Source organism: Beta vulgaris, chromosome 2, assembly GCF_026745355.1.
Source record: "Beta vulgaris subsp. vulgaris cultivar EL10 chromosome 2, EL10.2, whole genome shotgun sequence".
NCBI lineage: Eukaryota > Viridiplantae > Streptophyta > Magnoliopsida > Caryophyllales > Amaranthaceae > Beta > Beta vulgaris.
In genome coordinates, this window is record NC_079203.1 from 37,995,253 (window position 1) to 38,112,665 (window position 117,413).

Here is a 117,413-nt window from a genome sequence, read left to right on the forward strand (position 1 = left end):
TTAAAAATAGCAGCAATCGATCTACGTCTAGAATTCGGAACTTGTTTTGAAAACATGATCGCTGATTTATGAAAATTCACTAACTGTCCTGAATTAAGGCAAAAAAGATCTAGGATATTTTTGAGTCGATGAGCAGACTCTGAGTTAGCTTTACAAAATAGTAAGCCGTCGTCAGCAAAGAATAGTCCTGGAATTATCTGCGAATGTGGGGCAAGTTTGATGCCAATTCCTGATTTTGAATTTTTTGCTGCAAAATCCAATTGTCGACAGAGGACATCCATACATAAAATGAAAAGATAAGGTGATAACGGGTCACCTTGGCGAAGTCCTCGAGAAGGGTGGAAGACAGAGGTTGTGTCTTGATTGATGATGAGTGAGTAGGAGACAGTTGAGATGCATTGCATGATCCATTTGATCCATTGTTGGTGAAAACCATAACTTTTAAGAGCATGGGCTAAAAAATCCCATTCGATACGATCATAGGCTTTTTCCATATCTAGTTTCAGTGCAAACCATCCACTTCTACTTTTTGATTTATTAAAGATATTCATAATTTCTTGAACAATAAGTACATTATCATGTATAAGTCTTCCAGGAGTAAATGCATTTTGAAATGGGCTGATAATTTTAACAAGAATTGGCCGAAGACGTTCTACCAAAATTTTTGATATAATTTTGTATAATGTGGTGCATAATCTAATAGGTCTGAATTGATTCGGCTTTTCAGGAGTAGCTGTTTTTGGTATCAAAGTGATTAATGTATGATTAACACTACGCAATAGATGACCATGATTGAAGAAATCATGTATGGCTTTGCAGATGTCAGGACCTACAATATCCCAGTATTGTTGGAAGAATTTAGACCCATAACCATCTGATCCTGGGGATTTTGTGGGATCAATGCTAAAGATTGCATCTCTAATTTCTTTGTCCGAAACAGAAGCTACTAAATGTGAATTATCTGTATCGGAGACAATAGGTGAGATGCAAGGTGTGGATACATGCCGATGACATTGGTGGGCAGAATGAAAGCGTTCTTGAAATTCTGATAAAAAAGCATAGTGTATTTCATTCGGGGAATCGACCCATTGATTCAAATGATTTTTAATACACAAAATGCGTTGACGTTTGAATTTAGCAGTAATTTTGGAATGAAAAAACGCAGAGTTACGATCTCCTTTTGTCAACCGTTGTTTTCGAGAATATTTCCCCCAAAACTTTTGGGTGAAAGTTAATAGTCGTTCTCTTTGGCGAACTAGTCGTCCTAAGTGTTGCTCAATATGAGGATTGCTAGGAAACTGGAGTAGTTGTTGTTGGACATTTTCTAATCTAGTATGATTTTGTTCCAGTTTTTTTTGGACATGTCCAAATTTTTTCCTTGCCCATACTTTCAGTTCTTGTTTGATAAACTGAAGTTTTCGGGTTATATTATAAAAATGTGAACGTGAGTGTTGTCCGTGCCAATATTTGGTAACAATTTTTCTTGTAGTAGGGTCATTAGTCCATGCATTTTGGAACCGAAATCTGGCTGGCTTATATTGTCGTACTTGAGTTGTAGTTAATATTATAGGTGCATGATCAGAGCAAGTATAAGCATCATATTGAAGAAATGAATTTCGATACTTTGAAGCCCATTGGGGAGAGACTAAGCAACGGTCAAGTTTTTCATATATATACTGGTCGTTATGTTTTTTTCTCCAAGAGAATACATTCGAATGGCTGCAAACATCTTGGGCCTGACAAGAGAAAAGGAAGTCCGAAAGAATTTGACAACGTAAAGGGGTGGCATAATTCCCCCCTTTTTTGTCACTGATGTGTAAGAGTTCATTAAAATCTCCAATAAGGCACCATGGAAGGTGAAGACTGGAGAAAAATTCAGTTATATTGGTCCAAAATGGAGCTTTATCAATGTTTTGGGCAGGAGCATAAATACCAGTAAGCCAAAAAGTAAAAGATGAGCATTTTTCTTGAACTATAAAGTGAGCCAAACGGGGCGATGATGTTTGCGGTGTAATTGAATAAGCGTCATTTTTCCATAGTACCCATATTCCACCACTATGTCCAATCGGGTCTATAATGAGTATATCATCAAAACCCAGGGTAGAAAGAATCTTGTGTCGATTTACTTTTGAGCTCATGGTTTCAAGTATAATTACAATATCCGGTTTGTATTTTCGAGTGAGGAAAAGAATCTCACTAAATGCATTATGTTTTTTAGCACCTTGAATATTCCAACTAATAATTTTCATGGAAGATATATATTTAACATACTAGTCGATTGTCGATAAACGTCGTATGCCTGGGGTAGGCATCACAAAATTCTGGGCTAGGTCAAAAACCAATCGCGGAGAGTTATTGCAAGGATAATAGAGAGTTCCAATCCAAAACCATAAGACAATAAAATTATGTTTTATTTTGAATACATATATCAGTCGTATAGTGTGACAATTCAAGGACTGTGCATTGCCTCCCACAGTAGTTTTCGCAGTGATTGAGCATATAACTTTTCAAAGACAACAAGTGTCTAGACAGGCATCGATTGATGTTGGGCAAGGCTATACGCCAGTCCAAAAAGTCGGGTACAATAATGGTAAATTGACATTTACTCACAGAGTTTCGGCAATGAACACAATCACAATTAGGCTTATACAATCGCAAAGAGAGAACTTTCTTTCTACAGTGTCATGGCTTTGGCTTGAGATAAATCATACATATTAGTAATTGCAAGGCAATTATGTCAGTTATCCAATCCCTGGTTAAATACTCATAGAGCGATAATCTAATTGCATAGACCATTTCAATATGTGTTATATTGCTTAACAATGACAATATATTTATCCAAGAGCGCACCCATATTGAGGTGTAGTGGCAAGTGATGATATGGCACATAGAAAAATATAACAATGTCATGTACCATGTACTTATAGCCTTAATTAATTTCCCCGACTGGGAGGCGTACATATAAACGATGGTGTTGCATCGAATGTGCATATAAACAGTAGTATCATGGTGTAATTGTGTCAATGTTTCCAGATAGTAGAAACTAACAACATATATTTTCAGTATATTAACCCACTCTATGAATATGCATTGCAACCAATTTACAACTTCTTGATCGTATGGTGCATAACATAAGATTATATCAACAGGAATATAAGCCATCAAGCCTTGTGAGGTGAACAGATAAAAGCAATTATAAAAAATGTAACGATACTTAGTATTGCAAGACTGAACTACAACTATTACAACAATGTCAAATTGAATTCCATATGAACACAAGGCCAATTGATAAATTTGACAAAACCTCCATAGGTGGCTACCATACTGAGGCGAATTCCATGAAATTCGATCATTTAAGCTGACATACCTACTAAAAACAGAAGACCCACAAGGAGTTTTGATCATAATATATAGCAATTGGAAATTTTGCCTGATTTCTTCTTTGTAATTCAGAAATTTTGTTGCACTTTTATAATTAATCAATATTAATGAATTTAGTAAAGGAGAGATAAAACTTACCTGGATTGACAACCACTTGCGTCGTCGGTGCTGGGTAGTTCGAAGGTGTTGGCTATGTCGGCTTGGCTGGAACGATGGCTGGGGAAGATGAGTAGTCACCTTCTTCACTTGAGATTTGCGAAAAAGAATCGCGCAGAGTGCGGTAGACAGGTGGGCGATTGAGTTTGTGGAGTTGTGAGCTATGGGTGATTGAGGTCTTGAGCAAGGCAGAGGAGAGATGTACAATTTGGGAGATTCCGGTGGTCGGGGTTGTGTAAACCCCATCTTGAGAGCTCTCTCTCTTTCTATTCTCTCTCTAGAGCTTTCTTGGCATAATATAATATAATATAATATAATATATATAATAATATAATATAATATAATATAATATAATATAATATAATATAATATAATAAATATATATAATATAATATTAAATAATATAATTAATATAATATAAATAATTAATATAATATAATAATAATATAATATAATATAATATAATATAAATAAATATATAATAATATAATATAATATAATATAATATAAATATATTAATATATAATATAATATAATATAAATAATATAATATAATATAATATAATATATATAATATAATATAATATAATATAAATATAATATAAATAATATAATATATATATATATAATATAATATAATATAATATAATATAATATAATATAATATAATATAATATAATATAATATAATATAATATAATATAATATAATATATAATATAATATAATATAATATAATATAATATAATATAATATAATATAATATAATATAATATAATATAATATAATCTAATATAATATAATGTAATCTAATGTAATGTAATATAATATAATGTAATATAATGTAATATAATGTAATGTAATATAATGTAATATAATATAATATAATAATGTAATGTAATATAATATAATGTAATGTAATTGATGATAATAATAGTTTTTAATAATATAATATAATAATGTAATGTAATATAATATAATGTAATGTAATTGATGATAATAATAGTTTTTAATAATATAATATAATAATGTAATGTAATATAATATAATGTAATGTAATTGATGATAATAATAGTTTTTAATAATATAATATATTTTCGTCTCTTTGCGTAATAATGACGGCAGACTTTATTTCTTTAGGAAATATTGTGCACTTTCAAATGATTATGTTAATAGGCCAGAGATGCCTATGGATGATAATAATATGATTTATGATTTAGATGGTTGCGAAGGATAATCTAGTTAAAATTGTGTGACTTTATGGTGGATTGCTTTTTAGTTAGAACTTTTACTTATTTTATGTTTATGATGCTGTCAGAAAAGCACGATCTCACCTAATCACTAGTACTTCAAAGGATATATTTCTGTATGTGGGAGAAAACAAATAAATCCCTTTCAATCGTATTAGATTATTCGTGAGTCTTGATTTTAGGGTTTCGCAACTAATAATCTTACATGAATATAGAAATTAAAATAAGCTACAAATCATATAATCAGAAGTCAATCAAAATGTGTTAAAAGAAACAACCCAAAGTAAGGACTTATCAAGCTGGGTATGGGGTTTGTTTTTACTTAGTCAAAAAATGTGTTAGCAATCACGGTGCTTAACTTACGAAGTTACAAGGTAGTTATGCATTGTTTTCCCCACTTCTATTTAGGTGTTCCTTGTACTATCTTTTGCTTTATTCTTACTCCTATCTCTTTTTAATTCAAGATCAATTTTACAATGGCTACACTACTTTTGTAGCCATTATAACCATTTAATCACGACCATTTATTTTTATGAATAAATCTCCCCCGTTAATTTAGATGACTATGTATTTGCATTGACAATTAAATTTATCAATAAAAATAACTACATCTACTAATAAGATAGAGAAGTTAAATATATAAATTATCATTTGAGCCAAAAAAAAAAAAAAAAATCTGAAGTATAAGTTGGAAATATGATATTTGACGTTGGAAATCTTGAAATTATTATAGAGTACAAACCTTGCTTTTTATCGAGAATGGAGAGGCAGTTATCAACTCTTTCTTTTTTGTTTTGAGGGGAAGCAGTTATCATCCTGAGTGCATTTTTTTAAACATTATTAATTGGTCAAACAAATCAATATTTATTATTTATCTGTATAAATCAAATGGTTGAGATTTTCAAGTATTACAATGGCAACAATTTTGTTGTAGCCATTGAATAATAACTACTCAGTAACAAATAAACACATAAGCTAATATCAATAATAACAATAATCACTCCGTAACAAAAAGTAACTGATTGGCAGTTACTATTCACCATTTAATAACTGATTTGATGTCAACCGCCATCATTTTCCCCCATATACTGTTCACCACTTCTCTCTTTTCCACACTCAACCTCCTTGTACATTCTTGGCTTCGTGGTTGTTCATTAACAAAATCAAAATGTACAATGACAGCCCCTAGCTGAAAGTAACCCAATTCCTGAAGCTGATATCAAGTGAGTAATTTGCAATCTTTGTACACTGGGTGTGTTGATGTTTGTTCACTAATGAAATTCAATATGTACAATTACAATCCCCATATCGAAATATGTCAAGTGAGTAATTTCCAATCTTTGTACACTGGTGTGTTGATGTCTGACTAATGAAATTCAATATGTACAATTACAGTCCCATATTCAATAGATCACAATGTACAACTAACACATCGTAAGCAAAAGTATAACTTGACACAATGTGACCCAATTAGAAGCCAAACTGCCCGCCTAAAGGCCCAACACTAGAACTCAAAGATAGCACTTCTATTTCAGTTATATTGAAAAAAAGAACAAAAGAATAAAGAAATAAGAGCCAAAGAGGAATAACTAGAGAAGGTACTCCACATGAATGAGTCTACTATCAGTTCAGAACCTCTAATTGGAGAGACAACAGCTAATGCACAGAAGTTCAAGATACCCATGTGCAGTGCAGCATCCCGGACATTAAAACTCGCATCAGCATCAGATTGTCCGCACCTATCTAGAGAATTGCACTCTGATTCTGTGTTTTCGGGATACTGTAGCACCCCGCTCAATCCATAAATAATACTATAGAGCAATGGCCGATAAATCTTGGGTGCAATCATCTACCTCGTTGTTTGCTTTTCTGTAACCCAGAATACGACAATGCACAGATTTGTTGATATGATCTGAAAACACTTTGTAATCTGCAGAATGTTGTCAGAAATCACAAATTACTGATGTTTCCATAAAATAAAGGACTGAATGACTAATGTTTGCAGACATAACTGCAATACTGTTTGAGTGCTTGTATGTTTTACACTGCCTATATTATTTGGAAGCATGTCACTAGAAGGACCTTGTTTCTTGATCTAAAGTCTAAGGGATGTCCCTCACTCATAGGAACTGATGTGCTAAATCTTTTGTTCACTTTTTCTGGTTCTGGAATGTCTAATGGCTCCTTGCTGCCAGATTTTCTACACTCTACAGAGTAACGTACTTTGGCGAGGTTCCTAGAAATCAAATTGAGTATTCTTGTGATAGTATTCCTTTTCACAACAAAACAGATACAAAATCACTTTGCATTGGGCTAGGGGGTTCTAGGTCTATTGGTGCAGGAGAGCTATTAGAGCCATTTAGCTGTATTTTAATTGGTCCTTTAGTCGAGGCCAATATGTCAAAATGCTAAGAACCAGATGATTCTTAGTAATGCTAAGAACTGACTTTAGGGGGGTAGGGTAATTTAGATATTATCTTCTCTAGTTTACTTGGGGAATAAGTTGGATAGTTTGTTAGGGAAAGTAGTATAAATATAGAGTAACATAGAATGTGAAAGGCATCTTGAAAATTGATAAGTTTAGTGAGGAAATGGTTACTTGGGAGAGCTCTATCATCTTCTCTAGTTTACTTGGGGAATAAGTTGGATAGTTTGTTAGGGAAAGTAGTATAAATATAGAGTAACATAGAATGAGAAAGGCATCTTGAAAATTGATAAGTTCAGTGAGGAAATGGTTACTTGGGAGAGCTCCAACCTCTCAAATGTTGTTGGGTAAGTTGTAATCAATGTTATTCATCAATACAATCATATCTTAGTAATTTTCTCGTAAATTCCTCATTAATCCTTCTTCCTAATTCTTCATCAATGTTATTCATCAATACTGTGAAATTAGCTAAGAATCATCTTGGTTCTTATCCCAAAAAAGCATAATACAGGCTGAACACTAATATCCTCTCCCAATAGTGCAATATACTTCAACTTGAAAGTAGGTAAAAAGAGTGCCAAAACCTGCAGGATTGTGGATCTTTCTCTTTTCTTGTGTAGACGATCGAACTATGCTCAATCCCCACTCATCATGATTTCACACTCAAATCCCACATAAATCCACAAACGACACAGTAAAAAATAAAATGTAATTCTCAATAGCAATTGAGTTTTGGTACAACAGATACCAGATAGGAAACTGAGGCCCAATAGGAAACTGAGGCCCAATAGGAAACTGAGGTCAACATCTACCATCTGTCCCTGAATAACTTTTACACCTTGGTTTGGCACGGATATTGTGAATGATCTTCAAAATCAATAGAGTTCTGGAAGTGGTTAGGTTGGGGAAAAAAGTAAGAGAAAGTGCTGCTAAGGTGAATCCAGGGGTGGATAAAGAGAGAAAACTAAAAGTCGGTAACGAGAGAATGAGTGAAATTTACTTTGGGAGGGTGAGAGAACTGATGAGAGGCAGAGGGAAACGCCAAGTGCCAACCAAGAATTCTTTCTTGATTACTCATTTCTGTTTAACAAATTCAAGATCATTCAAAGAGTTAGCGCATACCTTATAGAGGTACATACAAGAACATATGAGATTCCAAGGACTTCCTACTAGAACAATTTGTATCACTATACTAACTTCAGCAAAAGAAAATTAGTATATCCCAATAGCATTTGTCATGTTCTAAAGTTTGGGGTATAAATTTGTCAAAATCAACACAAGATAGATCTAATTACTGAATAAATAACACATAACTGTAAAATAGGTCCATATGTATGATATTTGAAAAATACTACTCAGTATGAATTACTGGAAAAGTTAATGGTATAAATGATCACCAAATTGAAGCAGCCAACGATATCAACATTCCAATTGAAATAAGGTTCCCCTTAATAGGACTATAGGAGACCAAAAAAGGAGATATAATGTAATTGGCATAGAGTAAGTGAGAGAGTGCACTTATTCCAAAACCAAATAAAAAGACAATGGTTTGCAGCAGCCAAACACAAGAGCTTCAATCAAACCACCATCACCCTAGCATAATTGATCAAAAGCAAAAAGGTATAATGTTATTTGTGACTTGAAATTTTGTGAAAATGGCATAAGACTGCCTTTGAATGCACATATCTCTCAATCTATAAATGGTTTTGATGTGATTCAACTTGGAGGTGATAGCTTGTTCAAAGAGCTTTCCAACAACAGGTCATATGCCCAATTCCGCTGAGAAACGAAAAAGTTATGGCTGTTTTACGAAGCACTGTCGAATTGGAATTTCGCCCGATCAGGCTCCCTTAGCGAACTACAATCGGGCTTACAACCCCCGATCGGGCCTGAGACATCAGCCAGTTTGAATTTGATGACCGCCCGACCCAATCAGGCGACGGGGATTTTGACGCGGGATGCACGATTTCTTTCCGGATTTTGTGCGGAGTATATTCTAGGATTTCCTTATGTTATAAAAGGTCCCTCCTGGTGTTAATTATACACACAACTTTTAGCCTCTAGTATTCTTAGGACTCCTTGTATTATTCTCTCTGGTTTTTCTCTATTATAGTGAAAAAGCTCTAATCCCTCACATGTGGACGTAGATCTATTTTGACTGAACCACATAAATCCTTGTGTTCTTTTTGCTTATCTTTTTTATTGTTTTTTCCATCCTTATTAATTCATTGACTTGTTCCGCATTAATCAAACTACAACACCCTATTCCTAACAAGTAAAATTTGCCAGATCATTACTCATACAGTCATACTACGGGAAATTAGGGATTTCATTATTCTATATTAAGTAAATTCATATAGTAATATATTGCAGGGAAATTTTTACAGAACAATTAGCAATGTTAAGAAAAGTTATCTGTGACAGCAACACAAATGTGAGGTGGAAGTGGAACAACTAAAAGAAATAAATGGAGTTATGATAGCAAGAAAAGTCTTGATTTTTTAAGAGAAAAGTCTACCTTGATTTTGGTCCTTCTGGACACCCAAGTAATTGGACGATTCACACTACTATGTACTAGAAAGCCCCAAGGGTTTATTTTTCTTCATCTCATTGATTAGCCCCTTTCGCATGAGTTTGTCTCCTCTTGTAAGTCCAGTCACACCAGGCCCATCAGGATCCTGCAAAAGCATATTGTTCAGAGGATTCAACAACTCCAAGTTGGACTTGAACATCTTATCTTTCCTCAGAAACGTACTCTTGGCATCAAACCATGCTCCCCAACCCTCCCTCAGTGGCGAACCACGGGAATCCAGTTTTAGTAAAAGTGCATCCTCAATGCTGTTTACTTTTAGCACCTTCCTCCTTAACTCCTCATCTACGGCCACATCATCTGAACCAAATGCCACCTGTTCCACATAATGAAACTCCTTCAGTCAGAGAGAAATATTCAATGAAATAAATGAAAAGAGTAATAAGAAGTGAAAGATGATAGGCAAGTTAACACATAAACTAGGAACAACCCCTCCCCCCAAAAGTCATAAGAGTAAGTAACTCTGGGGTAACCCTATAGCATAAAAGAATTGAACATAAATTTCTTACGCCCATAGTTTGTAAACCGGGCAACCTCAGTTTCCAAAAACTGACCCAAAAAAAAGGTTCCATAAACTCAACAAATTTCACTGCTTTAATTTCTATCATATTGATTGACAACATAGCTGACATGATTTCAACTACATATATAAAAATCCATACCTTTATTTTAAGAAACAACCTAGTGAACCTTAGGTAAAGTGTATGAACATTTATTCCCATCACTGCATACTGACTCTTATATTCAATTTTGAAATGAAATACAACAAACATTGGATTTTACAAGTTTATTACCAAAACAGTGAGCACGAAGAGACAAAGCCACAGAAAGGTTTCCATTTGAGAACATTATGAGGCAAAAGGTAATGTCTCCAAAAGAGACACACTATCATTTGAGGGTCACACGGCACTTGTATAAGCATCCGTTTAAAAATAAAATGGCGGAAAGTTCAAGAGGAGGGACACTACAAATGCTTTGAAACTTAAAGACATGACATTCTATGAAATATAAAATTCTCTAATTCCTGGGATTACATCATTAGAAACTGTAAACTCCTGCTGCTGTGTGCATTGTATTAAACCATAAGGTTAGCCTCTGTAATATCCACACACAAAAAAGCCCAGATTAAAAGAGGGTATTTTTTGGGAGGGGGAGGGCAACCCACTAGTTAAAATTCTCATAAGTTATGAGTTATAATAGTAAACTAGCAAAATTTCATAGAAGATGACTATAAAACAAAGAACCAACCTTAGTCCGACTTTCATCAGAAGGAAGCCCAACATCAGACAGCTTTGCATAAGCCTCCCATTGGTCAAACTCATCGACGGATTGACCATCAAAAGCACGGCGAATAACATGAGAAACTTGATCAAAGTAATAACCAGAAGATAAAGAAGGGGAAGATATCAAAGAGTTCTCATTCTCTTCCCCTTCGGATTCAAGACCCCTCAAAATCTCCTCCTCGTTGGAAACCTTAGAGTCCTCATCAATGATGTCCAGTTCATCAATTCGGTCGTTAGACAACGTGGATCTAAGGTCAGGATCGGAGTCTTGAAGTAGGGGAAACTCAAGAGTCAAAGGGTCTTCAAAGATACTAACTCCATCATTTTGGAAAGAGCCCCTAGAATTTGTGCTGAGGCGGCTGTAGAGAAGAGAGACTGAAAAGAGGAGGAGCAGGGCTGCAGCAACTGCACACAAATGTACGCCATAAGGGTTACGACGGCGTGTACGAAGTGTCCCAAGCATCTATATACATGCAAAAATAGATGAACAAAAAGTCAGTAACATCTACAGTTCAGACCATCAATCAAGAGAAAGGCCTACAATATGCTTGTCCCAGCCCCCAGCCCCCCCCCTCCAAAGGAAAGGATCATCAGTCATCAAGCATTATATTAAAGAAGAAAGTTACTTCTTAAAAAAAGCAAAACTACAGACTAATATCATTTTCATATCTGAACTAATTAAAAGAATTGCAAAAAAGAGTTCCCTTTTTCTTAATCCAACCCCAAGAAATATTTCATTTGTACAATCATATGAGCAATCCCTCGGTGAATTCATTTGCAATGTTATAGAACTGCAGCTACTCTTAATGCGAGGAAGAAAAGCAGGAACTGAATTTGCTTCTTAAGCTATAATGCCAGTCACAAGATGTTATATACAAGTATATATATATATATACCACAAAGTACAACTAATTAGCTACCCTTTCATACTGTTTTCGCGCTAAAACCTAAAGTGAAATTATGGCTTGCAATTTGCAACAGCTGTAGATTATGTAATCCCAATCACGGAACACAACTCCTAAGCATTCGATAATATAGCTCATTTAGCCAACTAATCATCATATCAACCATCTCTCAAAAACTATACATAGAAAGACAGGGCTTGTTCCTTATCATTTTCCTGTTCTTTGTTCTTTTGAGAACTAAACACGCGATTATGGAAACCATAAAAAGCAATTTCCATGTTTCTGCTATCCTTTTTCACAACAAACATGATTAGTAAAAATAAGCTGGAAACTGATAGTGATTAAAGAGCTTGATGAATTTATATTTAGGTCCTGAAATGTAAATTATTTAGGGGTGTTCATAACCGGGTACCCACATTACAGGTAGTCAGAAAAGCGGCCCATGATCCGATGAATGAATAATGCATTAATAGATAGAAATACCTTAATCAAAAACCGGCGATTAACTTATCTAAGAAAATCCAGATCAAGCAGCAAAGTGCCTGCAAAACACTGAATGTCAATTCATTGTTCTTGTGTACTGAAAATTTGGAGTTAACACCATAACTGATTACTCAAATGGAAATTTATGGCAAATTATATATGTATAAGCTACAAATTTTGAAAACTTATAATAGTAGAATTAGTCCTAAACAAACCTTCAATTTTTTTTGGAAGATCCAACTTTCTGGTATTATCAAAAAAAGATCTTCATTTTCTCTTCTTTCATTCTTCTTACCTGCTCTATTAAAATTGATGCTGGAAATACGAAATCTGGAATGGATGAGTAATGAATGTAGACTGTAGAAGGAAATGCAAATTGTAATCGAGAATTGGCGCAAATTGTAAAGGGTTACAAACTTCTTCTTTATTCGGAACTTTATTTATTTTCAACTATCATATCCCCTATTTACCCTATTGACAAAATACATGGAAGGAAAATAAGTTGGAAAATTCTAAATCCTACGTGACAAGCTTAAATTCACCAAGCAATTTTATAGTTTAACAAAATAAATTCTCTCTATTTCGATGTACACGTGGTATTTGCTTAGTTTGGCCAAAAAAAATAGTGTTACTTTCAAAAGTCGTAAGTTTAGGTAATTAGCTATGTTAATTAGGTCAATTTATATCATGATTCTTAATCCTCATATAAATTTAGCTGGAAATCAATCACTACCATATTGGTAAAATTTCGGAGTTCAAATACAGTAATGAAAATAATTTATCAATCATGCATAATTTATGCTAAGTGTCAATCAACCATAATTTCGGTTATTAAGGGTTTGTTCTCTTCGACATAAAACAGCTGAACTGAACTGAACTTAACTTAACTTATTGGAGCTGAACTAAACTGAACTTATTGGAGCTGAACTGAACTGAACTGAACTGAATTGAATTGAATTGAATTGAATTGAATTGAATTGAATTGAATTGAATTGAATTGAATTAAATTAAATTAAATTGAATGTAATAAATATATAAATAATATTTTAAACAATAACAATATGAATATTAAATAATAATTATAATGATAAGTAATAATAATGAATAATAATAATAGTATTTTGGATATTTTTAAATGATAGTTATAAATAAATAATATTAATAATCATAAATTAATAATAATATTAATAATTAATGATAATAATAATGATAATTAATAATTATTATTTTATATTATTTGTATTAATATATTAATACTTGATGATGATATATAATAACAATAATATCTAAGAAGTAAATTAATATTACTATTTTAATAATTAGATTTAATAATATAAAAATATTTAGTAATAAAAATAACGGTTTTTTCACCAAGTACCCTCGAGTTTTCAAAAAATTCACCTGGTACCCTCCAAGTTTTCAAAATTCACAGGGTACCCCTAAGTTTCAAACTAATACACGGGGTACCCTTAAATGCCTTTAATGACTAACGGTGTTAACCGCCGTTAGTCATTAACCGTAATTAACATCTAATTTCCCCTAATTAACTTAAATAAACTCTAATTAACCTAAACAAACCCTAAAACCTAACTAACCCTAACTACCACCCAGCCCCCTCCACCACCACCCACCTACCACCACACAGCCCCCTCCTCCTCCCATACCCCCACAGCAGCCCGACCCCCTCCCCCGCCAGCAGCTCGACCCCCTCCCCCACCCCCGCAGCAGCCAGACCCCCTCCCCCACCCACGCAACAGCCCTCCTCCCCCACTCAGTTCAGTTCGGCAGTCCCCCACCCCTCCCCCATTCGCCCCCGACCCTCCCCCCACCCCCGCGCCCCACAGCACCACCCCCTTCCTTTTCGCACCCCACCGCTTGCGCCGACGCGGAACCCCTTCTTCTTCTCTCTGTTTTTTTGCTGTGGGTACTTTGTGTTTCGCGGAAATTGGAGGAGGGTGGTGCAACGAGGATGGGGGAGGGTTGCGAAAATGAAGCGAGGTGGTGTTGTGGTGGCGCGGGGGTGGGGGTGTGCTGTGGGGTGTGCGGGGTGGGGAGGGGTGAGATTTTGGGGCTGCAGTGGTTGTGCGGAGTGGGGGAGGGAGGGTGAGGGTTTGCGGTGGTTGCGGGGAGTAGGGGAGAGAGGGTGGGGGGCTGTAGTGGGGGTGGGGGGTTGCGGTGGGGGTTGTGGCTGCAGGGGCTGGGGTGGGTGGATGGGAGGGGGGGTGGTTGGGTGGTAATGGGGTTAGGGTTAGGTTTGAAATTAGGGGTTAGAGTTAGGTTAATTAGGCCTAATTAGGGTTTAGTTAGGTTAATTAGGCCTAATTAGGGTTTAATTAGATTTAAGGCTAACGGTGGTTAACGCCGTTAGTCATTAAGAGCATTTAAGGGTACCCCGTGTATTAGTTTGAAACTTAGGGGTACCCTGTGAATTTTGAAAACTTGGAGGGTACCAGGTGAATTTTTTGAAAACTCGGGGGTACTTGGTGAAAAAACCGTAAAAATAACGATTGGGTTGGACCGTGAAAATTACATCATAAACCGTCTTGACGCGATTTGATTGGTTTATGGGCTAAAAAAAGTGGGTTTATTTGTGCTTTGACCTAAACCATGTTCCTCCTAATAATAATAGTAATAACAATGAGTAAAACTATAATAAACAAAATAATATATAGAAACAACAACAATAATAATAATAATAATAATAATACTTAATATTAAAGATATATATTTAAATAATAATAATAATAATAATAATAATAATAATAATAATAATAATAATAATATAATAATAAATAATAAAACAATAATAATAATAAGAGTAATTAGTAAAATAAATTATACCAACATAATAATAATATTTAACAAAATGGTTATAAAAGAATGGAGCTGAACTGAACTGAACTGAATTGAACTGAACTGAGCTGAACTGAACTGAACTGAACTGAACTGATGAAAGCTGAATTGAACTGAACTGCAAATAAGCTGGGGAGAACAGGCCCTAATTAGCCAAGTAACCTAAATATCCGAATTTGACATAGCATTTTTGTGTATAAATAGTAAAGATTTATCATGCAGGATTACTGAAAACATAAATTATGGTAAGGATTTAAATTTCTCAATCAACTTTAATTTTGCCTATATTAATTGCCAAACAATCTTAATTTTGAATTTTTAAAATACATATTTTAATTGTCAATTGACAACTAATTTTCGATTTTCAAATCCTTACTAATTAAAAGAAACTAACATTTTTTTAGGTGGTAGTCATATGCATAATTTGATTTCTTAATCTTAGGAATTTCATTTCTTTATTTTAGGCAATAGATTGATCAAGGTGATTGATATTTAACATATAGGCAATAAATATGATCAGCCGAGATATGGCCATTGCTTAGGAACCAAAATTATGGCAAATATTGATAATTGATATTGGTTGATGATTGATATTGAATGCATAAATCTACCATTTTTATTCAGGTAATATAATTATATAAAGCCTCATAGTACCCATTGCGCCTGTAAATATCTACTAACAGAGAGGGGAAACACATTGGCAGTTTGAAAGGACCTTCATCGCATCTTTTGGCGTCGTCAAAGATTCCGCCAAAAAAGAAGATGCATCAACAACCTTTGAAAAATCAATTCATGTGGAAGTCAAGTAACACACAGCAGGAAAAATTGTAGATTTTTATAAAGCCTAGAATATTGAATTTGTAATCCCTCGTAAATTTATGGATTTTATAAATATATTTTAGTATTACTATATTTATATTTAAACATAATTTAGTTTGAAATGATTTATTTATTTAAAGAAGATTGACCATTTTGAAAGTCAAAGAAATTATTATAAGGATTTAAGCAAGTTAATATTTTTGTTAAGGCATGCGTTGAAAATGTTTAAAATACCAATTGGATTTGGAAAAGAAGTTTAAATGGGCTTGAGCAACCCAATTTTTAAGTGGATTAGGAAAAGTATTTCTATTGATGTTAGGAGTTTGAAATCATCAATCTTATTCATCATAAAACTTTATTCAAACCCAATTGTCTTTTCCTAAGCCCAAAAGGAAAAGCCTACATATAAATATCTTAAACCCAATTATTTTACCACACAAAAATTTCTCTCTCCTCCCTTGCATACAACCGGCTCCCATTATTCTCTCTCTCTCTCTCCTTCAGATTTTTCTTTTGTTCATTTTCTTTCTTCCAGTTTTCTTTCTTCTTCTTCAAGAAACGTTTTCTTCTTCACCAAGAAATATCACAACACCACGATTTCCACCACCGCCACCGAGTGTAACCTGCTGCCGTTGATGTCCTCCTTCACGTCGGCGCTCCTTCGTTCCTTCTCTTTGATTCGTTGGTTTAATTCTTTTCTTCTTCCTCAAGTTTTGATTTTTGATTATGTTTTTATATTTTGTTTTAGTACTAATTATGATTAGTAACTTTAATTTACTATTTTAATGATGAATCTATGATTATATAAATTATGTATTGAAAGAATAAAATTTTAGATTTGATTATTATATTTAGATTGAGTTTTTAATTATCAAAGCATGAATTTTTAGGGTTTAAAGATTGTAAAATCATAGTAGCATGTTATAAACTATGAAATTGATTTAAATTATGAATTTAAGCATGTTTAAGTGTGTTTAAGGAGAGTTTTAAAGTATTTTAAAGTTGCTGAAATTTATTTGGAGTATTGATTTTGAATTATATTGGTTGTTTTAGGCGGAGATTACTCAGTAGGCGATTTTTAAGGTGATTAAAGGTGGCCTACCAATTTGGTTACACAATGTACGTACATACCTATGTGTTACACTAGTGGAAAAAACTCCTTGTGCTACTTATCAAGTGCTTGGGTTGATTAATCAACCGGAGCACTTATTCACAAGTGCTCCGGTTGACTAATCAACCCAAGCACTTGTGAAATAAGTGCTCTGGTTGATTAATCAACCCAAACACTTGATTGGACTGCCTTGTTATTTTGTCGGTTTAGTGATTATATCAAAACTAATTTCTTTCAGTGAAAACTAATTTCTCCCAAACCGCAATTGATGAAAACTCGAAAACCCAAACCCCGTGAAACTCTCTCGCTCACCTTCGCCTGCGCGTCGCCGGCAATTCTTCTAGGCTCGTCGGAGTTTCCCCTTGTCAGCGCCATTGATGTTCTTGTTTTCTCTCTCCTCCTTTGTTTCGTCGCTGTTGTTGTTGTTTCTAGCGGTGTTGCCGTTGGTCTTGCTGGTTGTTAGCGCCGCTGTGGGCTGCTGCTACAATCACCTTGTTGGTGGTGCTAGTTGTTGTCGCCGTCGAAGCCTCGAAACTCCTCTCTGTTCTTCGCGTTGCTGCTCTTGTGAGCAGAGGTAAATTTATTTCTATTTAGACCCTTTTTTTTTGTAAATTAAGCCAAGTTGTTGTTGTTTGTTGTTGCAAGGCTGTTGTTGTATGTTGTTGTAGTTGTGGAGTTGTTGGTGGTGGTGTTGGGGTGTTGCTATAATTTGATGAGAGTAAAGCTTAGATCTTTCGGTTGAAATTAGGTGACGCACATATTTCTTCTCAACTTTGTTTTGATAGTTATACTAGTTGTTTCAATTGCTTTATTATTGCTTCTTCTTGCTTTTTGTTGCATAAGTATTTGAATCTCAATGTGGGTGTTGATGATGATGATAATTCTGGTGTTTTGAAAAGTGGGTGTTTAGTTCCAATCGTAATTGGGGTTTTAGAGTTTTTTAGGGTCTTGATTTCACTTCTTCGTGTTTCCATTGAAAGATCTGCGTTTACGAGGTCTGAAAGACAGTTGGGATTATTGGTTGCAGTTTTTGGATTTTTTGTAGATCTGCGTTTAAGTGGTCACAAGAACCTCTATGACAAAAGTTCAATGCTAACAAATTTGCACTTCCCTTGGGCCCTACGATAATTTCATAACAAAAATACAGCACTATGTAATTATAATGATGATAAGTCAGTTAACAGCAATGAAACAGGAACAACTTATTACTTGTGTTGAAAGATGATTGTGAAAAACATATTTAATAAGATTAGCTTTGAAGATAACAATACTGAATTGGATCATCTGGAAATTTGAGAAAATACCTGACGTAACACTGCATCATAACCTACGGTAGTTGTAACATCGTTTGACATATAGTTATATGCAAATTCTGTTGCTAGAGAAACCTGCATCATACGTATGGCATCAGGCTTCAGGCGAACTTCTAATCAGCCTCACTAGAGATGATATAGTGACTGGACTAGTTTGCTTACCTTTTCAGATACTTTCTGTACATAACTAAGGGCAACCATTCCTGTGCTAGCCGCTTGCCCAGTTGCAACCTGCATATGTACCAGACAACATAAGCAAAGCCAAAGTGAAGCATCAACTACATCAAGCAAAGCCCAATCCAGTAAGAATTGGTAGATGCATTAGGTCTGCAATAATCGATTGTGGGAATACAGGTTGCTTAGAATTGAATGAAAGTAGTTTAGACCTGATATTTTCATGAAGTTGGTTGATAGCTTATTTTTTATAGAAAGCGTAGCAATGAAACTTTTCAGTTGTCAGTATCTAGAAAGATTTCAAGGTTACCTTAGTGATATGAGAAACAAGGGATTCTCAATTTAGCTGGGCAATAAGCACACATCAATTAGCAGGTGAAATTACCAGTAGCAAGATTAGATCTGGCTATGTGTTGATGTGTTCTACCTAGGAAATATAGCTTTAGTTTTCAAAAAGGCAAGTGGTGTCCTTGCTAGCAACTCAATGGATATACATTGCAGCAATGTCTGAAGAATTAAATACCTTAATAAAGGAATCTAGAGATTTCAAATTATTATTTTGGATATCGCGAATTGAAAGAGCAAGTTATATAGCGAATTATGTTACTCTTTCCTACAGTGAAAGGAGGATAAATAAATAAGTCATTAAATGTGACATAGAAACTAAATTAGGAATTGGGAAATGTAAAGTTATTCTTGAACTTATATATGTGGAAGCTAACATATATTGGATGAACTTCAACTTCCTATTAAGAAAACTTAATTAATTTGAGGAACTTCACTTACTTGCCAACTTCAAATATTTTTGGTGAAACTTTTTGATAGGTCGAGAAGATTGTAACCTAACTTTAGTTTACCATTTTATTCTTGGTTCAAATGGGCCTTTTTATTTGAGAATGCTCTCTGATGATGAAGAATATCAATGCCTTTAATATGATATTTTTGGGTGATGAATTTGTAGGAGCTCTTCGTTTATATACTGCATTTGGAAGTTAAGCATTTGTTTAGCTTTGTTGAGCTACTTTTGATATTCGTTTGTAGAAAAGATATGCCTTTGAACTAGTTTTCCTGTTCAATACGAGGTTGTGTACTTCTAACCTATGAAAACTTTCTTTCATATTGGCCGTAAATAAATTAACAACCTGTTCATACTTATGTTGGAGTGTCAAGGATCCAACGTGGGTACTTATGATAAAATGTAGAGTCCGAGTAACATAGTGTTCTTGTAATTGGATCATTATTTGCTTGTTGGATTTTCAAAAGTAGATATACATATAGTTATCCATTTCATTTTGTTTGCTTTATGGGATGTTTAGTTCTTTATTTCCTTGTCTTGCCATGTTAGAAGGAAACAACAGGGACTAAATTTTGTTCTTGTTTTACCTGTAAATTATTCAAATAGAAACTTTTGTGTAATTACATTATTGCTAATCTATTGCTAAGTTGAGGCAAGGAGTTCTTACGACTATATAATTTCATTTTCTCCATCTTTATTGCTGATTTCCAGATTAGGTGAAGCTGTTGATAGGACTATTCTCAACCATCTTTTAAAAATGTTTACTGCTCTGGGCATTTACCAAGAGAGCTTTGAAAAACCGTTCCTTGATGGAAGCAACTTGCCTAATTTACAGCAAGGATCCCAGAGTTTTTTTTTTTTTTTTTTTTGATTTGACAGGTCCCAGAGTGTACTTAATGCAGGATTATTTGTTGGAATTCCAGAAAAGGTGTCAGATCTTATCTGATTGTTCATTTGCAAATTTTCTCGTTCTTCTTGCCTCTAATTTTTTCGCCTTTTCTGATAATTAGAATCCTTCAAGAGCTCAAGAATCATCTCATGATGTACCTTCATCATAGGCAAAGCTTGGATTATTGACGAGGGAGCATCAGCATGAGACACAACAAACTCCACCAGCTTCCCAACCAGGTGTCTACCAAGCAGCTGGCGGCTCTATACCAGCAAAAGGCAGTGTGCAAGAGGCTTACCTTGGGAGACACAGGCTCAGTAACATTGACTTGAATAATGTTTATAATGACTCAGAAGAATGTACAGATGATCTGGAAAAGGGCAAGGTCCTGCTGCCTGCTCATTAAGGCCAGAACTACATTTACAGAAATCGATTCCTCCTCAAATAAGTGGAAACTCGGATTCAACTTCTGGTCATTGCAGTTCTAGTGGCAGTGAAACACAGGTACTATTCTTTTCCTTATGTGGAGCTCCTCTAATATACATGTACTAGCTATTATGTGCTTGGCTCCCCCTTACTTCTCCTCTCTCTTTATGCAAATTTTTGTGTTAGATGGTCTGATGGGCAGACCATGTATTAGTTGAACAAAAAAGTAAAAGTTGCAAAAAATTAGATAAAAAGGTTGTCTATAAATAAGCTATACAAAAGACCTTGATAATCAAAAGGCTACGCAAAATTACTTAATAGTTTAGCTAATTTCATACAAAGTTAATTGGTTTAACAAAAATTATTTGGTGAGATTGAGAATAGCTACTCTAAAAATGTATAAATTTTTTTAATTGGCAAATGGAATGAGGTAGAACATTGTAGTCTAGGATCAAACTCATGACTTCATGTATAAATGCTTGGCTTTTAAACCGGTATTATGCCTCTAATGAAGTAGATGAATTTTCTTGTTGTCTTTGTTATCACCTGCATCCGCCGACTAAGAGACATGACACTGGGAGATTGATCCAAGAGTATACGTTGTCTTTAAGCTGAGGAAAGCTGGATGTATGACCATAAGATTTTACGGACATGAGTTAAATTATCTTGTGCTTCTATTCTACTTGCATAATGTTGCTATCTCTATCTAATCGTATAATTTCAAGATATTATGTAAAGGTGCAGGTACATTCTCAAACTATTATCTTCTAGGAAGAGGGGGGGTGATACATGAGTCAGGTGGTAATAATTTTTTCAACCCTTCTGGAAACTGTGGCCACTGAAAAAGTCGTGTATGACCTTATGTCATTCATGCAATTGTTACTTTGTCTTTTCTCTTTCCCTTATTATTCTATAATCTTGTAGGGCCGACTGATCGGATTGTTTTCAAGCTTTTTGGTAAGTATCCAAATGAATTGCCTCATCTATTGCGAACACAGGTAACGTCTACCCACTATCCTGGTCATAACATTATTTAGCGACATATCTTTTTGATGTTATATAGTTGAGGTATTTGACTTGATGCTCTCCAGATCCTTAATTGGTTATCTCGCAGTCCTACTAACATTGAGGGGTACATTAGGCCTGGCTGTATTGTTTTAACAATATATCTCCGTTTGAACAAGTCTATATGGGAGGAGGTTTGTTTCTCATCCTTGACTAGGTGGATTGCCTAATCTTTTTGTGCTACACAATGATTCTATTGTCATGATTGTTATTATTGTTCTTGCAGCTCTGCTTTGACATGAGCTCCAGTTTGAGTAGGCTCTTGAGTATGTCTGATGACCCGTTTTGGAAGACAGGATGGATCTATACCAGAGTTCAGCAACGTGCAGCATTTATCTGTGACGGTTGGTTTTCATCACTCCCATCCCCTCTATCCCAGCTGTTTTTGTTGATTAATGTATAAAATCAGATCAGTTTATTACCAAATTTATCACTTTGAGCATCTTGGACTTTTTATGGGACATATATTTGCTAGCATCCTTTTTGAACCAACTCTAATTCAATTTCTTTTGAATCTGTGCTGAAGGCCGAGTTCTTCTAGATACACCTTTACCTTTTCAAAGTCGCCAAAGTCGAATCTTAAGCATCAGTCCTATTGTGGTTCCTGCTGCTGAGACAGTGAAGTTAGTAGTTAAGGGTTCTTATCTCTCTGGGCCATTTTCTAGGTACTTTTTTTTAACCATCATGTTAATGTGAACTAGTTCAGTTTCTATTCACGAGGATTAATTTATTATTGTTAGTTTCTTACCACTCTGTATAGCTTGCATACAGTAGCTTGTATCTCAACTTTGAGGTTCACTTTTTGGTCCTTTTAAACTGTTGATAACCTTTGAATCTCTCAATGTTACTACTTTTAGGTTACTTTATGCTATAGAAGGGAAGTATTTGGTCCAGGAGAGTTGTTATTGCTTGGTGGAGGGAACTAATGCTGCTTCTGAGCACGATGGGATCCATTCTCTCAGCTTTGATTGCTCTACACAAAGTTGCTGGGAGAGGATTTATTGAGGTAATACCCTCACATTTTTTCCTGGTTAATTTACTATTCAGTTGTCACATTCCCCCGAGTGTCTCATAAATCATTACAGTAACTTTCTTGTTCAAATAGGATGTACAAACTAAACAATTCTTCCATATTTTGATCCGTTGTTCATATGTCGCTAATGCTATGCAGTTCTTTTGGTGTTTGAATAAACTTTTGGTTATAGTTGTATTGCATCCCATATGCTGGCAGCACTAAAGCAGCTCACCGGCAGCACCAGTAGGAGCTCACTGGCAGCACCAGCTCCCCGCCTGCCACAATTCGACAAGTGTAGTCCATAAGTGACACTTTGGGCCTAATTTTAGAGAACTATTCCTTTTTTAGTTTATGATTAGACAGTTATTTTAGGGAGAGATTAAACATAATTTTAAGTAATATGCTGATATTTTTGCTATGTGTGAAGTAAAATCATGTTTGCTTGCCCTTCTTTGACTTTAAACCACTGTATACTGCTGCTCTATTACTTCAGTTTTGGTTTTTAAGACTTGTTACCCATGCTGCTGGTAAGCAAGGGTAGCAGGTTTTAAATTTTCTTTTTTTTAAAAAAAGGCTCAAGTGCTCCGGTTGTGTGGGAAAACCAGAGCACTTGTGAAACCAAGTGCTCCGGTTTTCCCTTATCAACCGAAGCACTTGACTTATATTGAGCATAAAAAATCCACAAGTGCTTCGGTTTTTAATACAACCGGAGCACTTGTGAATCTAAGTGCTCCGGTTGAAAACCGGAGCACTTGATAAATACTCAAGTGCTCGTATGGCGTCTGCTACGGGTCAAATACGGAGCACTTGTAGGGTTTTTAACCGGAGCACTTGATATTTTTTCCACTAGTGTTATGTGATGTAGTATCATGATTTTAGGAAGGAAAAGTTGTAGTATCATGTATATGAACTTTATAAGGTCATATGTGTTTTGTAATATGATTGGATTTTACATGTTCTATGCCTGTGTGCAAACATGTTGATTATGAGATTTGATTATGAGTTGAATATCATGTTTGTATGGAATATTGATGCAAGCATGTTGGTTGAGAACTTTATTTATTAATTCACATGGGAGAATTAATATATTTATTGAGTTGGATCATGTTGAATCATGTGTTCCCTTATATTATTATTTTCACTGCTTTAAGTTGATAATTTATGTCTTTGAAAGGTGAGTTGGTTGTTGGCTAGGTTCAACAAATAAGAAAGATTGGAATAAAAAGGAATTAATCTTGGGTTGTAAGTTGTATGATCACTTATTTAATCCTAAGATAGAAAGGGAGTTAAGTTGTGAATGTTTGATTATATGTATATGTATTGCCTGTGTGTCATAACAAGTAATAATTGATATATCACGTAAAGTGTAACTTGGATAGTAATAAACTTTACACTGGTGCACGTCTGAAGTTGGACAATCAGGAGTTGGGATACATGGTGAGCGTGTCATGGCTTTTTCTGGGAATTGGATTGATCACCGTTCCTATTTTATTCAAAAGTTCCTCGATATCGCAAGTCATTTTGGAATACATAGTTGCGCCCGTATTTCATCTTCCTAGGTGAAGGCACGCATGTTTTAGTTAGACAACTCGGTCCAATAACTATTCCATTAAAGTAATAAAAAGTTGGTTAAACTTTAGTTCTGTACAAGTTATTTGCATAATGTTAGATTGTTATATTATTATTTATCTCTGCTTATTATTTATTAGTATCATGTTATGAATATTTATTATTATTATGTAGTACTCAGCTTTGCTAATTACGTGCTTTGTTTGTGTAGGTTAATCATGGCTTTGCCTTGTTGATCCTGTGATGATCCATTTGGTGAGCAGATTCTTTAGAGTATTGACATCTACAAGTTTGCAGTTGTTGCATCATAGAGATCTGGGAATGGAGAGCTTGTGAAACATATTGTTTTAGCTATTGCTTTAGTAGGAACATATTATTAAGTTTGGTTTGAAGTTAACATTTATAGTGTGTTGGTTTTAAGTGCTTTGTTTATTTATTATATTTAAAGTATGAAGTTTAGTTATATATGTTTTCCGCTGCAAAATTTTGAATAAGCCGATATGTTATCACACGAGCGATAATGCTTTGGTACGTAATTCTCTATATTTTATATTGAAAAGGTATTATCGAGGTGTTACATAATTTAAACTTTATTATAATGGTGAAAGGATCGGAGTTTATTGCAGGAAGAATACTCCAATTAGTTCTATAAGATAGGATTTCAATTGCATACATTGTAGAAATCCTCATAGTGTACCAAGGATGAAGGATCATATTCTTATTTTGAATATTCAGTCTAAGGCTCGATGAGGTTATTACATCCATGTGAGTGATGTGATGTGATATTGTTTTAAAATTGTCATGTATTGTTATGAATTGCAATCATTGCATGATTATGCTTATTACATCCATGGATATTAATATGCTATAGAACTATATATTATCAAATTCTAAAATTTCTTTTTAGTGTTAAAGGAATCTGGTATATATCAAAGTACTTTCTTTATCCATGGAAACTAAAAGACTAAATAGTTAGTTTCCAATAAGTTTTTCTTTTTCTATACACTCATATATTGCTTTGGAAAATGAATTACTTTGATATCAATCCTTCAAGTGGAAGAAGAAGGAAAACTCTCTCTTTGATCATATCTTGCATGATGTCAATGTACTCTTGGAGCAATGTGATGAAGTTGGATTTAGCTTTATTAAGGGTAGCACATGCATTAGCAAAGAAAAGTTTAATGATTTCTTTATTTAGTTGGAAGAAGTTCCTATTGATGTAATGGAATTTGTAGCAATCTCTGATTTCTGAAATTCGAGATCTCAAAAACCAATAAGCCTTCTATTTCTTGAATAGATCATCAAGTTGGGCTTGGAGTAATTTCTCACCATGTCGACAGCAGCAGTAACAAGGGGTAGCACCAGGACCGATCTTGACAATTTCTAGTCCCGGGATGGTTTGATAGATGTGGGCCCGACTTTATATACATGTAATATAATATATGGATTAAAGAAACATATATAGTAATCTAGTTGTTACAAAACTCAAAAAGATGTACCAAAGAAGAAGTATAACAATTTCATGTAAACTCTTCATCTACTTCAAAGCCATCATCCATAATTGAGAAACAATTTTTTCAAAACAAACGTATAACAATTTCATTAAAATCTATTTTTTTCACAATAGAATTATGAATGGCTGATTGTTATGATTTATATAATCATCTAAATGTTTCCTTTTTTTTCTTTTTTCACTTAGAGACAAGAATTTTTTAGGCAACATATTGAAAATAACAACAAAAATCTTGAAACATATACAATAATATAGAAGAAGTAAAGAACAACACCACCTAGGAAATATATTTGCAGAAATCTGACTAAGAATTAGAGAAACCCACACCTAATTGCCAAAGTCTTCAACTATAATAAGTCGTTAGTCTTATATGTATACTCTGTAAATTAAAAAGGGTAAAATAAATAAGAGCACCATAATGCAATCTAAAAGTAAGATGAACAACTTACTGAATTAGTAATACAACGTAAGAAACTCACGGTTAATTGAAGGTTTAAGATTGACAAATTGAACCTGGAAATTGCCGACAAAGATTCACCACCGAAACCCCAAAATCATTTTCGACCAAGCTCAGATAATCAGTTATAAATTGAGTATTTGATAAGAAAGAGAACTAGAGAAACTGAAAAACTGGAATTTCAGATGCAAGATATCGATATAAGAAAACCCTAATGCAAAATCTCTAGTAGAGTGAGTATGAGTTTGAACCGTTAAACTGAAGTGTGATTGAGACTAGGGGTGCTTATCGAGCGAGCCGAGGCCGAATAGTACTAGGCTCGGCTCGAGCTCGTTTAACTTTTTCATGGGCTCGGCTCGGCTCGGCTCGTGAGCTCGCCGAGCTTGGGGGAGCCTAGCTCGTGATTAGAATTTGCGGCTCGAGCTCGGCTTATGAGCTCGTTTAGGCTCGATTAGTGAGCTCGTTTAGGCTCGACTAGTGAGCTCGTTTAGGCTCGACTAGTGAGCTTGGCTCGATTCGAAGCCCAATCGTGTAGGCCTACATCAATACTAAAGCAATACTTAGGCGATAGGCCCAATCATATAGGTCAAGTACAAAGTAGGTGAGTTTGTTCATTCACTCATCATATGCTTTTATAACCTCTTAGCATTGCTAAGATTCTCCATGGTTTATTAAAGAAAAACAAACTCACTATCCCCATGCTTTATAACTTGGTTTCCCTTTTAGTATTGCTATGATTTCAATGTGGCATTCCATCTTTTGTTTAAGATAATCAAACTCATCCTACATATGCTTTTATTACTTGGAATCCCTCCTGGCATTGTTAAAATTTCAATGTGGGACTCCATGTTTTATTGAAGAAAAAAAATCACCTTACATGTGCTTTTATAACTTGGTTTTCCTCTTAACTTCACTAAAATTTCAATGTGGGACTTCATGTTATATGAAAAAAAAATCATATTTGTACCAATAACTTAACGCTCTTAAGTGCATTTAAATAAACAATTATCAAATATTTAAAAATATACTTCATTCCCTCTATGAAGAAAATAAAGTTAGTTTTTGTTTTCCAACCAAGGAGATATAAAATTAAACTTTAAGTTGAAATAAGGTTTAGTAGCTATTTATAAAGAAAATAAGGTTGATCCTTGCTTTCTTAACCAATGTGGGACTTTAGTGCCTAGTGGAATAGAGGTGAAGTTGAATCACAAATTAAAATATATAATTTCACAAACTTTTATATGAGGCGGGCCACACCTTCAACTAATGGTGTGGCCACCCCTCCCCCTTTCCTCTCAACCCCCTTTATCTCACGCCTCCCCTCTTTCTTTTATTCTTTTTTTTTCTCTTTGATGTCTCTCTCATTTTTTCAATTTTTTTGCCTCATTTTTTCTCTCCTCTTATTTCTCGTTTTTTTTTTTTTCCTATTTTCTCTTTTCTCTCATGTTTTTTAAACTCTTTTTTTTTTTTCTCTTTGATGTGTCTATCATTTTTCCTATTTTTTTTTCTCTTTGATGTGTCTATCATTTTTCCTATTTTTTTGTCTCATTTTCTCTCTCCTCTTATTTCCCCTATTTTTTTCCTACTTTCTCTCTCCTCTTATTTCCTCTAAAATTTTACCACTAACACATTGATAAATAAGGATGTGGCCAATAATAAGTCCAAGCTACGCCGTATAATGATGCTCGTATCCCCTTTAAAAAAAATCCAAGCGTTAATCCGTTTTTGGATAACCCTACCTGAATGTATGTGTAACCCTTATTATTTGTAACCTTATTTATGATACGAGAAACCCATTACTTCATAATAAGAACTATTATTATTTGTACCCTTATTTTATCATACAAGTAACCCATTTATTCTACAAGTATCCCTTATATATTTTTCAAATGACCCATTATATTATAAAAGTAACCTCATTAGTTAACAAATGTAACCCTAATTACATGTTTGAGTAACCTTATTTATTGTGAAAGTATTGGGTCAGACCGTCTGACCCAATGAATATTGTCAGACGGGCTGAGCCCAGTACTGTACAATTTTAATTTTTGCTTTGTTACACAGCGACGCCACTCCTCTCATATTGAAGAAGAAGATTAATATACAAAACAAAGCCACTTCTCTCGTATTGAAGAAGAAGATTTTTTTTTTGAGGGGAGAAGAAGAAGACTAATATACAACAAAAAAAAAAGAAGAGGAACCAGCAGACCAATCATCTACCACCTCATCGTCGCCTGCCTCCAACTTCGCCTTCAACTCTTCAATAGCCGCCATGTGCTTCTCATTTAAACTTGATGATGAGCTCATTTAATTTGGCCATGTGGACATGTTGAAGGAGGTTGATTTTTTCTATCTTTTTTGGAAAATATAGATGAGGAGGACAGTGAGAAATTAGCTAGTATTTTCCCACAGCAATTGTGAGCGGAAGATGTCGAGACAAAGTGTAATTTTGTTAAGCTGGCAGAAGGGAATGAAGAAGAAGGAGAAAGTGAGAGAAAACAGAGGTTAGTGTTTTATTTTCTTTTCAGTTGGACTTTGTTTTCTTTCAGTTGGACTTTGTTTTCTTTTCAGTTGGACTTTGTTTTCTTACAGTTGGACTTTGTTTTCTTTCAGTTGAACTTTGTTTTCTTTCAGTTGGACTTTGTGTTTCTTTCAGTTGGACTTTGTTTTCTTTCAGTTGGACTTTGTTTTGTTTCAGTTGGACTACCTGAAAAAAAATGAAGACTACCTGAAAAAGAATGAAGACTACCTGAAATAAAATGAAGACTACCTGAAAAAGAATAAAGACCAACTGAAACCCAAAGAAAGTCTAACTGAAGTACAAAACCAACTGAAAAAAGAAGATAACTGAAAACGAAATGAAGATCCTGAAAAAATGAAAACTACCTGGAAAATTAAGACTAACTGAAAAAAATTGGAACCACTGAAGTCGTCGACCAAAGATTATGGTCGGACGAGTCCGACACAATACGTTCTCTTTTTTATTTGTTCGAGTAACCTCATATGTTCGCAAAAGTAGGTGCTACTTTTGTAATTATAAAGGGTTACTTTTATTGAAATCAGGGGTTACTTTTAATTATAAGGGGTTACTTCTAAAGTAAATAGAGATTACCTTTTTTTTATTATAAGGGGTTACTTTTATAATTATAAAGGGTTACTTCTACAGTGAATAGGGGTTACTTTTTGTAACTATAAGGGGGTTATTTTTTTCATAAATAGGGGTTACCTTTACTATTAATAAGGGTTACTTTTACTAAAAGTATAGGTTACTTTTGCTATAACTAGGGGTTATTTTTACTATAACTAAGAGTTGCTTTTACTGAAAGTATAGGTTACTTTTTGTAACTGTAAGGGAGTTACTTTTGCTATAATTAGGGGTTACTTTTTGAAATTGTAAGGAGGTACTTTTATTATAACTAGGGGTTACTTTTACTGAAAGTATAGGTTACTTTTTGTAATATAATGGGTTATTTTTATTGAAATTAGGGGTTAGTTTTTAATTATAAGGGGTTACTTCTACAATAAATAGAGGTTACTTTTTTTTAATTATAACAAATGTCTTGCTAGATCTTTCTCTCTCCTCGTACTTTGCAATTGTAACAAATTCGATCGAAATAATTGTAATCAACTGTGTAAAACTTGCCCTAGTTTTTCCGGCAATGGAGGATGATATTGCCGGTACACTCCGGCGAATGTCGACAAGAACTCGTAAAGAAGCACCAAAAATGGTGGCTGCTCTTGCTAGCTCCGATAATCGAACTTGTTATGATTTTTCCGAAACTGAAATTCTATACTACCTTGAGAGTGCCTTGTGAAGTTTAAACTTAGCGAGGATACCTGGTTCTATTTGGTTAAAAATGTGAGAAGCTTCTCTTGATGATGATGACGAAGGTTTTATGCTCATTTTTTTTTTTGTAGTTTTTGATTTTGTTGTGAAATTCAACACGAATTGGTGAAATTAAAGATGAATTGGTGAAATGATTTGTTGAATTGGATCGAAATTTGGTTTTTCTGTGTTGATGATTTATATTTGAAGCTTGCTAGTCAAGAGATTAGTTGATGATATTCCTTTACTTTGAAAAAAAGAAAGATATTGATGATATTAATGATAAACGAGGAGAGAGAAAGATCGAGCAAGCTTTTGAGACGATAATGGCAGAAAATCGTATCGAGGTTCAGGCTTTTGAGAGAGAAAGCAATAAGAGGAGGGAAGAATGAAGAAGGAAGATGGGGAAAAATTATAATATCCCGTATTTAAATAATACAAATTGTCGGGTTAATTATAAATTAAATCTTTTCAAACTAACAAAAACAAGAATTATAGATATTAAAATGTATAATAAGCTATTTCAAGTTCCTTTATTAATCTAACTACTGAACAATAAAACAAGTATATACTTAAGTAAAAATAGAAATTACAAAATGCCCCTATGAGTCTAACTCTAGCCCATCTTCTTCCTTCCTCCTTTTTTTCTCTGGCAAATTTTTTTGAAGTGTTCACACATGAAATCAAACACTTCAATTCAATACTACAACGCTCATGTCAGAAATCTTCTTCATTAGTCAATAAGCTTGCCACAATATCTCACAAAATCTGGAAGAAGCCTCAAAGTTTGAATTCTCAATCTTCCTCCATTAATGTTTCTTGACCAAAGTTCATAAGCTTTGAATTATAAATGAACAGCAAGCAATGGCAACTCCAACAAGTTCTATAAATACGATTGATTCCCAAGTTTTGCAACACAAACAAACCAAAAAAAAAAAAAATCAGAATTTTGTTAGCCAAAATACCACAAAGAATCCACTGCTTTCCTTCTCGTTTTGGGCAAGCTGCCCGACACCACTTCGACACCCATGTCTTCGCCGCTATCCCAGCCACCGAGCACTTCGCCACCTAAGTCTGCCGCAGTCCCGCACTTCTTCCAACCACCAGCGACCCCCCTCGCCTCTCACGCACTCCTTTCTTCCTCTCGCACAACCACCCGCAGCCCCTTTCTCTCACAAACCACCTGCGTCGAGCCTCCACCACGAAAGAAACCCCTTCGCGGTTCCGCCACTCGACCCTACCAAGTGCTGCGTTGCAGCCTCCATTTCGGCGAAGCGCGTCTCGTCGCACCCCCTCTGTCCTTGCCGCAAGGTATGCTGAACATACCTTTCTGTTTTTATTTTTTTTTTCCTTTGTTAAGTTGTTGTCTCTTTTGGGCCTAATGTACCTGATCATATGTTACTGATTAGTGCTTGGCTCAAATAATGTACAAGGTTATAACTTTAAAGTTGCTATTTAGACTAATAAGATTGGAGGTATGACTTATTAATTACAACTAACCACTTAGTAGTATGACTTAGCTTAATTAATGGGCAAGTTGGGTGAAACAAGTTTAGCAAATATAATACTAAGTAGTCTTATCCTTTATTTTGTTAAGTTCATATTATTAACCTTATTTATTAATATTCAAATATGACAAGTTTATTTTATAAAAGCTAATGTAATAAAAATTATTATTTAGTAATAAGACGGTACTTATAAAGTTTAGTAAATAAGTGAATATACATAGTTCCGCAATTATTATGGTTAACGAGTCAACCTTATAACTATAATAATAACATATGAGGAATGTTACATATTAATCGTCTCGTTATCAATTATTGGTTAGATTAAGGAAAAAGGGATATTACAAGCCTCCCCCGACTATCAAAGTTACTAAGCAGGATTTGAGGTAACGTCTACTGCTAACACCCATATTCCCTTTCTAAATATCTGTTTTATGTTGATATTTATAATGTTTATGTTAAATGTATGCTTTTATGGATTGCGGGATATGAAATACTTTTTATCAACATGATATTTCATGACGTTACTAATTTATGATGATTGCGAAGATTAAAGAATATGATTTCATGATGATTGTGAAGTATAATGTATAATAAAAGAAATGAACATGATAAACAAAAGTGAAAGATGGTTCTTGCAGTACGATGTTATGTTGGTCGTGCACGTACCGTTCTATTCTATGGCGGAAACGCCACCTTCTGGTTAGGGACAATATAATTGCCCTTGGTGGCACCGCACTATGCATGGCTTTATGCCACCTTCTGGTTAGGGACATTGTCCCTGGTGGCTATTGCCCTATGATTATGATGATGATGATGATGATGGGAGACGTCCCTGTATGTTATACTCGCCAAGTTACCAATAAGATAATTATGATGATGATTATGATATGAAGATAATAATGAATTTATGTTTACATAAAATGTTTATGAAATATTTTATCTATTCTCTCTCCTCCCTGTTTGCAACTAAAATGAATTGAAATGAATTTACGATGTTAGAGTAGTATGTTACTGGGCCTCGGCTCATGACGTTTTGCTTTTCTGTTTTAGGTAATGACGGGGATGAGGAATGGCGTAGCAGTGAGGAATAATTACTACTTAAATTATGCAGACTCTTATTAATATGTATTCTAAGCTTGAGAACATTAGTTTATGAACCTTAATTATGTTTCACCTAGTTATTTACGCATTTACTGGTTAGTTATGAAGTTTAATATTTATAAGTTACGTTCTTTAACGAACTTATGTTGCCTTGTATTTTCCAAAAGGAAAGTACGGCAGTAACGCACCGACTAAGTTAAGTCTTCCGCTGCTAAGTAAGAGTTAATTATGAATTAACGATGCTTAGGAGTCGGGGCGTTACAGAATGGTATCAGAGCCAAGGTTCCGAAACCTTAAGAAAACCTTAAGGTTTTACGTATTTCAATAAGAACTAAAATGGTTTAGGATAATACTTTAGCTAACATGAATAATAATAAATAAATAAATAAAATAAAATGGTTGTAGATAAATAAGGAAATCAATAATGAATATGAGTGTGAGAGATAGGACGGGAATGGGAAACTTTTACGCTACTTTAACGCTGTTGACAGAGTATGTTGCTGGCAATGAGTATGTCATAAACGTAAAATATTTTATGTGTTAGACGATGGCCTCAAGCGAAAGTGACCCTATTAATGGAGAAACGCAAACCACGAATCGAGGTCACGCTCGAAGAAATGAGGGCAAGGATTGACGCATTGCGTAGCGACCCTGTTTTTGGAGATGCCACGGAGATGCTAGTGATAACCGAATGGATTTAATGAGGCTGATGATGATGGAGCTTTTACAAGGAAATCGACAAAGGCCTAGGACTGAACAAGAAGAGTGCTCAAACATGTTCAAGAGGTTCTCGGCTCATAAGCCCCCAACTTATGATGGAAAGCCAGACCCCACTGAGTTTGAAGAATGGCTCAACGGCATGGAAAAATTGTTCGATGCTACCCAGTGCCCCGATAAGTGGAAAGTTAACTTTGCAGTCTTTTATCTGAAAGGACAAGCCGATCTTTGGTGGAAAACTGCCAAGGAAATGCAACAGCATCCTGGATTCGGATGGGAACATCTAAAGGAGGCCATGCGAACAATTTTACCCTCAGTCATTGCAACTCCAAATGGAGTCGGAGTTTATTCATTTGAAACAGAGGAATATGACAGTCTTGGAATACGCGGTGAAATTCAATGAACTTGCTCGATTCGCTCCAGACTTGGTTTCCACTGATCGTCAACATGAATCGTTTCGAAGGAGTTTAAACGTTGACCTTCAGGAGAAACTAGCAGCACATATGAGCAAATCCTATCAGGAATTGTATGATAGGGCCATCAATGTCGAACGCAAGACGAAACTTAGAAAGGAGGTGTTTGAGAATGGTAAGAGGAAAGGAAAACCTCAAGAAGGCCAATCAAGCAACATTTTCAACAAGAAGTTGAATATTGGTCACTTGGAGGAAATCGTAATCAAAGACAAGTTCCTCGTGCAACAAGTGTAACAAGCAAGGCCATTGGGCAAGGGATGTCGTAAAGGCACGACCAATGTTATCGATGTGGTAAACAAGGCCATATAGTGAAAGATTGTCCTGTTCAAGAACAACGAGGCCACAACGTGAACAACCATGGCTTCACAAGGAATCAAGGGAATGGACAGAACTCCACTTATAGCGGCAATGCGAACAACAATCGTAATCCTCCGAGAGGACCTCCACAAGCTGGGAGATGTTCATGATGCAAAGAGAAGAAGCTGAAGCTGATGATACCGTCATCACTGGTACTTTTCCTGTCCACTCTATACCCGGTTGTGTTCTTTTTGATTCTGGAGCTTCACATTCATTTATATCTACTGATTTTCTAGAACTTTGAATGCAAAACCATGCCCTAAATTCTCTGCCATGTCAGTTTCCATCCCAAATGGTGAATCTATCTCATGTGATGTCATGTATAGAAACTGCCCTATCCTTATAGGAGGCTATGAGTTCCTAGTTGACCTAGTTCAATTTGAATTAACCGACTTTGATGTGATATTGGGAATGGATTGGTTATCCAAGTACCAAGCCGACATTAATTGCCTTAACCATGAGATAACCCTTAGAAGACCTGATGGATGCAAGGTGTCTTATCGAAGAAGAAAAGTCAAACCCCGTATCATCTCAACCTCAAAAGTATTCAAACTACTTGCGAAGGGTTGTTACGGATACCTTTGCAATGTAATAGACCTAACAAAACCTGAAGACTCTTTGTCCGACATCCCTATAGTAAAAGATACCCTGACGTGTTTCCAGAAGACATACCTGGTATGCCTCCGCAAAGAGAAATAGACTTTAGCATCGACCTTATTCCGGGAGCTGCTCCTATCTCGAAGGCACCATATAGAATGGCACCAGCTGAACTGCAAGAATTGAAGAAGCAACTGATGAATTGCTCGATAAAGGGTACATCCGACCCAGTGTTTCACCTGGGTGCACCAGTCTTGTTTGTAAAGAAGAAAGATGGAAGTATGAGGTTGTGCATCGATTATCAGAGTTAAATAAGATTACCATCAAAAAAGATATCCCTTACCCCGCATCGACGATCTTTTCGATCAGCTGCGAGGTGCAACCATTTTCTCCAAGATAGATTTGAGGTCTGGATATCATAACTTCGCATTAAGCCAGAAGATATCTCAAAAACCGCCTTCAGAACTCGATACGGCCATTATGAATTCACGGTGATGCCCTTTGGGTTAACCAATGCCCCAGCCGTTTTCATGGACTGATGAACCGAGTTTTCAAGCCCTACCTTGATAAATTCGTTGTTGTATTCATCGATGATATCTTGGTATTTTCAAGAAACTCAAGTGAGCACGAAGAACACTTGAGAAAGGTGTTGGAAATACTAAGAGAAAGAAAGTTGTATGCGAAGCTGAAGAAATGTGAGTTTTGGTTGAAAGAAGTTGCCTTTCTAGGGCACATCATTTCGAGAATGGAGTCTCCGTTGATCCTCAGAAAATAAAAGCCATAATGGAGTGGCCTAGACCCACCAATGTCCCCGAAATTCGAAGTTTTATGGGTTTAGCTGGATACTACCGAAGATTCGTCCAAGACTTCTCAAAGATAGCTATGCCTATAACGCGATTGGTGAAGAAGTCGGTCAAGTTTGAATGGAGCGATGAATGTGAAGAAGCTTTTCAGGAGTTAAAGAAACGCCTTACCTCTGCCCCAATTCTAACCCTTCCTTCTGGTACAGATGGCTTTGTAGTGTATAGTGATGCCTCCAAGCATGGATTAGGATGCGTGCTGATGCAAAACGAGAAGGTTATAGCATATGCTTCTCGACAACTCAAACCGCACGAACAAAATTACCCAACCCATGATCTTGAACTAGCCGCTGTCGTATTTGCCCTGAAAATCTGGCGACACTATTTGTATGGTGTTCCGTGCAAAATCTTTACCGACCATAAAAGCCTCAAATACATCTTTACCCAAAAAGAGTTGAACTTAAGACAACGTAGGTGGCTAGAACTCCTAAAAGACTACGACCTTGACATTCAATATCATCCTGGAAAAGAAAATGTTGTAGCTGATGCCCTAAGTCGAAAAGCTCACCTAAACACAACCGTGACCCTACCAAAAGCTATAAAGATGATCTTTGGAAAATGAAAGTAGAGATCATTCAGAGAAAAGAAGGTGCATACTTGAATGCATTGGAGTTGAGGCCAACATTGTTGGGAGACATAAAGGAGGCACAAGATGGAGACCCAGAGTTAGAGAAAATAAAGAATGATGTGAAACGAGGGAAGTCGCCAGGATTTGTGATCCAAGAGGATGGTACATTGAGATTTCAAGGAAGGTTATGTGTCCCCAACAAGGAGACATTAAAGAAGAGGATTTTAGAAGAAGCTCATAATAGTCCTTTCTCAATCCACCCGGAGGAAACAAGTTATACAAAGATTTGAAACAGACATTTTGGTGGAGCAACATGAGTCGCTGAATTTGTGGCAAGATGCTTGACTTGTCAAAAGGTCAAGATAGAGCACCAAAGACCTGCAGGGCTCCACAACCTTTGAGTGTCCTACTTGGAAGTGGGATTCGATCTCCATGGATTTCATAATAGGACTACCACCGTCAACTCGAGGCATGAACTCTATCTGGGTGATTGTGGATAGATTGACGAAATCCGCGCACTTCTTAGCGATAAGAAATAATTGGAGCTTAGACAAGCTAGCTGAACTGTATATGAACACGATTGTCAGGCTACATGGAGTTCCGAGTTCAATCGTGTCTGATCGAGACTCAAGATTCCAGGCAAAGTTTTGGAAAGAATTGCAAAAAGCTCTTGGCACTAGACTCGACTTCAGTACAGCCTTCCACCCAGCAACTGATGGTCAGACGGAACGAACGATTCAGACTATAGAAGATATGCTAAGAGCATGCATGTTAGACTTTCAAGGAAGTTGGGAGAAGTACTTGCCACTGGTAGAATTTTCTTACAATAACAGCTACCAAGCTAGCATCAAAATGGCCCCTTATGAAGCACTCTATGGAAGAAGATGTAGAACACCCCTTGTTGGAGTGATATTGATGAAGCTCGAATGATCGGACCCGACTTGATACAAGAAACGACAGAAAAAGTACGATTAATTCAGACCAGGATCAAGACTGCGCAGAATCGACAAAGAGCTATGCAGACCGACGAAGGAGACCACTAGAGTTTATAGTGGGTGATCATGTTTTTCTGAAAGTCTCGCCTAGTAAAGGTGTCATGCGATTTGGTCAATCTGGTAAGCTTAGTCCAAGGTATATCGGCCCATATGAGATTCTCGAGCGAGTGAATGACGTGGCTTATCGACTGGCGCTACCGACAGACCTAGATAAGGTGCATAATGTCTTCCATATATCGATGTTAAGGAAGTACATACCTGATCCAAGCCATGTGATTAGGCATGAACCTTTACAACTGAGAAACGACTTGACTTACGAAGAAAAACCGATTGAAATTCTTAACCGTAAGGAAAAGCAGCTCAGAAACAAAGTAATTCCCATGGTAAAAGTTTTATGGGCCAACCATTCGTCGACTGAGGCAACTTGGGAAGTTGAAGATCAAATAAAAGCGAAATACCCTCATCTATTTGCTTAGATTATTATGTATGTTTATCATGTCTGATCTGCATATGTTATCTAAAGTATGAATATGTTTACGTTCAAGCATGAAATAATAATTTTTGATATGAACTGTATGACCTTATTTTGACTTACTAAGTTTCGAGGAAGAAACTTTTTCTAAGGGGGTGAGGATGTAATATCCCGTATTTAAATAATACAAATTGTCGGGTTAATTATAAATTAAATCTTTTCAAACTAACAAAAACAAGAATTATAGATATTAAAATGTATAATAAGCTATTTCAAGTTCCCTTTATTAAATCTAACTACTGAACAATAAAACAAGTATATACTTAAGTAAAAATAGAAATTACAAAAATGCCCCTATGAGTCTAACTCTAGCCCATCTTCTTCCTTCCTCCATTTTCTTTCTCTGGCAAATTTTTTGAAGTGTTCACACATGAAATCAAACACTTCAATTCAATACTACAACGCTCATGTCAGAAATCTTCTTCATTAGTCAATAAAGCTTGCCACAATATCTCACAAAATCTGGAAGAAGCCTCAAAGTTTGAATTCTCAATCTTCCTCCATTAATGTTTCTTGACCAAAGTTCATAAGCTTTGAATTATAAACTGAACAGCAAGGCAATGGCAACCTCCAACAAGTTCTATAAATACCGATTGATTCCCAAGTTTTGCCAACACAAACAAAACCAAAAAAAAAAAAAATCAGAATTTTGTTAGCCAAAATACCACAAAGAATACCACTGCTTTCCTTCTCTGTTTTGGGCAAGCTGCCCGAACCACCACTTCGACACCCATGTCTTCCGCCGCTATCCCCAGCCACCGAGCACTTCGCCACCTAAGTCTGCCGCCAGTCACCGCACTTCTTCCAACCACCAGCGACCCACCCTCGCCTCTCACGCACTCCTTTCTTCCTCTCGCACAACCACCCGCAGCACCCTTTCTCTCACAAACCCACCTGCGTCGAGCCCACCACGAAAGAAACCACCTTCGCGGTTCCGCCACCTCGACCCTCACCAAGTGCTGCGTTGCAGCCTCCATTTCCGGCGAAGCGCGTCTCGTCGCCCCCTCTGTCCTTGCCGCAAGGTATGCTGAACATACCTTTCTGTTTTTTTTTTTTTTTTCCTTTGTTAAGTTGTTGTCTCTTTTGGGCCTAAGTACCTGATCATATGTTACTGATTAGTGCTTGGGCTCAAATAATGTACAAGGTTATAACTTTAAAGTTGCTATTTAGACTAATAAGATTGGAGGTATGACTTATTAATTACAACTAACCACTTAGTAGTATGACTTAGCTTAATTAATGGGCAAGTTGGGTGAAACAAGTTTAGCAAATATAATACTAAGTAGTCTTATCCTTTATTTTGTTAAGTTCATATTATTAACCTTAATTTATTAATATTCAAATATGACAAGTTTTATTTTATAAAAGCTAATGTAATAAAAATTATTATTTAAGTAATAAGACGGTACTTATAAAGTTTAGTAAATAATGAATATACATAGTTCCGCAATTATTATGGTTAACGAGTCAACCTTATAACTATAATAATAACATATGAGGAATTACCATATTAATCGTCTCGTTATCAATTATTGGTTAGATTAAGGAAAAAGGGATATTACAAGCCTCCCCGACTATCAAAGTTACTAAGCAATTTGAGGTAACGTCTACTGCTAACACCCGTATTCCCTTTCTAAATATCTGTTTTATGTTGATATTTATAATGTTTATGTTAAATGTATGCTTTATGGATTGCGGATATGAAATACTTTTTATCAACATGATATTTCATGACGTTACATAATTTATGATGAATTGCGAAAGATTAAAGAATATGATTTCCATGATGAATGTGAAGTATAATGTATGAATAAAAAGAAATGAAACATGATAAACAAAAGTGAAAGATGGTTCTTAGCAGTACGATGTTATGTTGGTCGTGCACGTACCGTTCTATTCTATGGCGGAAACGCCACCTTCTGGTTAGGGACAATATAATTGCCCTTGGTGGCACCGCACTATGCATGGCTTTATGCCACCTTCTGGTTAGGGACATTGTCCCGGTGGCTATTGCCCTATGATTATGATGATGATGATGATGATGGGAGACGTCCCTGTATGTTATACTCGCCAAGATACCAATAAGATAATTATGATATATTATATATGAAGATAATAATGAATTTATGTTTACATCAAATGTTTATGAAATGTTTTTACTCTATTCTCTCTCCTCCCTGTTTGCAACTAAAATGAATTGAAATGAATTTACGATGTTAGAGTAGTATGTTAACTGGGCCTCGGCTCATGACGTTTTGCTTTTCTGTTTTAGGAATCGGGGATGATGGAATGGCGTAGCAGTGAGGAATAATTACTACTTAAATTATGCAGACTCTTATTAATATGTATTCTAAGCTTGAGAACATTAGTTTATGAACCTTAATTATGTTTCACCTAGTTATTTACGCATTTACTGGTTAGTTATGAAGTTTAATATTTATAAAGTTACGTTCTTTAACGAACTTATGTTGCCTTGTATTTTCCAAAACGAAAGTACGGCAGTAACGCACCGACTAAGTTAAGTCTTCCGCTGCTAAGTAAGAGTTAATTAGTGAATTAACGATGCTTAGGAGTCGGGGCGTTACAGAATGATATTTCATGACGTTACATAATTTATGATGAATTGCGAAAGATTAAAGAATATGATTTCCATGATGAATGTGAAGTATAATGTATGAATAAAAAGAAATGAAACATGATAAACAAAAGTGAAAGATGGTTCTTGGCAGTACGATGTTATGTTGGTCGTGCACGTACCGTTCTATTCTATGGCAGATCGCCACCTTCTGGTTAGGGACAATATAATTGCCCCTGGTGGCACCGCACTATGCATGGCTTTATGCCACCTTCTGGTTAGGGACATTGTCCCTGGTGGCTATTGCCCTATGATTATGATGATGATGATGATGATGAAAGACGTCCCTGTATGTTATACTCACCAAGATACCAATAAGATAATTATGATGATGATTATGATATGAAGATAATAATGAATTTATGTTTACATCAAATGTTTATGAAATGTTTTTACTCTATTCTCTCTCCTCCCTGTTTGCAACTAAAATGAATTGAAATGAATTTACGATGTTAGAGTAGTATGTTAACTGGGCCTCGGCTCATGACGTTTTGCTTTTCTATTTTAGGTAATGACGGGGATGACAGAATGGCGTAGCAGTGAGTAATAATTACTACTTAAATTATGCAGACTCTTATTAATATGTATTCTAAGCTTGAGAACATTAGTTTATGAACCTTAATTATGTTTCACCTAGTTATTTACGCATTTCTAAGTTAGTTATGAAGTTTAATATTTATAAAGTTACGTTCTTTAACGAACTTATGTTGCCTTGTATTTTCCAAAAGGAAAGTACGGCAGTAACGCACCGACTAAGTTAAGTCTTCCGCTGCTAAGTAAGAGTTAATTAGTGAATTAACGATGCTTAGGAGTCGGGGCGTTACAAAAATAGAGGCTGCATTTTGTTTGTGTCACGCGCTGCATTTTGTTTGTCTGTCACGCCAGCCACACGGTTTCCTTTCCGTGTGGCGTGTTGCACAAAAAACGGACTGTAATTTGTATTAGATTTTTTTAATGTAAAATATTTTTTAAGTATAAAATAATAATTGAGCTTTACGAGCCGAGTCCGAGTTCGAGCAGAGCTTTAAACCCGAGCTGCTCGCGAACTTGTCAGACTCATTCTGACCCCTAATCGAGACTAAGAGAGGCGGAAGGACCGAAGGAAACTCGGTATTCATTAGACTATTAGAGTTAAAACGTAATGTCTTCTTGGTTCTTTAAAGTGTATTTTTTAAAGATTTGGGCCCCCATTTTCTTGGGCCTGTTTTTTCAAAAAAAAAAAAAAAAGAAAAAAAAGAAAAGAATACCAAAACCTACTACATCTTTCCTCAGTCCTACCTCAGTCCTCGCTGTTCTTCGCCTGAGCAGCTTGTCAGTGACGATCCCCCACCCTTCCTCTCGCCGGAATCAGACGACCACCAGGTATATTACTTTCTTCTCTTCTTCAACCTCTAATTCTTTTTTAAAATGTTAAATCCATTGTTTTGGAATTTTCATTGTTTTATTGAATTTCTCTGCTTTGTGTTTACTTATTTGTATTAATCAAAATCATTGATTCATTGATTCGGACACATCTAAGGCCCCACCAGCACCACAGAGCAGGACTTTTCCTTCAAGATCACGAATAACAAAGCCAAAAGAAGCTTGACCACTAGAAAGCTTAGAACCATAAAAATTTACCTTACAATAGTCAGGAGGAGGGACCAACTTACCTAATCTCGGATTTTAGACTTATTCTTCTGCCTAGGTTGAGAAGCAACGAGAGCATCAACCACATCCCCAATAATACTTATTTTTGCATATAAGCTCTAATCATCATACTAACCTTTATTAGGGAACAATTTTCTTGACGAAAAACTACCCCATTACGATTGTACCAAACAAACCACCAAGTTATAGCAATACACTCAACTTGGGACATCGAGAAAGAGGCTTTCAACTCTAACAAGTAATCGAGAAAGGGCACATCATTCTCAATTACAAGGGGAACACTCCACTTCATATGGGACTGGAGATCCTCAAACACATCAATTATAAAAGGACACCTAGAAAAAAGATGAGTTGTGTCCTCCGAGTGATGATTGCAAAATACACACTCCATAAGTCCATAGGGAGAAAGACATGGCTTAATTCTAACCTTTTCTTTGTAGGAAGCCCATTATGGCAAATTTTCCACAAGAAGAATTTAATCTTTGGGGGGACTTTTAATTTCCAAATCCAAAAAAATACCGAGGGGTCCGACGGTTGTAAACTAAAACCTTGGATAAGTTCTACACCTAGCTTAACAGAATAACTACCATCCGAAGAGAGACCCCACACCCTTTTATCAGAGATAAGATTACTAGGTAAAAAAAGATTAGCAACAATATTGGAAATTTCCACTGAAACATACCTCCTAAGCAGTAATTTATCCCATTGACAATCCTGACTAATGAAATTACTAACTTTTAGATTCTCCGAGCCACTAGTAATAGCGCAAATCTCCGAAAGAGGATAATTAAAAACCCAATTATCATACCAAAAAGAAATACTTTCACCATTTCCAACAATCCACCGTAACCCCTTCTTAAAAGTACTTCTCAAGCCCATCAACTTTCTCCATTGCCAGGAGACATTAGCTTTGACTTTATTACTGGCATGGTGCAGTAGTCCATATGGGCTGTACAGTCCATTGCTGCTGAACACAGTCCCATTGAGGCTGCTACTGGGTTGGAAACCACTGGGCCTGAGCAGGTTCAGTGAGTTGTTACCGCTGTTTTGTAGGAGTAAAGGAGGACACATAATTGGAGTGACGCCCACCACGTACATTTTCCCCCACGCCAAGTCCCACGGCCCCTACCACCTTGCCTGCCACCTTAGTGATTGTCGCCACCGGGAGGATGGGTTGTCGGTGGTTGTCCTGGTGGAGTAGTGGTGGTGGAAGAGGTGGTAACAAGGGTTGTATCTATGTGTTTCTCTTATTTCGTGCCCCGAGTTTCTTCAAGGAGAAGTTCAGAAAATAAATCGTCGTTCTTTAGATACTTTCTTTTCACTAGTTTTACCCCTAGAATATCAGGAGAATCTAGAATTTTCCAGAGAAGTTTAAATTGAAGGGCATTATTATTGGTCTTAGCTTTTCTAAGACCCAATCCACCAAATCTTTTAGGGTAACAGATCTTATCACAACCAATCAAATTAGGGGATTTAGCATCTGAGGCTTTATTCCAAAGAAAATTTTGATAACACTTGTCGAGGGAGGAAAGAACTGTAGGAGGCAGCAAGAAGCTTTGCATTTGATAATTCACTTTCGTTGCTAGATTAGATTGAATTAGTACTGTCCTACCAGCTTGAGACAATGAATTTGCTCTCCATTTAGTCAATTGAGCAAACACTTTCTCTTGAATATCAGCAAAAGTTGCATTTGTAACTTTGGTATCAATAATGGGGCAACCCAGGTATTTACCTAGAGAGAAAGATTTTTCCATTTGAAGGATTTCAGAAAAATTGGTAGAAAAAGCATCTGAAACATTTTGCGTAAATTGGAATGCAGACTTATGAAAATTTACCAGCTGGCCTGACATAGCGCAATACTTATCTAAAATCATTTTGATAGTATGACAACTATCCTCAGAAGCTTTAGCAAAAATAATCGTATCATCTGCGAATGTTAAGAAAGGAATTTTAACTCTCGAGTGTCCTAATGTTACACCTATAGATTGAGTACCAGCAAAACTTGCTTGCTGTAATTGACGAGCTAAAATCTGTGCACATAAAATAAAAATATAAGGAGACAAAGGATCCCTTTGACGAATACCTCTTTGCGGGACAAAGGTTTCACCAGGGATACCATTAACTAAAACAGAAAATGAAACCGTTGTAATACATTGTTTCAACCACTCTATCCAGCGAGAGCAGAAACCCAATTTTTCTAGTGTAGTGAATATGAAACTCCATTCTAGACGATCATACGCTTTTTCCATATCCAATTTGATTGCTAACCATCCTGTCGCCCCTTTCTTATTTTTAAAGGAATGGAATACTTCATGAGCCATAAGCACATTATCTTGAATCAATCTCTCAGGGACGAATGCTCCTTGTAACGGATGAATAATTTTACCCATAACAACTTTCAATCTATTAGCCAAAATCTTAGAAATAATCTTATAAATCGTTGAGCAAAGACTAATGGGTCTAAAATGATTTGGATTTGAAGGATTGTCTATTTTTGGAACCAAAGTGATAAAGGTATTGGTTAATTTCCTTAAGAAGTTTACCTGAATGGAAAAAGGCTTTTATAGCTCTATATACCGAATTACCAACTAATGTCCAATATTTTTGGAAAAAGAATGGTGGATATCCATCAGGCCCAGGTGCTTTATCAGGTGCTAAATCAAATGTTGCAGCCTTAACTTCGTCATAAGTAACTTCCCTACATAAGTACAGGTTATATTCTTCGGAAACGATTTCATTTAAAAGTTCAAAGTCATTATTGGCATCACAGATATGAGAAAACCCAATATTTATCATATAATTTTTTTCCCAATGCAAAATCTCTAGTAGAGTGAGTATGAGTTTGAACCGTAAAATTGAAGTGTGATTGAGACTAGGGGTGCTTATCGAGTGAGCCGATGCCGAATAGTATTGGGTTCGGCTCGAGCTCGTTTAACTTTTCATGGGCTCGGCTTGGCTCGTGAGCTCGCCGAGCTTGGGGGAGCCGAGCTCGGCTCGAGCTCGTGATTAGAATTTGTAGCTCGATCTCGGCTCGTGAGCTCGTTTAGGCTCGACTAGTGAGCTCGTTTAGGACTAGTGAGCTCGACTCGACTCGAAGCCCAATCGTGTAGGCCTACATCAATACTAAAGCAATACTTAGGCGGTAGGGCCAATCATATAGGTCAAGTACAAAGTAGGTGAGCTTGTTCATTCACTCATCATATGCTTTTATAACTTGATTTCCCTCTTAGCATTGCTAAGATGAAAAACAAACTCACTATCCCCATGCTTTATAACTTGGTTTGCCTCTTAGTATTGCTAAGATTTCAATGTGGCACTCCATCTTTTGTTTAACATAATCAAACTCATCCTACATATGCTTTTAAAACTTGGAATCCCTCCCAGCATTGTTAAAATTTCAATGTGGAACTCCATGTTTTGTTAAAGAAAAAAAATTCACCTTACATATGCTTTTATAACTTCGTTTTCCTCTTAACTTCACTAAAATTTCAATGTGGGACTTCATGTTATATGGAAAAAAAATCATATTTGTACTAATAACACTCTTAAGTGCATTTAAATAAACAATTATCAAATAATTTAAGTATTAAATAATCAAATATTTAATAATATACTTCATTTCCTCTATGAAGAAAATAAAGTTAGTTTTTGTTTTCCAACCAAGGAGATATAAAATTAAACTTTAAGTTGAAATAAGGTTTAGTAGCTATTTATAAAGAAAATAAGGTTGATCTTTGCTTTCTTAACCAATATGGGACTTTAGCGCCTAGTGGAATAGAGGTGAAGTTGAATAACAAATTAAAATATATAATTTGTAATCTAAATTAGAATATAAATTTGTATTAGATTTTTTTAATGTAAAATATTGTTTTAGTATAAAATAATAATCGAGGTTTACGAGCCGAGCCCGAGTTCAAGCCGAGCTTTGACCGAGCTTTGAGCCCGAGCTGCTCGCGAGCTTGTCATACTCATTATGACCCCTAATTGAGATTAAGAGAGGCGGAAGGACCGAAGGAAACTCGGTATTCATTAGACTATTAGAGTTAAAACGTAATGTCTTCTTGGTTCTATAAAGTGTATTCTTTTAAGATTTGGGCCCCCGTTTTCTTAGGCCTGTTTTTTCAAAAAAAAAAAGAAAAGAAATGAAAACCAAAACCTACCTGATCATCTTTCCTCAGTCCCCGCTGTTGTTGTTTCTCTGACTCTCTCAGACCCTTTTACTCCACTCTACCTCTCCCTCATACTCTTTCTTTTTCGCAACTTTGCTGGAGCGTTTGTTTCTTTTTGTCGCTACTTCGCCGGAGCCCAGAGGCCAGAACGACAGTCGCAAGTCGGCAGTACCAGTCGCGGGTCGGCAGTCCCAGTCGCCGCTCTGAGAACCCTACTGCCGCTACTGGTACTGTCGTACTGGTTAAGTACTAAAGTGGTTGAGGTATTTTTTTCCTTTATTTTTTAAAAAGTTAAATCCATTGTTTTGGAATTTTCATTGTTTTATTGAATTTCTCAGCTTTGTGTTTACTTGTTTGTATTAATCAAAATCATTGATTCATTGGGATTCTTGAGAAAGTCGCAAGGTTTTCTTCAATTTTTTTTCAGGATACTACTGAACTGATATATTGTGTAAGTTCATGTGTTAGTTAATTAGACAAACAATTTTTTATTTTTTTTTACTGCCACCCAACTTGTGAACGACGTTATCGTTTAAATAAGTAGGATTATTATTATTTATGCTATGATCCCTAAATTCCTAAATTGTAACCATGATAGGAGGAGCACTCATGGAAGATGGTTTCCCAGCTGATAAGCTTTTCAATCAAGGGTATTCATATACGTATGATGACGTTATCTTTCTTACACATTACATTGATTTTTCTACTGATTCCGTTGATCTTAATTGCAAGCTTACAAAAAATATTTCTCTCTCTATCCCTTGTGTGTCCTCCCCTATGGACACTGTGACCGAGTCGTATATGGCGGTAGCCATGGCCTCCCTTGGTGGGGTAGGAATCTTACATTCGAATAACACTCCCTCTGAACAATTCAGTCTCCTCAAGTCTGTCAAGTCCCGTCGCATCCCATTTGTTTTGTTAAAGAAAAAAAAACGCATTATACCCTTGTTTTGTTTACATATGCTTTTATAACTTGGAATCCCTCCTAGCATTGTTTAAATTTCAATGTGGGACTCCATGTTTTGCTAAAGAAAAAATTATCAAATATTTTAGGTACTAAATAATCAAATATTTAAAAATATACTTCATTCCTTCTATGAAGAAAATAAAGTATAGTTTTTGTTTTCCAACCAAGGATATACAAAATTAAACTTTAAGTTAAAGTAAGGAGTAGTAGCTATTTATAAAGAAAAAAAGGTTGATCCTTGTTTTCTTAACCAATGTGGGACTTTAGTGCCTAGTAGAGTAGAGGTGAAGTTGGATCACAAATTAAAATATATAATTTGTAATCTAAATTTAAATATAAATTTGTATTAAATTTTTTTAATGTAAAATATTTTTTTAATATAATTTTTTTAGTATAAAATAATAATCGAGCTGTTCACGAGTTTTACGAGCCGAGCTTTGCCTAGCTCGGCTCGACTCGTTTAAGTCTCGAGCCGAGCTTTGACCGAGCCAAGCCCGATTTGCTCGCGATCTTGTGAGGCTCATTATCACCCCTAATTATATTGCTCGATCTGGTTCATTGTAGTTTCTTGGGAGATGAATTTGATATAACCTTGTTTGATTGGATTTTGTTTTTCTTTAATATCTATTGTATATGTTGTTTGACCTTCAATTAATGAAATTTCTCGTATAAAAAAAAAAAAAAAAAGAGAGTAGGTTCCTCAATAATTTTTTTTTTTAGATTTTGCAAAATAAACCCCAACCAAAGTACCAAACCCATTTTCTTTTCTCTCTCCCGTGGCAATCTCACCCAAACGGCCAAACCCTCAACCCTCGTCTCCCTAACCCCGTGATTTCTCACTCTTAAACCCCTGCTTCGTTCTCTCTCTCACCGCTTGTGCTGGTGTCCTCCTTTGTTACAGGAGCTTTCTCTCTCCTCTGACCTTGTGCGGTCACCGCAGACGCAACTCTGATTCTTCCCTCTTCGATCTCCCTCCTCTGGTTCGTTCTGGCTCGCTGTTGCATCGAGAACCGGTGAACGTCACACCTCCTTCGGCTACCGCGCGCTGCTGCTCTCGTCTCGCCGGACTACGTTGCCCCTGTTTTCTCTCTTCGTTTGTTGTTTACGCGAGTGTTGTTGTGCTGTGCAACACTGCTCTTCGTGCGCCACCGCCATCGTGGTTGTGGTTGTTGGTGATTCTGCTGCTGGTTTGCTGTTGCCCTCTACTTTTTCCTCCGAAATTTTGTTGGTGCTACGTGTGGGTGGAGCCACCTTAAGCCGACGCTAATAGGTAGTGCTCTTGTCTTGCTTGTCCTCTTGTATTTTTTATTGATGTTATAGTTACTGTAGTGGTTCAGTGGTTGATGTTGTTTTATTGTTAGTTTGTTGTTGCTGTTGTTTTATTGTTAGTTTGTTGTTGCTGTTGTTTGTCGTTGTCTGTTGTTGTTCAATTGTTTTGAGTTGCCCATGACTGCTTTCTGCTTTATTCAAAAAAATTCAAAAAAATCTTGAAAAACCTAAACCTAAGCGCCGTTTCCCTTCACTCTCTCAAATTCGCTTCACTATCACTCGTTCTCTATCGGTTGTCACCTCCTCTCTCTCGGCTTACTGGTCATCGGTCGTCGTCTGTTATCTCAGTTTTCCCAGTTTTTCTCGCTTCTTCGGTCGTCATCTAGTATCTGTAAGTCTTAGTTCTCTCTCCTCACTTAACCACCTTCCTTCAGTTCTGGATTGGCTATGTTATTTTTTGGGTTTTGGGGTTGGTTACTTCTTCTTTGATTTCTTGTGGTCTATGGAAATGAGAGAAAAAGTGAGAGAATCAGAATATTTACAAACCACGCCATGACTCTGCTTTGCTATGGCAAATAATAATAACATAAGTAAACAGATATATATTGTTATGGGTTGCTTATCTTGATAAAAAAAATACCTAAATTCCGTGCTTTGTGTTTAGTTGTTTGTATTAATCAAAATTATTGATTGATTGATTGGGATTCTTGAGAAAGTTGCAAGGTTTTCTTCAATTTTTAACTGATATATTGTGTAAGTTCATGTATTAGTTAATTAGACAAACAAAGTTTTTTTTTTTTTTACTGCCACCCAACTTGTGAACGACATTACCGTTGAAATAAGTAGGAGTATTATTTCTTTATGCTCTAATCCCTAAATTCCTAAAGTGTAATCATGGTAGGAGGAGCACTCATGGAAGATGGTTTCCCAGCTGATAAGCTTTTCAATCAAGGGTATTCATATACGTATGATGACGTTATCTTTCTTCCGCATTACATTGATTTTTCTACTGATTCTGTTAAGCTTAATTGCAAGCTTACAAAAAATATTTCTCTCTCTATCCCTTGTGTGTCCTCCCCTATGGACACCGTGACCGAGTCGTATATGGCGGTAGCCATGGCCTCCCTTGGTGGGGTAGGAATCTTACATTCGAATAACACTCCCTCTGAACAATTCAGTCTCCTCAAGTCTGCCAAGTCCCGTCGCATCCCATTCGTTTCAGAGTTTGAGACTAAATCGCCCTCGGATGTGATTGAGTCAGAGGGTGATTTTGGTTTGTCGAATGTGATTTTGGTTACAGAGACTGGGAGCAGAAAATCGAGGGTTTTGGGGTATGTGTTGAAGTCTGATTGGGTAAAGTTGAAGAATAAGGAGGGTAGGCTTTGTGATTACATGTTGAAATTGGAATATTCGGTGCCGAATAGGTATGATTTGGACCAAGTTGCTGGGTTTTTGGGAGAGAAAGGGGTTAAATTGGTGTCAACTATGAGAGAAAGTGATGGTGAAGTTGTGGATTTGGTGACCTTGGAGGATATTGAGAGGATTCAGCAATATCCAAAGAGATGTTTGCCGTCATTAGTGGCTAATGGGGATTTTTTGGTGGGAGCTTCAATAGGGACTAGAGAATCAGATAAGGAGAGGTTGGAATATTTGGTCAAGGGTGGGGCTGATGTGGTGGTGTTGGATAGTTCCCAAGGGAATTCTATTTATCAGTTGGATATGATAAAGTATATAAAGAATACCTACCCGAAATTGGATGTGATTGGAGGGAATGTGGTGACTAAATATCAAGCTCAAAACTTGATCCAAGCAGGAGTCGATGGACTCAGAGTTGGCATGGGATCTGGCTCGATATGTACTACTCAGGAGGTCTGTGCTGTAGGCAGAGGACAGGTTACCAACCCTTCACTCCTTTATCTACTGGCTTTTGTCATTATTTTTTGTTATTTGCTAGTTAATTATGGGTTCATTCCACGAAATGTATGGTAACTGTTTATATATCTGCTGCTGAAGATACTTCCCATACTGTTATTACTTTTTCATCTTTTGATGGAGATGCATTTACTTGTTAAAATGAGGATGGAATAGGATATGAAGTAGTTAATATTAATAATTTGTGGCTGTCTATTTTATGCTGCTGTATCTGTATGGGTTTATTGTATTATCTTTCTCTTTACCATAATAGCTGCATTAAGAAAGCTGTCATTGAACTTGTGGTTGTCAATATGATCAGAGTTTGTGATAAAGAAATCATCGAACTATTTCAACTTTCAAGTATTTACGCTCTTGTGGTTCTCAATATGATTATAGTGCATGAAAAACTCTAGATGTATTTTCAATTTGTTTGATATTTGATTTGAACTAGACTTTCTAACTTGACGTGTTGCACCAAAATCAATTAGCACTTTCATCCGTATGTTTTGGTAAAGGGATTCAGAACCTAACATAGTAGCTTTAATGGTGTTTATCATTTGATGAACATGTGACATGTCTTATCTAAATCTTGCTTCATAGTGTTGTCATTATGTGATCATCACCCTGCTGTCAAATTGTTTTGCTTAAGCTACATTTGTGTTTAATGTTTTTTTCCTATGTGAGCTTAAAATGCTTACCTGACAGGTTTTGAAGGTTGCACCACTCAGTTTTCTTGTTCTTAAATGTCTACTTTGGTCTTAGCAAATTGTTTCACTAACAAATTATTTATTGCATGCTTAGGCTACTGCTGTGTACAAAGTTTCATCTATTGCTTCACAAAGTGGTGTCCCTGTCATTGCTGACGGGGGTATATCAAACTCGGGACACATTGTTAAGGCCCTAGTTCTTGGAGCATCTACTGTGATGATGGGTAGCTTTCTGGCGGGTAGCACTGAAGCTCCTGGTGCTTATGTAGTTCAGGTATATATTCTGCTGCATATGTGGTTATTTCTCATAATCTGGATTTAGTTCATAAATTGATCTCTTGTTTACATCAGGTACTTCATGTTCTGTTTCTGATTTCCTTTACCATGATTCATTTGGAATACACCTTTCGCTCTAGTATACCAAAGAAATTTAGTTTTTGATTTCTTTAAGATTATATCTTGTTGTAGGATGGTCGTCGTGTCAAGAAATACCGAGGCATGGGCTCTCTGGAAGCAATGACAAAAGGAAGTGATCAACGATATCTTGGGGACAAGTCTAGGCTTAAAATTGCTCAAGGTGTTGTCGGTGCCGTTGCAGACAAGGGTTCTATTCTAAACTTGGTACCTTACACAATGCATGCAGTTAAACAAGGGTTCCAAGATCTTGGTGCCTCGTCACTTCAGTCTGCCCATGATCTATTGAGATCAGAAGTATTAAGACTTGAGGTATGGTTTTATCGCCTTTACTAGAAAGAGATGTTTGTTGATTGTGCTGAGGCAATCTTGTTTTTTAGCCATGAAGGGAGATGTCTTGGGCTACAAAAGCTGCTAATTGATTTTTCTTTTTTTTACCTTTACAGTTTGTTGGTTATATATAGTTACCTCATAAAAAAAACAATGTGCTCTACTTTTATCTCATGTGTCCAGTAGAAGTTTTCTTAGCTCATGAGACCTAAAGTGTGTGAATGGTCTTGTCTTTATAGGCTCGAACCGGTGCTGCACAAGCTGAAGGAGGAGTCCATGGTTTGGTTTCTTATGAGAAGAAGGCGTTTTAATGCATACTAACATATGCATATTGGATGACTGCTGAAATTTGACATATAGATCAAATTGTGTGCTCACTTTACTCTTTGTTTTCCCCTTCCTGGAAATGGAAGGGGTTTGAGCACTTGAATAAAAATAGTTCTTGGAGTTTATATCATCACTACAAAGATTATGTTACTTGAATTTTCTCCCTTTTTTGCTTATATAAGAGTATTGTGATTTACTTAATTCTAAAAATGTTTGAACTGTTGAGAAACAGTGGAATGAACAATTCCACTGTTTACATGTGTGAAGTCCACTGTTCACATATGCGTGAAGTCCATATTTCCTGCGTGCATTTAATGCATGTCAGGTTATTTTCTTCCGTCTTGAAAATTTTGCAATTGTGCACAGTAGAAACTTTGCCTATATATACCAGTGTAAGAAATCAGTTTTACACATCAATGCAATACAATACTCTCTGATATATTTGCATAACTTCTCTCTCTATTTCTCATAACTTCTCTCTCTATTTCTCATAACACGTTATCAGCACGAGTGTTTTACCGGAATTTTTTTTAAGGTATCTTTAAAATTTTTACATCCATTTTTAAGTTTAAATTTTTTTTCTCCAAGCCCAACCCTTTTACTACCCGAACATGGACCAACAAAGTAACGGGATTAACATTGTTTTACACAATGTCTCTGTCTCGGGTATTTATTTTTGGATAGAGCGAAACAATGTGCCATTCACTACCAACCCAGCGAGGGGAACTGTAATACAGCCCCGACCCAGTAACCGTAACAACGGTACAAATACTCATACCAGAGAAAACCCACAAACCCCTGTTCCCAACACCAATAATAACCCTCCTATACAACCAGCTGAAAATCAACCTCCGCCCAGTAATAAAAGAGATAGAGATGAACAGGAAGAAACTAGTAGTAAACGTCACCATACTACTAACGCAGAAAACAAATAATTTTAACGCCACCTTCATGGAGGGCAAGGACATTTTATTTACGTTATTTTATTTTATCTGCTCTTAAACCGCCTATATGGACAGGTTAATTTTTTTTATTGCCACCTATATGGACGGCCTAGTGAAATGATAGCATTATTATGTCTTATATGTGCAATAATGTCGTATGTATGCAGGGAACAAGCATTCAGAACATTATTATATATTATTGTCTCTAATCTTCTACTTTTTTTGCATTTATAGTTACATATATTATATTACCAATTTACTAGCATGCTCTAATATATATTTGTCAATATTAGAATTTTATTGCGTTGTATATTTTTTAACTGTATATGAACTGCACAGTTAGGGATAACCCTCTATAAAAGCGGATTACCATCCCCATTTTCACCACATATCCCTTATCTTCTTCCGTTTTTTTTCTCTAAACCCACAAATTTTTTTCCTTCTTCCTCAACCTTCCGGCCACCATGTTTAACGCCGACGACAACCGTCCTCCACCCTCATCTTCCTCTTTTGAAGAGGATTTTAGGAAAATAAAACTCTACTTATTTCTTATAGCCGGTTTCTTTTTCCTCCTCATGGCATTAATGATATATCTCCTAATACATAAATAGGAGACAAAAAAAAATTTCCCCCGGAAGAATGGCGAAAAATGCACATGAATATCAATTTTTTTTGTCTTTAAGTGCATTTTAGGAAGTTTTTTTTGTTTATTCACTTGTTGTTTTTGTTTCTTTTTTGGTATTTTCTTGTTTTTTTTGCTTAGCTTCATTATTGTTGTACGCTATTTTAGTTTTTTTTTGTTTGTATTATTTATCTATAATAATAATGATATAAATCAGGGGGAGATAAATATATATGTGATTTATCATCATTACTAATTTCAAATATTTACCTATTTGTAGTCAAAAGAATGGGAGATCTAGTGAAAAGACAATTTAACATACTAGATCTATCTGGGCAAAAGTTTTTAGAATGGACGGTGGACGCCCAAATGAATTTAAAGGCCCAAGGACTGGAACATACAATTAAAGATGTGACAACCCAACAAGGGGATGCAACTACAACAGCCGCATCAGTTAAAATTGCGACTGTACAAGAAAAGGCAAAAGCCTTAGTCCTCCTAAGACATCATTTACATGAAAGTTTAAAAAGTGAATATCTACTTGTGGATGATCCAAAAGAACTATGGGATAGCCTAAATGAAAGATATGGGCATCACAAAAATGTGCTTCTCCCAAAGGCACATTATGACTGGACCAATCTGAGGTTCCAGGATTTTAAAACGGTCAGTGATTACAATTCAACATTGTTTAGAATTGTATCATTGTTAAGATATTGTGATCATCCCATCACAGAAGAGCAAATGATAAACAAAACGCTCTCCACTTTCCACGCCTCTAATATCATATTGGCAGAACAATACAGGTTCAGAGCTTTCAAAAAGTACTCTGAGCTAATCTCAGTACTACTTGTGGCTGAACAAAATAATGATCTTTTGCTGAAAAATCATAATCTTAGACCTACGGGGTCTTCAGCCACTCATGAGATAAATGCATAGAAAGCTCTAATCCACCAGAAGCAAATGCTATACATAGTGGTGGACGCGGTAATTACAACGGTCGTGGGAGAGGACGTGGTAATTACCGTGGCCGAGGGCGTGGACGTGGAAGAGGCCGATTTTCCCCAAGAAATAATAATTTTAAACATTCTGATAAAAATTGGGGACAATCATCTGGAAATAAAGGCAGACGTCCTATAAAGGAAATGATACTTGCCATAGATGTGGCATGACGGGCACTGGGGCCGCACATGTCGTACTGCCAAACATTTGGTAGATCTATATCAAGCTTCAATAAAAAACAAAGGAAAAAATGCTGAAGCAAACTTTGTTAATGAAGCCACTACATCCATGCCCAGCCTTGATGTTTCAGATTTTTTTATGGATGATGCTGAAGTTGAAAATAAGTTTGTTTAGATCACAATCGATTAATGTGCTTAGTTTATTTCAACTGCTTCAATATCCACTTTCATGTATTTGTTCCTTTATTATTAATAAAATACGTATTTTTCTTATACTAATCATCGTATTTATTATTTATGAAGATATGAATTCATCAGAAGTTGGAATTAAAGAACAATGTCTCCTGGACAGTGGGACAACACACACCATATTGAAAAATAAAGAGTATTTTTCAAAACTTACAATATTCCAAGCAAATGTTAGTACAATTTCTGGGACAGCCAAGCTAATTGAAGGCTCTGGAAAAGCTTGCATTATATTTCCAAATGGGACAAAATTGATAATTAATGACGCATTATATTCGAGTAAATCTCGAAGGAACCTCATAAGTTTCAAAGATGTACGTCAGAATGGTTACCATTTGGAAACAATGACGGTGAACAAAGAGGAATTCATATGCCTAACGGCAGAAAAAACGGCAAGAAAATTCTATGAAAAATTGCCAGCAATTTCCTCGGGACTATATCGCATAGATATACGTCCGATTGAAATTAATATGATATCTAACCAGAAGTTAGATAATAGAAAATCATTTACTCTATGGCATGACCGATTAGGCCATCCTGGCACAGGAATGATGCATAGAATCATTGAAAACTCAAATGGACACTCTATAAAGAATGTCAAAATTCCTCGGTCAAATGAATTAACATGCTCTGCATGCTCACTTGGCAAATTGATAATCAGCCATCTATAAATAAGATTGCCACTGAATCTCCAATGTTTTTAGAAAGAATTCAAGGAGATATTTGTGGGCCTATTCATCCTGCATGTGGACCATTTCGTTATTTCATGGTATTAATTGATGCCTCTACTCGATGGTCACATGTGAGCCTTCTGTCAAGCAGAAATGTTGCATTTGCAAAACTTTTGGCTCAAATAATTCGATTAAGAACTCAATTCCCAGATCATACAATAAAGAAAATAAGATTAGACAATGCTGGGGAATTTACATCCCAAACATTTAATGACTATTGCATGTCTATTGGGATTATTGTTGAGCACCCTGTACCTCATGTACATACACAAAATGGTCTTGCTGAATCATTAATCAAAAGACTACAATTAATTGCAAGACCATTAATAATGAGGTCAAAATTGCCATCTACTACTTGGGGTCATGCTATATTACATGCGGCAACATTGATAAGATTAAGGCCGACAGCCTATCACAAATTCTCACCATTACAATTAGTATCTGGTCGAGAACCGAATATCTCACATTTGAGAATTTTTGGGTGCGCTGTACATGTACCTATTGCTCCGCCCAACGTACTAAAATGGGTCCACAAAGAAGGATGGGAATATATGTTGGATTTGAATCTCCATCAATTATCAAATATTTAGAGCCAACAACTGGTGATCTATTTACGGCTCGATTTGCCGACTGTCATTTTAATGAGTCGGTATTCCCATCCTTAGGGGGAGAGAAAGTGGACCCACAAAATATAAAATCGGAAATTACATGGAACGCATCGCAAATGTCGTTTCTGGCCCGAGAACAAATTCATGTGAACAAGAAGTCAAGAAAATTGTTCATCTGCAAAGTATTGCAAACCAATTGCCAGATGCATTCACAGATTCTAAGAAAGTGACAAAGTCACATGTACCTGCTGCGAATGCTCCGGAACGGATTGAAATTCCTAATGACAATAAGGCAATTGAAAATGAGTCAATAGCACGTCGAAAACGTGGCAGACCACCCGGTTCTAAAGATTTAAAACCGAGAAAAATGAAAAGGCAAGGGGAGACAACGAACGAAATTAATATAAATCTCCCAACAGAGCATGATGAAAACAAAAATGAAGAGAAACGTGTTCCAGAAGAAAAGGAACATGAAAGCGTAGACAACAATGAAACTTCAATTAATTATGTTTCTACAAAGAGACAATGGAATCGAAAAGATGTTGTCTTGAATGAAATTTTTGCTTACTCGATAGCGGTTGAAATGACATACGATGAAAATGATGTAGAGCCAAATACAGTTGATGAATGTCGCCGTAGAAAAGATTGGCCAAAATGGAAAGAGGCAATTCAAGCAGAATTGAGATCACTTGAAAAACGTGAAGTATTCGGTCAAATAACCCAAATACCAAAAGGTGTAAAACCAGTTGGGTACAAATGGGTATTCGTGAGAAAACGAAATGAGAAAAATGAGGTTACTAGATATAAGGCAAGATTAGTAGCCCAAGGCTTTCGCAAATGCCAGGGATTGATTATGATGAGACATATTCTCCAGTAGTCGATGCAACTACACTAAGATTTCTGGTAAGTTTATCAGTTTCGAAAGGATTGCAAATGAGATTGATGGATGTAGTGACCGCATATTTGTATGGCTCACTTGACACAGATATTTATATGAAAGTTCCTGAAGGACTAAAACTACCAGAAAATTGCATGCCCAAAGAGATGTTCTCAATAAAATTGAGAAAATCACTCTATGGGTTAAAACAATCTGGAAGAATGTGGTATAATCGTCTTAGTGAATACCTATTGAAAGAAGGATTCAAAAATAATCAAATCAGTCCCTGTGTTTTCATTAAGCGATCTAAATCAGGATTCGCGATCATTGCTGTATATGTCGATGATTTGAACATTATCGGAACTCCTAGAGAACTTGAAGCGACTGCAAAATACTTGATGAAAGAATTTGAGATGAAAGATCTCGGGAAGACAAAATTTTGCCTTGGCCTGCAAATGGAACATCTAAGAAATGGGATTTTTGTCCATCAATCAAACTATACAGAAAAAATCCTGAAACTTTTTTCATGGACAAAGCCCACCCAATAAGTTCTCCAATGGTAGTGCGTTCCCTGAATGAGAAAGATGATCCATTCAGACCACGAGAAGAAAACGAGGAGATTCTTGGTCCTGAAGTACCATATCTAAGTGCAATTGGTGCTTTAATGTACTTGGCTAACAATACTCGACCTGACATAGCTTTTTCAGTAAACTTGTTAGCTAGATACAGCAATGCACCAACCAAGAGACATTGGAATGGAGTCAGACACTTATTACGTTATCTTCGAGGAACACAAGATCTCGGATTATTCTATCAGTCAAGACCCAATGCGTCACTCATTGGATATGCAGATGCTGGCTACCTCTCAGACCCACAAAAGGCTAAGTCTCAATCCGGATATGTATTCACTTATGGAGGTACTGCAATATCTTGGAAATCTACAAAGCAGACTTTGACGGCCACATCATCAAATCATGCGGAATTAATTGCTCTTTATGAAGCTGGAAGGGAATGTGTATGGCTAAGGTCAATGATCAAGAATATCCAAGAAGAATGGGATGGAAACAATAACAACAAATCCAACTATCATCTACGAAGACAATACTGCATGCATCACCCAAGTAAGCGAAGGGTACATCAAAGGAGACAGAACTAAACATTTATCACCAAAGCTCTTCTTCACTCATGACCTCCAAAAGGAAGGGACGATCAACATCTGACAAATCCAATCATGTGAGAATCTTGCAGATTTATTCACCAAATCCCTTCCGGCGAAGAAATTTGAAGAATTAGTCCGAAAAATTGGAATGCGTCATCTTCATGATATATGCTAGATTCAGGGGGAGTATTATATGCGCTGCACTCTTTTTCCCTTCGATCAGGTTTTTATCCCACTGGGTTTTCCTGACAAGGTTTTTAATGAGGCAGTTGATTTTAAGCATATAAGGATACATAATAGTTGTACTCTTTCCCTAGTTATGGATTTTTCCCACGGGATTTTTCCTAACAAAGATTCTTAATGAGACAACGTCTATTATGACTTATAAGTGGACATTCAAGGGGGAGTGTTGAGAAACAGTGGAATGAACAATTCCACTGTTTACATGTGTGAAGTCCACTGTTCACATATGCGTGAAATCCATATTTCCTGCGTGCATTTAATGCATGTCAGGTTATTTTCTTCCGTCTTGAAAATTTTGCAATTGTGCACAGTAGAAACTTTGCCTATATATACTAGTGTAAGAAATCAGTTTTACACATCAATGCAATACAATACTCTCTGATATATTTGCATAACTTCTCTCTCTATTTCTCATAATTTCTCTCTCTATTTCTCATAACATGAACTTGGTAAAGGAAATATTACAATCTCAACTAAAGTGCTTTGTGATGCTATTTGCCACGTGATTGCTATCTCCTCTTTGTTATCAAGTTTATACATGATAAGTAGTCGCGCACAAAATGCCAACTCGTAACAAAATATTCTCATCCACTTGTTAAACTACATGGTAAGCACTCACCTCAAAGTTTCATTCAAGACACAAGTAATATGCCTATCGACTCTAGTATATGAAGAGTGTCAGCTATAGAAAGCCGGAAATATGCATTAAATGGGGTGGACCCGAATTTCTATTGTTTTACTTAAAAAAAAAGTTTGAAGGTTATGAAAAATTTAGAAGTTAGACAATTTAAAAATTAAAAAACTAATCTTTATTGTCTTTAAAATTACTAATTTTAATGTATTTAATTTATAAATATTTTCAAACCTAAGCCAAAAAAAAGTTAATTTTTTTAGTTTAAAAATACAAATTTCGATCGAATAGCGGAATAATTCATAAAATTTTCAGATTCTGATCCACTCATTCAACCTGCCCATATTCGCTCCTAGAACGATATACACCCCTACACACAATACATGTTATTTGTTTATATGGCAAAATTCACTTACTTTGTGCTTTGAATCGACTTAAAATGACTTGTTTCAAGTTCTTTTACTAATGTTTGTGAATTAACAAATATACATAAAAGCAAAATTGTTCTTGTATGTCTTTAAAACCATAAAAAAATAATAAAACTCATTGCATAGAGTGACAGGCTATACGAGCAAACCCCCAGTCTTAGTTTGAGCTAAGCCCAACCCATAACACAAGAAAGGACAACCACGATTAGCTCGTGCCAAGATCTTTACATACTGGTACAGGCCAATCCAATACTCCTACTATCTACTACTTCTATATACTTGTTTTAAGTGAGAGTGAGTGATATCCTAATGGTTAGAGCTTCCCTCCCGGTTTCAAGAAGTCCCGGGATTGATTCTCACCCTTGACAAGTTGGGATTACCCTTTAGTCCCTCCAACTTGTCAAGGTTTCTCTTTACCTTGTAACAAAAAATATATACTAGTTTTAAGTAGCAATGCAACTTAATTTTTTTAATATTTAAAAAAAACAATGCAACTTTGCTAGCTACTTTGAAATTGCAATTAGATAAATTTGTATAATGTGAGAAACAAGTCTGCAATGTCTACTAAAAGAAACAGCAACCCTGATTTCTCTCCCAAACTTACTAAATTATCTTCTAAATCCATCAAGGCTCCATTTTATTGTCGGAAAAAAGTTTCCAATGAAATTAATATTCATTTTCCTTTGTTTTGATTTCCATAAGAATTAGAAAAAGAATATAATTGAATAGGAAGAAAATGGATGGAGAGAACGAGAAAAGGAGATAATATGATTTCACTTCTTTCAAATGAAAAATTGTTGTCTAACCATAAAGTTGACAAAAACCGAGAATCCCATCCAAAAGAAAACCCTTTCATCAAATAAATGTCTTGTTTGACTTTCACAATTTCAATACTCTCCTTTTACCATCAAATTTCTAATTACATATTTATAAAAAAAACATATCATAATTAATTAAAATTATACTTCCTCCGTTTTTTATTACTTGCAACATTTTTTTCTTCACCAACTCCAATGTAAAATTTGGATAGAAAAAAATAGAGAGGAAAAGAAAAGAACAAACCCCATATAATTAAAGAAAGATAGAAAGAAAAAAAAGCAAAAATAAAAAATGTTACAAATAATTAATTTTTTTCCTTTTAAGAAAATGTTGTAAGTGAAAAAAAAAAGTACATTAGGATGAATCCGGTAAAAGTCACGAGATTTAGGTGAGAAAATAAGGCCAGAATACATTTGACCATAATCAAACAGGACAATTATTTGAGAAGGAGAAATACTACTTAATTAATCACCAGAACCATTTTCAATTCCATTCGTCTCTCGCCTACCGAATATATATTTGATAGTATCAGCATTTCCAGCCCCATAAACAAAATTTTACTCACGAAGTCACGAGTCATGATACAAGTGAACTGAGTACAAATACTCTGGTTCAAGTGCATAGCCGTAGCCTTCAAGGATAAACCAGTACATTTGTGTCTCAGCATAGACAACCAGAAGTCACAATACATTTGAAAAGCAGGCAACACTTGCATATAGCCTGGAAGGATGTATACAACCACGAAGAAAAATGCGACAGAGAAAAGCGCAACATAACTATACTCATGTTCATACACCATCTGAGAGGCATTGCGAAGACGTATAAGGTTGTCAGCATGTCAAACTGCCGCCTGCAATGACAAAGGACTAGATACATAAGTTATCCATTTTCAGAACAGCAAACTAGCTAAAAGCTCAAGGATTGCAGTTGCGAACATCAGAATATATGATAAAGAAGTAGTGATTTTTCTTTCACAGTAAGAGTTTGAGGTTCACTCTCTATCAAACAAGGACCACCTGCTCTTTCTTACCTCTACAGACACTGAATTTCTTGTTCACGCTGATCCTTTCTTAATTTCCAAGTTTTCATTGTTTGGATTTTCTACCTTCTAATCTTGCCATCTATATTATCCTTGGTAACTTTAGCTGTTGCTCACTTGTTTCATTTGAGCAGGACATCTTCTTTACATTTTAATTCTATTTTCAAATACTACTAGCAGAGCCACAGTCAACATGCATAGAATTGTGATCGTCCTTCACAAAGTTATTCACTTATTCTTCTGCTTCCCCTAATCCGGCTAACTTTTCTCCTTGCTCCTTTAGATGTGAAAAAGATGAGAATTTCTTTAGCAAAATTCAACTACTACATAATGAAAGAAACCGACAATTTGGTGAAGTTCACACCTGACACCCCACCACTTTGTTATCAGCATAAGGGTAATGTTATAGGTAGCCCTAAAGGGCTACATATAAACATTAAATACATTTCTTTAAATGGAAACAGTTTAAGAATTCAAGACACATTTTCATATCAACTGAGGTAATAAATGCTTGATTCAATATTTTATTTCCATTTTAAGCACCTTATACATAGCCCTAAGGGCTATGTATATCATTTTCCTTGGCATAAATCTCATAAATCAATAAAGACCGTATTGGTAAGATCTAGACAACCATCTTCTTCCTGTCCGAGATTGCAATAACAACTATCCTATTAGTATTATTAACTTTAACTTCAGCCACAAATTTGTAAAGCTCAAGGCGAAAATGGATGACCGTGGCTCTAGCTCCTCAAGTTGTAGAATGTTCAAGAGGGTTGAAGCTATGGGATTCAAGATGAGAATGACTATTGACTAGTGAACATAAGAAACGTCAATATATTCAAGGGGGCTCCACGTACGACTACAAATCTCTTGGAAGTTTTAACTAAATATTCATCTCAATGACAAATAATGATGATCAAGATGACAGGAGACTGAACTGGTGATAATATATAACTAGATCTCGATCATAGCTCCAAGACATGCTTCAGTTCTGCACAATACGCGGGGGGGGGGGGGGGGGGGAGGACAATTCTGTAAGAGGTCTGCTTAGATAATAGTCATTCAATCCATCAAATACTCCAATAACTCAAGGCTCCCATGTAGTTTATCTAAATCCATATAGTTTGTCCCCAACAACTCATCGTCCTTTCTCATTTTAAAACCTTAATGCATAGAAATCCTTACTGAATGCACTGTTTGTATGCATAATAAGCCCAATGACAGTTTTTACGCATGATAAAGAGCTCTTTGAAATTATTAGATTTGTATTGCACTATCATAAATCTTTCTCATAATAGCAACTATACCTATTTTGCTAACCCTCCTGCAATCTACAATCCATAACAAGCGAATTGATACATGGTTCATCGTACAATGGCATACTTTTTGACTAATTGAACTGCAAGAAACCACATTTTCCAGAAGTAGCGAGCAAAGATTGTATTGGATACCTTACATGATGAATTCACCAATATCATGTTATAATAAAGAGAGACAATAGCAGTTAAATAAATCAAAAATAATGGATTCATATCTGTTCTTCAACTAATCTTAGTCGTAAACCAAGAAAGGAACGTATAGCATAGAAATGCGATGTAAGTCCCACATGTCGGTTAGAGATCAAAAGAAACCTATGTCAGGTAGATTTGTTCATAATAAGTGCATTATTGCTGATAATTCCTCATGTCTTCTAAGAAACTAGATAGAGGAAAGGAATTTGCTACCGATCCCATATATGGCCAGTTGGAGCTTTCTTAGATTTGCTGAAGACGGGTAAACCTTATTAGGGACTGTGTTTCCATGGTCTCTCACTGAATACTGGTTAACAAAAGCACCAAAAACCTATCATACAATATGGTACGTCGTCAGTCTTGCTTAACAGATAAACAAAATTTTAATATTTTAATACACACCACAGATGGTTTATGGCTAGGGACATGCTTTCACCTTCACAGAAAACACAAGGGGAAAGTAGGGAGGCACAACTGGCAGAACGAATCATCATCCAGTCGCACAGTTACAACTTACTCTCATTAATTGGTTTCTTTGACAGACAATGTTCTTTCTATTTTCGGCAATTTTGACAGTAGTGAAAAATGTCTAGATTAGCTACTACCAGCAAACGACTTCACATAGGTGAATGCCCTGTAAATGCTAACACTAGAGTATGCTTTCCTTCACAGTTGATAGATTAATGCAAAAAATCATGGGTCCTTCCATTGTCGTTGGACGGATCTCCTAAAGTTAGAAATCACTAGCAGAGGTGCTTACAAATTCTATTCCAGATTAATGCATTAATCTATCAGTCTTGCTTAACAGATAAACAAAATTTTAATATTTTAATACACACCACAGATGGTTTATGGCTAGGGACATGCTTTCACCTTCACAGAAAACACAAGGGGAAAGTAGGGAGGCACAACTGGCAGAACGAATCATCATCCAGTCGCACAGTTACAACTTACTCTCATTAATTGGTTTCTTTGACAGACACAATGTTCTTTCTATTTTCGGCAATTTTGACAGTAGTGAAAAATGTCTAGATTAGCTACTACCAGCAAACGACTTCACATAGGTGAATGCACTGTAAATGCTAACACTAGAGTATGCTTTCCTTCACAGTTGATAGATTAATGCGAAAAATCATGGGTCCTTCCATTGTCGTTGGACGGATCTCCTAAAGTTAGAAATCACTAGCAGAGGTACTTACAAATTCTATTCCAGATTAATGCATTAATCTATCAGTCTTGCTTAACAGATAAACAAAATTTTAATATTTTAATACACACCACAGATGGTTTATGGCTAGGGACATGCTTTCACCTTCACAGAAAACACAAGGGGGAAGTAGGGAGGCACAACTGGCAGAACGAATCATCATCCAGTCGCACAGTTACAACTTACTCTCATTAATTGGTTTCTTAGACAGACACAATGTTCTTTCTATTTTCGGCAATTTTGACAGTACTGAAAAATGTCTAGATTAGCTACTACCAGCAAACGACTTCACATAGGTGAATGCACTGTAAATGCTAACACTAGAGTATGCTTTCCTTCACAGTTGATAGATTAATGCGAAAAATCATGGGTCCTTCCATTGTCGTTGGACGGATCTCCTAAAGTTTAGAAATCACTAGCAGAGGTGCTTACAAATTCTATTCCAGATTAATGCATTAATCTATCAGTCTTGCTTAACAGATAAACAAAATTTTAATATTTTAATACACACCACAGATGGTTTATGGCTAGGGACATGCTTTCACCTTCACAGAAAACACAAGGGGAAAGTAGGGAGGCACAACTGGCAGAACGAATCATCATCCAGTCGCACAGTTACAACTTACTCTCATTAATTGGTTTCTTTGACAGACACAATGTTCTTTCTATTTTCGGCAATTTTGACAGTAGTGAAAAATGTCTAGATTAGCTACTACCAGCAAACGACTTCACATAGGTGAATGCACTGTAAATGCTAACATTAGAGTATGCTTTCCTTCACATTTGATAGATTAATGCGAAAAATCACGGGTCCTTCCATTGTCGTTGGACGGATCTCCTAAAGTTAGAAATCACTAGCAGAGGTGCTTACAAATTCTATTCCAGCAATGCTTTAAGTTTACTTAGAAAAGGGGCAACGAATACCTGACTGTTTCTTTTGCAATGTTCATGCAGAAATGATGTAGGTTCGAACTATCAAGTTGGAACATACATGGTTTGAATGAAGATAAAACAAGCTAAGTATTGTTCGAATAGAAAAACACTTAGTTGGGCGATTAATCTAACACTTAGAGATACAGATACACCACTCTAAATGATTAGACCTTCCTAAGATCACAAACTAGTTTGCCAAGACTAATTAAGCAAAGGACAAGCTCACTCAATTCCAATCTAAGAATCGAAGTTTAAACTTAAGGCTGCCATAACCGTGAGTATTTGTGGATCCAATCTCTCTGGGTTATTTTCTATCCTTCTACAGTTGTATGATTCGAGTGCAACTCTTATACAACAAGAAAGGACCAACTTTAGCAGAGATTTAAACGCCAAAAAAGACTTCTAAAAAGGAGGTAGGTTGAGTACAATAACTAAAAGCCCCATTGCTACAAAAACTCTAAAAGAGTTACAATAGAATAATAAACTTCCAAAATGATTGAAAAACAAACTTACATTGCTTACCAGCTCCCGTAGTATCAAATTATCAATGTCTCCTGCGAACATCATCACGTCGGTGTGTCTCATGTTTCTGCGGAGAATCTTCTTCCCTTTCATGTCTTCTCCTTCTGCGACCTTCCTCCTCCAGTGTCTCTTTATTTTTGTTTCCATGCCTATCGTGCTCCTTTCTATCATTTCTAAGTCTCTGCTCTTGCTCTCTTCTTTCCCGGGATTTACCTCCAAGATCATCGTCTTCCTGCCCCTCCCGCTTACTACCACCCTGCTTTCTGTAAACAAGCTCATCTTCGTCCCTCCTCTCCCTACTCCTTCCTTGCTTCTCGTCTTCTTCCCTACTTCCCCCCTTTCTTCCTCCCCGCTCATTCTCGTCCCTTCTTACACGCTTTTTGCTTCTGTAGTCGTCCTCATCCCTCTGTTCTAACTTTCTGTTTCGCTCCTCATCATTCTTAGAACTTTCCAGCTTTCTTTTCCGTAGCTCATCCTCCTCCCTTCTTTCTTGTCCTCTTCTTTCGTGCATATCTTTTTCCTCCCTCTCTAACTTTCTCCGATCATTGTCATCTTCATCAATACCCTTCTTTCTCCTTTCAGAGCCATCTTCTACCTTCTTTTCCCACTTCCTCCTTTCTTGGTCAATATCCTCCTTGCTTTCCAGCTTTCTGCCTCCTTGCAGACCTTCCTCCTTACTCTCATGTCTCCTACTACCATGCTCACCTTCTGATCTCCTTTCACGCTTTCTAGTTCCATCTTCTGCCTCCAGCTTCTCATACTTTTTATAAATTTGTTCATCTTCCAGTGTATTAGGTGCCCACCTGTTGTCATCATCATGTACATTTCTTTCTCCATGACTAATAAGCTCCCTATCACTTCCTCTCACCTTATAATCTGTTTTGGACTTTAGATACCTTAGTTGCTTCTCTTTATCCTTTGCACGTTCCTTCGATTTTGTTTCAACATCAGAATCCTCATCTTCAGAATCATGCCTCCCTCTTCTGTGACTCTTCTCCTTTTTATCTTCATTATCTGAATCAACAACATCATCATTGGTATCACGCCTCCTACTTCTTTGACTTCTCTCCGGTTCAAGCTTCGCAGAATTTGTACCTTGAGCAGAAATATCAGAACCCTTATAGTACTTATCCATATATCTTCTCCCATAGTCATCCTTTTCTAACTCATTTCTCTTACTTCTGTTGCTTCCAATTGATGGCATCTTTCTGTCAGAAATGACACTCTGGTTGGATTTCTTGGTTCTATGACCAGGAGATCTACTGCTATGGTCGGAATCACTGCTGGAATCATGTCTTTTCGGCCCTCTGGAGTACTTTCCAGCATTCTTTTGACACTCTTTGTCAGAATTATCGCTATCTGAATCAGGATCATGACTTTCAACAGAGATGTTTTTCTTGGACATCCTGGTGGACCTCTTTTTTCTCTTTGATTCTCCATCAGAATCTGAAGCACTACTATCCTCAGTCCTTTCTGAATCAGAAGTCATACTGTCACGACTTCTCCTTTTTTCTTCCTTTTTTGTCTTCCCCCCTTGGTTCGGCAATCTGCCTTCAGCTTGATGATGTTTCTCAATTTTCACTTCCTCGTCACCGTGCAAAATTTCACCTTCTTCTCTTTCGCTGCTATCATTATCAGAGTCATCCTTTCTAATGATTTTCAGTTTATCGTCATCATTGCCAATATCTAAATCACTTATTTGTCCCTGCTTGGTTGCTTCAACATCGGGTGCAGTAATGCCAAGTGCAGCTCTGAGTTTTTCCATTTGCTTTTCTTTCCTAGCTGCAATTTGATGAGTTTCTGTATCTGAGACCCTGAACAGCAAAAACATCCACAAAGAATGTTAATCATAACAATTACCAGGAGGAGAAAAGTTATAATGTTAATAATAGAGCAAAAGAACATTCTTTTTTCGTACCAACTACTAAATAAAAACCACAATTTACCAGGATGAGTTAATTGATACACCTTGTGTCTACTATACCGAATTTCCAAAAACAAGATTCCATTTTCTTTTCCAAGATAACATTACATGTTCTCAGTTTACGGACATTCTTCTCCAAGGGGACAATACATGATGTCAAGGAGCCACCATATATATGTGGCAAAACCGCAAAAGCAAAATGAAGCATCATTCTAGCAAGGAGGGATAATTTGTCATTAATACAAACAACCAACTCACAGTTCCTACTTATGGACAACTCAATAGAAAAATTCATTTCAAATAGTTCCTTATTCGCCTTTTTGCTGATACAATCCATAATTTTCAACAGAATGATAAAATTACAGTAGATAGAGCAACAGAAAGAGACAGCATGGTTTTTCACAGAAGCACAAAGACATGCAATTGCTCAATCAATCAAAATTGTTGGACTGTCAAGGAAGGTATAAAAGCTTTTCAGCATCAGAATTTTCCGATCTAATTAGACAACTCTTAAAACTTCAATTGCAGATTACAAAAATCAGTTCCAACATAGTTACAATGTTGATTGGTTAGACCTAAACAGATTTTTGACCTCTATACTCCAACCGTAGTTTTCCTATCAACTTCTAGATATACTTGAAACAAACTACAGAAGGTAAAGAACAGGAGCCACAATTACCACACAAAACTACATGAAAATCCTTCTTTTCATCATTTTAGCACTGAGCTTAACCATTTTATATATCATCATCAAATGTTCTTCTATTTAACACATTAGAAGAATGGCAAGACATAACTCCAACCATCAGCAATTACATTGTCCAAACTATCCATTTATTTCATTCATCAAACAAATAAACATGGAAGCCCTATTCTAACCTCAACTTCCAGCAAGCAACACACAAATCATAAAACCATCATGATAGCCTAAACATTCACAAGTATTTCACAACTAGAAAAACGAAATAACTATTACTTCTTATCGGAATTCGCCACAGCACCAGCATCATCATCAGCAGCCGCCTCAGCTTCAAGCTTACGCCTCAGCTCCTCACACTTCTCAGCAATCTCAGCATCTGTGTAACCTTGTTCACTAAGCTTGTCCTCCAAGATCACAAGCTTGAGCTCGATTTGACGCTTACGATCATGCTCCAATATTTCCTTATTCGCCTTCTTGCTGATACCACCCATACCCTGATCAGGGCCAAACCCTTTGTTACCATCCACTACCACTTTCGACGTCTTCCCCCGAATCAAAAACTTATTAGTTTGGACATATCCATTTGTTCCTGAACCTCTTGGCGTCTGTAATCCTATTCCATTGTACATCTTGAATTCAAACCACTGCACACTCGAAAACCTCAGAATTAGAAAACCGAACCACAATTAAACACATAAAATCGTTTCTGAATCAGATTTATGAAGACAAAATGAACGATTTGATTTAGTATGAGTAATTAAATAATCATAAACCGAATTAAAGTAATAAATTACGTCAAATTGAACGATTTAAAGCGTTTACGATCAACTACAATCAGATTGCGATTGAAAGACATGACCAAATAGGTAAATTGAAGAGCAAAATCGGCGAAGTAATATACAAGATCGTAGAAAAATTTACACCAAAAAAGCGAAGAAGAAAATTGAAGAGTGAAAATCAACAAACCTAAAGAATGACAAGTAGAGATATCTTCCGGAAGGAGAGAGAGAGAGAATGGATTTTTGTTTCGTACGCTGAGAAAACAGTGGAAACCTCACTTGACCTAAAATTTGGAAACGCACCAACCTCTCATGAATCTTTACACTAGATATATCTGGCGAGTGATAATACCGTCGTAAAGGCAAATGATAAGACGCACATTCTTGTATGAACTAGTATTTGGGTCAGGTTATGTTTTTGAAATTGATATGTATTTTTTTTACATTTTCACTAAAATACATTAAAAAATATTCAATATTTAAAAGGTACAAATATAATAATATGGATTTGGGTCTGGTTGTTGCTCCGAGTTGGTATTATGTTTTTGAAATTGATATGTATTTTTTTACATTTCCACTAAAATATATTAAGAAACATTCAACATTTAAAAGCTACAAATATAACAATATGGATACTTAAAACATGATTAAAAGTTGGTTGAGATGGTAATTGTGACATGTATAATAGTAAGAGGTCACGGGTTCAAATCTTGCTGCAAGTTACTCGTTTATATTAGAGTTATTACTTAGCCTATAGGAAACACTAACACATTGGCTGGTTACCAGCTTTAATAATATTCTCACTTTCTTAGTATTGGTTTTAAGACTAAAGAATTGGTTGCCTTGAGATAAGACTTTTTTTTTCCCTTATTGATGTAGCAAGGTTTGAGCAAGGTTTCTAGTTGAAACTAGTTATTAGACCCGGGCTATGCCTCGGGTAAGAAAAAATTTCATTTATTAATATAATACTTTATGACAATAACACTAAATACAACGTAGCCTAGTGGTTAGAACTTTAGTATATGTACTTGAGGTCTCGAGATCAAACCCTATACTATGCAATTTCTTAATTTTTTTATTGTACATGCATTACATGAACTAAAACTCCCTAGGGAGAGCGCCACGTGACACAGTTTCTTGTTTTTGCACGCCTTTTAATATATTATTATAGATATGGAAATCAAAGACTCAATTTCAAATGGAAGAAAAGCAAATAGAGACCATAGTGCAATGATACCATACATACTTTGAGAAGTCTTAGATATATGTTATGAGCAAGATTAAGATTCAAGGGGTCTTGTCTTAGGACATTGTCTATATGCCACATTGCCATGTCAACATTCTACTAACATTTAATAATTGAATTATTGTTAAGATTTAACCAGTTTTATCTCCTTGCTCTTGTAAAGTCATCCCAATTTATATATCATATGATTTTATTAATTTATTCAACTTACACATTGAGTCTTAAGTGGTTTTCTTGATATTTTCAATTGATTTATAACTTGTCAAGACCTACCCCCATTTCATTGCTGCAAATTATTTTTACTTGTCTTATGATTAGATTTACATATCAATGCTAGCGAATTTCAAATATGATAAGTTTGGATCGATTATGCTCTTTAGGCAAAGTGCCACAAGATGAATTTGAAAGAATAAAAGATAATACATGATGAAAGAACAAATGATAGAATGATATAAAATTAGTGAAAATCTAATATGACATGTGTAAGGAGTCTGAATTCAAAACACAAGAGTTAAAGGCTGATAAACTGCATGTGTATAGTGTCTTTTCATGCATTATAGGTTGATTTTGTAGATATTTTTAGTAATTTAGGGTCACATTTGCGTAAGTTGTCATCATTTTGCTCCAAAAAGCTTTGCTTGCGGTTTCTTAATGTTTCAGGTGATTATATGATCATTTGGATACTTAGCGTTTGGAGTTTATACATGTTGCTTTAGATTGTTTTCAGTTGAAACGAAGAAATACAATAGTTGCAAAGTGATAAAAACTGATATATATTCATTGTTTTGATCATAGCGGTAGCTCTATTGATTGGATTGACGTGATTACAATATAGTTATAAACTAGACTTGAAAGGCTTTGCAACAATAGGTCACACACCCTCTAAATGTTTCTAAAACTCAAGATATGACCCCTGAAAGTCACCCCAGCAAACTGGTCAAAAATATGGCCCCAGGTTCATGCGTCTCACTTGCTATTGCTACTGCAGCGGCGCAGACACCACCTGCATTCGTGGAGTTTGGCACTGCAGCACCTGCAGAAGTTGGTGCTCCTTGATGCATCTAGTAGCGGGTTTAGCGCCCCTCAATCATCATCTTTCAACCAATAATCATCAACTTAGGTATACTAATTCTCACTCCCTCCAGTTTTTTTTTTTTTTTATTATTACCCATTTTTTGGACACAAAGTTTTATGAGAAATATATATGTGAGTTATAAAAGGGAAGATAAAGTTAGAGGTGTCAAACTCGACCAATGGATGGGTTTGGGTTGACCCAACTTTGGTCGGAATAAACTAGGTGAGGGTGGGGCGTGGGTCTGAAGTGGCTTGGTCTGGGATCTGGGTGGCTTTGGGTCAGGTCCAATTGGGTGATGGAGCTCTCGACACTGGGTGGGAAGTGGGTCGGGTGAGGTTGGGTCGTTGGTGGATGTGTTGGGTGAATTTGGATCGGAATGGAATAAGGTGAAGTCGGTCCAAATCGGCTCTTGGATGGGCTTGGGTCGAAACAACTGGCTCTCAGAATTACTTGGGTCGGAACAAATCGACTCTGGGAAGGGCTTAGGTCGGAATAAATCGTCTCTCGGAACAAATTGGGTCGGCTCAAGCCGGCGCCAAATGGACTTGGGTTGGAGCAAATCAACTCTTGGAAGGACTTGAGTTTGAATAGGCTCTCGAAACAAATCGCCTCTTGGAATAAGTCGGTATCGGATAAAGTTGGGTCAGGTTAAGCTAATTCTCGAAATAATTTTGGTCAGAACAAATTGACATTGGGTGGAGTTGGTATTTCTACTCCCGCATAACCTACTAGTCTAATAGGTAGAGCATTGCGCAAATGCACAAAGGTTATGAGTACAAATCCCACGTAGGTTGTTGCGTACTTAAGTAAAATTTGAATACATGTTTAGAATAAAAAAAGATAATATAATTATTAGATAATAATAACTATTGTCCAAAAACAAAATTGCAACTACAAATCTGTTCATAAAAGATAATCAATAACGACAAGAAGCAACTTTGGTCGCAAAAATATATGGTACTTTGAATTTCCAAAAGTATATGGGTCGCAATGTTTTTGGGTCGGGTTGCCTTAGGTTGGGTAGTAACTGGGCTGGGTAGTATTGGTCGAGTAATGAGTGGGTCGAGTAGTAACTAGGTGGATCTAACTGGGCCATTTGCGAGTGAAGTTGGGTGCAGGTTAATTTTGGGTCGGAGCACATGTTGGGTTTGGTCATACTTCACAGATCCAACTGAGTACGGGGACAACTTGGGCAGGCCTAGATTGATTTGAGTTTCCATTTTCACTGGTACAACTGGACATAGATAGACACTAGATTAGAATGGATCGTTTTTTTAATTTTCCAATCTCAGCCCGAAATATGTTGGGTCAAGATCGGATGCGGATTCAATTCACCCGTGGGTCGGCTCACTTTTTGACGCATCTAAATTTTGTCTACATCTGTAGGCTAATTTTGGGCTACCTAAACTTATTATATACAATTGTTGTAATATCGTTGCCAAAGGTCCAAATCAGCAACTAATGATTGATAAATTATGCATCTTTGTAGTGTAAAACAAACTTCTAACTTTAGCTTAAAGAAAAAAAATATAAATGAGATTAGATCTCAAAATCAAATTTCTCGTTGTCACCCTTTGGCTCAATATATACTTTCTCCACCTGAGTTTATTGTATGTTCTAAATTATTGAATAACTTTCAACAAAATAAATAAGTTCCAACTTTTTTTTTTTTTTTTTTTTTTTTTTGGTACAGAAGGAGAAGTTAGGGCACCCTTCTCTCAAGGGAGTAACCTAACAAATCTAGGTTTACAAAATAGGCTAGTGTAGGATCATTTCGTGTGTCAACGTCCACTACCGCATCAGAAATATTGTGACCTTTTTTTGATAGATAGTCTGCTGTGCGGTTGGCTTCGCGGAAAATGTGATCTATGGAGCAAATGGTCATTTGACTAATTTTCAACCGGATATCGTTGATGAGAGTGGTAATGCTCCATGGACATGAATATCGACCTTGAAGAATGTGAATCACCACCTGATTGTTTCCTTCGACATAGATGTTCTGGATATTGAGATTTTGTGCCAAAATCAGACCATTGCGTAGTCTCCAGGCCTCAGCTACAAGGGCAGAAGTTTGACCAAAATGATACGTTTGTGCTGCTAAAACTTGTCCTGCAGAGTTACGGATGATTGCACCAGCCGAAGCGGAGGTCCCAACAACAGAGCCATCAAAATTAAGTTTACAACATCCTTTCGGAGGGGGGCGCCATTGAACATACACGCTGGTAGGTGGCCTGCACAGTGGGAGGGAAGAGATAGTGTGAGAGATATCTACCAATGAGCGAGCGGTCCATTCCTGTTGCAAATGCCAGGCTCTGTAATATATACGATCTATATTGAAATTACTTCTTTCAAAAACAATAGAATTTCGTTCTTTCCATATGCTCCAAAGACTATAACTAACTAAACGAATAGTCTTAGGACGGTGGCGAAGTGATGTAAGACAGTGTTCAATATTATTAGGTATAGTAGACCAAATTTTTTGTCTTATATGATTAGAGTTCCAATATTTATGTGTAATAGGGCATGTGAAGAAAAGGTGAGTTATGGTTTCAGTTCCTGTATGACACATCGGACAATGAGAGTTATCCGTTATTTGTCTTGTTGCTAAGTTTGACATTACGGGGAGGCCGTTATGCAGAATCTGCCATAAGAAAATCTGAAATTTTGGGGCAATATCAATTTTCCAAATCCAATGGAATGGCCAAGGCCTATGATCTGTTAAATTCAATCCATGAGCAAGCTAAGTTGCTGATTTGATCGAAAATTCACCTGAGCTAGTAAGACCCCAGCATGGAGAGTCCGGCATATCCTGGGAGGGGATAGGGATACCTAAAATTTTTTGAACAATATGTGTAGGTACTAATTGTTGTAACATTGGGATATTCCATTCTCGAGAAGACAATATAACATTATTAACAGTTAGCTCAAGATTTTCAATATTATTTATATCTAGATTAAGAGTTTCAATTAGGTTTTGTTGGGAACACCAATTATCCATCCAAAAATAGATCTTTTCACCTGTTCCAATTTTCCATCTTATACCTTTTCTCAAAAGTTCACGATTTTGGAGAATGGCTTTCCATATGTGAGAGTCGGATGATTTGGATTTATAGTTAAAAAATGAAGTTTGTTGCAGATATTTTTGTCGCATAAGAGTTGGCCAAAGATTCTTTTGGTTCGTTAGTATGCGCCATCCCATTTTTGCTAGAAATGCATTATTTACATAAGCCATTTTTCGGAAGTTCAGACCCCCATATTTTTTAGGACGACAAAGTTTTGACCAAGCCAGTAACGGGATTCCCGATTTATTGGAAGATGTTTTCCAAAAAAATTTACTATTAATGGCATCAATCATAGAACATGTTTTTCTTGGTACCTTAGTACAGGCCATATGATAGGCAGGAGTAGATTCAAGATGGCTTTGTATAAGAATTGATTTCCCAGCCTTAGATAGAAAATGATTATGCCAAGAATTAATTTTACTATCGACTTTTCGTATTAAAGAGTGGAAGTCATTAGGCAGTGGCTTATAGCTAGAGAAAATAACTCCAAGATATCGTCCTAAAAAGGTTTTAGGAGTCATGTTAAAAATACTAGCAGTAGATTGTTTTCGTTGATTTGTTACCTGTTTAGAAAAAATAATTGCAGATTTGTGAAAATTAATTAGTTGTCCTGAGCTTTGGCAGAACGAGTCTAATATATTTTTTAAGCGGTGAGCCGATGCTGGTTTAGACTTGCAAAATAAAAGCCCATCATCTGCAAAGAAAAGCCCAGGTATGGTTTGTGAATTTGGAGCTAATTTGATGCCGATTCCTGACTTTGGGGTTTGTGCTGCAAAATGTAATTGTCTACAGAGTATATCCATACAAATAATAAAAATGTATGGTGATAATGGGTCGCCTTGTCTGATTCCCCGAGTAGGCCTAAAGATAGGTGTAGTGTCTTGGTTAATTACAACGGAATACGATACAGTTGTGATACATTGCATAATCCATGTGATCCATTTCGGATGAAAACCATAGCTTTTTAGTGCATGAATTATAAAGTCCCATTCTAGACGGTCGTAAGCTTTTTCCATATCTAATTTGAGAGCAAACCAACCGGTCTTGCTTTTTGATTTATTAAAGATATTCAGGACTTCTTGTACGATGAGTACATTGTCATGTATTAGTCTGCCTGGCGTAAATGCATTTTGGAAAGGGCTAATAATTCTGGTAAGAATGGGTTGTAATCTTGTAACTAAAATTTTGGAAATGATTTTGTACAAGGTAGTACACAGACTGATTGGTCGAAATTGGTTGGGCTTTTGAGGTTGATTAATTTTCGGTATTAAAGTGATCAGAGTATGATTGATGCTTCTTAGTAACCTGCCATGCGTAAGGAAATCATGCATTGCTTTACAAATATCTGGGCCTACAATGTCCCAATATTGTTGGAAAAATTTAGCTCCAAATCCATCTGAACCCGGGGATTTAGAAGGGTCTATGCTAAAAAGTGCTTGGCGGATTTCCTTATCTGAGATTGGTGCAGTTAGTTGTATATTATCTTCTTCTGTTATGATTGACGATACACAAGGGGTTACAATATTTCGGTTGTATTGAATTGTCGATTTAAAGCGTTCTTGAAACTCATCCTGAAAAGCATTATAAATTTCAGAAGGGGTATCAACCCATTGGTTCAAAGAATTTCTTATTTTTTTTATTTGGAGACGTTTTATTCTGGATGCAATCTTAGAATGGAAAAAGGCAGAATTACGATCACCTTTTGTCAGCCATTGTTTTCGAGAATACTTGCCCCAGTATCTTTGGTTAAAAGATAACAATCTTTCTCGTTGTCTTATGAGACGGGCTAAATGTTGCTCAATATGTGCGTTATTAGGGAATAGTAATAGTTGATTTTGAACATTTAATAATTTGTCATGATTTTGGTCCAATTTTAGTTGCATATGGCCAAATTTGTTCTTGGACCAAGTTTTTAATTCTTGTTTCACATATTGGAGCTTTCGAGATATATTATAGAAATGCGAATGAGAGTGTCGTTGATTCCATTGTCTTTTAACTAGTTTTCTAGTAAAAGGATCATTTATCCAAGCATTTTGAAATCGAAATCTAGGTGGCTTCTGATATGTGTCTTGACTTGTTGACAAAATAATAGGGGCATGATCTGAGCATGTAAATGTGCTATAATGAAGATAAGCGTTGGGATAATCAATAGCCCATGCAGAAGATACTATGCAACGATCAAGCTTTTCATAAATATGATGATGGTTGTATCTTTTTTTCCATGAGTAGGAATTCGGGGGACTTAAAACATCTTTTGCATTACAAGCATAAATAAATTCAGATAGTATTTGACAGCGATTATTGTGAGCCAGGTTCCCTCCTTTCTTTTCTGAGATATATAATAGTTCATTAAAATCGCCAATAATGCACCAAGGCATTTGTAAGGTGCTAAAAAATGAGGTCATGTCATTCCAGAAGATTGGTTTTTCTGAATTTTGAGCTGGTGCGTACAAGCCTGTTAGCCAAAAGGATGCTAAGGTATTTTTGTTTTGTACGATAAAGTTAGCTAGACGATAGGTACCTGGTTGTGGGGTAATCATGAATTCATTATTATTCCAAAAAATCCACATACCTCCACAATGTCCATTTGGATCTATAATAAGCATGTCATCGAATCCTAGTGTTTTTAAAATGATATGTCTATTAATCTTAGAGCTCATTGTTTCAAGAATAATGAGTATATCAGGTTTGAATTTGCGAGTGAGAAAAATTAACTCACTTTGTGCATTTTGTTTTTTTGCTCCTTGGATATTCCAACTAATAATTTTCATAGTGTATCCATAGTATTTGTTCTACTTGTCATAAGACATCAAATGTCTGGGCAAGCATCAAAAGATGCTGGGCAAGGCCATAAGCCAGTCCCAATAAATATAACAATATGTCGTTATTAATTACATGTAATGAAATTGTACATACTAGGGAGCCATTTTTTATTCTTACATGGCAAGCCCCATATTTCATCACTTTGATGTATTGAAACATCATAATGACTACTATCATGATAGTTATTAGGCTATCAATTTTTATAAGAATCTTTGAACAATGACTTTTCCATTTTTGAGAGTTCTTGTAATATTCAGATGTTTGATCATAGTTGTTGCTATCCTTTTCGCAATGCTCCAAAGCAATCTTGACTCCCATATTTTTATCCTCATACCTGCAGTGAATTTGATTATTCCACTGATAGTTTATAGAATAGATTGAATATACAAAATGATGCAGATTGAATGTGAGTTATTGCCATGAAGTGGTATTCAAAAAAGTGTAATTTCATTGATCTTTGCAGCTCAGTACACACATATATATTAGCCATTACAGTAGGTCTACTAGTAGTGCCTAGATACATAAACTAAGATATATTAGTAAGCTAGTAAGTCAAAAGGTTGAGTCAGCATCTAAATTGTCACTTTTTCTTCTGTTTGGAAGAGGCAGAGTCTTCCTCATCTTCAGTGCGGCGTCTTTTTGAAGACTCAGAGGATATGGTAATCTCCTTCTCATGGCCTAAAGCATCCAAAAACAATTTATCGACCTCCGATAGTTCATGTGCAAGTGCAGTGTCAGATGAGGAGGGGCTCAGATGGCCTATATTTGAACCATATTCATTAATAATCGGGGGGAATGCAGGAGGCGGAATGGTAGATTGTAGAGTTTGTAATGCTTCAACATATTCAGGGTCAGCTTCTTCAATTGTTTAATTAGCTAAAAGAGGTTCAAGATTACTTGTAGTACTCACATAAGGCTGGGATTTCTGAGGGTCAGAAGGGTGCACATTATCCTTATTAATGTCGGAGGTGGAAACATTGAGTTTAGATGTGACTAGGTTCGTAATCTTTTCTTGCTGGGTTGGTTTATTAGCTTCAGTTTGTGGGGTTTTAAAACCTGGGTCTTGAACCTTTGCTTTTTTGGTAGCGGTTGATGTTCGACCTTTGCGTTTTGGTACAACCTTTATCCATCTTCCACTAGATTCAGCTTCCTTATGGGGTGCTGGAGTAGTTCGGGGGGAATTAATGGTACTAGCCTTGAGCCTATCCACTAAAAGATGAAGGTTATGGTCTGCCCTTTGAGAGCAAACATCTAAGGTGTGTTCTTCCGATCCACAAAGAGGGCAAACTTCCAACATACCTTCATAAGTGAGAAAAATTTCACGCATTTGACCTTTATTTTCTGTCGAAATCGGGCTTGTGATCAGTAGTTGAAAAATTGTCCGAATAAATTCTAATATTGAACTTAAATAACCCCCTAATGATATATGGTGAGATATAAATTTTTGAAGTGGACCCTTTTGCAAATCATGAAGTGCACTAAGTGTTGCATTTTTTTTTCAACTTCATATTTGCATTTATAATATTCCAAATTTTTGTAACTATTTTATAAAATTTATTTTTGTTATAATAAGATTTATAAATATAAAATTCTAAAAAATAGAATATAATAGTAATAATTAGATTTTTTTATGGAAATTTGTTTTATTATACCAAATTATTTTTTTTATCATTTAAAAAGATAAATATATATATATATTTCGAAAAAAAAATTGCTAAAAGAAAATCAGATTTTATTTTATCATCTTTTTCGTCCAATAAGAAAAAAAATAGAGAGAAAAGAAAATTCTAAAATTATAACTTGAGTTGGTTTTGGGAAAGGATTAGATTTTTGTAAATACTTATCTTTTGGTGAAAATCCTAAGATTTATACATATATTTATACCCCAAACACCCAAAAATCTCCACGTAATACACTTTCTTCATCTCGTTGGTAAGTTCTAAATTTCATATCTAAAATCACCATTGTTGTGTTTCGAAGGTTTCAACCAGGAAAAAAATAATACTTCCTCCATTTCAAAATAGATGCTACATTGTTGACTTTTCCATTATTCATGAATGAGGTTTGACCATGCATTATTTACTATTAGGTAAAATCAAATGTTATAATGTAATATGTTGTTGGATTTGTCTTAATGTATATTTTCAGAAAATCAAAATTTTATACTTTACTCTAATACATAATTAAAGATATTAGTAGTCAAAGTAGTGCCTCGACAAGCGTTTTAGTCAACAATGTACCATCTATTTTGAAACGGAGGAAGTAATATATTTTTAAAACCCGACACGGCGACTCTGACGACTTGACCGGAGTCCCGCGCCGGTTTTCTTCTTTCCTCTCTTCCTTCTGGTTTCTCGTCTGCGTGCAGTAGCAGTACTCAAAAAAATTGGAACTTTAGGGCCCGTTCGGTATTACTGTGGTTTTCTGTTTTTTGGTTTTTTGATTTTCAAAGTCATATGATATATGTTCTATAATGAATAAAAAATTAGTCAAATATATTGGGAACATGATGATTTTGAAAACTGACAACTAAAAAGTGAAAACTACTTTTTTTGGTTTGCAGTTTTTGGTTTTTAGTTTTCAAAAAAACTGAAAACTGAAAACAAAAACGATAACGAACGGGGCCTTAGTTCCTTGTTTTATGGAAAACAATTTCAGATTTTGATTTTTAAAGCAAAAAAAAAAAACCAACAAAGGAAATTAATGAATTTGTCCTTGTAGTGTTGCTGAGTGATGGATGTCGTCACAAAAAATTTTGAAATATTTTTATTGAATTTTGTGCACTGTCACGTATTTGTTCAATTTCTTTTCTTTTTTTTTCTTTTCTTTTCAACCTTGATATTATTAATTTTGCAGTTTTGGTTAATTATTCTTTCGGGATATTATATTAAGTGACTAACTTTAAGTAATATTATTTGTTGTAGACGGAAACTTCGTAGAAGGCGACTTTTAGTTGATATTGCTATACTTGGAACGCGTTTGAGGTAATTCACAATGTCCATCAACAACTAGAATCCCGTTATGAATTGTATGTGCTATGTGTAATACATGTGGTTTATGTAATTCTATGTTTATGTTGGATGTATATTACCTGACATAAATAGTGTTAATACTTGTTATGACTAAAATTATTATTAATTCATTTTAGTACTACTATCCCTGCGTATAATACATATGTATCTACTAGTATTTGTTATTACCTTCAGATTTATAATGTACATATGTAATCACCATATTAAAAATTATATTAATGTTGGGAATGTAACTTAATGGGTACAACTAGTGAGTTATTGATGTTTTGAATGGTATTATAAGTTGGTATTGTGACTTTATGAGGTTCTAATGATGGGCGTATTGGTTACTATGAATTATGGACGTTGATTATTATAATTTTATAAAGTGGTTAAGTTGTGAAATATATTTAATAAAGACGTTCCTGTTAATGTCAATGTGATATTTGATGTGTCATAACTATTAAAATATATTAATCACATAAAGTGGAAATATTATTGAGGGAATTATCCTGTGGACTTGGATCCTCCATAGGTGATGAACAGTACTTGATTTTATTCTGTTACAACTCTTTATTGTCTTCCTCCTAATACTATTGGTGCGCATTGCGGATACCCATTAGATTAGTGAGGGGTGTGCACACTAGGGACGTTCTGCAAAACGATATTTGCCATTACTCTTAATTTATCTGGGTGACGACCCATGTTGAAGTAGGTGGTTACTGGGGTTAGTCCCGGCCTACTAACGTTCGATTCCCCCCTAATAATTAAATTTGTTGTTGTATGACTCATATAAACTTGAAATAATTGAAATGGTTAATCATATTATATACTTGTATGTATTATGTTATACTTGTATGTATTTTGTTATACTTGTCTATACTACGTTATACTTGTCTGTGTTATGCTATAAAAATTATTTTCAAAATATAATAATAATTATTATTTTATGGGATGGAGTTGTAATTACTTAGCTTTCCCTAATTTTTGTATTTTTGTTTTTCTTTGTTCTTTTCCTATTTATATTGTGCAGGTTGGTGAAAGGGACTACGTTGCAGGAAGGAGTGAATTTATAGTTTTTAAATCCACCTAGTTTAATAAATATTATAGTACATATATTGGGATTGTTTAGTTTTGGATTGGTTTAAATTAGACAACTTAGATTGGGTTATTTTGATACTTTGCTTTGTAAGTTGAATTTTTATTTTCAATAATTAGCCTTGCATTTATTTAACAATAGATGTAGCGGTAACACCCTAAAGGTTTGGTCAGATATTTTAATGAAAAGTGAATGTTTTATAAAGTTACAGTATTTTCACCAAGTACCCCCGAGTTTTCAAAAAATTCACCTGGTACCCTCCAAGTTTTCCAAATTCACCTGGTACCCCTCAGTTACTGTACAATATCATTAAATGCCCTTAGACTTAACGGACGTTAGTGTTCCGTTAGGCCAAATTTACAACTTTGCCATTAATTTTGTGGCGCCATAATGGTGACCTCCTGTCAGACATCTTTAGTTCACTTCCAAAAAATTCGTCCCCTCATCTTCCACTCCTCTGTTTTGGTTCATCCATGGAACCCTAAAACTGGGGATTTTTTTCGATATTCCACATCAATTTGGTGCGCATTAGGAAGCTATCTGGGTCAGATATTTGTGAACTTGAAGAATCTGATCAGAAGATTGAAGGAAAAGTGCGATTTTGTGGAATTGCGAAGAACTTGAAAAATTGCAAAGCGACGGTTTTTAAAGTGCGAAAAGGTAAAATTTTTCTTCATTTTCTTCAGCCTAAATTGATTTGAAGTTAAATCACTTCCATGTATAATTTTCTGCATGTTTTAGTAAGTTAGGGTGATTTGTGGTTGTTTTCTTTCAAGTTAAATCAGTTGCATGTATAATTGCGCTTTGTACTTAGGTTTTCTCTAATTTTTTTTTGTAATTTGATTATTATTGCGATATTAGGATTAATGGCTTAGGTGGTGTGGTTATTAGACACTGATTTGTGTCATTTAATGGGATTGTTTGAGGATTTTCTGGAGGAATCAGTAAAGCAGAATGTGTACTTGTCTAAATTATTTACGGTGTTAGTTGAGAATACTAGGCTAAGAAGAAAATAGAGTTGAGGACTGACTCTGACTTGATGAAAGTCTGGGTGTGGGGCTTAGTCATGGATACCATTGAGGTATGGGTAGAGGAGACTGCAGACCCTTGCCATGTATTTAGGTCTGTTCTTGCAAAGAAAGATAATGAGGAAAGGGAGAAGCTTGAGAACATAAGGAGAGTACAAGAGATATTAAGGAGGGAGAGAGAGCAAGAGGAGGAGGAAAGGAGGAGACAAGAAGAAGAGGAAGAGCAGAGGAGGTTGGAAGAGGAGAATGAATATGCTACTGGATTATGTGTTGCTATTGAGGTTCCTGTGTTGTTTGTTGATCTAGATGTTGTTGAGTACATGAGAGTATACTCAACACAGGATGCTGATGAAATGGTCCCTGGGTTTTCACAACCTGAACCTGAGCATGGAACCCAAGAGAACCCCAGCCGAAGTGAGGCACAACCCAAAACAACAACACCCACAAAGGATTCACATCCCACTGAAACTACTAAAACAAATGATTCACAACCCACTGAAACTACTAAAACAAATGATGATCAGCCCAAAACAACATCACCCACAAAGAGAACCCCAAGAAAAAAAACCATTGCCACCCCCAAGAAAAAGAAACTGACCCCAAGGCCCAAGAAGGCTGGCCCTAAACAACCCACCCCCTCTCAGCCCACTGAGGCACAACCCACACCCTCTCAACCCACTGAAACACGGCACAACCCCTCTCAACCCACTGAAACACAACCCACACCCTCTCAACCCACCCCCTCCCAGCCCACTGAAACTCAGCCCACCTCCTCTCAACCCACTGAAACACAGCCCACACCCTCTCAACCCACACCCTCCCAGCCCACTGAAACACAGCCCACCCAAACCATCCCCTCTGAGCCCACTGAAACACAGTCCACCCAAACCTTTGCATCTGAGCCCAGTGAAACACAACCCACCCAATCACCACCTATTTCACAACACACCCAATTTGAGCATACCCCATTTGAGCCCACCCCAACTGACCAGGGTTCTGTGGTGAAAGGAAAGGCAAAGAAGGTTAGGCCCTCAGGTTTTAGAGTGCTAAAACCACAGCTAAGGGGGAGGGCACCTATGTCCTAAGCCTAAAGGAACTGGGAGGGAAGGCACTGGAAGGAGAAAAAAAGAAGATGGTCTTTGTTGATGATGATATAGATGATGAATCAGTAAGTGATGATGAAGACTTCATTGCTGAGGAGGATGAATCAGAAGATGATGATGTCTTGGGGGATTTCATTGTGGACGAGGATGAGGACTCATTTGCATATGATGATGTTTCTGAGAAGGCTTTTGAGGATTTCTTAGATGGTAGCTCAACTATGGACAGGTTGTATAGGAATGGTAAGATATGGAATGAAGAACCATTTGGGTCCATTAAACTAGAGCCCTGGTTGATCTTCCCAACAAGAGAAGTGTTTTTGGAGGTTCTGAGGGATTTTTGCATCCAAGAAGGCTTTGGTCTTCTTGTATTGAAGGCTGATAGTAAGAGGTTTACAGCTGCTTGCATAATGGAAGCATGTGAATGGAGGATACATGCTTCCAGATTAACTGATAAAATCAGTTGGGCCATCAAGACCATTAAGGGGGAACATAGCACTTGTGGGAGGTTAGAGGAGAACTCCATGGTCTCTTCTGCTTGGTTGTGCAAGAAGTTGTTGGATGTCATTAAAACAACCCCTGATATACCTGTTGAGTCTTTGCAAAGGGTAGTTCAAGAGAAGTTTAGGGTGACAGTTAAGGAGAGATTGTTTTACAAGGTAAAAACAATGGCTAAGGAGGAGATTTATGGAGGGTTTGCTGAGGCTTATAGCTTACTCCCCACATATGCTGAGATGATTAAGTCAACAAACCCAGGGTCATATGCCCTTATATCATGGACAGGCAACACAGGTCAGGTAGCTCCAACTTTCAAGGCCTGTTTTTTTTTTTTCATTTGCAGCACAAGTGAGGGGCTTTTTAAGGGGATGTAGGCCTTTGATAGGCATTGATGGAGCACACTTGAGTGGCTATTATAAGGGGATTCTGTTGTCTGCTTTAGGTGTAGATGGTAATAATGAAATCTTTTTGATTGCATATGGGATTGTTGATACTGAGAGCACAGAATCATGGGAGTACTTTTTTAGGAACTTAAGGTTGTGCTTTGAAAAAGAAAGTTGTAACAAGGAAGATTGGTGCTTCATTAGTGATAGGATGAGAGGGGTTGATGCTGCTGTGCATGGGGTGTTTCCCAAGGTTACTAGGAGGGTCTGCTGCCAACACTTATATATGAACTGCAAGAACATGGGCTGGAGTGGATCAGCCTTCCACAAACTATTCTGGGTTGCAGCAAATGCCTACAACAAATATGTGTTCAACAAAGCAATGGGGAAGATATTGGCTCATGATAAAGATGCTGCTGCCTATCTAGATAACACCATAGAGCAATGGTCTAGGCATATGTTTGACACAACAATCAGTTGTGATCACAACACCACAAACTTTGTGGAAAGTTTCAATGCCTGCACAAAAGCTCACAGAGATCTGCCTGTGCTCAACCTACTTCAAGGTATACAATTGCAAATTTTATTTTTTTTTTAATTTTCCTTTGATCTGTACTATTATTGCTCTAACAATTTGCTTCACTTTTTTCAGCTATAAGAGTGTGGTCAATGAAGAGGATTGGTGCAAGGTTTGACAAGGCTATTGAAATGGAGCCTGGGCACCTCACTGATTATGCTACAAAGGTGCTGGAAAGTAGGAGTGGGGATTCTAGATTCTGCCATGCAACATCATGTGGAGGAGGGGAGTTTGAAGTGACAGATGGTAATGTCACTTTTCCAATCAACTTGGCTAGGTTAAGTTGTGGGTGTGGCAAGTGGCAAGGATGTGGTATCCCTTGCAAGCATGCATTGAGAGTTATGTACAATGAGAGAGTTGACCCCGTGGCCTATGTCTCTGATTATTACAAGGGGGCAGCTTACAAGGCAACTTATGCTGAGCATATCCACCCCATGCCTGATCACTCTCAATGGCCAGATTTCAACCTCCCACTAATTCATCCTCCAAACAAGAAAAGAGGTGCTGGCAGACCTCCAAAACAGAGGAAGAGAGGTGTGAATGAAGCTAAGAAGGCCAAGAGACACAGCTCTGTGAAGTGCAGCAAGTGCAAGCAGATGGGCCATAATGCAAGAACATGTGGCAAAGGAGATGCAGGAAAAAAAAGATCAAGGCCACAAGCTGAGGGTGAGGCTAGCACTTCCAAGAAGACACAGAAGAGAGCAAGAAAGGCCACCTAAGCAACATACTAACATTTGCAACTTTTGAACATAATTTTTTAGGGAATTAACTAAAAGCAGTTTTTTGTAAAGCTACATTGTTTGTTGGAAAATCAGTTTTTTGTAAAGCTATATTGATCTTTTTGGATGCAATGATAATTATGTTAAGCAAAAAAAATTTCATTATTGTGCCCAAAATTACATCACTTACTTCCAAATTACAATGACAAGCAATACAACCATAAGTAAACTTAACTTATTGTAAGCCTAACTAAGTTCCTTTGTTCTTTAAGCTTCTTTTTCATTCTCTTCAACTCTTCTAGCATATTTTCATTCTATGACCTTCCCATGGTCTGTGCCTCATTATGGATGCCTCCACTTTGCTCCACCCAACCTTTGCACCACCTAAAAGTGTCACAAACATCACACTTAAAGTACAATCGTTGTGGGTTTAAACTTGAATCAGAACTTCTAATTGCAAATTTCCTCCCACATCTACACATTCGATTTGGAACCCGAACATATGTTGACTCTTGGGTTTAGGATGATGTTTTAGAGAGAGAACTCATTTTAGAGAGATGGTAAAAAGAGATAACTACTAAAGATGTCAAGAGGGGGATCCGCAATATATAAATAAACTTAGTAAAGGCACCTAACGGCTAGTTTTTTAAAATCAGAAACTAGCCGTTAAATTGCAGGTTGTATTTGGTAACATTTAGGGGTACCTGGTGAAAAATGTTTATATTTAAGGGTACCTTGTGAATTTAAGTTTGGTCTAACGGAGCTCTAACGGAAGGATGACAGTAGGGGTATTTGGGTGTATTTACACAAAACTGAGGGGTACCAGGTGAATTTTGAAAACTTGGAGGGTACCAGGTGAATTTTTTGAAAATTCGGGGGTACTTGGTGAAAAAACCGATAAAGTTATGAAACCAACGTTTTGGGGTGTTACAGCATTATATTCTTAAGTTAGTAATTCTACTCTTATTTGGTTTGTTTTCGTGTTTTTGATGAATTTCATGTAATGAACATGTATTTGGAGTTCGATTAACTAAACTTTAGGATTATAAGCATTTGGAAGAAGGTGCATTGCATAAGGGTCGTTTAGAAATCTCGTAATATGAGTTTAAGCGAATATAAAGCGGAAAATCATTGGGAGAAATGTGAAAAAGAAGTCATGTCTACTAGTCTGACTATAACTTTTGATGTGCTTCTAAGAGTTGAATAATTTCAGAAGATTGGGAAATATACTTGAAGAGCTTTCTAAGTATAGGCGGCATGCCCTGCGGAGACTTCTAGTTAAGGAGTTAAGCCTTTCGGAAGTTCGGGCTGTTTTTGTTGGAATCCGCCACGCGTATGCGCGGATCACTATATCCGCCCATTAAATGAATATTTCGACTTTCCTTATCTTGCAACTTACTTTCCTATTCACATTAGATTACTTAATATTTACTCCATTTAGAAATAGTTGCACCATTTGTACAATGTTTATTTTTCACTTCTTACATTTTGATTGTCTTGGGTGATTTATATTTTAAGGAAAAACATAGTTATATGAGATCTTATTAGATTCGCCTCAATGTATATATTTTTAATATCAACTTCTTATAGTGTTTACTTATTGATAACTAATGATATTAATGTTTGATATCATTCATTGGCAAGCGTAAAAACATTAAATGGCGCAACTATTTCTAAACACAGAAAGTATTATTTAGTTAGGAATCTTGGCTCTACTTTATTTTCTCTCCTCCCATCTCTTACATTATTTTTATTTCTAGTTTTGTTTTCTTGTTCTCTTTCTCTTTCTCTCTAGCTTTACTTGCAAACCCTAGTTTTTCATGTTATTCATTAATTTATGAGCAATATTAGTTTCTTTCATTGATTTCTTTAATTATGTTTCCTTTATAGATTTAGATTCTATTGTTTATTTTTTGATCGAGTAGTCTTATTTTCTAGAATTTGGGAATCTATTTTTATATGTTATGTATCTTGATCGATGTTTTTTATAATTTGATTAGTGGTGAGGCCTAAGTCGTATCGGCTAACGCGCAAATAAATCAATACTACCCTACACAAACGTAGTATAAGGGAGTAAGGTTCGAATCCACGGAGAAGGTAGGTTTGGTTTGACTAGGCGTGTGTTATGGTAACAATGGGGGGTTTTTGAGGAATGAAATTGAAACAAATAAAGCATAAACAAGGAAAATCAAATTGTAAAACCCCAAGTTTTACTTTTAATTAATTAAATCTTAATAATTAAACTAATAGTGAACTAATTTTAGTAAATAAAAATTTCTAAGTTAATTTCTAAGATATGTTGTTTAATAATTTTAGGATAACAAAGTTCATAAATTAAAATTCTAAGTCCTAGCATCAATCTTGTAAATATTGTAAGACTTAAGGTTAGCAAAATTCTGATGGACCCAATGCCCAATGCCCAAACCTTTTGAAGCCCAAACAAAACAAAAAGGCCTAACACTATTCTTCTCCAAAAATCAGAACATTAAAACACAAATGAAAAGAAAAGCAATAACTCCATCTTCTTCCTCCTCCATACGTGGAAGGACAAGAATGGAGATTTCTTAACAAAGTCAAAAACTATCTTAGTAAATTTAATTGAGTTTTCACCCTCTCAACCACCCTTAATCCACTCGTTTTCTCAAAACCCCTGAATTTAGCCACTTGTTTTCTTGAATGATTTTAGTAATTTAAAATTCTGAAATTCATCTACTGAGATGGGGCTTCCTCTATAAATAGGGAAGAATGGTTGAGTTTCTCAATCACAAAATCAACAACAAAATACAGAAAAATACAATCAATGGGAATAATTTGAAAACAAAAATTCAATCTTTTCCCTCCTCTGTTTTCGGCCACCATTACAACCACCATACAACAACCATAGCCCCACCTTTCTACCAGCACCGGTGAGCCTACAACATCGCCAAGGCTGCCGCCCAGTGGCAGCGACACCACCCCCACGCCACACCTCTTTCGTATCGTCCCCCACACCCGCCTCAATCTCTCTCCTCTTCGTGAGCCGTACACACCACCACACCATGACCCATCATCTCTCGCCTTCTCTGCCGCCCACCTGCCGACTTTTCCTCCGCCGCGGAACGTCGTCGCCCAGCCGCGCCACCAGCACCCACCATCTCCCCTCCCTACTCGCATTTTCCTCGAATCCCCCCTGCACGCTTATCTTTCTCTCTCCTCTGCGCGACACTACTGTACCACCACCCATCATCACTCGCCTCCCTACTCGCCGGCCTCCTGTCACCCTTCGCCGCCTCGGAACGCTGCCCACTCGCCGTCCTCCTGTCCCGACGTCGAAGACTCTCGTTCTCCCCTGCGTGTGTGTTGTTTTATTTGGGTGAGTTTTACTTTGGTTTTATTGAACATTGACTTTGTATATTAATTTTCAAATTTATTAAATCCTTATGGCTAAGTAATAACAGTGTTAATGATGCAAGCTTATAACTAAGTTAAGTCACTTATAAATTACAGGTTAGCTAAGTTTAGCAAATACTATTTACGGTTAGTCCTACAAAAACATAGATAGTCAAACTTTAAATTATTTAAGTTATAACATGTTTTAATATATACTCCTAAATTAGTTTAAAAGTTATAACACTTATAATTTTAATAATTGGCTCACTTATATAATTGTCACTATTTAATGGGAATAAAATATGAGTAATATTTTTAACATGATTTCTAATAATATCTATAGAACTAAGTATAAAGATTTTTGGATAAGCTAGTATAACTTCAACGTATTACGTAACCGCAAAATAAGTTAGATTATATAACTTACATAAATAATATTGTAAACTAAGAATCACACTTAAAGAGCACTAATACTAATATGTTCTATTAATTTTCTAACTTATAAAAATACTCGTTTTGAAACTTAAAAGAACTCGTTCTCGGAGCTCAGTAAGGACGATATCAAGGACATAAGAAGAGGATTATTATTATTATTCTGCAATCAAGGTAACAACTACTGCTGGTACCCGCAATTCCTTTGAAATGCATTTTTATAAAGATGAGTGATTTATGAACATGTGTTTTTGAGCTGCGGGATTATTATTACATGTTTTGATTACATATCCTGAGATTTATATGATTGAAAGATACACAGTTACAGAAGCATATTGATCATTGGAAATAATATTGTTTATGAAATATTAATGGAAGTTACTGAGTTACTGAAATACACTGATCACTGTTAAAATAAAAGAAAGTAACATGATAAAGTAAAGTGAAAGAACTGGTTGGTTGTACCTACTGACTGACTGAAGGTCGTGCACGTACCTGTTTTACTGGCACTGTTTACTGGGGCACTGGCCCACTACTGTTTACTGGTGTAGGGCAATGCCCGGGGCCAAGGCCCTTGCACAGTGGTGCATACACATACTGGGAGACGTCCCACACTGACTGACGTACATCAACCAGAGTAAAAACTGATGAAATGGAATCATGGACTATTAAAGTGAATTGAATGAATTTTGTTTTCGTAAATGTTTGAATTATTCTTTCCCCCTGTTTTGTAAATAAAATGAGTTGAAATGAGTTTACGTTGCTAGGGTAGTTTGTTACTGAGCCTCGGCTCATAACGTTTTGTATTTATGTTTTAGGTACTGCTGGGGATGATGGTACTGCGTAGTGGCAAGGATTACCACCTTATTAAATCATCTAGTATTAGTGCTACTAACTTGTAAGGTTAACTTAACTAGAATGTAAGACCATATGCTTTGATATGAGTTATCGTTGTTATGTCAAGTAAACGTTAACGTTGTCTACTTTATTATAATATAAGATGTCTAAGTTATCACTATTATATCTCTTAATGTTTAAATAGTTTTATGATTGTAGCCTTGCACCTTCCTAACCGAAGGTGCGGCAGTAATGCCTCGACTAAATAGGTATTCCGCTGCTAATTAGATTATCTTAAATAGTGAATTAGTAGTCGGGGCGTTACAGAGTGGTATCAGAGCAAACGGTTCTGAACCATAACGTTTAACCCCATGGTTTTACGTTAAAAAATATATTAAGTTATAAAGAGGATTTAAAGGTACATTGATTAAATTATAGATAAAATAAGGAATTATGTTAATAAAAATTGAATTAAGTAAATTGAAAACTAAAAATAGTTATATTATAATGAGTGTGAGCGTAGGATACGGGAAATGGGAATACTTTACGATTTATTACAACGTAACCGTAATTTGACATGCAGAATGTCGACCGTTGACGTCAACAACGATGTTACAAATGGTGCTGAAAATGTGCACGAGGAGGATGTGCATATAGAGGATGACCAGGATGATGATTATGAACCTTTAGATAGGAATGCAGAAAGAATGGAAAGATTGGAAAATATGAGCACTATGTTAGCTGAGTTAATCCAAGAATCCCGGAGGAAGGTAGTTGTTAATGAAAATGAGAGCGCTGCGATGTTCAAGAAGTTCTCATCTCTTAATCCACCTTATATGATGGTAAGCCTGATCCAGTGGCGTTTGAAGATTGGATTAATCGCATTGACCAGCTGTTTGAAACCTTGCAATGCCCTGAGAAATGGAGGGTAAACTTTACTGTATTTTATCTCAGGGCCAAGCAAGTTTATGGTGGAAGATTGTTAAGGAAAAGAAAAATGAACCTGGGTTTGGATGGAGCAAACTTCAGGATTTGATGCGAGATAAATTTTATCCTCCTTCACTTAGGAAGCAGAAAGAAGATGAATTCCTTCACTTACGCAAGGTACATGAGTGTTTTGGAATATGCTAATAAGTTCATGGAGCTTTCAAGGTTCGCACCTGAGCTGGTAACTAGTGAGCAGTCAAGGATGAACCGTTTTGAGCGAGGTCTTCAGCTCAAATATCAGGATAGGTTGGCATCTCAAAGGTTCACTTCATACCAGGATATGGTTGATGTTGCTGTTAATGTGGAACGCGTAGTATTGCTTCGAGAATCTCAGAATAGTAACTTTAAAAGGAGGAATGATGGGAGGAATGATAATCAAGGAGGGGCAAAAAGGTCTAATCAAGGGAGCCAAAATTTCAGGAGAAATGATAGTGGTCAATCTGATTATAGGGGTCAAGGTTATCATGGAGGTAACCGAGTTCAGAGTAACTTCAGGGCACCTGTGAACAAACCTCAGGAGTGTGCCAAGTGTGGAAGAAGGAACATTCAGAGAGTGAATGTCGTGTTGGCTCAAATGCTTGCTATAGATGGGGAGTCGTGATCATTATGTCAGGGATTGTCCTAAGCCACCGGGAGCAAATAATAGCATTGGAGGAACGTCTTCAGCTGGTACTAATCGCAACCGAAACAACAATACAGCTGGAGCATATCGTAATCCACCACGACAAGCACCGACCGGAAGAATCTATGTCATGAGGCAAGATGAGGCTGAGAATGATGACACTGTTATTACCGGTACCTTCTCTATCATTTTTGCCTGTCCATGTTTTATTTGATTCTGGAGCTTCACATTCTTTCATTTCCCCATTGTTTGCCAAAAACCTGAACTTGCAACCATCATGTGACTTTTCCTCTCTAAGTGTTGCCCTACCTACTGGAGAAACTGTGAGATGTAGAGTCATGTATAGAAATTGTCCAATTGTGTTGGGGAAGTTGAGTTTCTAGTTGACCTTGTAGAATTTGAGTTATCTGATTTGATGTGATTTTGGGGATGAATTGGTTGACTAAATATGAGGCTGACATCAATTGTGTTAAGCAAAGTGTGACCCTTAAAGCACCTGATGGGCGTAGAATTTCATACCAAAAATTTGTGACAAAACCTCAAATCCAAATTGTTTATGGGTTGAGAGCTCAAAAGATGCCTGAGTTTGACTATTTTGGGTACCTTTGTAGTGTCATAGATTTAAATTCCCCTAAACCTTCCATAACTGATATACCTGTGGTTTGTGAATACCCAAATGTGTTTCCCGATGAGATACCTGGTATGCCTCCACGAAGAGAATTAGATTTTAGCATCGAGATAATCCCAGGATCAGCCCCCATTTCCAAGGCACCCTATAGGATGGCCCCAACCGAGTTACAAGAATTGAAGAAACAATTAGATGAGTTACTTGAAAAAGGATATATTCGACCGAGTGTGTCACCTTGGGGAGCCCGTTTTATTTGTGAAGAAAAAGGATGGAAGTTTGAGGTTATGCATTGATTATCGGGAATTAAACAAGATCACCATTAAAAAAGTACCCATTACCCCGCATAGATGATTTTTCGATCAACTTCGAGGTGCAAAAGTCTTTTCGAAAATAGATTTGAGGTCTGGTTACCATCAACTTCGTATCAAGCCTGAGGATATTCCAAAAACTGCCTTTAGAACCCGATATGGTCATTATGAGTTTGTTGTTATGCCTTTTGGGTTAACCAATGCACCATCTGTATTTATGGATTAATGAACCGTGTCTTCAAGCCATACCTAGACAAGTTTGTGTTGTTTTCATTGATGATATTTTGTGTACTCTAAGAACATGGAGGAACATAAGGAGCATTTGAGGAAAGTAATGGAGATGTTAGTGGAAAATCAATTATATGCTAAGCTGTCAAAGTGTGAATTCTGGCTCAAGGAAATATCATTTTTGGGTCATATTATCTCTGAAGAAGGTGTGTCTGTGGATCCCGAGAAAATAAAAGCAATAGTGGAGTGGCCTAGACCAACTAATGTTCCTGAAGTTCGGAGTTTCATGGGATTAGCTGGCTATTACAGAAGATTTGTGCAAGATTTCTCTAGAATTGCCTTACCCATAACCAAACTTGTGAGGAAGAATGTCAAATATAAGTGGACTGAGGAGTGTGAGACTGCCTTCCAAGAACTTAAAAGAAGACTCACCACTGCCCCTGTTCTTACCCTTCCATCTGGAACCGAGGGATTTGTTATCTATAGTGATGCCTCCAAACACGGGTTAGGTTGTGTCTTAATGCAAAATGGAAAAGTGATAGCCTATGCCTCTCGCCAACTCAAAACACATGAACAAAATTATCCCACCCACGACCTAGAACTTGCTGCTGTTGTCTTTGCCCTCAAAATTTGGAGACATTATTTGTATGGAGCCTCGTGTCAAATTTTCACTGATCACAAAAGCCTGAAATATATCTTCACCCAAAAAGAGCTCAACATGAGGCAACGTAGGTGGCTAGAACTCCTGAAGGACTATGATCTTGATATCCAATACCATCCTGGAAAAGCCAATGTAGTTGCTGATGCCCTGAGTCGTAAATCTCACCTGAAAACAATCCTGTCTATTCTCGAGCCATTCATGATGATTTGGTGAGGATGGAGGTAGAACTCATTCAGAAGGAAAAGGGTGTTTGTTTGAATGCAATGGAGGTAAGGCCGTGCTTAATTGATGAAATAAAGGGAGCTCAGGAAAATGATTCACAACTGGAACGAATAAAGGTGGATGTGAAGAATGGGAAGTCACCTGGTTTTGTAATCCAAGAAGATGGAACTTTGAGGTTTCAAGGAAGATTATGTGTTCCAAATGATGAAAATTTGAAGAAAAGAATTCTTACTGAGTCCCACAATGCACCATATTCAATTCACCCTGGAGGAAATAAGTTGTACAAGGATTTAAGGCAGGTGTACTGGTGGAGCAATATGAAACAGGAAGTAGCAGACTTTGTGGCTAAATGCTTAACATGCCAGAGGATTAAGATAGAACACCAGAGGCCAGCTGGTTTGTTGCAGCCTTTGGATGTGCCAGAGTGGAAATGGGATTCCATATCGATGGATTTCATCTTGGGTTTGCCTATGTCAACCAAGGGAATGAATTCCATTTGGGTTATTGTGGATCGGTTGACAAAGTCGGCACATTTCCTAGCAGTGAAGAGTAACTGGAGTTTGGATCGATTGGCTGAATTATATATGAACACGATAGTACGCTTACATGGAGTGCCTAGCTCAATTGTTTCTGATCGTGATTCAAGATTTCAGGCAAAATTCTGGAAAGAGTTACAGAAAGCTCTAGGAACAAGGCTTAACTTTAGTACTGCTTTTCATCCGACAACAGACGGACAGACAGAAAGGACAAATCAGATTGTGGAAGATATGCTTAGAGCTTGTGTTTTGGATTTTCAAGGAACTTGGGAGAAATTCTTACCTATGGTGAGTTTTCGTACAATAACAGTTATCAAGCCACATTGGATGGCTCCCTATGAAGCACTTTATGGAAGGAAATGTCGCACGCCTTTGTGCTGGAGCGATATTGATGAAGCACGTGTCATAGGTCCAGATTGATTCAAGAAACCACAGATAAGATCCGATTGATACAATCAAGAATGAAAGCAGCTCAGAGTAGACAAAAGAGTTATGCAGATCGACGGAGAAGACCATTGGAGTTTATGGTTGAGATCATGTATTCTTGAAAATATCACCCACGAAAGGATCATGAGATTTGGCCAATCAGGGAAGCTAAGTCCAAGGTATATTGGACCATATGAGATCTTAGAACGGGTTAATGAGGTAGCGTATCGGTTAGCATTACCGACTGACCTGGAAAGGTCCATAATGTATTCCATGTGTCGATGTTGCGCAAATATGTCCCAGATCCAGCCACATAATTAGACACGAGCCTTTACAGCTACGAAATGACTTGACCTATGAGGAGAAACCAATTGAAATACTTGACCGAAGAGAAAAGCAACTGAGAAGTAAGGTGATCCAAATGGTGAAAGTTATGTGGGCTAACCACTTGACCTCTGAGGCTACTTGGGAAGTAGAGGAACAAATGAGAACGAAATACCCCCACCTTTTCTCTTAGGGTGATATGATCTTTTTGTAATGAATGCTCTAATTATATGAAACTGCATGATCTGAATGTTTATTTGATGAAATGATTTATGACATTGCTTATTACGCATATATCATTTGGATTGAATTTTTATATGAATGTTTATTATAATGATTAGGTTCTAACTGAGCTCCAGTTTCGAGGACGAAACTTTTTCTAAGAGGGGAAGGATGTAATATCCCCAAGTTTTATATTTTAATTAATTAATCTAATAATTAAACTAAAGTAACTAATTTAGTAATTAAAAATTTCTAAGTTAATTTCTAAGTTATTGTTTTAATATTTTAGGATAACAATCATAAATTAAATTCTAAATTTAGCATCAATCTTGTAAATATGTAGGACTTAAGGTTAAAAATTCTGATGGACCAATCAATGCCCAAACCTTTGAGGCCCAAACAAACAAAAAAGGCCTAGCACTATTCTTCTCCAAAAATCAGAAAAAACACAAAAGGAAAGCAATAACTCCATCTTCTTCCTCCTCCATACGTGGAAGGACAAGAATGGAGATTTCTCAACAAGTCAAAAACTATCTCAGTAAATTTAATTGAGCTTTCACCTCTCAACCACCCTTAAACCACTGGTTTTCTCAAAACCTGAATTTAGCCACTTGTTTTCTTGAATGGTTTTGGTAATTTAAAATTCTGAAATTCATCTACTGAGATGGGTTCTCTATAAATAGGGAAGAATGGTTGAGTTTCTCAATCACAAAATCAACAACAAAAATACAGAAAAATACAATCAATGGGAAGAATTTGAAAACAAAAATTCAATCTTTTCCCTCCTCTGTTTTCGGCCACCATTACAACCACCATACAACAACCATAGCCCCACCTTTCTACCAGCACCGGTGAGCCTACAACACCGCCAAGGCTGCCGCCCAGTGGCAGCGACACCACCCCCACGCCACACCTCTTTCGTATCGTCCCCCACACCCGCCTCAATCTCTCTCCTCTTCGTGAGCCGCACACACCACCACACCACGACCCATCATCTCTCGCCTTCTCTGCCGCCCACCTGCCGACTTTTCCTCCGCCGCGGAACGCCGTCGCCCAGCCCGCACGCCACCAGCACCCACCATCTCCCCTCCCTACTCGATTTTCCTCGAATCCCCCTGCACGCCTATCTTTCTCTCTCCTCTGCGCGACACTACTGTACCACCACCCATCATCACTCGCCTCCCTACTCGCCGCCTCCTGTCCCCTTCGCCGCCTCGGAACGCTGCCCACTCGCCGGTCCTCCTGTCCCGACGTCGAAGACTCTCGTTCTCCCCTGCGTGTGTGTTGTTTTATTTGGGTGAGTTTTACTTTGGTTTTATTGAACATTGACTTTGTATATTAATTTTCAAATTTATTAAATCCTTATGGCTAAGTAATAACAGTGTTAATGATGCAAGCTTATAACTAAGTTAAGTCACTTATAAATTAAGGTTAGCTAAGTTTAGCAAATACTATTTACGGTTAGTCCTACAAAAACATAGATAGTCAAACTTTAAATTATTTAAGTTATAACATGTTTTAATATATACTCCTAAATTAGTTTAAAAGTTATAACACTTATAATTTTAATAATGGCTCACTTATATAATTGTCACTATTTAATGGGAATAAAATATGAGTAATATTTTTAACATGATTTCTAAATAATATCTATAGAACTAAGTATAAAGATTTTTGGATAAGCTAGTATAACTTCAACGTATTACGTAACCGCAAATAAGTTAGATTATATAACTTACATAAATAATATTCTAAACTAAGAATCACACTTAAAGAGCACTAATACTAATATGTTCTATTAATTTACTAACTTATAAAAAAAATACTCGTTTTGAAACTTAAAAGAACTCGTTCCTCGGAGCTCAGTAAGGACGATATCAAGGACATAAGAAGAGGATTATTATTATTATTCTGCAATCAAGGTAACAACTACTGCTGGTACCCGCAATTCCTTTGAAATGCGTTTTTATAAGATGGTGATTTATGAACACGGTTTTTGAGTTGCGGGAATATTATTACATGTTTTGATTACGTATCCTGAGATTTATATGATTGAAAGATACTGAGTTACAGAAGCATACTGATCACTGAAATGATATTGTTATGAAATATTAATGGAAGTTACTGAGTTACTGGAATACACTGATCACTGTTAAAATAAAAGAAAAGTAACATGATAAAGAAAAGTGAAAGAACTGGTTGGTTGTACCTACTGACTGACTGAAGGTCGTGCACGTACTGTACTGTTTACAGGGGCACTGGCCCGATACTGTTTACTGGGGCACTGGCCCACTACTGTTTACTGGTGTAAGGCAATGTCCGGGGCCAAGGCCCTTGCACAGTGGTGCATACACATACTGGGAGACGTCCCAACACTGACTGATGTACATCAACCAGAGTAAAAACTGATGAAATGGAATCATGGACTATTAAAGTGAATTGAATGAATTTTGTTTTCGTAAATGTTTGAATTATTCTTTCCCCCTGTTTTGTAAATAAAATGAGTTGAAATGAGTTTACGTTGCTAGGGTAGTTTGTTACGGAGCCTCGGCTCATAACGTTTTGTATTTATGTTTTAGGTACTGCTGGGGATGATGGTACTGCGTAGTGGCAAGGATTACCACCTTATTAAATCATCTAGTATTAGTGCTACTAACTTGTAAGGTTAACTTAACTAGAATGTAAGACCATATGCTTTGATATGAGTTATCGTTGTTATGTCAAGTAAACGTTAACGTTGTCTACTTTATTATAATATAAGATGTCTAAGTTATCACTATTATATCTCTTAATGTTTAAATAGTTTATATGATTGTAGCCTTGCACCTTCCTAACCGAAGGTGCGGCAGTAATGCCTCGACTAAATAGGTATTCCGCTGCTAATTAGATTATCTTAAATAGTGAATTAGTAGTCGGGGCGTTACACAAATAATAAACGAGAACTTGGCAATCAATCTTCACAACCAATTCAACCCTTGATCATTGAACAATTCAACACCTAAGTTACTTGAACGCCCTATTGTGAATCATAAGATTCAATCTCCCCTAACGTAATGGTAAGACTAAGCGAGCGCTCTAATCTGACCCTTAATGGCGTAACAACCTAGCCCGAGCGTTCTAGGTTTAATTAAGCAATTAGATAACAACTAGGGAAATTTCAATAGGGTAATCTAGCATTCACACAAGCGGTCGAATGTGAAATTATATCATGATTCTTCTTATACTCCAATCATCCACGAGCGTGCGATAATTGGGCATAAACTACAAACCCTAGATAATCTCAAAGCAGACAATTATCTAGATAGTAGAGATTGTAATAAGCAAAAAGTTAATTGACCAAGTTAACTTAAGCACAAAAACAATCAATCATGAAGAACATGAAGAATCATCAACATTCAAGCAATTTAAAAGAAGAATTGAACTCACAAGTTGATTAAAATGGTTGATTCGATTGATACACCAAGATGGAAGATTAGCTCTTCATAATATAAAGGATTACAATTTTTATTTGAATTCTTCTCAAAATCAAATGAAAAACGATCCTAAACACAAAAGACGTAATGTTCTTTTAATCAGCAAAATAGGGGAAGACGAAAAGTCGATTCCTCGTTACAGGGGTCCGCAACCGCGGAGGGGGGTCCGGTGAAGTCGTGGAGGAGCTCTCGGCACTTTTCTGCCATAATTCGTCGCGGCCGCAATGAAATCTCCCGCGACCGCGGAGACCTGGCCGTAGCTTCTCATCTCCCTTCTTGAATATGACTTACTCATACCAAAAATACTCATGAAGCACGCATTTCACTTCCTTGCTTCAGTTCGACATGCTAACTTTCCAACTTGAACTTTCTCCAACACAAATGAGCTCAAATGATTCAAAAGAGCAAATTACAACATAGTAGAGAAAAAGATCAATATCATTACAAAACTTGTGTCAAATCCCATTAGTAATTAGTGAAAAAGTGTCAAGAATGCCATATAAACATGGCATATCAATTAGTCTTTCATATTTCTAATTGATTAGGTTTATTTTGTTAATCTTGCAACATGATGAATTGTTTGATTAAATCTTGCTAATAACGAGTCATAGATCGATAAATAATACTTCTTAGAGGCTTACCTACAATTAGCGGTAGTACTGCATTCTTTTATAACCATTTTGTTAAATATTATTATTATGTTGGTCTAATTTATTTTACTAATTCTTCTTCTTCTTATTATTATTATTTTTATTATTTATTATTATTATTATATTATTATTATTATTATTATTATTATTATTTCTATATATTATTTTGTTTATTATAACTTTACTCATTATTATTACTATTATTATTAGGAGGAATATGGTTTAGGTCAAAAGCACAAATTAACTCACGTTTTTAGCCCATAAACCAATCAAATCGCGTCAAAACGGGTTATGATGCAATTTTGCGCGGTCCGACTCAATCATTATTTTTATTACTAAATATTATTATATTATTAAATCTAATTATTAACTAGTAATAATAATTTACTTCTTAGATATTATTGTTATTATATAATCATCATCAAGTATTAATTATCATCATCAAGTATTAATATATTAATAAAACTAATATAAAATAATTATTATTAATTATCATTATTATCATTAATTATTATTATTATTAATTTATGATTATTAATATAATTTATTTATAACTATCATTTAAAAATATCCAAAAATACTATTATTATTCAATATTCATTATTCATTATTATTACTTATCATTATAATAATTATTTAATATTCATTTTATTATTATTTAAATATTAATTATATATTTATTACATTCAATCTAATTCAATTCAGTTTAATTCAATTCAGTTCAGTTCAGTTAAGTTCAGTTCAGTTAAGTTCAACTCAGTTCAGTTTAGTTCAGTTCATTTCAACTGTTTTATGCCAAACAGGCCCGAAGTCGTTTAATATCTAAGTGGAAGAGAATCAATTTTGTGATTAACTTTTTGTTTTTGTTTTTGACTTGATTCAAATATTACCTTTTTTTTACATGGTCATGCCAAGTTGGATTCCACCATCTATTTATTATTTACTCTTGTTTCTATTTATTCTTCTAATCTTCTTATTTAGAATATTTTTGACAGGAACAAAAAGTATAAGTCAGCCACCTTCTTGGTATGATATAGAAACGTGCAATAAATTATGGAAAATCTTGAAACAAGTAGGAGGAAATATTGTCCTGCTTCTGATTCAATTTTTTTCTTCTGAAAACTTAATGTTTAGCCTAGGCTATTAGTAAGATACTAAGATAGTTAGAGATAGTTGACGTATTATAATATTCAGTAGTGTAACGGTATCATTATCTATAGATTTTGTAGTAGGTGCGAGCAATGAACTGTCAGCTTAGCTTGTTTTATAGATAACTAAAGAGCAAGTAGCAAGCCATAAAATTCACTAGGGAGCCATATAAAACCTTAACCAACAAAAGCGAATCGCAACAAAAGTTATCTAACCTCAAAACCAAAAATTAACTGTCCCTAAAAAAGAAAAAAAAAAGGAACAAGGCAAGGAAAATGATTTACAAGCTAATCTGATTTAAGAGTTATGGGGTAGGAAAACTTAGTTCCTAGAAGTCAAAAGTTTTCCTGTAATTGTAGTATTGTCAAAAACAGATTTGACCATTGGGTCAACTTGATATTGACCTGATTTGAACTTGGTTTGACTTGTGAATGTCAGTCTTCAGACCTGACCGAAATTTGACCTGGGATTACCGACCTGACCGGCACTCGACAAGATCATATTTTGACCTGACCACACAGACCTGTATTCAAATTCGAACCTAATCGTAACCCAACCAAATATTAACCCAGAACCCGACTAGATCTAGTAAACACCAGATTTGTTTATGACTGACCTGAATTCAGCTATATTTCATATTAACCAAATAAAATAAAATGTACCTTATTTGAGCTGATTTTATAAACCAACCTATTTGGACGACTAAAACTCACCAAATTATTAAAATTCAATTATTATTAAATATTTACAAAATCATTTAAATATGTATATATTTTGCTACATATATATGCATATAAATATATATAATATTCATTCCCTTAAGGTGTCTATAGCATATTAGTAGAAGATCAAGTTATAATATAACCTAGAAATTATTGTTGTTAGTACTTGATCGATAAAACTCATATTTTTTTTAATGTTTTAAGTAAACTAGAATGAATTGCAATGAATTTAAAGAAATACATTTTGAAAAATTTATCACCATGTTCCTTCTTACTTTATATCTCACAAAAATCAAATTATTTTTTTATATCTATAAAATCATTTAGATATGTTAATTTCATCTTTTACTAAATGTATACTATATATATCATTCCTTTATAACTATTTATAAGTTGGTACGATTTAGAATTATATTTTTTGATAATATGATATTATTTCAAAATAATCCAATTAATACATTTATAAAAATATAAATAATAATTGATATCTCTATTATATAAGCCAAGGGAGGAGGTGTGGTGTCCTCTTTTGAAGTGCCTAAATTACCCTCAATGATCTAATTAATGGAATGAAAAAAATTACAAAAGCAAATCATTTAAAAATTCTCATTCCAACTTGCCATTTAAAATAAGTTTAAAATGGTATATGCATCAAATACTTCAATCAAAAATTAAATGGACAAAATATTTATACCTTATAAAAAAAGATGGCATACATAACGTGCACATGAAAAGTCTGAACATTCACTACCTTTGATACTCTTTAATTCAGTTAAACCAACTCATTATTTTTGTTCTTTTTGTTCAATATTCATTCACAAAAAATTAATGTTAACAATCACTCACAACCTTTTTATTTTTTTACATTAGCAAATTTATATATCTAAATTCATCTAACTGTTGAATTTTTCACATTTAAGTTTAATCATAAATAAAGTATGAATGGAGTATCTAATAGAATAACCAATTTTGAAATTAACGCACGCATCGCGTGCATATGAAGGCTAGTATTATGAAAGAGAGGAAAGTGAGTTTCTTTCACTCTTGTATTAACAAGATAACATAAATTTATTAGACTTACCACTATTAAAATCAAACTAAAATAATTACTTGAATTAACCAACAAATATCACTTTGAATTAATTAACTAAACATCGAATTAAAATCAAAATTACAGAAAAATAAAAACAAAAAAATCAACAAAAATAACATCAAAAAATTACAGAGAAATTAACAATAAAATACAAAAAATGAAAATAAATATATAAATTAATAGTTGACTGTGAGTTTGGCTCATTTTCATCGTCTTTATCATGCATCTTCATCCTCTTTATCTTCTTCATCACCAGTAACAAGACTAGGCATAGACACTTCAACTGTTATGGTTCATCCTCATATTCTCTTGTCATAGTCACAATCTGCTCTCCAGCTATATCCTCAATCTTGAAAGGGAAGCTACTCGGAGCCTCAACAGTTTGTAGAAACAAATAATACAAGAACACAACAAGAATAAGTGCTATAATTTCCTACAGTAAAAGAAGCGGGTTTAAATAAGGAGAAACTGCAAAATAATTAAAAAATCGAGACATAAACCTGAGCAACAACAAGTCCATAGGCATTAAGGCTATGTTTGGCAAAACTTACTGAAATGGAGCTGAAACTGATAAGGTGGCTGAAACTAATTAGGTAGCAGTTGAAACTGTTAAGGTGCTGAAACTGATAAGCTAGCTGATTGCATAACCTGTTTGGTAATATTATTTATGACGGTAGCTGAAATATCTTTTAGACTTGAAAACATAAAAAGAAAATATCTTTTTAGGCTTAAAAAGATAAATAATAATAATAATAATAATAATAATAATAATAATAATAATAATAATAATAATAATAATAATAATAATTAAATTTCAGCACCTGATCTCGGAAGCTATATTTTATTCCAACTCAATTTCAGTCAAATTTTGGACTTAAATTTTATTTAAGTTCCTTCACCAAACACCACTAATTATATCAGGTGACTTAAAATTGTAGTACCTTATCATTTAAGTCACCTGAAATGCTTCCCCAAACAGAGCCTAAGACTCTTGGTAAGATTCACAATATCTTCATAATCAATATTAAATTCAGCCGCAAAACTTCCAGAATCTGGAATTTCTTCATTCTTCTCGAAATATCCGAAGACATAAAAAAGAAGGAATTGGTAGAACAACTAGAACCTAAGATGCCCCAGTCAAGAATTAAAAATCGAAATTAGACAGTCAAAATGAAATTAGAGATCCAAAATCGTAGCTTGACCGCAACTTCGACCTTCAGCGGAGCTCCGAAAATTCGTAGCTGAACGATGGCGAAGACGAAAGGGTGTTGGTGCGAAAACACAACGACTTTACGTTGAGACGAACAAGGTGTCTGAGTCTTTGATGAAGATGGTGGTTGAGTCTTCAACGAGCGACGAGCGTCGATCGAGGATGATAGATTGTGGATAGTCTTTGAGGCGCGACGAGTGAGGATGAGAGTGGTGGATAAGAGTGGTGGATAAGAGTGGTGGTTGAATCTTCAACGAGCGATGGAGTGGGAGGGGGTGGTGCAGTCTTCGACGAGCAATGCAGTGGGGTTGTTGAGAGTGTGACGAGAGAGGAGTGGGTGGTTGAGGGGATGGTATGTTGAGGAGAGAGAATGACATAAGGAAGAGGAGGTGGGCGGATGAGATAAGGATAGGGATTAGGATTTTAGAGAAAAGAGATGGAAGAGACAAGGAAAATGGGAGATGGATTTGAGTCTTTGAGAGATTGATGGTTAGATTTTTAATCATTCTCGAATCAAGGGTTTTAATTCATGATCCATGATATTAATCTTTGACCAATAGAAAAAGAAAATGACCTAGCACATAGATTGATGACTTATCACATGATTGGAAATCTTATATTTTTTTTTATAATCTTACAAATTCTTGTCTTGGTTTAGTAACTTCTAACTTTAATAATTAGTCAATTATTTTATTATTTTGAAATTTTGGTTATTTTTATTGAAATTATTATGATTGTACACATAATATAATCATTATTATTATTATTATTATTATTATTATTATTATTATTATTATTATTATTATTATTATTATTATTATTATTATTATTATTATTATTATTATTTAATTAGAGTTATAAATCAAGTTTCTAAATTTTAATTAAACTCCTTATCTTATTACTTATACAACTATCAGCCTATTACTCAATTACTCCCTCCGTTTCCTAAAGATCTTTCCACTTACTGTTCCTACAGATACCAAGGAAAATCAAGTTGTGTGGGGCATGGTGTGAGTAAAGTAGGAGAGAGAAAGGAGTTAAGATAAATAAACAAATAAAAAGAGGTTAAAGTAGGAGAGAGAAAGGGAGTAAAATTGAATTAATAATGTAATGGTGGACCATATGATAGTGACATGAGAGGGTAAATAGGGAAATTTGTTTTGCCAAATAAGGAATAAAGCAAAAAAGGGAAGATCTTTTGGAAACACCCTTAAACGGAAAGAGGGAAGATCTTTAGGAAACGGAGGGAGTAAGTAATAGTATAATTATATTTACTTAATTAAGTAAACTTATATGTAGTGTTACATTGACATAGATTATCGAATTACAATGATACATTTATTTATCTCGTCCAATAAGTACTTATTTCAATCCAAATACATGTTTTTGGTTTCGAAATGCATTTCACATGAAGACTAATAGCTAAAATATTGTATTATTCTTGAATTAGCTTATAACTTACTAGTCTTCTATACACGCGATGCGTGCATCGATTGTTTGGGTCTATTCTTAATAAATTTCATCGAAATATAATTTTAGAAGTGTGATTTACAACTATTCTTATACAAACTACTGTAATCTATAAAGTTTTTAAAAATTGAGTTAAACATTTAGATATAAAGTTTTGTAGTCAAATTAAATTTGTATTTTTTTTATTGAGCAACCAATTTTTTTCATTATGTCAAGTTACTTTGTTAATGCCTATTTATTTTATTGGAAATTTTAACCCATCTATAAATTAGGAAAGGATATAAGTATACAAAATCTGAATATCCAATTAAGTATATATATTTAGCTAAGGATAAAAAAGACATTTCATTGGAGGACACTATACCCCTCCCCCCACATTGGCTTATATAATAGATATATTGATACATTCATAAATCTTATCTAGTAACAACTTCTTTCAATTATCGTGGAACAAGTTAGTGAGTTACTGAGTTGGTATAATTTTAAGTGATTAATTGACTAAATGCTGAGTTAACATATGATTGTTATTAACACGTTACTAACTAGTAAGTATTTGTTAACTTATTGACTTATGGTTGTTATGTTTACTATCATTTATATAAACTGTTATTATGTTTATTCTTATTATTGTACAAAATATTAACTCTAGTTATGATCACTTATGCCTAGCTCATATGAACCATTGTTGTAAATATATGATTGTCATTTGTTACAATATCATAACTTACTAGAGTTGTGTACTAATTTAAAATCAATATAGTATTAGAATGATTTTACAATTATACTAATACCAATGTACTACTAAAATGATTAAACATATTGATAAAATAGTTTGTTTATACTTTATCATATATAATCACAACATAATACATACATACCGCGTTATGTTTGTTATTGTTATTGCTATTATTATCATTGTTGCTACTATTACTACTATTAGAATTTGTATTGTTATTGTTATTGTTATTGTTAGTATTTATGTTCTTCTTTGTATTACTATTTCTATTGTTAGCATTGTTACTATTACTGTTATTATTTGTATTATTATTATCATCATCGCTTTTTGTTTATTATTATTATTATCAATTATTCTCATTATCATAATAGCTATTTACAAACTTATATATCAATCATAATGCTTATAATAATAAATCATTTATATAAACCTTGGAATTGATCATCTACTCGTTATTACTGTTGTTGGTTATAATATATAATATTAGAACATATGAAGAATCGTTCTATTCCGTTACTCATTAGAGTGGTTTTACGCATTTGATTAATCAAAATAAGAGTTGACTAAGGAAATACACTAAACATCACGATAAAAAAATATTATTTTTATTTATTAGTTTTTCGTTATCATCCATATGTTTTTGCACAATCAAATATGTATATATATGTCAATCTTAATGCTTTTAATATATGATTCGTTTACAAAATCCATATAACAAAATCAAAATGACTCGAACATTAGTTAACCGAATTGAAGTTGAATTGACGTTCAATAGTGAATGGACCCAATGCTTCACAATGATCGAACTAAGGTTATTAGTGATTCAACCCGAGTACACTTGTCTCTGCCAAAGAGTACATGAAACCCAAATACGACATGCGTATGCAAACCCAGTTTAAAAATGTCCACGGGTGATCATTTCCGTGAATGAATCGACTTGTAAATGGAACACTCAGACCTGTCCAACACCCAACAATTCACAAATTCAAATGTGATCGACCCAGATAAACAAAATCCGACTAATCACGACCTGGGGCATTGATTTTTAGAATCCTGATCTATCCGGGTCTAACCTGATTCGTCGTAGGTATATCCAGAACATGTTTGAGAACCTATTTTACTATATACTAGTAGTAGTATTAGTATGCTGTAATTGTTATTAGTTTATTACTATTCATTAAAAGTTGGGGACACAAAGTTAATGAAGTAAAAAATGAGCTACTTTAGTTATGCCATTTGATAAATTTCTCCATGTCTCTGCTATGGTTCTATCCCATCCATGACAATTTATAGATTGTTGTATCAATATAATTTGGCAACAGGGTAATGAAATGATGAAGACGATTATATTAAGCGTGCTAGATTATTTATGTAAACAAGGACGTCATAATGCTTGGTTTGTGTATGATAGAAAATATAATTAGGATAATATTTTCTAATCGGTTGAAGATACATAATGCGTGCATTGTGCTCCCGGGAGCACAATAATGAGAAATGTGCTCCCACAATACGAAAACGAACATTTACGAATACGAAAACGAACATTTACGAATACGAAAACGAACATTTTAATGTTGAAGTGGAACATTACAAAATTCATTTACAAAAATATGTTCTGTTTTCACTAAAAATATGTTCTATATTTGATAAGCATATGTTCTATTTGAGTAATTGAATTCTAGTATTGTTCCATTTCAACCAAAAATGTTCATTTTCGTATTTGGATTCTGGTAATGTTTCACTTCAACAGTAAAATGTTCTTTTTCATAAGCGAATTCTTGTAATGTTCCATTTCAACAATAAAATGTTCGTTTTCGTAGATGAATTTTGTAATGTTCAACTTCAACACTAAAATGTTCGTTTTCGTATTCGTAAATGTTCGTTTTCGTATTCGTAAATGTTCTATTTTGTATTTTGGGAGCACAGTTCTCATTGTGCTCCCGGGAACACGATAGAATTTTCAGAAGATATATTTTTATAATTTAGATAGGATTTGGATTCCTAAGGTAGTTAGGCTTATTATTGTGTAAACACTATATATACTAGTATTACATGCACGCAATGCGTGCGATAACGTGTGATAACAAATGAAGTAGAAAATAAAATTAATTGGGTAGAAAAATTATCTTTACATTTTATTTTCTCAAAAAACTGATGTTCAGTTTAAATGTTCTACTTTTTCCCCCTTTTTTCATTCAAAATGAAACAGTTAGTTATATTCTATTTTTTTTTTTCTATTTTTTGGTGTCCCCCATGTGTTGCCTTATATAATAGAGTTTCATCGATAAGAATTATTCAAGATTACAGAGTTTACATTAGCTACCACTTATTAGGGTTTTATCTTCCTCTCTCCTCAAGAAAAAAAAAAAAAAACTCTCATTCTTCTCCTTCAATGGCTGCCACAACAGTGAAGAAGATCACTCTGAAATCCTCCGATGGTGAGAATTTCGACGTCGAAGAATCCGTTGCTCTTGAATGTCAAACCATCAAATACATTATCGAAGATGATTGCGCCGACAACGTGATTCCTCTCCCTAATGTCACTGCAAAGATCCTCTCGAAGGTTATTGAGTACTGTAAGAAACATGTTGAATCTGTTGCTGCTGCTAAATCTTCTACTGAAGATGGTTCATCTTCTTCTAACCCTACTACTGCAGATGAAGAAGAACTCAAAACTTGGGACGCTGAGTTTGTTAAAGTTGATCAAAATACACTGTTTGATCTTATCTTGGCGGCTAACTACCTGAACATCAAGAGTCTGCTAGACTTGACCTGCCAAACTGTGGCTAACATGATGACAGGCAAGACCCCAGAGGAGATCAGGAAGACCTTCAACATCAAGAACGACTTCACCCCTGAAGAGGAAGAAGAAGTTAGGAGGGAAAACCAATGGGCCTTTGACAATTGACTCACTAACTTCTCTACAATGTCCATAGGAATAGGGAGTTTGTTGATAATAAGAGTTGTTCTTTTAATTTATTTAAGAAATGATATGTCAATTTAGCGTAGTAGTAGAAAGTCAGGCCTGTTCTTTTGGACTTATTTTCAATTAATTTGATTTCAGTTTTTTTATAATTCAGTTTGATTCAATTTAGTTCAAATAATTTCAATTCGTTTCATTTTAATTAAGTTAATTTCAATTCAGTTCAGTTTCTCTCCGTGCAAAAAAAATGAGGCCTAAAGCATCAGGATTGTACAAATATATGCTAAATGGATGGGAAAATATTATCCTAAATATTTTCTCTATCGATTCATAATTAAGTTACTAATCTATATATAAATATATTAAAAGGCGTGCGAAAACAAGAAACTTCTTTAGGGTGTTTTAGTTCATGTAATTCATGTACAATAAAAAAAATTAAATAATTGCATAGTATAAGGTTTGATCCCAATACGTCAAATAACCACTAGGCTAGGTTGTATTTAGTGTTATTATCATAAAGTATTATGTCAATAAATGAATTTTTTTCTTACCCGAAGCATAGCCCGGGCCTAATAACTAGTTAACATACTTAAACAGCCATCTTCCGAGTAGGAAATTTTGAAGACTTATATGAGTTGTGACTAAGGCTTCTAATTAGATACTTGAGCAACTATAATAAACTTTACCCTGACCCAAATTTCAGGTCGAAAACCTCAACCCAAACCCGACCTTATGTTTTTCTGGCTGACCCGAAACCAACCCAAAATGATTTGAAATAAAAATCTAAATATCTAATGATAAAAAGAAACTGTCAACTTAATTCAGAAAGGTACTGTATATGTAACATGTTTTAACATAATATAAGTTATTTTTAAATTAGGTCATTTCAGATTATTTTCAGGTTTAAAAGATCAACCTGAACCTAACCCATTATATTTTCAGGTCGGGTTGGGTCGACCCTTTTTTTTTACAGTAAAAAATCTCATCCCAAACCCAGAATTTTCAAGTTAGTTTTAGATCAGATTATCAGGCTGGGTCGGTTTTTGTCGTTACTATAATAAACTGATCAGATGCCATTCATGCCAGTAACGAGCTCCCGGCTTGTTTAATTGGCATTTTGTATTGACTTGCATAACTAAACAGCAACTAGTATTACATTGACTAGCAAATAGCAACTAGAATAAACCGAGGTATCATTGTCATCCAACTTTTTTTAAAATTTGATTTATTATATCTATATATATTAGAGTTTGACACGGATATACATTAATGTATAATAGAGTTTGAATTACCAATTAAATATAGTTTTTAATTGTTTATATCTAGTGAGGGAATTACCCACTGAATGACTGAATAAATATAGCATTTTTAGAGTTACAACAACTTTTAAAATGTTGACAAATTGAATATTCTTATCATTTACCATTTCACAATATAAGGCACACGCGATCTTCGAGGTCGGACTTTGACCGTAAAACTCTCAATTTATGTTGATAGAAAATCTTAAAAAATAATATTATCATAGTATTTTTCAAGACAAATTGAACGGTATAATTTTTATTTATGGTATTTGATAGATATTTGTGGTCAAAGCAAATTTTCGTAAAATGCGAATGCCTTATATTTTAAAACAAAGGAATTAATAAGGAATGGCTAATTAAGTTTTATCTTCACAGCCTTATTCTGTTCCCTTTAAAAAAAAGTTTTATCAAGGCTTCCAACAAGGTTTCTTGCATGTGCCTACCTAGAAGATGGCTAATTAAATATATATGTTACTTAGGATACGTCCTCCTTACCTTAATAAATTAAGTTTCAGGTTCAATTAGTTTATTTCAATTCAGTTCAGATTTGTTCTGTTCAATTCAGATAAGTTCTCCAATCAGGACAATAAGTTCCAATCAAGTGCAATAAGTTCCAATCAGGTCTAATCAGGTCCAATAAGGTCCAAATAGTCAATGATCAATAAATTTGAATTAAAATTGTAATTAAAATACCACTATGATTATTATATAGTATATATTTGTAATATTGTCTATTATTTTATTATTCATATTACGATTAACTGATATGTTATTGTTAAAAATTTGATTAAAGTACCGACATGATTATATAGTATTATAGTTGTATTATTATCTATTATTTTATTACTTATATTACTATTGGCTGATTATGTTATTATTAGAAAATAGGAAAAATTATTTTCAATAAGTCAACCTTTGCGCGGTCTTCCCATTTTAAGTTAACGTTTTGTTTGTCCTTGATTAAGTTAGGCTTGTATGTCTGTTTTCTTCTATTGAGTTTTAACCTGTTTGTGACTTATTTAGTAGGTTACTTATGAAACGTGTTACAATGTCCCACTCCATCCTCACTTGTTTTAGACGAAGGGACATTGTAACACGTATCATAAGTAACCTAATAAACAAGTCACAAACATATTAAAACTCAATATTAGAAAACAAACATACAAGCCTAATTAACTCAATCATAAATAATCAAAAGGTAGACTTAAAATGGGAAGACCGCGCAATGGTTGACTTATTCAAAATAATTTTTGCTAAAAAAAATTGCAATCATGGTCAAATAAGGTTAACAATATTAATCTTCATAATTATAATATTTTGAAATTCGTCTTAAAATAACTAGATATAACATGTTTTTGTAAAATCAAAATCAAAGAGGTTAATTAATCTCTAAATTTCACAAGTTTACAAATAAACATGCATTTCAAAGCCCATTGAAAGAGATGAAGATCAAGGAGCCTCATGGTGAAGATCAAGATTGAAGATTTTATATAGATCATAGATTTTCTACATTTTGTTGTAACAATAATTTTTTGTTAATAGTTATTACATCACTCAATTAATGTAAAAACATGGAGATGTTTATGCATAATTGTCATAAATAATTCCACAATCCCTTTTGAATAAATTGAGCAACCAATGTTACAAATATTGCATGTTTGGCCAATATATCATAGTATATGAATCAAATGACCCAATCTCAATTCAGAGGAAAAATTGCAAATCTAACTAAGTTAAATTGTATGATGATCCACCTTATATTTTAAATTTGTTCTCCATCTTCAAATGGACTAATCATATAATTTGACATAATTAAATTGGTAACTATGATCTCCAAATTGATTTTCGGTCGTTTCACGTGTCTTACTTTAAATGGCCAAATTCCAATTAGCCAAACACAAATCTCCAAATGACTTAATAATCTTCAATTAAGATTATTTCTCCAAAGCTTCAATTAGGAAGCAAACCTCTAAGACTTCTTGAAAACCGTAAATGTGATAACTAATTAAGGTGGTTATGTCAATTCTCAATTAATCGTTAATTAGAGTGATGAACTCTAACTCTTCATCTAATCACTAATTAAGGTGATTATCTTCAACCTTGGCTAATCATCAATTAGGGTGATTAGCTTGACCTTTAATCATATTTAATCCCTAATTAGAGTGGTTATCTTAAAATCTTGATTAATTACTAATTAAGGTGATTAACTTAACCCATTTCATATTTGATCACTAATTAGAGTGATTATCTTAAACCTTCATAATCCTTAATTAGAGCAATTATTTTTCTTATTTGATCACTAGTTAGAGTGTTTATCTTAAACCTCAATAATCGTTAATTAGGACGATTATTTTTCTCATTTGATCAGTAATTAGAGTGATTATCTTAAACCTTAATAATCGTTAGTTAGGGCGATTATTTTTTCTCATTTAATCACTCATTAGAGTGATTATCTTAAGCCTTGAATAATTACTAATTAGGGTGATTCTCTTAACCTCCTTTTTTTATCACTAATTAAGGTGATTATCTTGATCCTCCTCATATTTAATCACTAATTAATGTGATTATCTTAACCCCATTTCAATCACTAATTGGAGTGATTACCTTCATCCTAATAGATTTGTTTAATTCTAAAGATGAGTTATTCATAATCTATTCTTCCCTTCTTTCCCCAGTGAAATTGGCCATTTAAGGTGAGACATAAGATCGAACTATGATGGTTTTGATATTTCAATCCCGCAATGATTGGTGCATAATGTAATTTCGATGCTCAAACCTGCCATGTACAAATGATATATTGGTTCTAAATAAAATGTTTGATGTGTGTATATGTGCAATTTATGTGATTTTCTTTCTTTTTAATAGCCATGATTACTTTAAACTGGAAAATAACGTATTTAGTAAAAGCTTGTTCTTTAGATATGAAGAGGAGACGAGTTCCAGACGTTAGCACCTCTTAACCTAAACCCCGAATCCTATATCATGGTATGAATGACCAACTTTTCAAAAATAAAAAATCTTATCCATATTATGAAGTCATCATCGTTTTAAATGATATACATCTTATAAATTGATTTCAAAACAATTTATTAAATAAATTTGTCCCTTTGCGGATATTAATAGGGTGGCGACTTCAAAGTTTTCTAAAACTCATAGTCCAATGAGAGACTTTCGTGGGATTCGGATCGTTAATTAAGATAGTCAAAAATCGAATCCCACAAGTCCAAAGCCTAACTTTTATAGTCCGAAGACTGACTAGAATTTGCAAATAATGCAAACTAGACCTAGGTAACTACTTGGGCCTAAATGGACCTAAGATTTGGATTGGACTAGACTTAGACTTAGATTGAAATTGATTAGGAATAGACTTGGACTAGGCTTCACATAAAGATGCACATGGGCCTAGATTTTGTAATTAACTAGACTTATATGGGTCTAAGATCAACTCTAATGCTAGTGAACGTATGGACAGAGCACATGGGGTTAGAGTGAATGTAAGTGAATTGCATTGAATTTGGTTAAATGGATTGAATTGGAAGTGTTTAGACTGGGCTTCGAATTTTCGAAATTCGTTTTTGAAAGGGACCCCTTGTTTTATCTTTTGTTAGGAAATGATGATGGATTAGTTTTTGAAAGTATTTTTGTAAATGTCGTGCATAATTATGATTAACAAATACTTTTTCAAAAAGGTAAAATAGACATGGGTGCAGGATTGATTTTGAAAAATGAAAGTTTTTGAAATGAATATGGTAAGGTAAGATTGATAAGGAAGATTAGCAGGGATGAAATGGAAAGAGGTAGACATGCATGACAACTCTACAATGACCATTTTTTCTAAATGCACTTTTTAGGACAGACTTGACCTTGCATGTAAATACTAATTTTTTTATCCTTTAGTTCCGAAAATCTGATTTTACGGGATAAAATTTGATCTTATATATAAAAAATATCTTTTGAAAATATTTATTTATTAAAATAAATCAATTAATTATTGTTAAACAAGTAATTGGGTTTTTCAAAGAATTGGATCAAAATACAATTAATTATCATGAATATTTAAACGGGATTTAAAATAGAGGCTTTAACACTTTTCGAAATGGTTTTGAATGGCTTTTCAGACTGCTCTACCCTTGGGTCGGACTAATTGAGACCACAATATGTTTAATCATCGGATCCTTAAATGGGAAGACCACGATTAAGTGTGTACAACTGTATTAAAGTTAGAGTTGTGGGCCAAGAAAAGTAGAATGACAAAGTAAAAATAATAATAAATAATTTATGGGACCATTTCAAATACAGAAAAAGAAAAAAAAAGTTGGAAAACTAATAAGGGATAACCGAAAAAGGAAATTGGGTAAACTAATAAAAATAAAAGGGAGTATTTGCATTATTTTCTTTTCCTATAATTTTACGTTAGAAATTGAGAAGTACAAATAATCTAGGAAATTGTATTATTTTCTTCATGCTTTATATCATTCACTCTTTTCTAAAAAGTAGAACTACATAGTTTTCTCCATCTTTTGAACCCTAGCTTTCTTCCACCATTACTTTGAAGGTATTATTTCAATTCATTTAATTGATTTCTCCCTTATTCTTAATTTAATTAATTGCTATCATGATTTATTATTGTATTTCTTCTTTGGTTATTGCTTTTTTTAATTTTATCACGAGTGAGTAATCTTCTTCTAGTACTAAGTGAGGGAACCTATGTTTATAACTTGAAGTTTATTGAAGTTCTTTAATATTTGCTATAAAATTAGAGTGGTTCCTATTAATTTATTATAATTGTTTAGTTTATGTAATTGCACAATGTCATGAATTACACAAATTCTTATATGTGGCCGGCCACATCTATAATTTTTCTGTGTGGCCAGCCCATAAAACAACTATTGACACGCAAAATTGGTGAAATAAGACTAGCCCAGTCCAACTTCAAAAAGGCGCGCGCAAAATTTCGACAATTTAATACAGCCCGTGAGACAAACCCACGTGATTTTGCAGATTTGCTTTTTGTATTCTAGTTTCGCGGTGAGAGACAAAGTCTCATCACTTTCAAAAATTTTGTACAAAAAAAAGACAAAGTATTTTTGCTTTCAAAAGAAATTGTAGTATCATTCTTTCCTTATAAAACAATTGTAATCTATATATTAAAAAAAAAATCCAAACTCCCTTTAGGCTATGTTTAGTTCATCTGAAATTTTCTGATATGAACTTATCTGATCTGATCTGATTTGATCTGAACTTATTTTTTCTGATCTGATATGATATGATCTGATCTGATCTGAACTGATCTGATTTACAAGATCTTATCTTTTATAAAATATATTATTACTATTATATTATTACTTTGTAATTCATCATTATGCAATACATTATAAGATCTTCTTTATAGTATTACTATTATTATCATTTTATTTCTATTACAACTTTTATACAACTTTTATTAATAATAACAATAATTATTATATTATTATAAGAAATAATTATAATCATAATAATAATTATTATTACTAAAAATAATTATATAAATCAAGCCATTAATTTCTAAGAGCACTTATACAATGTTTCACACTTTCCCTTAAAAAAAATGTTTCACACTTGAGAAGTAGGCAGACTCAACTTTTTTTTTCATATAAAATAAAATAAGATATACAAACAACTATGACTTGCGCATAAAAGAAATAAATAGCGTGCAACTTCAAATAGCTAGAGAGATTTGGAATTCGGTAGGAAGAGGTGTACCGAATCTCAATTTATAATTTGTATCTCACGCTTAGCTTATTTTGAAATGTAATCCGAACTTAGTAGTTTCGTTGTCATGGATTTGAGCTATCATATTATATATATTTCTTATTTTTGCGTTCATCTTATGTTCTTAACACGTGGCTTTTAATTTTCTATTATTTAATAACAACAAAATAACTCAATATAATGATAACAATGACATTTATAATGGTAACAACAATGATAATAATTACCAATATTAATAATTAATAAGTACAACAACAACAATAATAATCCTTTTGAACAAATGTACTAGTAAATAATAATACTCGATCTCCCTTTGTATTTTTTTTATCTTTCTCACTTAGAATATTGACACTATTCACAATTAGAGAGAATCTTTTAGAATTTTCTCAATATATAAGAAAAAAGATAGTCATGTGGGGTCTTGTTTGATTCGTCTCAATGAGTATTTTATTAATATTCAATTAGTATAATTTTTACTAATATGTAATGAAAGATATTTAATAGTAATAATGAGTTTTTAAATATAAGCATGATCTGATCTGATCTGAACTTATTTTTTCTAATCTGATCTGATCTGAACTTATTTTTTCTGATCTGATCTGAACTTATTTTTTCTGATAGGATCTGATCTGATTAGATCTGAAATAAGCAAAAATAAGGTGAACTGAATATAGCCTTAATCTGCATCCCATTTCCCCAACCTTAACATTTCTGTCTTCACTCTTAAGAATATTATATGAGTAACCCGGCCCCATTCATTTTTTTGTGTAACCTCGTTTATTCATATGAGTAACTTTGTTTAATCATATGAGTTATCTTGTTTAATGATAAAATAAGGAACTGCATTATATATTCAAACGAGTAACCCCATTCAAAATTGATTAGTTTCTCATTTTCTCGTTAAGTCATACAAGTAATGTCATTTAATCTCTGAGTAACCTCGTTTATTCCTATGACCTCGCTTAATCCTATGAGTAACCTCCAATTATTTACAAAAGTAACCCCCATTTCTCAATACGAG

At 35.2% G+C, this 117,413-nt stretch overlaps 6 protein-coding genes across 13 annotated transcripts; 4 read left to right on the forward strand and 2 right to left on the reverse strand.

The window, feature by feature from the left end:
• Positions 1–6,091: 6,091 nt before the first annotated feature.
• LOC104886759 (hypothetical protein) lies at positions 6,092–12,953 on the reverse strand. Of its 3 annotated transcripts, XM_048639010.2 has the most exons (6): positions 12,687–12,953; positions 12,472–12,530; positions 11,049–11,546; positions 9,966–10,116; positions 9,729–9,888; positions 6,092–6,715 (listed from the first exon to the last, which is right to left on the reverse strand). In XM_048639010.2, exons 3-5 carry the CDS (start codon positions 11,544–11,546, stop codon positions 9,881–9,883), a joined length of 657 nt encoding a protein of 218 aa, XP_048494967.1. In that variant the 5' UTR covers positions 12,472–12,530; positions 12,687–12,953; the 3' UTR covers positions 6,092–6,715; positions 9,729–9,880. The 3 variants fall into 3 exon arrangements, with proteins under 3 accessions (XP_048494967.1, XP_010669554.2, XP_048494966.1); XM_010671252.4 differs by having other exon boundaries at positions 9,729–10,116; positions 12,687–12,952; XM_048639009.2 differs by lacking the exon at positions 6,092–6,715 and adding an exon at positions 6,722–8,290 and having other exon boundaries at positions 9,729–10,116.
• Positions 12,954–48,166: 35,213 nt separating this feature from the next.
• On the forward strand, positions 48,167–52,588 carry LOC104886758 (inosine-5'-monophosphate dehydrogenase 2). 3 transcript variants are annotated; one of them, XM_010671248.3, is made up of 5 exons: positions 48,167–48,696; positions 49,597–50,588; positions 51,411–51,590; positions 51,785–52,042; positions 52,300–52,588. In XM_010671248.3, the coding sequence occupies exons 2-5, from the start codon at positions 49,608–49,610 to the stop codon at positions 52,369–52,371; spliced, it is 1,491 nt and encodes a 496-aa protein (XP_010669550.2). In that variant the 5' UTR covers positions 48,167–48,696; positions 49,597–49,607; the 3' UTR covers positions 52,372–52,588. The 3 variants fall into 3 exon arrangements, with proteins under 3 accessions (XP_010669550.2, XP_010669549.2, XP_010669552.2); XM_010671247.4 differs by lacking the exon at positions 48,167–48,696 and adding an exon at positions 48,790–49,086 and having other exon boundaries at positions 49,583–50,588; XM_010671250.4 differs by lacking the exon at positions 48,167–48,696 and adding an exon at positions 48,792–49,086.
• An 8,745-nt stretch (positions 52,589–61,333) lies between these two features.
• On the reverse strand, positions 61,334–69,846 carry LOC104886756 (uncharacterized). Of its 4 annotated transcripts, none has more exons than XR_789250.4 (5): positions 69,679–69,846; positions 68,989–69,356; positions 66,089–67,902; positions 63,640–63,757; positions 61,334–61,723 (listed from the first exon to the last, which is right to left on the reverse strand). XR_789250.4 is itself a non-coding variant. In XM_010671246.4 (4 exons), exons 2-3 carry the CDS (start codon positions 69,339–69,341, stop codon positions 66,111–66,113), a joined length of 2,145 nt encoding a protein of 714 aa, XP_010669548.2. In that variant the 5' UTR covers positions 69,342–69,356; positions 69,679–69,846; the 3' UTR covers positions 61,334–61,723; positions 66,089–66,110. The 4 variants fall into 4 exon arrangements, 2 of the variants coding, with proteins under 2 accessions (XP_010669548.2, XP_010669547.2); XR_789249.4 differs by having other exon boundaries at positions 66,080–67,902; XM_010671246.4 differs by lacking the exon at positions 63,640–63,757.
• A 13,027-nt stretch (positions 69,847–82,873) lies between these two features.
• On the forward strand, positions 82,874–83,920 carry LOC104886864 (uncharacterized). The gene has a single exon (XM_010671393.1). It carries the CDS (start codon positions 82,874–82,876, stop codon positions 83,918–83,920), a length of 1,047 nt encoding a protein of 348 aa, XP_010669695.1.
• Positions 83,921–83,967: 47 nt separating this feature from the next.
• LOC104886863 (uncharacterized) lies at positions 83,968–86,112 on the forward strand. Its single transcript, XM_010671392.2, has 3 exons — positions 83,968–84,727; positions 84,777–85,382; positions 85,469–86,112. The coding sequence occupies exons 1-3, from the start codon at positions 83,968–83,970 to the stop codon at positions 86,110–86,112; spliced, it is 2,010 nt and encodes a 669-aa protein (XP_010669694.2).
• Positions 86,113–108,440: 22,328 nt separating this feature from the next.
• On the forward strand, positions 108,441–109,325 carry LOC104886861 (SKP1-like protein 1B). The gene has a single exon (XM_010671390.3). The coding sequence runs from the start codon at positions 108,585–108,587 to the stop codon at positions 109,323–109,325; it is 741 nt and encodes a 246-aa protein (XP_010669692.2). The 5' UTR covers positions 108,441–108,584.
• The last annotated feature ends 8,088 nt before the right edge of the window (positions 109,326–117,413 follow it).

Excerpts from the sequence above, each read along its gene's own strand:
- LOC104886864 (XM_010671393.1), top strand. The coding sequence starts at position 82,874 with ATGGATACCATTGAGGTATGGGTAGAGGAGACTGCAGACCCTTGCCAT.
- LOC104886863 (XM_010671392.2), top strand. The coding sequence starts at position 83,968 with ATGGTCTTTGTTGATGATGATATAGATGATGAATCAGTAAGTGATGAT. Across the intron at positions 84,728-84,776 it reads ATCATGGACAGGCAACACAG|CACAAGTGAGGGGCTTTTTA; the intron begins GTCAGGTAGCTC and ends TTTCATTTGCAG. Across the intron at positions 85,383-85,468 it reads TGTGCTCAACCTACTTCAAG|CTATAAGAGTGTGGTCAATG; the intron begins GTATACAATTGC and ends CACTTTTTTCAG.
- LOC104886759 (XM_010671252.4), bottom strand. The coding sequence starts at position 11,546 with ATGCTTGGGACACTTCGTACACGCCGTCGTAACCCTTATGGCGTACAT. Across the intron at positions 10,117-11,048 it reads CTGATGAAAGTCGGACTAAG|GTGGCATTTGGTTCAGATGA; the intron begins GTTGGTTCTTTG and ends TATGTGGAACAG.
- LOC104886756 (XM_010671246.4), bottom strand. The coding sequence starts at position 69,341 with ATGTACAATGGAATAGGATTACAGACGCCAAGAGGTTCAGGAACAAAT. Across the intron at positions 67,903-68,988 it reads GTGGCGAATTCCGATAAGAA|GGTCTCAGATACAGAAACTC; the intron begins GTAATAGTTATT and ends TTTGCTGTTCAG.
- LOC104886861 (XM_010671390.3), top strand. The coding sequence starts at position 108,585 with ATGTTCTACTTTTTCCCCCTTTTTTCATTCAAAATGAAACAGTTAGTT.
- LOC104886758 (XM_010671247.4), top strand. The coding sequence starts at position 49,590 with ATGGTAGGAGGAGCACTCATGGAAGATGGTTTCCCAGCTGATAAGCTT. Across the intron at positions 50,589-51,410 it reads GTGCTGTAGGCAGAGGACAG|GCTACTGCTGTGTACAAAGT; the intron begins GTTACCAACCCT and ends TTGCATGCTTAG. Across the intron at positions 51,591-51,784 it reads CTGGTGCTTATGTAGTTCAG|GATGGTCGTCGTGTCAAGAA; the intron begins GTATATATTCTG and ends ATCTTGTTGTAG.